The following is a 119,846-nucleotide window of genomic DNA, read 5'->3' on the forward strand; positions in this document are numbered from 1 at the left end:
CTGAGGGAAAGGAGTAAGAGTATATATTAGTGATCACATAAAGCATGTGAAAAGAAAACCCCATATCACCAGATGGAGAGTTCATTCAATAAAATCCACATGTACATGCTGAGATAAGTCTTATTTAAATTGTGTGGAGCTGCAGAAGCAAGGCTAGGTTTGATAAATTAAAGCTGGATCTTACCGCTGTGCAGCTTGTGCTAGTCCCTCCCTTTCTCACTTGCCACTTCGAGTCCCTGAACAACAGAATTAACTCATCTTATTTAAAGTATAAATTGTCCTCCTACTGAGAAGGACAACATTGCACCTCTCAGCAGAGCAAGTTCAATACATTATTTATAGTCCAATTTTAATTATTTAATTCTTCATAACCCACTGAGAAAAAAATTAAGACAAGCAACTTAATTGCCCCAATTTTTCCTTCTGCACACTCAGGAGGGAAATTCCCTGGGGTTTACAGTCTCAGGAACAAGAATCTAATGTTACCCCGATACACAAGAGCATGCGTGGAGGCTATCTTGAGAGTATGATATATACTATATCCCTATAGTACACAGACTGCTTCTCAATCCTCTCTGAATTGTTAACAAAAAATAAAACTCACTTCACCTAGGCGGCTCTGAAATACATGCACATACTTTTTAGACAGAGGATAATTTGGTGTTACAGAGGCAGACTTATGGAATCAGCTCTCCTGTGGAGAGCCACCTTCCACATAACTCAATAAAACCCTCAGTCAGTTGTCCACAAAAAGAAACTAAGGTCTCTTCAAATTTCTAGAAGTAGCATTTCCATTTTCTTTGTTTGATTTTGGTTTTCTGGAAGGTTTGTTTGGTGTTTTGTCTTTTGTTTTATTTTACAATAGGCTACGGTGTCTTTTTCTGTGGAAAAAAAAAGAGTAATACTAACCTTGTTTTACTCGTAATACAAATCTATTGAAGCTTGCACCAAAATACTTGTCTTTGCAAAATAGTAGCTTAAAATAGTAAGATCCAAATCCTGCTGAACACTTCAGAGAGCAAGGAAATGGCAAGGAATCTTCCAGAAAATGGTGCAAGAATCAAACAATTAACCAGTTTGTCTAAACTTAAATAGAAATAACCTTCCCTTTCTTATATGTCTCTGCTTCAGTTATAGCCCTAGTTTTAAAACCAAATTTTAAAAGGATTTTAAATTACACTAAAAGGCACCTGATTTATGAAACATTGTTTAAACTACATCATCTTGAACAGGCCAGCATTAAAAGATCTAATGGTGACTGGTTCATGTCATTTACATTTTCCCCTCTGAGGGGAACAAAGATTTACAGGCCTTCATTTGAGTATGAACTTTGAATACAGAAACAAAGTGGTGTATGTACCTTACCCTGAATGGACGAAAACTGAAACCCTTTCAACACAAAAGCGCTAGTCACAAAGGCTTGCCGTATATACAACATTTACAATTACTAATGAATAATTACCTACTAATCAAACATAAGTGGTATTGCACCCTAACTAATGACTGTATTGGGATAGCATAACATTTCTTTATTCTAAATGGTAATTACTGCAAAGCATAACATCAAGCTAGACAAACACTACATGAAATTCAGATCTGTTTGTGAGGAGACAACACTTTCTCACCAGAGTGAGGCACTTCAGTATGATTCAAAACAATCACCTCCACCTTAGTGGAGGCAAATTGAAATACTGGTACATAACTATTTAGAGCTAGGTAATAGGAAATGCTGAGAATGAAAAATAAAACCAGCTCTCCAGTCTTATGCCTCTCCTGGATATTGGATATATTAATGAGAATTTCAAGAAAGCGCGTGTATGCACTGGGGATCCTGTGGCTTAAGACTTTCTGGCTAATTGGTCCTTGAGATAACTAGTCTCTGATCACATGCTTTTTTCTTCTAATGAGCTGTTTCACTCAGGACAAGTAACACCAGAGAGAGGGTTGTGTTTCACAGTAAAGAGAAAAGTGGGTTTGAAAATGCAAGGGAAGGTGTTAGATGTTTTGCCACGTTTATCAAGAAATTTGAAATATCTCCCAAAATGTTTTGGTTAATTACTTATCAAGTGTAAATCGAACTCTTCATAGGCACATAATGTTTCTCTTTCCTAAAAACAGCACACTGAAGGCAGACATTTAGGAAAAGGGCTCAGACACCTCTGCAGCCTTCCTTCCTACATCACACCACAGCACAGGAATACTGTGATCACAGAGTGGGTGGAGACTCCATCCAAGTGGGAAGCTTGGACACAGGAGGCAAAACAAAAGATAAGGAAGAATGGTAAATAAGCTTGCTGGAGCTTGTATAAAAGTTGAAGCATTTAATTAGAGACTGACAAGTGAAATAACTATTCTAATCATTGTCTTCCTGTGTGGTTCCTATAGGAGTGAACAAAAAAAAAAAAAACCAAACAATTCTGATTTCAAAGAAAACACGTTTTATTTCCATGGCACGAAATCCTGAGCTTTTATCTACTCTTCTCATAACAGGAGAACTACTCTCAGAAGAGGAGAGTTCTGTCCAAAGTATTAGCTGGAGCTATCCAGCTTTCTCAAGTCTTCCCTTTTCTAGTCTTCCTCATATGAACTGTGAAAAGATCTCCCGTCCATACTAACAACAATTTCATGCTTTCACGGAGTTTGGAAACAATTCCTTATTTCTTCTACGTAAGGGCAAATCACTTCAAAAATAAGTATTCTTTGGCCCAATTACATTAAAGCACAACATAGTCAACTGTTTCTCACCTACATGATGGAAATATCCACACGAAAAGGCAGGAAAGAATGAAATGAAGAAAAATGAGATAAAAGGTGTGAAGAGCCACTTAAAGAAGGCAAAGCTACAGTTTGCTAGGGGCACAAGAAAAGCAAGTGTGTGTGTGTAAATAGCAGAAACCATACAGGGAAGAGAGAATGCAAGAGAGAGAAAGGAATAGGCTTGTTTTGCTTCTAAAATACACATTGATTATTTTTTTCCTAGAATGATACTCTGGGCTCACCAGTAACTCTGATAGGTTTACATGCTGCTTGTTTTTTATTTCAGAATGGAAAACGGTTAAAATGCCAGAGTACTCTCAATTTAGTCTCATATGCCAAAACCTTGCCAGTAGTCAGTACAGAGAATTTCTCTGTAGCATATAAAAATAAATATTTATGTCTTTTTGTAAAAAATCTGGTTTATGTCATGCTGTAGTTTAACATTTAGTATGACTCAGAGGATTAATGCAAAAGTAAGTTTCCAAACTTACAAAATATCCTGTATTTTACACTGGGGTTACACAAAACCCCTCTTCTAAAACAGATACTGACAGAGACTAATGGTAGAAACTGTAACTTAATCTCAGAACCCCCATTATGTCAAACCTCCTCAGCATCATATACAGTTTACGGTACAGTATTATCACAGTCCTTCAATGGAATTCGAGTTTTGTGACTAATCTCTCCCTATCTGTTACACTACACAGAAACTGTGAAGCCCAAATACAAAGAGACCATAGGTGTGAATGATTGCACTTGAGTCTTTTCCGCCAACCATATTTCTAAGCCTGAGAGTGATAAATGGTTCACCAGTTATAAATGGGCAATAGGGTCAGTGCAACTAGACGCTGAGAGTTCAGAGAAAAGTCACAATTCTCAGGAGTTCAGGAAAAGGCCAGAGACTGGTGCTGCAACTCTTACTGATAAATGGCCAGGGTTGTTATACCTCAATTAGAGAAGATACGTGATTGGCAAATAACCATGCCAATGTGAATGCTACAGCCTCAGACCATCCAAATCACCTTACTAGTCTGCAAGTGTTGTAGTTTTCCCATACCAATCTAAAATTTTTCCTTGACAGAAATGGAAGAGCCACAAATAAAATAGCCACAAGAAGTTATTTCAATAAAGAAATTAATCACATGAATAAAAAATAAATCAGTCAGATCTACGCTAGTCCACATGATGACATCAAAGTCTGACAGGAGAAGGACTTTGTCTTATGTCTCTAGCAAGATTTATCATAGCAAACTGAAGACCAAATCTACTGAAAATTTAGGTACCTAAAGTGGGAAAAAAATTAGTTACTAGAATTTAGGCACACAAGTTCAAAGGCTCATACAGGAACAAATCCACTGAATCTCAACCTGTGCAACTTGGAGAAGTGGAAGCTGACATCACCTTTCTTCTGTGGAATGGATATAACGGTTAGACCATTTTCTGACCCATTGAAAGAAACTGGGCTCCAGACCTGCCTGCTACTCTCACAAGCCAGGTGAACAGCCTGCACACCAGAAGCACTTTCCATTCTGCACTAGAGTACAATTAGGACATGAAAACTGGTGGATCTGGAAGGAGTGTCAGCAGGAGGGAACTTAAGGACCTGGACTTTTGCCAGAAAAAGGTAAGATGATTCCTCATTTCATCTCCAATATTACTTCTACTTTCTAGACAACAGACTAATGTAAAAACAGCCACCATGGTGAGGCCCGGAAGGAATCTCCTTCCTGCTAGACAAGAACCAGATTCTAGATAAGCTAAGTTAGAAAAATCTCCAGACAACTTTCCAGAAAAAAATTCTCAAACAGAGCTTCTAAGGCTGTGTTTCCAGGGTTTGTTCAGAGCTGAATGCACCAGATTCCCAGAATCTTATGTCATGATCTTCTATGGCTGAACTTGCAGGAGCAGGATCTAAAACTGGATTTCAAGAGTGCTCATGTTCTGTAAAATACAGGAAGATTTGCCTCAGGGATTAAATTACCTGTATTTTCTAAATCCTCCTCTGCATAATCAATCTTTGCTTATTGCTTTTTATTGCATCTCTGCAATAACAACAAAAAACAATTTTATGTCAAATATTTTTAAATAAATGTTCGAACAGGAATGAAATAAAAATAGGTATATATTTGCCAGAAAATTCGCAGAGACAGAACATAAGGAAATTTTACAGGAAGCAGCTGCTCACACTACCTGAAAATATTCTCCAAAGACGTATGTGAATGCCTACAATGAAATTACATAAAATGGAAATAATTTGCCATCTTCACTTTCATATTATAGACTTACATGATGGATTAAATGTCCTAATAATGTTAAAATAATTCACCTATAAAATGAATGACAAGGCCACAACATTTAAAAGAACTTGCTTTGCCTTTAAAGACCACAGTTGCAATGGGAATAAGAAACTCTCTTCACAACATTTAGAACATTGCTTAATGTCATTTTAAATCACAGAATCACAGAATGATTTGGGTTGGAAGAGAACTTAAAGATCATCTAGTTGATTTCCCCTGTCAAATCACTTCTTACCATGGGGCTCTCCCCTTATTTTCAGAACATAACTAAAAAAACAGTATAAACATTCTTAAGTAAAACATTCATAAGGCAGGAAATGGGGAAATTATTTCCCCATCTCACTCATATATACAAACTGAACACAGAGTCTTTATGTGCTCATATAACATTTGCTAAATGAGCGTTCACTCCCTCATTACAAATACTAAATGGGTAACTATTAGATTTTCCACTGCAAAGCCACTACCCTTAGCTCATAAAGTTCCTGAACTACAAATTGCTGGAGGTTAGGAAAATATTCTTGGGAAGTATCGCTGCATGCTGATATATTACACGTCCTTCTTTAAGCATCCACTACTGGCAACTGTCAGAAACGTAATGCTAGGCTATACGGAGTTGTGTTACAACCCCACAGGGCCACACTAATAATACTGGGACTGGTTACAGTCTTGGTGTCACAAACACTACACATGCAGTTAACACTGCTTCCTTTTATTCTCATATGTCAGAGAATTGTATTCACTGTGTCAGGTTTTTTTCCAATGTTCTTTGGAAGACATGCTCATCTGAGCACATATTTTGACATCTCACGGTATTTAGAGGTAACTTTTCCAAATGAGCCTATCAAGCCTAGCAAGCAAGCAAGCCTGACTAGTCTAAAATCTGTGTAACTTAAAATGCAATTATTCATTTAATTTTGTTCCAATCAGTGGCTCATCTTCTGAAGCAAGACTGAAAAATCATCTGGGCGCCATATGGGGAAATCTTGTTTAGCCCGATTCGCCACTGCATCACAGCTAGCAGCATGGGCAGGATGGGCAACAAGGCATGGAGCAAGTGTCAGATAAGACGCCTGGGACAGACAGCAAGGGAATAAAGCAAGGAGTCAGCAATGATAACAGACAAGAACAAGGCTGAAGCTACAAGAATGTCTCCAAACAAAATGATCTAGAACAGGACAGTGGTTCCCATTCATTATGAGAATGAAAACCACTGAAATAAGAATTAGTTCACAGAAATCCACTATTGGGCGGTCATCTTCTCAGCTAACCATTTTGTAGCTCATTTAGTGAAGACTATACTCATTTTGTAGATGCCTAGGCATCATTTAACTTGTCTGCAATTCATTGCCTTCTTTAGCACTTGCTTCCTTTTCCAGTTCCCTCACTATCTACATACCTTCCACAGCAAAGCAAGGATCTCATAGAGAGCCTAACTTATTACACAACCCTAATTCACTCCTCACAGGTAATCTGAGCAAAGTATGGCATTTAGCAAGTAATTTGCAGTGACAGAAGGTAAGAGAGGTTCATATGGTTATATTCCCATTTGGTGCTGTCAATAATACCCATATGGTATTATTACAGACTGCCTTACAAACTAACAGATAAATCCCATGGAAGATCAAGATTTGAATGACAACAAAAGTCATATCAAGACAGAAAATTAGAGCTTTCAAAGTCTGCCATTCATTCACAGTTACGGACCCAAATTCACTTCAGAATACCTTAGCTCTCAGGCCACATCTCCAAGCCATCCCAGACAAAGGACTCACGCATCTGATTTGCCTGAAGTGGGATTTTATGTGGCAGAGAAACTTTTGCATTCAAGTTGTTACAAAACTGGATTCTTGGTGAAACAGAAAAAGCATTTGAACATTGGTCTCCAAGATCCCAAAGCTGTAACTTGATCATCAGCTATTTTGGAGAAAGTATCTCCAGCTCTGCTAGAGCTATTCCACTTTGTATAAATAGTGCAAGGAGATCCTGCCTGGATAGCTGGTGGCTGGGGGACACCTTCCAGTCATGTGGGAGAAATAGCAATTTAGCCTGAACCTCAACTTCCTGGTAGGAGCTTTTATAACACTGTAACTTGCTATTTGATGGCAGAACCCTTCATCTTCTCTTCCACCCACCTACAGGGTGGTCAGGAATATTTCTTATAAATCAGAATTAGATCAGATTTCATTAACTAGAAAATTTCCAATCAGTTCCACTCATACAAGGCAGACACAGGGCAAATGAAAAGTTGCGCAGGCTTCCTGACAATTCCTACCTAGAAGCAGTCTGTTGAAATGAAAACCAGAATTCTGCTTTAGGAAAGTCTAGTTTCAACCTGACAAATTCAATCTCTGAGACAAAATGAGCAATTTTGAGAGCAAAGATCAAACTTGCTTCAGAGCCTAGACAGCAGAAGCTGGCAATTGTTGCAAGGCAAACACTGAACTTTGAAGCCCTTCACTTTCATTTAGTATAGCAAAAGTCCTTATCACTCACACTCAAAACACAGCAACTTTCTCCAAAGTGCAGATTGCATTGAAGCTCTCTTGCAAAAGACTCTCAGCTTTCTCTTCCATTTTGAGAATAGTGCTCGAAAAAAATACAATTTGCCACTTCAAAAGAGACATTTGACTTGTCCTTGTCTCAAATGATTGCCCCTTATAGCCCTAGAGTAACTGCAGTTTTGAGAGCATTTCAAAGAGAAATGCTCTAGCACTGTGTTCATTTGATATCAGAGAAAGTAGTTAGTCTGAACTACTGTAATTCCCATCATCATCTTCTTTGCAAGTGTACTACTGCTTAGCAAAACACACAGCTTAATTTTCTGTCTTGCTTTTAAGCTGTCGTACCTAACATGACTGATGGTCAAGATGCAGAAAAGGTGTTTTAATACATTTCATTCAATCTGATGAAAGTAATAACTGCAGCCATTTGGGGTGGTAAAAGTTGAAAAACATCATTAAGTTCTTAAAGCTTATTTTAAATCTGATCTAATTTCATCTCAATTAAATATAATGTGTGTGTACACACATACATATGTGTGGAAACAGTGTTCTCACAGGAAAATTGATATTTGGTACATGAGCTCTGAATAACTCTGAGGGATACAGCAAGGCCATGGGAGGCCCAAGGAAGCTTAAGCAAGCAAGATAAGAAGAAGCTGGAATTCACTGAGTTATGAGAACTGTGGACTGTTGGCAAGCGTTTGAGGTCAAGTTCTCACACCTGTGCTTAACCAATTATATGTTAGTCAATAAGGGTCTTCAAGACAAGTATCCAGTCATGATATGCCAAATTGCTGTAGGTGTGTGTAAGCAATAGTATATAAGGAGTTAATGCTTTGCGATAAATGGCTTTTTGCCTGATCATATTGATCTCTGAGTCCATTCCGCGGCACATATGTATGTGAATGTACACAGACACAGGTTTGTTGGTTTTTTTTTGAGTGACAGGCTGTGAAAACAAACACACTTTGCTGTATATAGACTACGGCTCTAAAATCATTTGCCATATTTGAATGAAAAAAAAATAAAAGAGAAAAACAAAAAACCCCAACCCAAAACTCAGAATTACCAGTATTTTTCTGCATTTCATTTGCAACGCTTAATTATTGTCCTGAGTTTAGCAGTAGCAGTCATTTTTTCTCTTTCTTAGTACCTGGTGCAGCGCTGTGTTGTTGACTTTCGGCCTGGGAACAGCGCTGATAACACTGATGTTTTTAGTTACTGCTCAAATGTTTGGTCTGGCCAAGGACTTTGTGAGTCTCATGCTCTGCCAGGGAGGAGGGGAAGCCAGGAGGAAGCAGAAACAGGACATCTAAGTCAAACTAGCCAAAGAGGTATTCCATACTACAGCGTATCATGCCCGAGGAGGTAACTGGGAGTTACCTGGAAGGACACTCACTGCTCAGTCGGGCTTGTTTCAGCAGGTGGTATCGTATTCTCTCCCCTTGTTATTTCCCTTATCATTATTATTATTGGTGGCAGCAGCAGTGGTTTGTGTTATACCTTAGTTACTGGACTGCTGTTATCTCAACCCACGGGAGTTACATTCTTTCGATTCTCCTCCTCATCCCTCCAGGAGCCTGGGGGGAAGGGGAAGAAAGAGGGTGGGGGAGAGAGAAACTGTGTGGCTGGCTTGCTGACAGGGCTTAAACCACGACAATTATACATACTGCTTTCTATTAGGTTCTCAAATACTCTCTATCTGATTTAAAACCTTGTAGCAAGGTTACCAAGAGGAACAGAATAAGGTCAGCACATTAAACTAGATTTTTCTTTTTCATTGGCTCCCAGGCAAGTCTTCAGACTCTCCATGTTATTTACAAGGACATTAAGAAGGTCTTGTGCTTTCTACCTCAGTGATTTATTCTTCCCGTATGCAGATGTGGTAATTCTTTAGAAGCTGGTAAATTATATGTTCTAGCAATAACAGCAGGATCCTAAACAAAATAACTTTGACTTGCCAACCTTACAAAAAGTCTGCCCTTACCTTTCAGCATCTGATTTTACCATGGGAAGTGTTACATTAGAGTAATAATTCTTAAGTTAGCTTAAAAAGTCAGTGCCTGACACCCCAAGATACAGCTACAAATACACTAAATGCCTTTACATAAGTATTTGACAATTTTTTAAGAATATTTACCAAAAAAGATTTAATATCAGAAGTATCAAAATTTAAGCTATTATTAGCAGTGACTTGGTGATAAGAGATGCTCTTAAACACCTACTAGTTTTGTCAAATACAATTTGTGTAGCTGCACTACACTCACTCAAAGTTTTGTTAAGAGATAAAGAAAAACAAGATCTTTATTCAGTTCAGCTAGGTTTATTTTTTCTTCAACTAGTATGTATTTTGCATTCAAAATAAGAATAGATTTTTTTTCTAAACAATGCTAATCTTAGCCTCAACTATGAGGATTCAGTATTAGGGTGCAAATGTCAAAGTTTGGAGGTACTTCTATTCAGAAGTTTTAGACTTGGACTCCATGGCTCTATTGATAACCTTGATTTGACACAAACCACAGAACACCTGGAACCACATGCATTTTGCTGACTTGCTTTATGCTGTATTTATACATTTCAGGGGTCACTGGTCACCTCGGCTGTTCACTGTCAGAGTTGCAGCCTGGTGGCCAAAGCTCTGTCAAATTCTTTCTCCTGATAAGAAAAGAGCTGAGTGGCTTCTGCCCTATCTTTCCCTTTGCAGAAGGTTGCACAAAGTTACCCATTTGTTCTGACTTAAAAGACTGCTTGTAGATCACACAATTCACAGACTAAGGCATCAAGCCCACAAACACACCTTTGCTTAACACTGCACAAGGGTAGCCTCAAGGAATTCAGTCACATCATAAATGCAGATAAACAGGACCAGTACACAGCGTGGGATAACACATTTTTACCACTAGAAAAATAATCAGAAAAAATCTCCTGCATCCTGCCTGCCCTTTCCAGTATTCTTCCCCACATTCTCTCTGCTGCAAAAGATTTTGATTCACTGGGACTATGAACTGTTTGATATAGTGTTATTGGTGTGAATGAGATGATTTCCCTCTTGCAGAAGTTGTAGGTTGTTTGTAAGAAAGTTTTAAATAATTATTCTTTCGTGTGTGTGTATATCAAAAATAACTGATAGATCTGCAGTAGTTAGTCAGACTTAATCAGTTCATTGCCAGAGGCAATAGTGATACAGCTTTAGGTAGCAAATTCTGCTTACAAAAGGTTTTAGAAGAATCCCTGTAGAAAGGATCTGAGTAATATCAGGTTTACATGAGATAAAGGGCAAGTGGCAAATACACCCATGTTTTCTGAAAGGTATTTAGGTAAAACCAGAGGCATCTTTGTCACACAGCTATTTCCTCAGTGTGCTATTTCTGTATGCACATATTCAATTAGGCCCAGTAAAAAATTCAAAACTTTATCTAAACTGTAACAGCATGTACAATTACGAATATGTTCTATAGCAAAGATGCTAGCATTAGTTTCCTTAAATGCCAATTAGAAAGTTACATTTTTTCACATTAGAAAATGTCACACCTGTACTCAGTCATACATATAGTCAGTTGTCATGTATCAGCTTTATCATCATAATGGCCGTAAACAGAGTGTGAGTATGAGGGTCTTACAAAATAGTGACGACAAGTAAATCCCACCACTCTTGCTACAACCCAAACATGCTCAGCAGTGTGCATGACTGGACACTAACCGTAAGACCAAACTGGAACAGATTCTTCCCCAGGCTGCTTTGGTCGCATTTAGGGAAAAAAAAGCTCTCTTTACTTATTTGAAGTTACATAGCTCAACAAAAAATATTTAATATTCTCCCTATAGAACTTGATAGCACATTTATATCAAAGATACTGTTAGCGTGGCTGGAAAATCCCTCAGGAAAAGTCTTACCTTATGTGGAGGAGACAAATGAAACCCAAGTTTGCAGCTTGAGATTTTTTTTTTATTCTAAGGATGAATTTATGTCTTTTCAGTTCAGTACCTCTGTGCTCTCTTCTGACCTAATTTTGTCTGTGATAAATGCCAGAGTTTCAGTGGAGTCACTTGAGCTCCTGTAGGAAAAGAACTGAAGTAAAAAATGAATGCACTCAACATTCCTGCTCTGACAGATTGCTTGTCAGGACACTAAAAGCCTTGCAAGGCTATAGGTGAGGCAAAGCCCCAGAACTGCCATTCTTTAGGAAAACTGTGTTTCGGTTTTCTACTAATTATTCTTTACTAACATAATGAAGACAAACCTCATTCAGACTAAGCAGGTCTACCACTTACTTGTACAGGCTTCATACAGACTGTTTCATAGGATTCATTCCCAGGAGTATTGCATGGCTAGAGGGCATTCAAATTTAATTTCAGCCTTGGTTTAGACAGGAGAAAGACAACAAATGTCTTCTACTGAGAAGCACTGGAAAGTACAGCTGGCCAAGGAAGTTTCTCAATTTAAATACTTCCTATTCTTTCCCTACCCAGGTACCTTACTGGGAATGTTTTTCACTTGATGATAGAGCATCAACAAATTGCATGAAGGACTGAAAACAGCTGCATCTGCTCTTGCAGAAATGGGCAGAAAATGACCACAGAAGGTGTCTGATCCCAGCCCTCCCAGGTGGATCCCAAGGTGCAGCAGGGGCAGCATCACGAAAGCTCACCTTGCAGGGTGAAGCAGGCAGGAAATCTCAGATGTGTCAGGTAACAAGAACATAACAAGGGTTGTACTGGCCAGGGCCAAAGCTCTTCCAGCATTGCATCCTGCCTCTAATGTTATCCAGTAATGAGTACTAGGGAAAACACTGCAGCAAGCGCATGTGATCTTTCCTCCAATATAATACTGAGGTCTCTGTTTGCTAAACAGGTAAATGTTTTATTAGTTAGGATCAAGAAATGAATGCCAGTCCCACCTCTTATTAGCAAAAAAACCCCGTAACATATCTTACCTGAAGCCATAAGAAAAAACATTGCCTGTTTATGTTGTTAACAAACACTCATTTCATATGAGATAAGCAAGAAAATACCTCCATCAAAAGTGCAAGTTATCCTCAATTCAAATAGCTCCATTATTCCCTTAATCCTCTGAAGATGTAAAAATAAATAAAAAGATAACTTTTTTAATTAATAAGATTATTAGATTTTTTTAACTACTAGTAAAAGGCGATATTGTTGATGCATTAAGAGTGTGATGTTACCCAAGCCTATGTGATAAAATTCCTCAATGACTTAAAACACTGACGGAGGCTCTGAAAAGTCAATATTTAATAATACATTTCAAATCTGGCTTTCAGTTGCCCAAGTGAACAGTTTGGGGGTTTCTTTAATCAGTACTTAGTACAGCTACAGCTCCTCTTCATTACTGCTAGAAAGACGGGTAAAATCACATGACTCCTGCAAAGTGGTACACACACATCTCTTAAGTATTACCAAAGCTTGCTTTCACAAATGTATTTCTCTTACATAGGACTGCATTTATAGTTCACATTCCTGGTTTTGAAGGAAGAGTAGACAGATTTCATATATCCTATCACTTAAGCACTTTTTCATGTGCTAGAAAGTATCTGGACTTTCAAAGTTTTAAGTAAATTAAGTGCTGTCCCCCAGTGTTAATGACACTAAGGTGTTTACTGTAGGTAGTGTCTCTTAAAAGCTCGCCATAAATTAAAAAGAAAATATATAGATTAATACATAAACGTATTAATCATTAGTATGCTCTCCTACACCATCTTTCCCCATTTTTTTTCACAGTACTTAAATACCTAAGCCAAGAAAAGGCATCTTGATCGTGTGGAACTTCATAAGGGACAATCAGCTGACAGCAATGAGATTTAAAGACCTCAGTGTTTTATTCACTTCTGACGTCACAACAATAGCACCTATTTTCTAATGTTATTTTCTTAAAATAAATTATGCTATTACACATACAACCTACAACCAGTATCAGAACACCAGTTAGGAGCACACAGCAGCAATATAGTCAAAGCTTCATATTGCTGCTGTTACATGCCTGGGCAAGCCTCTTATAAACACTTTTAAACTTGTGCTTGCATTATTCTGGCCCTCAAAACTTGTCCTGAAAATGCTGAAAAGGACATTAGTAAAAGCAGTTGGGATTGAAGTAGAGAAAGGAAAAGAAACATTTTTTGTATGTGTCTAATGTTGCTCTCTGCCTTCCATGATTATAGAGTTAAAAAGATTTCCAAAACTGGGATTAAAAATTGCATGTTTCCTCCACTTTGAATTCAAGAAGGGCATTAACCTCTAAAGAGGTTACTTCATTAACCTGAAGTACATTCAACACTGTTTTGTAAAGCAAAATAATAACAACTTCTCTGTCCATATAATTTCAAAAAGAGCACCAGAAGCACTTGGCACCAGAAACTAACAGGGTTAAAGATAGCTGAGCGTCCACTTCCTTAGGCACCAGTCCCACAGCAGGAGTCCTGGTAAGGCCGTGGGCTCAGGGTGCTACTTAGCAATTCCATAGCCCAGTGCCAAAATTTTTGCAAGGAAGCACAAGCTGTAACAACTCCTGTGCTCCAGTCTGCTTTCTGCAGCACCATCAGCACCGTAGCACTGACTCTAGATTCTGTTTTCTCTCTTACAAACCTTTTAGAGATCACAGAGAAGGAGGAGTTGTCTCAGCACATATTCCACCTACTCCCAGGAAGAGTTTGCACAGTGGTTTGATTGACTATGACACAAAGGACTGGAAAGTAGCTAATTTTGACACGAGTGATGACAGCAAAGCTTTGCTTTTTCTCCCTTCTCCAGGAGGAGAGAAGTACAACTAAATAAGGAATAAAAGAACCACTTGCCACTAAATGGTCATTTCAACAAGGCTGTTTTGCATTCGTATCCAAGTTGCTGCTGCTGTTTATGCAAACAGTGATCCATGGTAGCCATGCAAAAAGCCATGCACAAAACACTTTCGGAATCTTACAGTTCACTTGGGGCACAAAGGATTTAATAAAGGGGAAAAGGTACAAACTAGAAGCTGTAAATGACAGTTTAAGTCCACTTTTATCTTCAGTATATATATATTTACTTTTTTTCAAAAAAGCTTGGTTGAAATCCCATTTAGCACAGAAACAGCTAATAGCTAAATAATTCCCTGTGGTGCACATGCTCCAACGCTTTTAATATTGGCATAATAAAGCTGAATTTTAATTGACTTCAACATTACAGTTATTCTAAAACAGGTGTTATTCTGCTTTCAACTATATTGCAAATAACATTTTCTTCCATATTACCTATAAAATGACAATATTATTCAAGAGAAGAAATACAGATTTGACCTGGAGCATGAATATATAAGATACCAAAGGCTAACATTCTGAAAAGTGTGTTCCACGTACCATTCTACAACCTGTATATTTGTATTTGACCTATTATCTCTATAGATTTTTCATCATTTTGTATACTTTTCCTATGTTTCATTACTTTCAAAAGTGATTTTTAAACTAAATTTTCAAAAATAAAATGAAAACAAAATCTTTAAATCATTTTTAGGGTTGCATATCTGCAGAGATCCGAGTAGTTTTCAACAAAAATATTGATTATCAGCTTTCAAGATGGAACCACAGAGGCCTTGCATAGAAATCCACTTGCATGGAAACCCTACAGCCATCCACAAACATGTTAAAATGAGAGTCTAAAGGTTTCTGTCTTCTTCTGAACATACACTATATTCCACTTTCTCCACTGTGAAGGAAGAATCAGAATACACACACACACACACTTGTGCCAACCCCAGACTATAGCCAGCAACTCTTCTGTCTGATCTGTAGGAGGAACAGATGAAGACTGGCTTGACAGCACACAATCAAAATTTGTTTTTAACATATTTTAGGCTTTCTTGAGTGGGAAAGAGGAATTATTCAACCAGCTTCTCTGGAAGCTCATGGTTCTAGAAGTGAGATTCAATATTCCAACCAGAAATACAGTCCACAAGCACACAGCCTAACCTTATTTTTCGTTTATTTCTGCTCAGCTTCCTTTCCATACACTGGGAAAGACATAGCTTTCTCCACTGTCTCTTAAAAGTAGATGTTCAAGACAGGCATTTACTCCTACTGCTCATTATTTTAGTACACTAACAGCAGAGTTTTTCTGTCACCTGAGATTTCAACAGTATACTTAAACACAAACCAGATCATGATGATGAGACTATATATCTCCAAGTTTTGCATTCCTCCTTGCCTCAAGTGAGTGTCAGGTCTAGTTTCTGAAGCACTGTATTTGCTCAGGGATACCTGCTTATAAACCACAATAGACAATACTTGGCTCTCCAAAACTGAAAGCATGTTTCCAAAGCAGTGTCCAATTAGTCATTCAAAGGAGAAATAGGGCAGGAACCTTTGTTCCATACTTTTATAACCCTCATTACAACATATCACATTAGGATTTTTCAAAGTCTGTGTCATTTCAGACTGTGCAGGTTATAACTACATATTCCCACTGCACATTTCCATTACAGCATAAATTTTGCTGAATGAACCACGCAGAGGACTTACAAGCCTTGATACACAAGGAGTGGAGAGGGCTGGACTATGTCAGTTTGAACACACCGGAGAGTGAATCAGTTCAGAAACCTCCCAATAGAATTTAGAAAGAGCTTAACAGTAAGAACAAAGTCTAGAATGACAAAAAAAAAAAAAAAACAAACCAAAAAAAACCTCCAATTTATTGCACTTTCATTCCACAAGAAGGCACACTTATAGCTGGTAATAATGTGAGGGCAGGTAAAGTACTGCTTGCTTGGAGGCTGTCTTTTTCTTTTAAATTGCGCTTTTTATTTTACTTCTCCCAACACTGTAGGTACCTCCATTAAGAGAAATTCTGTATCTCAGCCTGGCATTTCATAGCTACAAGTTGCTCACTCCAAGCTGAGCCCAGCAAATTAACATAGAGAGCAAAGATCTGTGTGATAAAAGAACTGAGTGTTACTCTGCATGCACAAACTCCATTCTTGACTTCTGGCAAACCTTCTCTTCGAATATTTTCTAATGAGTATGATGAAAAAGGAAAGCAACTGACGAAAGTTACTGGTGACTATTCAGCAAAGCATTTGGAAATGGAACTGTGGAAAAAGGGCAGCACCAGAAACGTACTTCTTTCTACACAATGCCAGGACTTAGAGCAGGCTGGCAGCTGAGGACTGCTGCCAGCCATTGAGCTTTCCATTTGCAAAGAGACACAAGTACATTGTCACCAGACTGACAGCCATATGACATGCTACCAGCAGTCCACCGTATGACACTACTGGGACAGTAAGGCTGAGCTCCATGTAGCAGGTAGAGCATCATCTTTGGTCAAGAAAGCAGGACAGAAAGCAGCAGAGCAACTGCTGCATTAATAAAATCCATCAGACAGAGCTCTTAAGTATAGCCACCACAAATGGTCTAGTGCTGTCCTCTGCTCCCCAGTTCCTGCAGCATGCTGTATCTTACAAGCAGTGGAACAGCATTTATTAAGGCAAGAAAGAAAAATACAATGGGTCTTGAGAGTTGGGGGATTTAAACTTCTTATTGATACAAGAAAACCAATTATCAGAGGTTTTGTGCTGTAAATTTGGATTCTACTTAAAAGGGCAAGTTAGAGTAAATAAATGTGTATCTTCTTTTGTACCCAAGTGACTTCATGTACTGTTAGGTTGTTAAAGGGAGAGAGAAAATATCAGAAGTTCAAAAGCACATTGGGTGAGGGGAAATAATTGCAAAGAAGCTCTTGCAGATATACTACAGCAGACCCAAATTCCACCCATCTTTATGGTTTTGATCATGAGTATATGTAACTATCTTATGTTACCTCTGACATTTTCATATAGTGTTATTTTGGCCTTACACTCTTGGGACTGAGTAACACAGAAAAGCAAACATTAAGCATTACTTAAATCCATCAAAAATGAAAAAGTCATTAACAATTCTGGTCCAAAAATTGTAAAAGAGTAATCATACCATCCAATACGTCCAGCAAGTAACATTACGTTGCTCTGTAGCTTTTGTCCTCACCACAATTTTGGCCACTTTAGGCACTGTGTAACATGCATCTTGTGGTTCTGTGTAGGAGGAACTTCTTACTGTCTGTGGGAGGAAGAAATGTAATATGTGCCATATGAAAGGCAAACACAAAGGCAAGACAATGTCAAGGGACAGAAAAACCTCTTTTTGATAAGAGTTTTCTCTCTTTGTTCAGCATCCTGGTACAATCCCAGCTAGCTTTGTGAGTGGTCAGTGATGCAGAAGCTAAGGCAGAAAGCTACGTGGGCACATATCCAGCCAAGTGTTACACACTGAGAAACTTCACGTTTGCACTCACTGCCAGAGCACCACCTTCTCCTCCTGCATGCCTGCCATGGCAGAGCAGGGCCCCAGACATTTCCCTGCCCTCCCCTCACCAAAGAGCAACCTGACACCTTGCCTGCCCTCCACTTGTCAGCCTTGCAAGTGGAACCAATAGCTGTCTGCAAATTAGCTCAGCACATACCGACATACCACTCTGAAGAACCTATTTAAAAGGTTAATAACATTTTACATCCAGAGAGACTAATTAGCTACAGTAATCTCTGCCCTGCCTACTAAATCTCAAAATAGGTGAATGCAATAAAGATTATTCTCCTCTTAATTCTTTTTCGGCACTGAATAGGATGCTGCAGGCCTTCAGTCACTCAGCCCTGATCATCCCTTCCTCAGAGCAAGTTTCAGTACAGCACTTCCACCGACCCGATCCCCGGGCTCCCCCTGCCCCGCCTCACGGACGGACGGTGACCGGCAGGTGTCGCCCTAGCCCCGCAGATGGCGGCCCCAGACCTGGGACTGGGGTTTGGGCTTCTCCGCCCCGGCAAACCGGGTGTTGCCGGCGGGAGCTGCCGGCAGCCGCAGGACTGAGGCAGCCTGTGCCTTCCCCCAGCATCGAGCCCTGCACACTGCCCCGGGCGGTGGGGAATTCGGCCCCAGGTAAAGAACCTCTAGAAGTTCAACAAGGCCAAGTGCAAGGTCCCGCACCTGGGTGGGGGCAATCCCAAACACAAATAGGCTGGGAAGAGACTGGATTGAGAGCAGCCCTGAGGAGGACTTGGAGGTGTTGGTTGATGTAAAGCTCAACATGACCCAGCAGTGTGCGCCTGCAGCCATAAAACCAACTGTGCCCTGGGCTGCATCAAAAGGAGTATGACCAGTAGGTAGGAGGTGATCCTGCCCCTCTGCTCTGCTCTCGTGAGACCCCAGCTGTATTACTGCATTCAGCCACGGGGCCCCCAGCTCAGAAAGACCTTGGACCTGCTTGACCGAATGCAGCGGAGGCCACAAAGACGATCCAAGGGCTGGAGCACCCCTCTTGAGAAGACAGGCTGAGAAAGTTCAGCTTATTCAGCCTGGAAAAGAGAAAGATCAGGGGAGACCTTAAAACAGCTTCCAGTGCCTGAAGAGGGCCTACAAGAAACCTGTAGAGGGATTTTTTACAAGGGCATGTAGTGACACAAGAGGGAATGGCTTTGAAGTAAAAGAGGGTATATTTAGATTAGACATTAGGAAGAAATTCTATGAGTGTGACACTGGAACATGTTGCCCAGACAAGCTGTGACTGTGCCATCCCTGGCAGTGCTCAAGACCAGGTTGGATGGGGCTTTGAGCAACCTGGTCTAGTGGAAGGTGTCCCTGCCCATGGCAGGGGGTTGGAACTGGATGAGGTCTAAGGTCCCTTCCAACCCAAACCAATCTATGATTCTACGAACGCAGCCTCGGGGTGCAGGAAAGGAGATCCCCGCCCACCTCCAGCTGGGAACCTGTTGCTACAGGCCGAGAGCATCCCTGGGCCTTCCGGAAGTACTCCCCAGCGAAGAAGGCAGGGTCCTCCCATTGTTGTTCTGCAGTTCCTCATCACCCATCGCCAGAATTTGATACTTTCAGTAAACCTATATAGACAGAAGAGATTTCAAACATTTCAGAACCCTTTTCCTCTGAAGATTAAACCCCCATATCACTGTCCCCATCGCTGAGAGAAGCCTTCATGCCTTTAACGGTGCACAGCAGTGATACACTTCAGGCCATAGATGACCATGTTCCCCAAGACAATCATATCAGTCTTTGAAGTGATCACTTACACAATGGGGCTCTCCAGAAAACAGAAAAAGCATCACAGGCCTAACACCAAACCAAACCTGGTCCAGGCAAAGCCCACAGGAACTGTAAAATCTGTAATACAAAAGCATTGTAAAGAATACATAGGGTTTGGGGTTTTTTTTATATATGCTTAGAGAAGAAAGGCTGTCCAAATTTATGCATTCATTTTAAATGATTTCCTATGTAGGTCAGCTGATAAGATCAACAGGAAAATAAACCAAAAATAAACAAACTGTAATGGAGCACTCCAGTGAGAAGTTCCATATTTCCAGTTTAGGGAGATGGACCATTTAAGATAAGAAATAAAAACTTTTAAACTATCGTTTTACAGTATGTAAGAGCTTGGTCAGAATTGAACAGAAAACGTCAAGTACATTTTCTGTATTCACTATTAGGCTGCCACCTCATCAGATTTTTCAGAAAGCAAAGGTTTCCCTTTCAGCATACCTGTGTTCATCTGCAGTCTGCCTGATGTCTTTCCAACCTGAGTATCTGTCTTTCCCTGGTAGAGATAGCCTACTACTAATGCTGAAATTTTTAACTTAGGGACTTAACATCTGGAAGTAGCTTCCCACATGCATCCTGATAATCTCCTATGCAACCCTGCTGCACAAGCTCTATGGACACCTGCTATTATGCTGGAGAACCATGATGCTGACTTCACAGTAAGTCTAGTGCCAAATCTAACTGTACCAAGTGGTACAGGGAGCTCCAGAGTTGCCTGCAGGGAGAGCTCATGGACCCCTGGAGGAGCTATCCCATTACAGAAGATAACTACATCAACTTTGCGTTTCAGTTAAATAATTTCACAGAGCACAAAGCACTACACAATCTCTTCATAAGTCCAGATAACACAGATGTCATTTCCACTGTATTCAGTGGAAACAAATGGTAGCAAACCAAATCTGTACTGCTTTACTTGCCCAGTGCAAGGCATTTGAATAGCAGAATTAAACCGGACCACTAAAAAGGGTAATGGGAGTCATTTGCTTAAGTACACCAGTATAAATCTTCATATGTAAAATGTTGAGGAATCCATCTGATGGATGGATACTGAAGCAAGAAAGCATCTGTTCAAGTACCTTGCAACAACTACGTAACTAAAGTCACCATCAGCTAACAGTGGAACAAGTGCCTGTGCCAAATACAATGACAGGTCTTAATCTCATCTTCAGAGAAACTGGAGATAAATTTCCTTCAGAAATCCAAAGGGAAATTGTACATATTCCAAAATTGAACGTACTTGTTTAAAATAATGTGAGCATGGAAGGGAGGAGATAAGAAGTCTTTTGAGCATCCAAACTTAACTTGGACTTCTCAGAACAGTATTATCTCCCTCAAAGAGTGGAGGTTTTGTGATTTGATTTTGTGTGGAGGGGTATTTTGGCTGTTGGGTTTGTTTGCTTGTTCTTTTAAATTTGCTTTCCAAACAAAAGACCTTCATAAGATTACAGGCATTTATTACTTTGAGCTATTAAAAGTTACAAGCTTTTCAGTTCCACAGATCAAGATTTGCGTCAAAAGCCTAAGACTCCAACCTCTTCCCTAAGAAGGCATAAAGTTTTCTTCAAAATGCATTACTTCACACTGACTTTTGCATAGCATGAGAAAATGTTTGGGGTTTTTTTCTAATCCATGTAAAAGTTTATTACATTTACTTCTACAGGAATTATTGCTCGCTCCCTGTTGTGGGCATGTCCACGAAAAACAAATGGGGTCATAGAACTTTCACACAGAAAATGATGGAGATACAGTCACGCAAAGTGACAGGAAATACCTAGGCACAGAACACACATATGTGTACGGACTGCTTACATACTAACTAAAACTAACACAGCAAGGTTTTTGCCAAAATTTACATCTGGCTGCAATTTTAATATGCAAAACAAAGCATGAGGATCAGGGTAAACTGAAGATTATCCAGCATCAGGAACAACCTCTACAGCCTTCATAAACTTGGATAGATAGTGCCAAGATACAATACATAAGACACCCCTCATGCTTCCAAAGTGCCCGGTTCAGAAAGTGCTCTGTAGAGTTAGTCTCCAACACATTATTTATTTCTTTTTTGATGTGCCAAGAGACTGAACAGAAAAAGTCAGCAGCCTGAACTAGCCATAACTTTCCTATTTCAGGCTCTCAATGCTGAATTGCAGACACCACGTGTGGACGGCGTTATCTGACCCACAGATCCCGCACAGGCATATACACCAGAGCAGTGCCAAGAAAAGCACTCAGCAGTATGCAGAGGTGAAAACTGAAGCCTGCACTAATCAAATGGAAGGAGAAGAATCCTGGTTCTGTATCACCACTGTGCCTTTCCTACCAGTTTAGAACAGCTGGTGGCGAAGCAAAAACTAAATAAGCTATTAAGCCTGGAAAGAGGATACTTAAGTGACTTCAATGGGAAACAACAGGGCAGGAGGAAATGAAAAATAAAAAGGGTGAAATAACAAATCATGGAGCCCAAGCCTTTATCTGAGAGTTCTTTCAGTTAAGATATCAAAGGAGGGATGAAGGATGACCATATCCTTAACACTCATGATGAATCCATCCAGTGAACACATTCTGAAATGCCTTTCTATGTTTCCCAGCCTATGAGAAGGGATTTGGGTTGATCCTAAGAGGAAAAGCTGTTCTTTCAAAGCGCTGCCTCAAGGAGCTGTTTGTGAGAAGCATGGATCTCTTCTTGCTACTTACAGTGAAGACCTGAAATTCCTTATAAAGAAAAGTTTGTAGTCAAGTCAATAAAGCTGGAGCACGTCTATGCAGTAGCAATGGCTGGAGCTACAAGAAATGGAGGTGTTTGCAAAAGTTCTGTGGCTCTGCTCCTTTATGGATCAAAACTGAAATAGAAGACGTGAGCCAAGCAGGAGGATTCTGCTGAGGAAAACCCAACTGGGGGAATACTGATATCATTACCAACAAAAAATGATGTTCCTTAAGAGTGCTTTCAATTAATATTTATCCACCAAGCCCAAGATTTCAAAACATCTTCTGTAAGACACAATATGTAAAGAAAAACTGGGAATTAATCATCTGAAAAAGAATCTGTTTGACATGAAAGACTCATTCCTCTGTTGAATTCTACCAACCTGATTTTACTAAAAGACCTCTTTGGACAAGCGATTTTTTATTATATCTGTATTAATGTTCTCTCCAGAAGCAGGTAATGCAACCTTTCCATTACTTTCTCACCATTTGTCTTGCATCCTTCTAGACACAAATCCAGAATATATTTTTAAAAAAATTAATGTTACATATTTATGTTGGAAAATGCTACATAGATGAGGTTGCATCAACATTCTTGTGTTTATGTAAGGCCTCCCACAGACATTTGGACTCACTGGACTTTAAGAAACAGCACAAAATGAAAAATATAAACAACCACCATTCTCTTTTAACTTTTAGGACCTTTATGTATTTTGGGCAGTATCAGACTGCTTCTTGTATGCTACTGTTTATATCTGGTACTTTTTTGAAGGTGCAGTCTTCACAGCTACTGGAGTAACCTAAAATAATCTGAAAGATATTGAATACAGACATTATCAGATTTTGTTAGGTTTTAATGCTTGAACACAAAGCACATGCTTTTGACTATGTTCATACTTACGTTTTCTAGAGCAAATCTCTTCACTGTATTAGCCACTCACTGCAGCTGAAGTACAGATTGTCCACAAAGCAACAGTGACTCAGTAACACTGATCTAGTCTACCCCCTTGTGCCTGGTGTGATCTCAAATATCACATCGAAGTAGTACAAATTAACTCCATCATTCCACTTAATTTATGCTGATTAATTCTGCTGCTGCTCATAGTCTTCTGCTAGGCTGGAACTAACAGACCTGCTATGGCAGCTTTAACTAGAACCACAGAATCACAGGAAGGGTGGGATTGGAAGGGACCACTGGAGCTCATCTAGACCACCCTCCTGCTAAAGCAGGTTCTCCTAGAGCAAGTCGCACAGGATCATGTCAGGCAGGTTTTGAATATCTTTAGAACAGGATACTCCACAGCCTCTCTAGGCAGCAAACAACAGGGTATTTAATATTACCAAAATACCAGTTGAAGTGCAGAAATATTAAAGGTCAGCTAAAAAGAAAACACGCAGGGGTGGGGGGGTACACATAACTGTAAGACTGCAGTGCCTTCAGGGTCCCCCCATGGTATGAAGACGCACCTGGAAAAAACAACCAACCCTCATGGCTACTAGATGTTGCAGGTGATTTGGTAAATGAATTTGGGTTAAATTCCCTTTTTGTGCTCTGTAAACTGAAAAAGCAGCCAGATAAAAACCTTGTAATTCCCATACTGAAGAAAACTATCTACTTACATAATCTAGTCATAGATTATTAAGCTAAATGGACTGTATGCTTTACTACCTTACAGTTACTTGTGTAGGTTTTGTGCCAGGCATCGTGAATTCAAACTATCAGCTATCTTATTGCAGTGAAAAAAGCAAGATTTTTAAAACAAAACAGTACCTTAAGAATTTATAGTGATGATTTAAACTCATACAAGATACTTAAAGGACAATAAAATGGTAAAATACATATTTATTTCTGCTCTACCAGACAGACCTTTTCAACTCAAAAATTCAAGTCATTGCAAATAAATATGTATTTATCTTCAGTACTATGAACTATGATGGATTATTGACACACTTTAAAAAGATGAAAAAACCTGAAACAAAAAGAAGAAAACATCTCATCCTTGCTTGCTTCATTCCGATTTGAATATTTTAGATATTCTTCCCAAACGAGATACTTTCTTCCTCTTTTTACCTTAGAAAGAGTGCCTTCTCCCCTGTGTTTGTCACAGAAGTTTACACAGATGAGGGTAACTGGCTCCTGCAGGGCTAGAGGGGAGCTTTCCTTATAAGCTTTCACAAACATTTGAATTCAAAACCTGTTAGTAATAAAGAAACAAAATTGCTCTTTCACTTTTGTTTTTACCATTACTGAAAAAGGCAAATGAGAAGTCTAATCTGTTCAAAGCCTTGTTTAAAAACACACAGTGCTAAGGAGGCATATTCTTGAGGTTCAAGTTAAAGCGCAACAGATACAAAATGTGAAATCTTTTAAAATGTATCTTCACTCATTTCACAATATGCACATCTTTTTCCTTTAAAACTGGTATTTCATCCATCAATAGTTTCAGACCTAAAAAAGGCTCCTGACTAGTACTGCACTTGTAAGAGTTCAATATTCTTTTTTTAAAGAAAATTTTGATAAATGAATACTCTGACAAAGTATGAATACAGAAATATTGAAATACTGAATATTAAAAACAGGAGAGGGAAACATTCCTACAAAGTTTTTGAATTGAAGGTCACATTCTGTTCACTGTATTTTGTGATCCAGTATCTCTCAAGTGAACAACTTTGAAGACCAGTACATACTGAGATTGAGCTCTGCCTCTTCTTGCGTAAGAGGTGCCTACATTTCTGCTCACTGTATTTCTAGGTGGTCTGAATGTAACCAGTCCTTCCCTCTGTGTTCTTTTATTAGTAGATAAGTTGAATAACTGCCACTTGAAAGCCTGTAATGAAAAGTTAAGTGCCGCTCCAATAAAAACATACAGACATTTACATATTTTACTCTTCTAACACAAAATGTTCTCTATAAAGAGTAGAAATTAAAATAGTGTCAAGTAACAGGATTACCTAAGAATGCATTAAATTTCTTTTTCTACAAAATAATTAGGTTTCTTCATTAAAACCAGACAGTATTTCAGATCTACCAAAGAAGCCCTATGGATCTTTTCTTTCAGTTCCAACAGAAATGTAATTAGGACAAATAAAAGATTTCTGAGATATTTTGTTGCAATAGTAGCAACCCATTTCAAATAAGGAATTAATGCAAAGTTTTATTTCTGGTCACTTACATGACTAAAATACCAAGTGAAAAACTGATTAATTCTTAAGTTTCACAAATTCCACTCTTTTAAAATTTTTATTTCCTCTACTTAAATCAATGTCTAAAAATTTTTCTCGAAGGGTGTAATACATTTCCACTGAAAATAGTTTTAATTCTTTTTCCAAACTTTTTTCTAAGAATTGAAGGAAGGTGCATTATTGTTTTGCTTCAGAAGGCAGTCCCTGCTATCAGAAAGGACCTGGCAAGGCCATATACACACATGTGCTCAGGTGCAGTATCATACAGATCAGTAAATAATATACAAAAAAAAACCCCATAGTGTATAATACTGTGACAGTTTTTCAGTATATTCACAGACAGTAATCTCTGATTACCTGTAACTAAACTGGCCATAAATCCTGAAGGACCATGTCTATAAAACTGAGAAACCCATCGATATACTCTATCTCTTCTAAAAATACCCATATTTTACACTAATATACACGGCATCTGCTTGCAAACACAGACGTAGCCATAAATAAAACTTTATTCTTTCATTTCATTTACAAGCTACCAAGTACCATGTATTTACACAGCACTGGACACTTAAAGTAGTTGCAGTCACAAAATGATCCAGACAGCTGTTGATAAAGTAAAGGATCTTAAGATAAAAGCAAAGTAATACTGTAACAGATAAGTGGCAAAAAAAAAGCAGTTTTGCCATAATGATCAGACTTGCATGTTGCATCAATTCTGGTTGAAACAACTGAGTGCCATGCGATTCTCAGCTTTAACTGTTTGCAGTCTGGCTAAAGTTTGTATAGTCATTTCTTCTTTGCAGTTATTAAAATAAAAAAGTTAAAAACTATAGCAGCAACAAGCAAACCCTGTGACAGGAAGGCAAGGTTTAAGAACTAAAAAAGTTTATACAATGTGCTTAGGAAGGTTGCAGAATTTATCTTCCATCGGCTGGAGTTCGACTGAGTGACAACATGATTCGGGCGTATCTTTCACACAGTTCGTGTGTGGAGTAGGAGGGTAACTTTGGCGGATCATTGAAACCTTTAATCTCTGTAGAGCAATCTAGCAGTTTTGGCAGGAAATCTGTCAGCTTTTCTTGCAAGTTGGCTGCAAATAAAATAATAAAACTGAGCATAAACATGTATTTCTGTTGGATGTGGAAATCTCCTTTTTCTGCACGATTTTTATTTAATGGTGGGTGGGAGGGAGGAGGTGGGCTTTCACTTGGAATAATCCACTTCCTTTGAGTCTGCCAGTGATAACTAGGACACATCATTCCTAGGAAGATGTTAATATAAATGCCCCTTAAGAAGGTCTTAAGAAAAACAAATGTTTTTCCATCCCAAAAGCATGTTTTCTTTAAGGCCTAATAACCCAGTGCAATATATGGGAAAATTGGGATTAAACAAAAGTCAGGGTACCTCAAAATACATTGCCAAGGCAAAGAAGATACAGGTTTAGTTCAAGACACTGAAAACATCACATTTATAAAAAAGGGCCTTTTACCTGAATGAATAAATGACTTACGTTCCATTTCTTGTCCCAGATAGGAACACCAACGGTTTCTCATATCTTCCACAGCAACAATATCTTTTTCTTCCATTTCATCCACCAGTAGTAATGGCAAACATGGGACAATAAGCTCATTCATAATGATCAGGCCGTTATTTACTTCCTGATCATCTCCTGATTCAAATAGTGCTGCAGCATGTTCATTTAGTTTCTTCATAAGCCACCACAAAAAAGGAAAGCCTTTAAGTATACAGCATTTCACGTTTTACCATGCATCAGTTTCTGTTTAAAGCACAGTCTTCCTACAAAGCTACCTGGTAATTTGTATTAACCACAGTTACACTTTATCGTTTACAGCAAGGATCATATACTGTATTAAACCACTTGATCTTGTGCTATTCCTCAAACCACTTCATTTGATACCTGCCAACTCAACTTCTGCAGCTGAAGACCAAGATCCTGTCACCTGCTTTGGTTTTCTCACTTTTGCTAAAAGTGACATAATCAAGGAAAAACAACAACCTTGTTTCCTGCTGATGCCTTTCCCAGGATTCATCTCCCCATCAAATTGTGGCAACAGGGTGAGTCGGTGAGTCTGCTCACCAACACTGTTGATTGCTGTTCCTACCTAACCCAGATACGAAGGCAGTGAGCACACCATTTACAATCATAAAGAACATGATTGATTATTCCCCCCAAAATGGCAATAATTTCTTTATTACTTCTACTATTTTTATCCTTACACAGATTTAAGTTTTAACTTGTAAATGAAATGAAAATGCAACACTTTTATACTAATTAATTTTGTTAAAGCTGTGCAGCACATTCAACCCTGAAACATACTTCACCCTTCACTTACTAGTAAACATTCTCGTCTGTAGTGAGATATCAGCTCTTCATCATGCCCTCTGTATGGGCCTTTCGACAAGAGTTCTTTATTATTCTGGTAAGCATAGATAAGGTAGAGCAAGGCTTCCATGTAGCTGAAGTAAAGAAATAAAAACATTAGATGCAACACCTAGGTACCATCTGTTTCAAGGTAACTACTACACTTTTTAAAGGATAGGCAACTTCACTTGCTTGTTTGACTGTAAGTCCAGCCCTCCCCAACAACCTCTTCATAATGTTTTTCCTACCACACAATTTCATCTTTTATGTCCATTTAAGCAATTTATTTTATTATCAGGTTAGACTGTTTGCACATGAAGTCTGATCCAGAGCTCTCTGAAAACAATGGATATCATTTCACTTACTCAAAAATAGCTTTGGATTAGCTTTGAGGATACATGAAACCTGATTTTTTCCAGTGTGAATTTATGTCATATTAGGTTTGATCTTTTGTTGGCATATATACCTTGATAGCATACTACACCTTAGAAAATAAAATTGAAAGCTGTCGCCTTATTTCTAAAACATAAATTGGGAATTTTTGGCCTCATTAACTGGAAGTACATTCAAACTGTTTAAATCTAAAGTGATGGAAGAATCCACATTTCAAAACCAGAAGTGCTGCTAAACCGTTGATTTTTCTGTCTTTAGTCTAAATGCAAAACATAAATACAAGCCTAATTGGTAATGGATGAGTAACAGAGAACCAAGGAACCTACAGTTAATAATCAGGGATCCCTTTACACAACAGATTTACAGTATCCCCTCACCCCGCTGTATACCATTTCCAGAAAACACCTTAAACTGTTAATTTTATGACTTACAGAAACCTAGTTATGACAGTCACTGAAAGCAGTTCAGGCAGTTACCCTAAAAACAAGCAGTTATAAATCTCATTCTTATTCAAAAGTAAAAGAATCAAGGAAAATAAATTTCCTTAGGGAGTGGTTAGAGGAACAGAACACTGTGCACTCAACCCCAGGTGAGAAGAAGGGGGTCAAGTTTAAACTACCAAAACCAAACCACCAGACTACTAAACGTAGCTAAAAGCTACATGTAAGCACACACCGACTATACCTGAAAAATACATGTCAGAACTGTCCAAATAAACTCAAGACTTACAGTAATGCCTCCCAATGAGACAACATTGAGAAAGGAGAAGGCTACTTGAAATAGCAATGGCTCCTTAAAGCTTTTACTTTTCAATATCCCTGTTTAGAAGAACAAAATGAACCCCAGCACCATAATTTCAGAATCTACTGTGATACCGTTTCTTCCACCAATGAGATCTGCTCATAGTACCTTGCAGTCCAAAATATTTATCAATATATTGTAAGTACAGTCACGGCACTCCAACATTTTGTCCTCAAAATACAAAGCTATTCTTTCATTAAAAGACATATTCGTATTACCCTCTGAAGACCATTCCTCGTACCATGAAGACTCTCCACACCCCTGATAATCAACACAACTGACCAGACAGTAGAAAACTTAATTTAGGAGGAAAAGGGAGAAGATAATTGCAAGAAACTGGAATTGCTGGTTACAAAGCCAGGAGTAGAACTTTCCCTCACTTTCCATTCTTAGTTCAGCTATTTATGAAATTGCAGGTTGAAATTACAATGCTAACAACTCAGTTGAACCAAATTAAAAACTTGCTGCTGGTAGTGCCTTATTCACAGTCCCTCTCTTCCTGCTCCTTCCCCCAGCTGTATGACCTTTCCCTGAAACAGCCACAGTGCTAACAACAATGTAAGCTACCTTAAATCATCACCACTGCAAATCCAAGCTCGAGTTGTTATGTCTTAAGAGCCTGAGGACTACTACTAGAGTATAAATTAGCAAACAGATTCTGTTTTTTCAAAACTTAAGTGCATATAAGCTCCAGCCTATGAAGCCTAAGCCAAAATCACTAAAGCTGCTCACAGAATTATGGAGCTCACTGGGCCTAGGCTTGGAAAAGATGCAGAAAGCACAGCATGACTGAATTTTAGACTACTCTGAAAAAGGCTGAACCCAGGACAGCATTTCACTCAAAACTGAAACACTGCATTGGCTTTCCAAGAAACTTAAAAGGCAACTGCTGAAGCCTATAGTTTGTTCACTTTTCAGTTACTACCACAAGAGTGAGCTGCAGGTAAAACTACTGCTGAGGTTTTCTAGCTGGCTTCATTTATGTCACACATTACGGGTTCCAACACTAAAGTACAGTCAGAGGACATATGACTGAATGACCCTTTAATCCTCCACCTGCAATGTAAAGAGGGCCTTGTCACCGTAAGAGATCATAAGTGAATACTGAAAGTAGGCAAGAAAAAGATAACCCATACTACTTTAATGTTCACTTTGTGTTTGCTCATTACAGTACAATTATTTAATGAAATCGGAGACCACCTGCATAAAGGCAGATTTTTGGCTCTAGGGACAGACTGAGTGCTGCTAGGTATCAGTTACTGTTATTATATCTAAGGGAAATTGTTCAACTGAAGGGGATGGGTTTCTGAAGCAAAGCCTCAAAGCAGTCTTGCTAATGAAGATTGTATTTTAGTTACAAAAATCTGTGTTTTCATAAATACTTTTAAAGTCACATTTTTATTATTTCAGTGTTAATAAGGCAATTAAAGAGTTCATCCATTTAGTCTTGTTTTCAGAGTAAGGATGGTACCACTGCCCCCTACAGTGTACAATATAAGAACCTCAGTAAATATCTCCTTTGGGAACCTGCAGCTGAAACATGGGTTCATAATTACAATAGATGTCTTTAGATCAGGTCAGTGGATACCCACATCCTCACCCATCATCTAAGCATGCTCCAGAAACTCATAACTCTAGTCTTATTGTCTTTCTATTAAATACCTCTTGAAGCATTTATGAAATTGTATTTCTTGCCAGAGTCTGATAGTTTTTTCTGATAACTTCATTTCTGACAAATATCAGAGTCTTAAGACTGGTCATTATGGGCTTGTTTTGTAAGTTATAAAGATGTTTGGTAACAAATGCCTCACCATAATTCTGCAAATTGATGTAAATAATGTAAAACTATACCAAAAATGCTGTTCAGCATAGAGAAGAAACATGTGCTTCCCTCCCTCCTTTGGCATAATCAGGATATATTATGGTAAGAAACAGACTGCTGAAAACAGTGCTATTCTACAGCTGAAGGTGCCATCCTGGAGTCCCAGTGCCAAACAACTTGAAGGTCTTACTGTTCCTGCCTGCATGCTCTGAGTGCGCATAAAGTCCAGGGGTAACAAGGGGGTTTCCTATATACCACACTGATGCCAGAGACATTTTCTACAGTTAAAGGATTAGGCAAGGGCAGTGTTTATTTTTAAAATAAGCCAGGCAATCTTCTGACTTTGTGCATAATATTCTGTTTAAGACTGACAAAATAGCCTATTGCAATTTAGATTATTAACAAATGTTCTAATAATGACATAGCAAGGAGAAGACAAACCAAAACTATGGGTTCATTGTGTTAGTCACTATACAAAGGCATGGCTTGTCACAAAGACAAGGCAGTGTCTTTTGCAATTGATTTTCCCATTTTGTTTGGGGTCTTTCTTTTTGGGAAGCACATAACACAAAAAAAGAGAAATACGAAGCAATTTACTACACAACATAGACACAGAAAAAAATTATTCCTGCTATAATTTCCCTATCTACCGTGCTATACACGAGAAATCAGCTAAAAAATTGACTACAGAATTGTTTTCACAATCAAATATCTGTATCATGCAATAGCTTGCAATTTTCACACCACAGATGTCAGCCACTGGATATTCTGCAGCTCATCATTTCATTCCTTTGGCTGGGCATGGAAGAAAGAGGCAATCCTGTTTTAAAGACACTTCTGCAGAATATTTTGAGTCTTTTATACTGTAATTACCATCCTCTTTGCATTTGTAGATCAGAGAATAAATTTTAGGTTTAGTATATTAAGTACATAAATGTCACTAATTTTACATAGCCATAATTCCTGTCTTGGTTCAAAAAGAGCAGGGAATAAATCACCATTGCCTCATGGAGCTAAGAAGAATCAGCTACAACTATGACAGTTATGGACGACAGTTTTCCTCATATGTGTTCTTTCTTCCTGATCTTTAAAAACTTTCAAGGGTGGAATTTTGGCTCAGATAAATGCAGAAGGAAAAACCTGGCTTCTGTGGGAAGATCCAAAAAAAAAAAACAAAAGGGGGGGTCTGGTCTAACTTGTCTAATTGTGATTGCTGATGAAAACAGATGACTGTATGTGCACATACAGTTCCAGAGAAGAAAGATTCTTACGGCTGAGGGATACCCAGCGCACTTAAGAGTAGGAGAGAGAGAGGAACATGGATGCATGTGGAGGGTGCTCTGAAAAGAGTCCCTGACTTGGTAAGAGATTGGAAATGGAGATTAAGAATAGGAAGTTGTGAAAAATTTTGAGGAAGATGCAAGACTGATGACATTAATGGACCAAATAAATACTTAACTAAAACGAAGAACACGCTAAACAATTCTTAATTTAAATAAATAGCTTTACTTATCAGCATTACAGTTTGCCTTCAAATCGCTCTACTACATTTGAGTTCTATATGAACACTTACCTCTTTTTTTGGAAAAACTCCAATCCTACCATGAGAAACATGGTTGTTTCCCTGAAATTTCTATAGTCTTGATGCCATCTCTGCATATAAGAAAGAGTATACAGAACTTCATTCATAAACATGAAATACTTTTTTGTTCTTTTACACACACATACACACACACACTTTACTTAGTGCTGAATACTCACAGTAAGTGCTAAGGACCCCAGAAGGCCTGCACGTGTAAAGCTTGCCTAAATCTGCCCTGCCTCAATTAAAAGAAAATACTTAAATTTCTAAACTCTTTCTAGATAATTTTTACAGAATCTATTACAGTTTGAAAGAACACAAAGCATCTTTGAAGAACCACAGTTAGAATTATAAGAGATCCCTTTCTTCTCAAAAACAGCTGAGAAGCTAAGAGCCTTTTTCTTCTTCCTTATATTACACTCAGTTATTTACTCAGAAAGCATTAGAAAGCTTCTGTAAGTGGTTAGAAAGCATTCTAAGTGGTGCACAGGAATCTGCCTAAGACATAAGTATCCACTGTTAAGAGTCCTTAATGAACAATATTATGCAGAGTTGAAAGTGACACTGTAAAATTAGCCACAAGCTTAGTCTGAAATGAGAGATTAATTATTTTCAGCAACTATTAGTCACAAGTATTTAATGTCTGAGATTTGCTCTTCTTTTCTTTTTTCTGATTTTTTTTAATGTCAGAGAAATTAAAATTAAATACATAAACTGGTTATGTATGTTCTCGGCAAACAAAACAATCTGTTGTTCAGAAGAAAAAGGGAATGGCTGCAGAGACAGCTGGAGGAAAACCACAAATGTGACTGTGCTGTGACCCAGTGCTCAATATGCATAAGGCTGGGCTTAGACCACCTTTTCTCCTTCGTTGCTGTTTCTAACTAGAGAAAGCCAGTTGGCTCATATAGTGATAAATGACAAAAATACATGACATTTATTTAGACTCGTCATTGGAATTAGATGCGGGGAAAAAAAATTCAGCTTTAGACCAACTGATAAGAGCAGTCTTCCCACAAATAAATGGTGTTTCAATAACCAGTTTTAACTTCTCAGTGTAAGACAAGAAGAAATTTGTGAAAATAAAATTCAGTTTATTGATAACTATTTCACATTACAATTTAAATTAAAACATAAAAAATACTGACCTCATATTCCTCCATGTTTACTTCATCTGGTTTTATCATTTCAAGTTTAGCTTGTGCAACCTTCATTATGTTACGGCACCTTACAAAGAGCAACAAGAAGTCATGAAGTATTACTGGAAATTCTCAAAGAATATTATCCATACACAGACAACAGCCTCAAACAGTATAAGCTACAGCCTTACACACCAGTATGAAAACATCATGAAAAATGTACTCTCAGCAGGAGAGGGCATATTTCTGAAGTACATGTGACAAAGACCTGTCCTATCTAAGAATTACTTCTTGTTTTATTCTGCTAAATTGCAATATTGCCCAATTTTTAATTTAAAATTCAGGCCTTAAATTTCCAAATATTGATTTTCAAAAGTAACATTAGAAGGTTACTCTAACAACACTATACAGAAATTATGTTCTCTACCTTTGTATTTATTTATTTAAAAAATTAGATGGAATTTCAAGTGGAAAAGAGACACCTCTTACTTTCAGGTAGGTTGCCCATCTAGCTTGTAATGCTTTGCTGTCTACTGCTGGCTTTCAGGGCAGCAAAGAAATGCAAATTACAAAGCCTTGCACAGTGCTTTGAAAGATGGTACAGAAATCTTCGTGCAAAATTATGAACCACAGAGTATTTCTCCTTATTTCATGCCAACAGAAGCCCAACTTCTTTCTTACTCTTTTTATAGAGATTTTTATAAAGATGCTATTTTTTTTTCCAAAATCTACTTGCAAGCCATTAACTGGAAGAGAAAGCCAAACAAGCACAATAGCAAACACACACTAGCTGAATACGCTATCCACATATCAGAGAACATTCATGAGTACAGGAGATGAGACATACAAATCTTATTACCTTTCATCAAAGCTAAGATTGTGATCTCCAAACTGTTCTAGTAATGTTCTCTCAATTATCTTCTTTGGTGCCTGGTTTTGGATGAAGTACACAATTGCATGACGCAAGCGATAATCACATTCAGGTGGTGGATCTTCCTGGGCTAATTTTAGCAAGCGTGTGTATTCCAATTTAATTGCCTAAATAATTTTAAAAATATACATTATTCATTTTGGCTTTTAACTCTAAAGCATCGTAAACACTAACAGGATAATCCATATCCCATAGCCTCTTGCCTAAAAAACATTTTTAGCAGTTCCATAGATCACACTTCTAACAAATCTAAACTATGTTAAAAGAAACCAAGCAAAATAAACCCCCAAAAACAAATGGTAAACCTGTTCCTGTCTCTCCCCAACTAAGCCTGCCAAAATCCCAGGCAAACTTTTACTTCAAAAACAGTCCCTGAGCAAAGGTTTATCCAGTCCTTAGAGAGGCTTCTGGCTTTACAGTCCAGAAACAGTGTAAGATTTCATACACTTTACAAATCTCATGAGGTTAAAACAAAAAGTACCTCTAATATATGGTTAAAATGCAAATACATGAAATGAAAAATTCTACAGAAAGTTTGAGGAACATGTATGATTTTGGAAACAGTAAGTGAGAAAGATCTTTCAAAAAATCAAACTGTAGGATTTCTAAAGAAAATAATACTTTAGTACAAATAATACTGGTCTTCTATAGGGCAGGACAGAGTCCTTACTGAATATTGACTTTTAGGTCATCAGAAGCATTTATTTTTCCAGCTTCACCAGCACATTAGATTTTAATGAACATCATCTGTTATAGCAATTAGATTTGATTCACTGAAACTACAGAGCATAAAACAACAACAAGAAAAAAATTAGAAATATGATAACAAATGTTAATATGTTCCCTAATTTATCTCTCAAAACAGGGAGGTGATTGGATCGTTTGCAAACACTAAATGCCAGCTTGAAACAAATAACTTAGCACAGTAGCTGCACACAGTTGCAAAGTTCAAGGCAACATAAGTATAAACTAAAGCACGCAAAATACCCTCTTGAATACTTCAAATTCCTTTATGTTGAAATACCTGGCAGTAGCAGGTAACTTCTTGACTTATGAGAAATTTAGTCTCCCACCACTAGTACATGTTTTGTTTCAGGACTAAACACATGGGTAGGATGTTATTCATACGGTCTTAAATACAGAGCATGGGGAGAACTTTAAAGAGAATGTTCTGCATCAATATTTTTAAATATTACTCATATTCATCACCATTAAAAAGTAAGTTTGTGAGAACCAATTATAAATATCAAAAGCCACAGACAAGGTTTCTACTGCCTTACATCACAAGATGTTCTGCCATTAGAAAACCAACATGGACAACTATGCAACTAAACCCTGTTATTGGGGTAGGCCAGAAACAAAAAGACGATTCCTATTAGGCATATTTCAGATAATTACCTAGAAGCCGGGAAAAAAAGCAACATGAGCCCTCTATTTTATATACATATGTACACAAAAGATGTTTTACTACAGATTCAGAAATCCTATGTACAATTAAAATAACACTATTTCTTTACACAGCATATAGGAAAAATGGATGACAGAAAAAATATCACATGCTTTCATTTTCTCACTGAGAATGTTATATAAATTTTTGAGGCAAACATTCTGCAAGGAACCGTCTATAAAGTTTAAAAAAGGATGATTAGAAGAGGTCACTGATGAAGCAGCATCTTAGTGGGTTTGTATTAGTCACATCTCAAGCCTTTCACTCTAAAGGGGGAATGAAACTTTACCAGTAACAATGACCCACATCAAATGGGCTTTATCTAAGATACAATAAATAAAGACATCATAGAAAAGAACCCACAATTTTCTGTAAAAGCTCACTTTATAAAAATAAAATACATGAAAAGACCCAGAGTATAACAGTATTAAAAAAATATTGTAGAAGCTTCTACAATAGGTTTATGGAGTAACATGAGATTTCACCTGACACATTTCAAAATACAAATTTTGTTACAAAGTAGGACCACTTCATCTGCATACATTCATACTGTGTTCCTCAAAAATGAAGCATGTTTCACCCCTTATGAGTTATTGAAAACACAAATCAGCAGAAAATGAGTAAGGAAACTTTTCTACTCTCCAACAATTTTGTGTCAGAACATTTTCCCACTTAAAGACAAAATTCTGTCCCCATGAAGTGAAAATGTTTAAGCATTAAAGACCAAAGAACATACCAAATAGGGCTCAGCTGACAATTCTGAAGCAGTAAAAGGAAACTTATTTTGAACTGCATTTCTGGTTTACAATTATTAAAACACCCTTCATATTAAATAAAATAGCTGCAAACAAACTTTCTGGTAAAGAGTCTCATTTGACCAAATGAGCAGGGCTTTTTTCAACTTGACAGAAACGACACCACCAAAAAAAGACATTTTCGTTAAGTAATAAATTTGGGGGCAAAAACACAAAATCAAACTAAAGCAAAAAAAACACAACTGAATACAAAACAAAACCTATTTTACTAAACAGGTGTATGGCAGGTGTCTTCTCCATTCCCTGAGGGCTGGCACAGGGTTAGGTTATGGTCCATTAATTACCAGAGTCCACTATAAGAACCCACACAAACAGACAACCAACCAACCCATGAGATTTCTATTTCCTTACCAAGGCATTTGAAAATCTTGTGGTAGTGATTTTCACTTGGGTTTTGTTTGTTTGTTTGTTGCTTGGGTTTGGGGATTTTTTTTGTTTCTTTTGGTTTTTGCAATTTCTTCTAATGCAACCGTATCATCAAGATTAAGAAGAAAGCAGATTGCTACTTAACGACAAGCAAAAAACATCTTCCCCTGCTCCAAATCACGAGAAGATTTTAACATCATGTCAAAGTAATTCCCTTTCTAATACCCTGAAAATTCGACAGATCATGAGCAAAAAATGCTCAGAAATTTACATATTTAAGAAGACTTAACACATTTGAAAATCTGGTATCACTGCGAAAAGCTGCAGCCACAAAAAGCCTTATGTCTAATTCCTGGTAATTAAACATCGCATAAATAAATACTACTAACATACATGCAGTTACACAAAGGAAAGTAATTTTGATGTATAGAAAATCTTTTCAGGAGTATAAAACAAGAACATCTCTGAAATAAATAACAGATGACTAAACACCAATGTCTCTGGGTGAAAAAAAAACTGATGTCTCAAACAGTCTAGCAAAGGCATGGGTTTGGTACTAACAGGGGAAAACAATGCATGTTCTTATTGATTACATATCTAAATTTCATGCTACTATGATTAGAAAGCTAAAATGCAGAAAGGTATATAAGGTACTAATACCAAGGCAGTGTATTGCTGAACTGACAGGAAAATAGCCTATTTTTCAATGGGAGAAGTGCCTAAATGGAGGACTGATATCAGATAAATGCTGGAACTGCCCTAATACGCATTAAAGGGTGAAGGGAGAAGCTTATCTAACAACAAAAGTCAGAGGAGAAAAGTTGAAAATGTTAGTTGTACCTTAAAAAACCCTGCTTCTGGCCCACACCTGTCATAAACATTCCTGGCTTTACCTATAGCCATGATAATACCTTGCATGTTCGGGGTCAGCATGACCTGCCACAAGGGATTTAAGGTAAAAGTTTTGAATGATTAATATTTTAATGACCAAATTCAATATGCTTTTAGTCTCATGCAAGACAAAATGCAACTTAATGCATGCATACATTGAAATGGCACATTTCAATACAGATCTGGTGTACACATTCTGCAAGTCAGTCATGGCATGTGTATATATTTTTACTGTAACAACATATGATTACAGGAAGCTTACAAAAACAAAACAAACAAAAAAAAACAACCCACAAGAAAACCCCAACAGAACTATGTCAAAAGCAATTTGAAAGTTACACAGTCAAAACTTTCCAGGAAAGGAACATGCATCCTTCAGCATTAGTATCCATCAGAAAGTACATATTGATGAGTGCTACCAGTGACCAGTTTCAAGTAGAACAAAATCAACCAAACACACTTTTTGTACATTATTATATGTATTATACTAAAAACATAACGAACTACACCACCATATTTTATGCATATTTCAATATCAAAATAAGAAACCCCATTGCTGAAAATACAATTGGCCCCTGAAGCATTTGCAGACAAATTCTGACATTTAACAAACACAAAGCCAAACATAAAACATACGTCTCACAGTTATTCATACCGCTTATATACGAACAATTTCATATATCTAGTTTACTCGGGAAGGCCTTTCTTCTTTGTTATCTGTGAGTAAAGAAAAACTCCCTCTCTCCCTGCCTAAGGTATAACCAGCACAGCAACTAGCACAGCAACAAAAGACAAAAAACCCTAAACCTTCTGGAGGGGTTTCCCCCACAAGAACAACATTAAAAAAACCCAAGTGAATACACTTACAAACAGACATGGAAATAGGGAAGAAAGTTACCATCCTCTAGAAAAAGTATGGGAACAATGGTGGGGGAAACAACAAGCCAAACTCAGTGTAAAGATGTCAATTAAATCATTTTATTACCCACCCCATACTTCTAGTTACAATTGATCCCAGTTACAGGGCAGAATGACCTGAAATACTCATTTGCCTACGGAAGCAAAAGCTCCCCATAGTCCACCCAAGAACACATGCTTAGACACCTGAGAATATGGGCTGCAACAACACTATCCCCAACCAAACCAAACATGGAGTAAACTGTGCCAAGGCAGGACAGTTTGATGACCTGTTAAGGCTGGTTTCTCAGGATAACATGGGCAGATGATAGCTGCTCCTCAAGTAGTAACAGGTACACACACCATCCTGGGTTTGATTTTAGGGGGAGGGCAAGAACTTTATGTTTTTGTTTCTTAAGCTTTGGAAGAGTTGGCTCCACCAGCCATATCAGTTCCAGGTTATTTCCATGGATCATAGAACTGTAGAATAGTCAGGGTTGGAAGGAACCTTAAGATCATCTAGTTCCAACCCCCCTGCCATGGGCAGGAACACCTCACACTAAACCATGGATAACTTAATCCTTTAAATTTGAAAAGTTTAACCTTGGCATTGGCAAATAAGGTATCAGACTTGAATTTTAGCTTTATTGGACTGACAAGAAAGCGCAAACATTAAGATCATTTGGCATCCTGTCATTTTTTAAATCACGCAGTAGTCCACAATCTAGGGCCAGCATTTCAATTGCTCTCTGGCCTAACACAAACACTCAGTTTCAACAGCTCAAAAGACATATACACCTCCAGTGTAAATGGTACCATGCAAAGCGTGCCCAATTAGAGTAGCTAGTGCTTTCCTTTCTCATTTCATTACAAATTAAGACATTGTTAAGGTAACAAATCACTAAGCATTTAGTTTCGCAGAATCTGTTAGGTGCCATGATGTGCAAACATGCCAAAAATTCTCATCAGGCAGGCAGCACAAAAAAGCACCAAAAAGGAGCGGTGCACACAACTGCAATCAAATGTACCTCATCGTCATAACCCCCCTCCTCTGACTCAATCACAAAAGTCCCTACATCAGGAATCGCCACTTCTACAACTCGCTGGTTAGGAGCTGGTTGAGCTGGGGCATTATCAGCTGTCTGCAGAAAAAAACCATCATCAGTACGTGAGTGGGGGGAAAAAATTAAAGAATCAGAAAGCAAGAGAAAATGATGGAAAGGCGCAAACTGACGCTGATCAAGTCAAATCATGTGCACTGCTGAAATTCTGAGAAAAACTATATATATCACTTACATGCTCTAATTACTTACGGTTTCTTAATTTTTAATAAGTACATTTTAAAATTAAGCCGTTATTATTTAAAAAAACCCAACCAACTTCATTTGTTCTTTATTCACCCATCCAGAGGTTACTATGCCAGTATTGCAACTTTAACATCCACTACCAATTCCAGGCAGTTGTTAAAGGATGTGAACCCACCACTTCTCTTCATACATTTCACCAAAAAGATAATACATGTATCTCAAGTACCTGATGAATTCATACTAGGGGATAGCAATAAGCCAAAGCCTAACATTCCCTGATACTTTAGGAGAAAAAAAGCCTCTTGCAATCAATGTATTATAAAATATATTTAAAGGCAGATTACATTCAACTGGTTTATTTTTTTAGAAGAACAACTACACAGAAAATCTACACTAGTCACCAAAATTCTTGCTATGTTAAGAGAGTTTTAAACAACAGAGCCAAATCACAGTTCCTATGGTCTGTCATTGTATAATAGCCAGTTTACAACATTTGCAGTACTTAAACCTTGAGTCTAATCTAAGCAACTGCCGTGCTACTTGTTCTTCAACTATTACAATAGTCTATTTTTTAACAAAGATTCTAGAAACACACAGTATCTTTTTACATCCAGCACCACATAAATACAAAAGAAGATTGTGCAGTCAAAGGGCAGAGAAAAAGGACAAAAGGGCATAAAATGGACACAAATGATCATGTGGTGGCTAACCTACAATCCTGTTTGTTGCATGGTCTGATGTTGGCTTTCCTTCTTTTAAAGCAGACAAACAGAAAGTGGAGGAAAGCAATATATGCCTGCATGTCAAAATGCATATGGAAACAAATTAAAGATCATGCTGATAAACTGAGAAGGAAGCACAATTCTGCCTAAGTGAAACCTGGGTATACAGCAGCTTTTACTAACAGAGTACCCTCAAATTAGTTACAAACTAGCTTTAGATTCTAATAGCTAAAATATATTTGTTTCTAAATAAAAGAGTTTGCATGGTTTGGGGTTTGTTTTGGGTTGGGTTTTTTGTTTTGTTTTGTTTTTAAAGAGCCATCCACCTTGTTGCAAAACAGTGAAGTGGAAATATTAATATAAGACAACCTGCATCTGTCTCTTAATGCCTATCATGATGCTCCCCATGTGGCTCCTCAATCACAGTCTTGTAAAGTTCTAAGGCTGATCACTGTGCAGTGTCACTAGCCTGAACTAAAACACTTGATCTGTAGAATTAACTCTGTAAGACTCTTCCCCAATCCACTGGGATAGATGCCACAGACCCTAGAACGAGGACAGCACCACGCAAAACATTTTATCGTGGGTTTGGTATTTTCACAACTATCCCTTCAGCTGGAGGCAACTCATATTAAACAGACTAACCATAAGCTGCTCTGTATTCCAAGAAGTCAAAACAGTCAGATATGCAGCAACCTAAAACATTAGTGGTAGAGTGCCTTTTCATCCAGGGTTGGAATAGTTTCCCTGTTGCCTTTTATTTCAGTTTAGCAGAGAAAGCACACTTCTTTCCTGACACCACAGGAGAAAGGACTGGAAAAGAGGTCCCATTTAAGAGTCAAGTTGCCACCTCGTTTTCAAAGGTTTTAAGTGGACTTTCCTGTTGGCCTCAAAGATATCTGGGGCTAGACTGCTTTTGTTTCATGAGGACCTGAACTTCAGAAGCATGCTTCAAATTTTGCACAGACTTAAATTGCACATATCTCCAGTACATGCTGTACTCTTGACAAGTACTTAAATCATTTAGAGGACATCTAAGTAATTTTTTCTACTACAGTCCTTACTGTAGTACACTGTTTCTGAATGGACTTTAGTGTTGGGCAGTCTCTGAAGAAACAGCAATTTTCAGTTAAAAGTTTCTACACACACCCCCTTTTAGCAGCTATTGTACCATTTCCACTTGCAAAATAAAAGCAAAAGTATTTCAAGCTTCGAAATATCCTCACCGTATCCATTAAAGCTTCTGGACCTCTATCTTCTTGTTCAGCTAAAGCTTTATTGATCGCTTGCACAGAATCTTCTTTTAAGTGCTTTGAAATATCAGTTCTTGATGGCTGCTCTAAATATTCTGGTTCTCCTGCTTGAACTTTACAAACAGAAATAAGATGAAAATTTTGTGTGTTAACATAAGCATAATTTTTGAATTGATTAACTGTATTTAGATCACTGTCTCATAGACAGGTAACCCACACAGAAAATGCAGGGTAGGTCAAACCAGTCACAATTAAAACTTTACATCAGTCTTAGTCTCAGGTAATTTTGCACATTTACATATAAAAATGGACCCATGATTTTATATTAAGAACAACAGAGCCATCCTGTCTATAGACCCACTAAAGCTCTTGAGTGCTGGGGTGCTCATCAATCATATGGGGAAATACTGGGAACAAAAATAAGATTCTACTTGGACATTCCAATATATGGAATGACCTACAGCCACTTGGGTGCCAGATTTTTACTTTGCAAAATTAACAATACATTATATTCTTCTGTCTAAGTGAAATCTCAAAGTTTCCCCCAGTTGAGGGCAATAAAATTAACATAAATAGCATCTTACATTCCTTACATGATGAAAGTAGATTTGACAAACACAACATTCATTTAATACTTTCCATTACTAACAAAAGAACTAAAACGTGTCTCAAAGTACCTGTGAAGCCAAAACATCTAGAAAATTAAGTAATTCTCCATAGTTTCCAAAACCAGAAATGTCACTAAACCACTGCACTTTTTTCATTCAGTTTGCAGTCATAGTTATGAGAAATATATGCTTAGTATTAATGACTCAAGAACAACAATGAGAACATCTGGACAGCAGTCTCATCACAAATACATCGTGTCATCTTTCACATAACGTACATGCAGCATTCTGCAATGGACCACAAGGCAGATGTAACCTAAAACCCAACAGCTTTTTTTGTGTCAAATAAGGCATATATTTTCTAGTCACACTGCCAGTGGTCTTTGTTAGCTGGGTTCCTAAAAGCACTGGCCTCAGTGTTGCTGCTTTGAGTATTTTCCACAGTTTCAACAAACTTGTTTTTACATAGTAATTTTTAAGTGGGCCCTACTATTGCTAAATCTATTTGATACATCATACCAAATATATTATTCTTCTCTTCAGCTCTAAATTTTGTCCTAATTTAAAACGTGAAGGTAGGTCTTCTACTCAATCCCTCTGAATAGAACAATATACATCATTCATGGACTAATAAATTCTCAAAGAAGACTGCTGAGAAGTCTTCTTAAAAAGGCCAAAGTTTCTATTAAAAAAAAATAAATAAAAAATTGGTAAAAGCTGAGCACAACTGGGGGGGAGGGGGAAAGGCAGAAAATCCAGGATTTTTATTTTTTTTTACTTTAGATAAAAAAGTAAAATGCAAACAAATCCCAGGACTAAACTTCAGGTACAGTTACCTTGGCCAAGTAAACAGTTGTCATTAAAGATGACACAAATTAACTTTTTCTTAAATAGATAGAAAAGCCAGTGATTTCTTTTTTTGTTGTTCTACTCGTTTTACAAACAAGTAGAAGAAGCTAACCTGGAGCAGGTGAGGGTGCTGGTGCCCTGGGTATCTGAGATAACAACTTCTCCTGTTGTGCTTTCTGAGCAAGTTCTGCATCCCATTCTTCGAGTTCTTTTTCAAACCGTTTATTGTCTTCCTTGACATAATCCCTTAGATCAGAAGGTAGTGTGTCCATTCCAACAAGGATCTGTCCCGTTTCTTTGTTAAACTCCTCTGTATCAATGTGAAATAGAAATTTCAGGAAAAGAAAGAACAGGGGAAAAGGAAGTATGTTCCACAAATTTCCTCAACTGAACTACTGAAAACATACAGTACAGCATCAAAAAACTGTATTACTTTTAACTGATTTTACTATCTGTCAGACACTTCTCTGCTACTGAGATGCATGACTACTGCTCTTGTGATCTTTGGATTATATGTTCTTGGGCACCACCAGATCACTGCCATTTTGAAAGATGAGTCTCTTGGGCCATGAGCACCCTGTTACTGTGAACATTCAGTAAAAAAAAACCTCACAAAACCACACAGCTAGATTACTGCCACACAGAGCTGGACACAACTCAATCTGCCAGCAGAAGAGGGGAAGGAGAGTAGGCCAACAGGGATTTGGAAGGTCAGCTGCTAAGAACAGCAGCTACATTGAGTAACCTTCCTTTTTGCTTTGAAAATGGTCTCTGCAAGAGTACCCCAGATGCTACAGAATAAATCACCTGCAATTGTCCTGCAGCAAGCAGGCCTCAGACTTAATTAAGAGTGGTACAGCCACCCTACAGGGCCCATAAACTTAGCCACCATTATCAGGCCCAACAAAACTCGTGCTAAGGGCTCTTTGCCCTCCCTCCAAAAACTTCCATACAAGCCTTATAGTTACATATTACTACATGACCTGAAAAAAAATTCTCAATTCACATATTACTTTTGTTAACATGTGGTTGGTAAGGCCATGGTATTCACATTTCAATGAGAAATTTCTAAATGTTTATAAATTAGCAAATGTAGTTTATTTTGCTGTCTTAATAATCCTGAAATACTGGCATTATCTTTATTAATCTAGAAGTTGAAGAGCAATTGTTCAACACACAAAAAAAATGTGAATAACGGTAATGAGCAGAAATAGAACCTTAGTAATTATTAAACCCATTTAAAAAATCTGGAAATCCATCCAAAAGAACCTCTATTTATCAGTACATTCAGCATATTCAGCTATTCTTTTATCATGCAGAAAACATATCCATAACATTACCTTGTATCAAGTATTGCTCCTTATCGTTTATATACATTAAGCAATATGCACTGGCATTCCTGTAACCACCAAAGGAGTCCCGTTCCAACTCTTCCCAAGTTGACTTTGTCACAGAAATATCATTGTACTTCATCCATCTGTTTTGGTGATGGTCATAAATATATGCCCAGTAGTGTCCTGCATTAGCTTGACCTTCATGAACAAGCACAGCATGCAACCTGTAAGGAACCTTAAAAGAAAACCCAAAATGACTACAAAATTGTCAAACTCTTCTTGCAAGCATTTAGTTCCTACTATCTGTCAGAGATAACAGCTACATTAAATAAAAGTAACAAAAATAAGATGAACAGGATCAAAACACAACACAACAGAAATCCAAAAAGGTAAAACTACCAACCCACTAGGCATAAAGACTTTGAACTATTTCACTTACTGCTACTCATTACAAGAAATCTTAAAAACACTGGTGAGCATAAATGTCTACTCTGCTGCATTCACTGCCAGGCATCCTCTTAATTCCTTAGTATTCCTACTTTCTTGGTATCTACAGAAACCCTCAAATATGTCAGCATTGAGTGTCCATGATTTGCTCCAGTTCTGACCTTGTAAACTTGTCCTGAAGACTGGAAAGGCATATATGGAAATTAAATGTAAACAACTGTGTGCTTTCTATGTGCCAGCAAGAGTTTATTTTAAGAAATACCTGGGAGCTGAATATTTCCATTACCCAAATGTAGAATTTTTACAGCAGAATAGGAATACAACTGTTTTCCAGTATTTTAACCCTATCAGTGAAAGCATTGCTGAGAGAAGCATGGAACACATGAAGGGGACCTCCCTCCTCCTGAAGGAAAGAAGGAAGATACCAGTTTCTACGGGCAACCTAAAAAGTATCCCATGTGTTCATTAGCAACCAAGAAGAATGTGCAACTTTGTTTCTACATAAGTAGCTGGAAATCTGAGGGAAAGAGAAGCAGAATGTATCAGTGCTTCCTTACTTACAAGCATATGCTGCTCATTTTAACCTGCTGAAACAGCATACACAACATAAAAGAGAAAACTGATCTTTCCTGCTATGCACAGTATGCCTGAATGACAACAGCTCAGCTAGGATGAAAACCCTGAAACCATATTCTACTGGTGTCACAGTCTGGACTGTAGATAAATAGTCTATTTTACACAAGGTTCACTAAATATTTGTTGCAAATATCTTAGCACCACAATAATTAGTAACTGTAAATAAATATATCACTATGACTTCATAAACTCCCTGAAGCTATTTTTAGCCTGATCATTCTCTTCCAGGCTATATGCAAGTGCTGGAGATTTTGCAACCTTTCTTGAACTATAAACCTGACTGACTGCACAGCCTCTGGAATCAAACTGTCTTGTCATCCCAGAGACCAAAACTCACAGTAAATCTCCCAAGCACAAGAAGCACACACAGAAGAAATCTTAGCAAGTCCTTAAATCTGAATGCTCTGGGATTTTTAACATCTGCTATCATAACAGTGTGAAAGCCTTCTTAAAAATGACTGCAAGCCCATGCATATGCACATAAATATATACAGATCCTGATTAATACATAAATAAATAAATAAATAAAAGGCTAGTGAAGTCTCTTCAGACTTTGGCAATAAAATTTCCTCACTCCAAAATAGGGCATTAAAATCCCAGCTGAATTTAAATCGTTTAACTTAAAAACATGCTAACAAGGTCAGCTTGAGGTTCCCTACCCTTTCCTCCAGCTCTGGAGAATCAGCTGTCAGTCTGCTGAGCTTACAGGAAGGTTCTCCAGAGAGGTCTGTGACTGGTGGACAGGCGAGTCCAGTGCCAACAGGCATCTCTTGTGATAAGCCATTATATCAACAGTAATTAACAGTACAGGGCAACACACCAAGTAAATAGTTGGCATTAAACTTCTTAGCTTACACTTACTATCCATGAAACAGAAATGGAGCTTCACTAACCTCTTCACGTGTAGCTACAGAACAGGTATTTCAAAGCTGATATACCAAAGATGAATTCCCATAGGAAAAACATGTGCATCTCTTTAAGGGGGGAAGTAATCAAATAAACAGCTGATGAAATTTATTCATTCAGGAGGACAGACAAAATAAGAATTTGGGGAATATATTTCATATGACAATTTGACAAGAGTTTTATGAGCACCTATAATTTCCCTAGAATCAAAAAGGACACAAGAAGAAAAGCTCCTTAAGTAATCCATAAAAACACTAGCAAGTATCCCGCAAATGTCATATGCTTTCCTTAAACAGTCTAGTTTTATGTGCCCAGACCTTATTGACTCACAACAGAAAAGCTTTCAGCGCTACAATCATATCATTCAGAGGAAAACATCGATATGAAACTACTCCCATAGAATAGGACAATACTGAGCTATCCAGCTGCCCCCTGCAAAGTCAGGCAAGGGAAAGTAGACAGCTGTATGCACCTGCCTCCTGATTGTGCCAAAACACCCACAGGGACAAAACAGGCTGAGCTTCAGAAGGCCAGCCTTCACTGCCATCCTGAGATTTCAGATGGATTCAGTACCTACTTGTTCCCTAACTATCACTTAACACACCTCACTACTTTCAGGCACAGCACACAAACTCCCTCTACAAACCTATATACTGCTTCCGAGATTCTGTTTCAAAACAAAACCAAAAACATCTAGTCTATATTATACTGCACTAGGATAAGGTGTTTTCCTAAGTAATCTCCTTTTTCCATTGTAATGATTGCTGACATATCTTTGCCATGCAGAGATATTTCTTCCTGTAACATCTAAGCCAACACAGGTAGGCTGTTCAGATGTGAAATTAGCAAATTACTTCATTTTACTGTTAGATGATATGTAGCCTGTAGCCTTCTGGTTACAATACGAATGTTCCAGTAAAGAAAATGCCTGCCAGTAGCAAGCCTAAAGAAAGCCATCTAGGCAAGTCTGCCTGAAACCCTTAACATCACAGTTCAGAGCTGCCAGGAACTATTAGAAGCCATGTACAGAATAAAGATATACCTCAAAGAGAACTGTAAGCTAAACACATCTTACATGGAAAGAAAATAGCTCTTTTTCCTAACAAAGTTAACAGAAGTAATTTTTAAGCTTAAAATCTGTCAAAGTGAGTGAAGGTAAATATGTGAACATAAGAAATACCAGAGGAGCCATGACTGCATAGCAAATCATTTTAAAAACGCTGTTCAGATTACACAGTATGAGAATCTCCCTAAAAGGCAGCTTAGACTAATAGTCAAGGTTGTGACTGCTACTAAATCTAGACAGAGGGTTTGAGGGGTTTTTTTAATAGAAAAAAACCCAAACAAAACCAAAACAACAAGCCCAATGGTATTATTAACTATAAATTTAAATCAAGAGCCTTGAATTCCTAAGTATTAGTATGTAAGTTGCAATACACAAATGCAATAAGCATTTGAGTATAAAAAATAATTGTTTCCTATGTCTAATGCTTTGCCACCTTAAAGCCGTAAGTTTACCTAGCAATATTGTAAGATCAGGGTGAGAAAATTCTATTGTTATACAAAACCTGAAGTTATGCATTCAAGTCAAGGAAGTGGATCAGACATAGAACATATTTGCGCTTTACATCACAAAGCTGCTTAAACTCAAGTACGCCGCCTGTAAAACATTGCAATACTCCCTTTCATCTGACTGCTTAATTAAAAGGTTTGCAAAACTCATTATGACTAATGAAATTTCACAAACTATATAATTGTTGCACACCTGCTTTATTTTCAAGCATCAAAGAACTTTCATCAAAGTGACAAAAAGAATTTGTTTTATTTCATGCAGAAATTGTACTTACTTGGACCATTGTTTTGTCAGAGTACATCAGTTCAATTGTCCGATGTATTCTAGATATACTTTCTTGTAAATCTGAAAGAGAAATAAAAAAGAAGCTCTCTTTCATGAGGCTGCATAACTGCACGTGGCTTCATCTTTATTTTATCTCATTAAAAGCCAAACAAGGGTACATTTCACACTTGGTGCATCTGTTTTTCTATCAACATGCCAAACACTAAACCTTCTCAGATGATAAAGCAGTGACAGTGATTCATAATGCACTGCTGCTAGCTTCCTAGAGCTCAACCAAGCCCACTCCTGCTGGAACAATAACTTCCTTTGTTTTCCTCAGAGCAACAGAACAGACTGTAAGCTCTACCCACTCCAAAAAGCCCTGGCTTAGAAATTTGCTGAATTTTCCCATGTGGATAGGGTCACTATCCTAAACTCTCCTGCAGCATTAAGTCAAAGCATGGGCCCAGCCAGTATCACACTGACAGCTCATATACGACTGCAGAGACCTTCTTTGGCATGGACCACACTTCTATTTCACTCTACTCCCCCCACTACAATGCACACTGAAACACTATGTACGCCTCACTCAACACCCAGTATGCATCTTCGGTTCATATACCTTCAGTCTATTACAATCTCTAACTTCCCTTCCTATTTGCTAGAGGCAAGTTTAGAAGTACAAAACAAGCAACTCAACACATGCATGGACATTAAGGCGATTTCCCCCACTTCAACAACTTCTTTCCAATGCCAAGTACACTCCCCCAGTTTGTGGCATTACCTCTAGTGTCATTCTCTACTTCAGTCCTCCAGCGATGTAAACAGCCTTCTAGGACAGACAGCTCTTCCTCAGTGATGTGCCTTGGTGCCGGGTGCATTGGCAGATCAGGAGGAATTCGTGATTGTGTGAATGGTTTATGTATTACTGATCTTTGTACAGGAGACGTGCTTGGGACATCTGATGATGAAGGTCCCTGCTGCTCTATTGTGCTATGTTCATTCAAAACATGAAATAAAAATGAAAATTGGATCATCATGTATACAAACTAAAAGCTACATTGTAAAAATAAGCTTTTCATCTGAAAACAGAAATTTTAAAAGTAGTAATTTCCTACAGTGGAATCCAGGGAAGATACCTACAATATCAATATGGCATTAGTATGTAAGTTCTGGAAACCTGGTGGTGTAGTACATGTTATCACAACAACTCTGGCTGCCATTCCCAAAAATAAAGGAATTGGAGTTGGATCGCTCAAGCTACAGTTTGCTTTACTTGAAATGCTATTCAACACTTTCAAATAACATCATACAAATAATCACTATGGTTTGAAACATTTATTGACAAACTGGAAGCTGAAAAATCAGAGCAGCTTATCTTATCGTCCAGTGACCATAAAATCCTAAAAATCCATAAAATCACCTACCTACAATTAACGTTAACTGAATGGCAACAACAAAGGGAGCTCTGATATTTATGGCACACTGGAAATCTAGCACCAAGCCATCTAAACTTGATCCAAACACATCCCCTAACTCAAAGGGCAAAGCAGCCAGGAAAACTAGGAAAATTCTACAAGAGAAACAGAATATTAAAATGACAACCAGTTACGGATTTTTCTCTTCTCATCAGTGAGACCATCCATATGTAATCATTCACTAACAAAAACCTGAAGACCTTTCTAGCATTTTACTTTTTGTGTACAACATCACAATACAGCCCGAGGAACCCAGATACTTCAGTAGGTTAAAAAGTTCTGAGAACATTAAGAGCTGACAGTGTCACTTCATATAACATGTTGCTGTGCTTCTACAGATTAACAAAATATTAATACTTGACACTTGTTGCAGAACGAACTTCCCTTATAGGAGTCTGAACAAAGTATTTCACTTCTGATCCTGTATTTCATGCAAAAAATGGTAGCTTTTAATAGTTTGTCTTCTCTTATAGTCAAGATTTCTACATTATGTCAGTAAGACATCTGAAATCTTTCAAAGGCTTTTTAGATTCATTTACTTCACTTGTCTGAACTACGTAGTTAACCATCTTGACTGGACCAGAACCCAGAAGTCTACTTTCCAAATATAATACAAAAAGCTGTGTTATAAACTGCCAGTGTCCACCTAACCAAGTCTGACCCTAAGTTATACTCCTAACTGTTGGTCATAGTTAACTAGCTTCAACAATGAGAAAAATGACATTATTGGAGCTTTATCTCCCTCATATTTTGGCTACTCTGTGGTGAAAAAGCCAGATTGTTAGGCTCCTGACAAACTCTGTGAGAGGTGTGAGCTGCAAAGCAGAAAAGAAGCTTAACTCCGAGGCTAAATCAACAGATCAATAGTACATCAGAAACCCTGAAGCTCTGCAGCACATACATACTGATCAAATTAAGATTACTAAACAATGCAATTAGGAAGCAGTGATTTCACCAGATACTATCTCTATTTGGAATTTTAGGTGGAATTGTGCCTTACTTGAAAATAATAATTCTCTACCTGAAGGCATTTTTATAAGCACATGAGATAAACCCAGATTATTAACATCTTGTTTTATTTAAGTCATCTCTTTTGCTGAAAAAATACTTCTAGGAAGAGAGCAGAAACTTTACACCTTAAAATATGCCTAGCTGTATTAAACTGGTGAACGTGGCAGGTAAGCTTCCTCCCGTCTCTCACTGGCTGGGTTTGCACCAAGGGGATGACTGGCCTCTTGCCTTGGGAGAGCAGGAGGAGGCAGCTCTTACCTGGCTGGGGTCTGGGCTGGCAGCGTGCTGCTGGTAGGGGCACTAGCACCCAGGTCATCAACCGGAGATGTGCACACTGGTTTGCTGGAGGCAAACTCCAAAGCATACTGCAGGACATCTACCAAGGGGAATCGTTTAGGACCAGAACCATAGCTTAAGTATCTGTTAACCATAAAACGTGTTAATGCCATGACTCATGTATACAAACAGTAAATTAAAAAAAAATAATTATTTTTTTTCTGGTTGACTGCAATTAAATAAAGAAACTCTTTCTGAACATGTTTCACACATCAGAATTACTGCCCTTACACACAGTTTCCAATGAAAACAGTAAAAGAAAAGAGATGCAGAAAGGAAATCTAGAGAAAAAAAAACTACATACAAAGTATATAGCTGCAAGGACTGATTCTATGTAGCCCACAATATTATTTGCATTTACAGTTATCTATAGTACCGTTCTAATCTCTGTTGTAAAACTGTGAGGTACTCTTTGAGTCTCTTGATTTCATCCCGTTTAATTCTTGTTATTTCTCTGTTTTTGTGCATATACCTGTAAAACATGAAATTTAGAAAGAGGTGTCAGCCCACAGTATCCAAGCACTGAAACTGAGGTCTGTACCCGTCAGTTAATAAAAAACTCTCACTCTCTAGAACCTACAATGTACTAAGCAGTAAAGCAGAACTGAGAAGAAAATGGTAAAATCTTCCACAACTTTCTGAAGATGCTTTTTCCCCCCAGCGTCAAAAGTTCATACTATGGATGACAAACATCTATTAGAAAGCTTCTAAACAAGACAGTTTAGGAGTCAAATCACATAACAATACTCCTGTTTCATTAATTAGGCTCACAAATAAATACTCAGCATCTAACTGAAAGGCATCATGGTATCTCACCTCAACACATAAACTGCATCCAGTGACACTGAGAATCCTCTTCAAACCATGCAGTCTACATAGTACACCACAAAACAGCTGACTTCTCACCCTCCTTCCCAATTGCACTCATAAACAGTGTGATTATTCAAAGTATTTTTCCTGAGTACACCACTATTAAAGACTGACGTGCAAGAATGTTTTGGCACAATGTAGCAGTATGTCTTAAATTGTTATCTACATGTATTTTCTGAAACAGATGAAACCCATGGAAATTTTAACCTGTCTAGCTAAAAAAATAAATTTACTGTGGTTTAAGCACAGATAAGATGCACCAGCAACTTCACCAAACTCATGAGATGTAATTTATATTCATACTAGGACTGTGTTGATAATATTATACTGTACCTGTCCAGATACAAAATTGGAGGAAATTCTAATTTGTTGTGTATCTTCTCTGGTCTCCCCAAAGCCTGATTAAACTCAAATCTTGAGAGCTCAAAAGTTAGGACAGGAGGAAGCTCAGTGAACCAGTGCTGAACAAAAAAGAGAACAGAACACCCCACAGTGAATGCCTTCCAATAGCAGAACATTAGTAATAATGGTACAATACCTGCAGACTGACACAGGTATAAGAGAAACTGATTTTAGAGTGCGGATCAGCATAAGCTTTACAAAGTTCCCATCTTTCCCCTTCACTGCAAACAGAGACCATTTGTCATCCATGCTGCAATCAGAGCTTTCCAACTCATCTATCACTATCTGTGTTGAAGCAGAGGAAGCACAAAGGCTTCTTCCTTTCACATTTGTTTTGTTTCGACTAAAGGTGGCCTACACTTGAACCCACCTGCCTTGCCAACTGTCCTGTCCTCTTTTAACTCTCCCATGCCACCAAAAGGGTTGTTTACATTGTATCAAGTACTCTTCCCGCTAGTTCCCTGAGGCTCAGGTTTCTGACCCTTTCATTCAGCCAGTATCACTCAGAGTTTCCAGTGACCTCTGAAGCAGGACCCATGAGTACTCTGGGCTCTGTGGGACCAGCTCTCTTGGTGCTGCAGAAGTCATACTTTTTCTTTAAATCTTCTCCATACTAACAACCCCTTCTGAAGTTTCTGCTCATATCACTAACCGCTGTTAATCCATTCACGGACAAATCCATGTTATCATCACCTTATCCCCCTTTTCTTTGAGTATTCAGTAGAGGCCGAACTTTGGTCCTTATTTCTTTCCTTACACACTTGGTTTCTCAGGTACAAGATGCATTCAGTCTTAGTACAACTGAAACATCAGTGTGTTATCAGCATTATTCTCACACTAAAGCCAAAATACAGCACTGCACCAGCTACTAGGAAGAAAATTAACTCTAAGCCAGCTGAAACCAGGACACTAAACATCCACTCAAGCTTCCCTGATTGCTGCAGACACCGCCGCTACATACTTCTGACACCAATGTCCATAGCCCACACATGGCATTTGACTTGGGTCTTGCTTCGAGTTCTATCCAGCCAAATGTCTTGAATAGTCTTTTCATGCAACGCCTCCAAGAGAGCTTTATCCTTCTGTGCTCATGGCTAAAATTCAGGTCTAGGTTCTCATCACTCCACATGTCATAGAACCATAGAATAGTTAGGGATGGAAAGGACCTTAAGACCACTTAGTTCCAATCCCTCTGGCATGAGCAGGAACACCTCACACTAACCCATACCACGCAAGGCTTTGTCCAACCTGGCCTTGAACACTGCCAGGGATGGAGCATTCACCACCTCCCTGGGCAACCCACTCCAGTACCTCACCACCCTAACAGTAAAGAATTTCTTCCTTATATCCAATCTAAACCTCCCCTCTAAGTTTCAACCCGTTTCCCCTTGTCCTGTCACTACAGTCCCTAACAGAGTCCCTCCCCAGCATTCCTATAGGCCCCCTTCAAATACTGGTAGGCTGCTATGAGGTCTTCATGCAGCCTTCTCTTCTCCAGGCTGAACAGTCCCAACTTTGTCAGTGCAATGTTTCCTCTCTTCTCCTCTTGCGTGGCCTTAGTACAGAGAGCCTTGTCACACTAACAGATTTCCAGGATGTTGCTGAATTTTCCTTGTTTGTTGTCTTCAGCATCACTCCTCTCATCTGCTTACATGCCTTCCCTTTTTTTGCATGTATCAGCCTCCACTAATCGCCTTTTCAGTTTTAAAGGAAATCATAACATTCGTCTTGCAGCAATTTCACACAGCAATAGATTTCAATGCTAAAGTCAGCAAAGCCACACCACAACCCCTACCCCTTAAACTCTTTTATTGCAAGGCACCCAAACTCATTAATGATGATTAAGCTGCTGATGCCCTTAAGTTTATCAATCATGATGCTGACAAACATTCTCTCATTTTGCCTATCTTCTAACTCCAAGTATGTGCAATCAATTTCCATCTTCTCTTGAATTTGGATTTAAGTTCCTTGGGACAGAGAATGTCTCTTTTTTTGTTGTTGTTGGTTGTTTATACATTAGCTTGCTTGCTGACACCAAACTCCATGGCTGAGGATTTTAGGCATCATGATAATAATAGTTAATAACAGCAGCAACAATAATGATAATAAACAAGCTAAATACCTCATTTGAGGCAATGGTGAGGAAAAAAAGTATAATGTTACTTTCAGGATCTTTCCATACATGTGACTACCACGTTAATATTATTTTCTATAAACTTTGGTATCTACCATCTCGGATGAATACCACTTGAGGTCTCTGTTCAGCAGAGTCAGACTCTGATAAAACTAGAAGAAATGCACCTTCATTCAGTACTTCCAAACTTTCCAATGTCCTGTAACCCCTTTGAGGCACTATGTTTAAACATAACTACTAACAGCAGCAACCCTATAAATAAATTACTTCAGTTCAGGGAAATGTAATCAATTTACTTGGCACTGGTAATAATCCAGTAATATTTTTCTAAATTTGGACTTAACACATTACCTTTCTTGTTTTGCCAATGCTGTCAATCCATCATATGACTATTTTACTTCCATTTCCACATGCTAAGAAGCCAAGCTGATTAAAACCCTGACAGTTTCACAAAACACAAATCTTAACATTCTAGACACTGAAATTACAGGTGAAAAAAAACCCTCAAAATCAGAACAAAGCAATAAAAATAGTCTGACATGTCTAGGCAAGCATTTACAACTGAACTGACATTTTATGCATGACTGCACACAGGTTTTAACTGCAAGACATTCTTCAGTCCGTAAGATGAGCAACTGTACTCCTGTATTAGGTACATACAAGATTTCAACTTGCATAAAGCAACTGAGCTTTGTATTGTACCATGATATTTAAGAGATTTTCTTTTTCCTTTCAGTTATACTTCAGGAAACATGCTCACTGTAATAAGACATTTCTACAAGTGCTGGAATAAAAAAAAAAAAAACCACATAAAATAAAATGGAAACATCATGCAAAAGAAGAACACATCCAGTAAAATGTGTAAATACATTTGAAAATGCTTGTTAACAACCCCTTTGGTTGATCAACATTCGATCAGCAATAGCTGACCAGAAAAAGGAACTGCAAAAGGGACACTATAAAATTTCTGTTAATAACACAAAATTGGAAATAGAAATTTAGACTGGAGGATGATTTCAGGGTACATCACTAGGGTTAGTAATGAAACCCTTTGTGTATGTGGATATGACTAAAGAAAGCAAAATTTCATCACTGCAAAAGACATCAAGGAAGAAACTATACCTGAACTTTTTACTTAAGTAAAAGAAATCTCCTAAGATTTCACATCTTTAGAATAACTGTGATGAAACATGAACAACTGCCTAAAGAAAAATCAGCTTAGCCTCCACAGGCAATGGAAGTTTCTGTATTTCCACGTCAATAATGTACATGTTGTTAGAGAGAGCTCTGACAGAGAAAAATGCTGGGCATATACATACATGCCAACAATAAGAAGAGACATTTCAGAGAATACCCTCCCTTTTCATTCTACAATCACCAGTGATCCAACTACCTCTTTTCCGTAATCTGCGACTTGTCTTACCATCTCACCCCAACACCACAGACTACACATCCCACTTCTTAATGGGGCTCCATCTGAATCCATCCACTCATGCTTTCGGCATGCTCTGACATTTGGCAGCCTCCTACTCTAGCAAGAGCTCTCTGAGGAAAAAGAGCAGCCCACAGAACAAGAACTACCTGCCCACTGCTGCAAGTAGGGTAGGGGGCAAAGGGAAGGATGCTGGGAAACATCAGAAAGAGGGGAAGAAGGCTAGGGTACTGAGGTGTTACAAGACAGGCATAGAGGATTAATAATGCTCTGAAGCAACGGTCAAATGCACAGCTCATGGTTGCTTCTTACAGCATGGCACAAGGCAGCAAGTCAGTTAGCAGTACTCAGCTACCACAGGACATTACACCCATGACCTCTCTGGCGATCAAATATCAGCAACAGGTGGGAACCAGCATGTTCCAAATTACCACTGTAAGCACTTGATTGTGCCAGCTTTTTTAAGCATGAACTTTGTGTCTTATGAAAAATTCAAAAAGATGGTACTCTGGATACTCAGAGAGATACAAACCCCAGTTCTGTCAGGCATCAGAACCTAACACAGCAGCAGGTCACATAAGCAAACACGAATCCCAATGAAAATTAAAGAGCACTGCAGCACCCCCCGACAGAAGACCACAGGGAGAACTTAACTCACCTCCTGACCAGACTTCGCAGAGTTTTCTGAATGGAGAGATTCAATTTCCCCTTCAATCATTGCAGCTTCTAGGCACTCATGCAGATCTTTAAAGCCATTAACCTGGAGTGGATACTGGCCAAACATCTCTGTGTTTTCAAACTTTTTACCTTTACACATGAAATTAAAACAGTTGAGGTTTCAGAAAAAGGCTAGCAATCCTAGGTCATCTTGCTTAATCTACTGAACAGTACCCACGTTTTGTTACCGAGCAATCCAATTGTATGTATGAAAACAAGTTACTAGAGAAAGTCACTTGAATCTACTATCAAAAATTACTGTATTTTCCTCTTCAGCCCATTTTTTTAATACTGTTTTTTGCATCTCTTGGTAATAAGCAAAACTCAAGATGACATGGCACCACAAATGTATGGGAAATTTTACATATATAAATCAAAGTCCTCCTCCTGCAAATAGCAGCTCAGTAATATAACTCTATATTGTATCAGCAAAGTCAGTGGAATTGCTGGTATGAAACAGCCCTTTGTATAAATACTTTTTGCAAAAACAAAGCACAGAAGAGAACACTCGTGATTTCTGTCCTGAAAACAAGATCATGATTTGGTAACAGTGTATAAAGATGCAAGTTCAAACATGAGGAGAAATGTGGGTGACAAGCTTTCAATCTACAACTTAAATTTATTTCCTCCTAAAGTCAGTAACAAGTCTTCTTATATCAGCTAGTTTCTTTCCATTGGTTTGGATTTTACATACCTCCTCACTTAAGATGAGAACATAAGGGATTAAAGTAGCTCAGTGCAAACAAGCAGGAATGCTAGCTAGTAGCAAGAAATTTGCAGAATGTTTCAGTCCAAAACCAAATCCTTAGATACACTGTTCCAGGTGGAGCAAGAACCTGCCCTTCAAAAATTATAGCTGCTTCATTCAAATGCATCAAGGAGTCGTTCACTCTTGGGATGGAGGACAGAATCACCAACATTAGAATATTTTCACAACTGCTGTCCTCCTGGAAACACAGAACACTGCAATTCTGCAGATCTACTAATTATATGCAGATAAGATAAAGAGAAGCTTGTACATCTCCTTCTCTAACAGTGCCCTCGCACAGGTTTCCAATGACTTGTTTTCAATGGACTGTACTTCTAAGAGGGTCACTTACCCATACCAGGAATTGTGCAGAAGAAAATGCAATAACTGAAATGTTAAATTTCATTAAATGAAGCGGAGATAGTGTGAGAGACTAGCTCTATAAAATACAGTAACTTGCCTTACGCATACCATTAGTAAGTAGCAAAAGGTGCCCTGATGATAATTTCTTGCAAGCATTTTCTGTCAGCATCTCACCCTAACTTCTGCACTAAAATATGCTCAGCTCCTGAACGTTACTGAAAAAATAAAAAAATCTTTCTGGACCATTGCAGCTCGGTTTAACTTCAGTCTCATATTCTCATGGCAGTCTGTGATAAACCTTTGGTCACAGACAGAACGTGTAGTCTCCAAGTATACTTCAGCAAAAGTAGCTAAAATGCTAAAAACTTAGACAAGCACTAAGCAGACATGAGCATAGAAGTCCAAGTAAGTTCAGATGCATACCTTCAAGTACACCTACTGCTAGAAATCGTCCATAAAACAACTCCACCATTGGGTTCTTTGATTTCTCTCCATCCCTGAAAACAGAAAGCATATAAGTGCAAGAAATCAAACACAATGCTCTTTCACAAAAATACAAGCAGAATATTCTGAATTCATGATGAAAATGTTATTTTACTCAGATACTCTTCATTCAGTTTGCACTTTCCTCTAATGACAATAACAATGATTCACATATTTGCAGTAAGTTTCTGAAGTGCTTAATTCTAGGAAAAAATACGTAAATCAGATTCAACTCCTGAGTGGTTAAATTGTACAAAATCCATGTAAAAATAATTTCCTGCAACACTCTAGAAACAATGATATATTCAAAAAGACAGTGTACAGATATACAAACAGTGAGTATTTACCTCTGAGAAACAATAGCAAGATGTGAAATATTTAAGCTACAGGATCCAAAAGAAAAGCTGCTTTCAAATAAAAAGAAAGCAACAAAAAAATCCACAAAAAAAAAGCCTAATTGGTTATGTACAAAACACATCTCTACTCTTTATATACTTCGGACTTCATTCAGCAAGGTTTCTAACATGAAACAAGATGATGAAAATGGACAGTTCATGGAAAAAGAAAGGTACATTGAACTAAAAAAGCTACAGTGTTGGATCTTTTTCTGCCATATAACAAGATGTAGATTTTTGGTTGCTCAGTTTGCTTTTTCTCATTAAAACATTCGACATACAGAACTAAATTAAAAAATAAAACAAGCAAACAAAAAACCAAACAAAACCTTACCTCTCTTCTTCAGCTTTAATTTGGAAGGCATCTTCTAGCCAATCTAATAATTTGTGGGTAAATTCACTAACATCTTGCTGTTGAGAAAATAGAAAGTGATCAGTATGTGTTCACATATGTAACACAACATAATAAAGCATCACCTTGCAAGATCAGTATAGCTTTATTCCTCTTAAAGTAGCTCCAAAATCACACTATATCCAAGACTCTGCCATGAATGTTTTTTTATAGGTGGCTCTTAAGGCATACTAAGGCTCTGGTGTTCCCCAGCCATTACACTGTCCTGTGATCTTTATTACTTGGGCTCAGCTTTCATACCATGCTAGCTCAAAGGCATCTTATGAATCTCATTGTTCAAAACCTTTGGTATCTAACAAGTGGTGACTAGTATTACTTTCATTGAGCACTGAATTCAGCAATGCTGTTGTAGTTAAAAACCTTCACCACATAACCTCATGTGGAAAAAAATGAAGAAACCAAGTGTTTCTCGGAAAACTAAAATATACCTATTATGATTTAGGCAAGAATCTTGAATAGAAGTATTAGGATACTCCAAGCTAGCATCTACAGAGACAAATAGGACTGTATCAGCCCTGGAAGCATTGTTAGAGCACAAGAATAAAGCTCTTTAAAAACCACAGTCTTAGAAACAAAACCTCAAAAGGAAGAACATGAAACTATTGGTTACTTTCTAAAATAATAGCAAGAAAGTGTTCTGAATAAAACAGTCACACTGCCAGATTTTATTTTATTTATAAAAGTGACCAGAGATCACATAATATTAGAGAAAAAGCTCAAAAACTGATAATTAGAAGTTTCTTTTCTGTGGACATTTTAAATTTCTGTTGTGCATTTAAAGTATTTCTTATTGCCAGATAACCATATGAATGGATAAATGAACCTGAATGAAAATACATAGAAATTACCTGTTGGGAATCATTTGATTTAAAAGCATCTTTAAGGATTTCAACTGCTCTTGATGGGTCAACATATTTTCTCTTTGAACCAACTAGAAGTGCAAACAGGTACCTTAATTCACGCATGAAAGGCAGATTCCTATGTTCCTGTATTTGAAGAAGAATTAAATTTATTTAATAAAGTGGTAAATAAAAAAAATCTACTTTACAGAAGTGTTACCCAGTGAACTAAGGGTATATCTAGCTAACCACCATAATATTATATAAGCTTACTTGTAGTACTACCAAGGTAGTGTTGCATGCCTTTTACTTGTCAGTTTTGTAAAATAATGTAGTTATCTGGGAATAAAATTATATTTCAGAACTGAAACCTCCCTGAAATCACATCTAGATGTGGCTGTTTGAGTTGAAATAGGGACAAATGGACAAGCTGAGTTGAATTTAAGACAGAACTGTTGCTCTTGAGACTTAAGTAATACACTGCAGCCATAGGCATTCATTTTATTGAAATCAGTATTCCTATATATTAGTATTCATATACCTCTAGGAGAATTTCTTGTAAACCTGCATACTGCCTATTACCTTTTATTTTATACTGAAGACTAAATCTATAATGTGTACACAAATCATTATTATTTCTCTTGACAGAAGTAAGAGAGATGGCATGCTCTCCTTTCTACCTAACTTTCTAAGTATAACTCATGGGCAAGATGGAGTTCTTCTGGTTTCCAGGAATGAAGCAGAAGAAATATTTTCTGCCTGTATAATGAAAAGAAGTAAACTGAAACGCAAATCCATCATTCCACTGATTAACCCACAAGTTAAGAATGCTATGGATATCAGATATCGTTCATACTCCTAAGTAGATAGTTCAAAAATATTTGTGACATTAAAACCCATATAATATCCACTTGTATTCAGAACAGTAGTTCCAAATACAGATACTTTGAATGTAAGTATCATTCAAAAGCAGCACAGATGTCAGATGCTGGTCAAACCAGAATTACTTCATGACAAAACATTTCACATGCTCAAACAGCAGACTCATTTAGTCACTCCTATGTCAATCCAGTATGCATAAGGCTTTTCGTGCATAAAGTCTGTTTTATTTTAGCTTTAAAACCTGTGTGTGATGAATTGGAATATGTTCCGCATAATATCTAAAAAGATACTTCTAGTCACGTAAACTCCCAGGTTTTACTTGTCCATCTAGTCCACCTTGCAAAACACCAGCCAATTATGAACAATGCTCACAGAAAAGGCTGAAGACTTCATCAAATAAACCTAATTCAGCTTTAAATCATCATAACATAAGAATAAAATCCATCTTCTATTTACATACTTAAAGCACTTTTTAATAACAAAACAGGGAAACAAATTGTGAAAGTGATTTTTTCTTAGCATTTTCATAAAGTGATCTATTAGAAAGATCAATAGATTTTCAAGTTTTAGATACAGACATATTTTGTCAAGATGACTGAATAGCAGTGATGATTCATATGCGTAATATAGAGGATTGACCACTGAGTACTCTACACCTTACCTTCCTCTTTTGATAAATCTGAAGTAGGTAGGCAGTGAGTAGTGTTGCATTACTTATCCGAATTTACACTACTAATTTGGCTGAATTGTAAGCATTTTGCATCTTTATGTTGAACAACTAGCTACAGATGTCAGTAGGATTACTCAGAACAAGTATCTCTGTAAAGCCCATAAAAATTGTCTAAAACCAGAAAAATCCTTGCTGTTTTGTTGGGGTTTTGAGAAAGCTCTGTTTAAAGCATTAGGCATGATCCTTGACCAGATTATATGAGCATTACCACAACAAACAGCAATTCTCAGTAAACAAAGCCTAAAATCTTCAAGAAGGATGTGAGCTAGTCCCCGAGACAAGGTATATACAGTTGCACAAATCACTTGCACACTAAGACTAAAGATCTAATAAGGTGATCACAATACAGCACACAGCTCTCAATTTTATAGCATATTGTATGTGCACCAACACCTACAAAATACAGAAAAATTTTAAAACCAGTTTTAAAATAAAAACTGCACAGAAACTTCATAATTTAAAACTTTCTCTATTTTACCACCTATCCTACCTCCACAAATAATTTTTAATAATTTCTTATATTGGAACAGTTTATGATCAGAAATGCCTCTAAACAATCTACACGTTTAATACATAGTAGAGATTCATTATTGCTAATCAGTATGCCAGGACACTGGCATAATGATGATGTTGAAATGGGGAAGAATGTGCTAAACTCTAACACAGTATTCACTTCCTGATAGTAACACATTTCCTGAAGATATCATTGAGGCTAAATATTTAGCTGGCCTCACTGCATACAACAAAAAAGATCTGTTTGATATGACAGTAAGAGAACTGGCAGAGCAAAGAAGCTGTAGTAATCTCAGAGACCCATATCTGTTCTACAGAAGCAAGCCGAAGACCATACCATGTAAGAAAAATCGATTTAAAATGAAAAAGTATAAAACCAGATCAGATGTATGAGCAAGTTTAAAATCCAGAAAAACAAATTCCAATTAGCTGAGGCAAATAGGGTGGGGCTGTTGTTTGGTTTGGGGTTTTTCAAAGTAAAAAATTATACCAATGACTTCTGGATTAAAAATTTTAGCTGCTGAATTATTAATAGCATTTGGATTTCATATTTTAATAGGGAAAAAACCACTTTGCTATGTAATATTCCCTGAAGTACAACCACATGTTTCAATTCTAAATCAAGAGATTGTGATGACCCTACCATTAAACTACTTTCTACCAACTGGAAAAAAATCAGGATGTAAACCAAGGTCTTGAAAATCTGGGATTATTAAAACTTAATATTTTTTAGCAGGGAAATGTGATCCTAGGGAACGACAGTCACATACAGTAATTAATACTAGATTAAAAATAACCAAAACAAAACCAAGTCGAGATAGTTTTAAAACAAGTAAGCACAAAGAACTAATCTCCATGGCCTTTTTTTTTTGTCAACCAATAGCTTATACTAGAACTCTACACTAATTTGCCTCTACTTGACTTCACCTTATAAAGAAATAAAATCACCCTGTTTGGGGGTATGAATGCATATTTCTATTTAAGTTCGTTTCCTAAATTCTCCCCAAAACACATTTCAATATTAATACAATCCTTTTTCAGCTGTAGGTTAGGCAGAGGAGTACATCAAACAAGGTTATTTCATTGTGGAATTTAAGTGAATAGAAATTACTGCCAGAAAATTTTATTAGCAGGCTGGCAGAAAGCAAGATTTTTTGCACAAATCCATACACTTGCCTGGTGTCACACCATTTCACATCGCCTTAATATTGTCTGGTATGGTCAGAATGTCTAAGAAATAGCACTGTGGAACTGCTAAAGCCTGACAGTATCAATGCTTGGCCAAGATGTTTTTCAAAGACAACAGCTTGTTATTATCTATTTCATATTACCTTCTGGATGCCAATTGCTTTTTACATCCTGAAAAAATGAATGTAAAGAACTTCTAGTACTGGAGGATATTACTAAAAAAAATATATGATGAATAATGAAATACCATGCAGAAAGTGAACAGAAAAATTTATAAAAAAAAAACTTCAGTACAAGTCTTTGGGAGACGAGGCAGCAGGAGAGACTTACACAGTTCTGACCGAACATTCAACTTCCCTTTTATGGTACATACTTAGAAGTTTAGCAAAGGGACACTGCCTCTTCTATGCCCATTTTCTTTTGCTTTTGTTAATTGCTCTCTGTTGCTAGTGAACATTCCAGTCAAGCCTGAAGTGCCAAACAACTAAGAACAAGCCAGCAACACACTCCCTTTTTAAACCACCCCAAAAAAGAAGCAAAAGGCAATAATCTAATTTCTGGATCTGCAAAAATTCACTCTTCTGTAAACCCCTGCTAAAGGTCAGATGATCTAACGCCTTTAAACAGACACTTTCTCTTCCAATTTATTCCTTTCTATTTAACAACATAGAAACCAAAGTGCCCCTATATATTCTTCACGTATGCTCTCAAAGGGCACACATGAAGAAAGAAAAACTGGTTTGTTTTGTCCCTCAGCCTGTGACCGTCTCCTCTCACTAGTCTGTGGTCACAAGAAACCTGAGCCAAGCACCCCCCTTCCCAATCCCATGTAAGTGCTAGAATAAACATGGATACATTAATGCTTACAACCACCTCATGAAAATGCCAAAAGAAGCAAGCTAATAACCAAAAGTTTAATCTCAGATCATGAGTTATAAGTAATTAGCATCCTCAAAATAAACAATGAAGTCACCAGGCCAATCCTACCAATACTGCTGGCAAAGCTACACAGATCAAAACCATATGGGTAACCAAAAAGCATGCCTGTAGCTGCACAATGTAAGTGAACTAGAATAAAATACGGTTGATAACACAAGCTATGCCTGCATTAGAAATGCTCATGCACTGGCAGCAGTCCTGCTACAGCTGTACCAGCAAAGCCCTTCCACTGAACCTGGTTAAGCAGCAGTACTTTGAGCAAGCCCTGCCTCACTCAACACCTTGCCCCACACCATACTGTAAGGCAAACATAATGTATGCAAGATCCATAATGGGAAGCTCAGAGAAATGTTAATTAGCACCTATAAAATCCATGCTAATTTGAGGTAGAGAACAGTGGAAAATTCAATTACAAAGGGGAAATGCCCTTATCAGCCACCAGGAGGTTAATTTCTAATTTTACCTTTTGGTTTCGGGGCAAGTCTTGGGCGTTTGCAGGAGGATTGAAATTCAAAACTAGTCTTCGAAACTCCAGAAGGTTAAATAACGACTGAAAAGAAAAAAAAAATTAGGAAGTTTAAAATTTTAAGCACTTCTACAAACAATACAAAATTCTTCCAAACATGCCTTCGTAAAATAAATGAGATGTTAAAAATACGCAATGCTAACGTTTCATTTCGGAAGTTAGATCATTTCACTTACTTTGCTAAATGTATTTCCACCAAAAAAACAGCTTAAGAAAAAAAACTCATTTACATTTATCCCATAGATGGAAAAATAATTTTAGATGATAGGTAAATTACTTTTTACAACAAAAATTGTATTACTTGTTTAACTGTCAATTTTCGATTTGAAATTAAAGCCTGCTTAAGCACGTAAAATTCACCATATAGCCTCCTCTATCATCTACCACCTCAGTGCAGAGGGAGTACATCTCTGCATATGCTGTTTAAATCCACTTGCAATCATCTGTACTAACTGCATTTTGTCCACTCCCCCATTATTATAGGATCTAAGTGATGCACATTAGAGCAAGGAAACTGGGTTATAATCTTTTCAGGTAAGGAACTGGTAACATTCTCATTTTATGGTCAGTAAGACATGAAAACGGGTGTCTGGCACGCACAAATAACCCTACAGTGTAACACAGAGCCTGGAGCCAAGAGAGTACAAGAACAAGACAACTCTGGGTTGCAAAAATAAAAGTCCAAAGCAATGGCTGAGAACTGAAGTCCTCAGCACTTGTGTAACTGCATCACTGCTTTTCCATACAGACATAAAGCACTTCAACTGATGTTCACTTCATTACCACAGACTAGCATTTTGATGAAGAAAGAGTAGCAGAAAAGGTCTGAAGTATTTTAAACATGCCCATGAGAGAAGCACAGAAAAGATTTGCCCTCATATTCACACCCTTTGTTTTTACAATCTATAATTAATTATTCTCCCCCCCCAGCCCCGATCGCATATTACCTATTTATTTTTGAAAGCCAGAGCTTGCCTACCCCAGCAATAGCCTTTGATCCCACAACTTGCTCTACACAGGTAAAGACGTAAGTAACAGACCACAGCAGGTTTAATAGGATTTAAACTCCACAGTGAAACTCAAACAGTGTAGAGGCACTGCAGTTATTGTAGTAATGTTGAACATGTTGAAAGAAAAAATACAACCCGATGAGTTTGTGAAAAGTTGCAACACTCCTGACTCTCCTGTGAGTCTGTACCAAGTTTAACCTCTTCCACACTATACAGTACACAGCACCTCCAGCAAAATGAAAAGGCAGAAACAGTCTTCCCTAACATTCTTATATTTAAGAATAAAATAATTAGAAATAAATAACTAAATAACAGCAATGAAAACCAGATCTTTCTGACGCTGCCAAACCAACACACACAAGTGAGTAGTCAAGCTTTTAATTTTTTTCTCTTCTGCTGTTGAAGATACAGGTTCCCCTTTTATCCATCCTTGCAGAGAAGGGAAATTAAAACACACAGTCCTTTGTTTACTTACTCAAAGCATAGAAAATGTTAATATTTAATTCAACTGTCATTCTAGAAGTTGATTATTAATTGAAGTTATATTTAATGATGTAACAGCATTCCACTGGTAGGCTCTTCATCAAGCAAAACACAGCAATGTCTTACATACAAAATAAAACCAGCTGCTGAAATATAATGTCCAAAGGCTGACTTCTCTCTATGACTAATCCAAGTGCCATCAAAGTCCCAAGTGGCTGAGCTGGCCAATTTCATACTACACATCCACAAATTAAGTACAGAAAATTGTACTAAAGTTGAAAATTTTTGCCTGGCATTCAATTCACAAGTTTTCACAAAAACTCTGTTTCCTTAATCCAGAACTCTTAAGCTCTGAACATGTAACTCCATACTTGGCTAAGCTGAATTAACCTACTTCTGCAAGATGCAGAGAATAATTAAGAGGATTGTCCAATATGCTCTTTTCTGCTTCAGCTTTGTTGTATTCAAAATTTCTTATGCAATATATTTCTTATATTCTTATGCAATAAAACTTTTCTCCAGAACAGCTTATGCTGTGTGTAGCTGCCCTGAGGCACAGCTTACAGTTAATCTACTGTCAACACCACTAATGCTAACAGAACAGTACCAGTATACAAATATACAATGTGCGCCTAAGACCATTTTTGTGCCCAAAGTACCTCAAGGACAAACCTACCATTCTTCCTGAAGTAACAAGATATAAATGAACTCACCTAAGCCCTGCATTGCAACATAGGGCTCCCACAGCCAACCACACCAGTACTTCAGGAAGGGGCTAGGCAAAACAACTCCTATTTGCTGTGCCATGGGTTGACTGGACTTCCTTCACCAGGGTAGGCGACACCATGGAGCAGAGGCTGTTCTTCTGCAGCCACCAAGAGAAATGCAGCAGAGACTATCTCTGACCCCATGCTGGCCCCAGGCCAGAGCACTGGGCTTCCAAACACATTGCATGGGGCAGAACTTACCACTTGGCTTTAGCTACGAAAGGTTTCAGGAATCCCAGTGTACAAAAACAGGCTGAACCTGAAAGGCAGATACTTCCTATCTACTGGCCTTGGTCAAATAGGTTTAAAATTTATCATGCATGCAAGAAAAATTCTCTAAGAAGTGGGTGCATTTTTCCAGTGTATTTAAACCCATTTTAAAAGCTATCATCCAGAAACTTGACCAAGCTAAGGCCCAGAGAAGTTATATCAATTGAAATTGCCATGAAAATCAATAGATTTTTAGAATACTTGCCCCTTATTTTGTCAGTTTGGGAGCTGAACAAGATGGTAAAAGCAAATGAGAATAAACAACGACCACAAAAATCCCATGTCAGTTTGGGACATCCAAATTAAGGGTGCTGAAGAACAACAGATATACTGTTGCTTTCCCCTGCTACAGGTGGTGACAATGTAGATGGATTTTCTGTCATATCAGAGAGAACTAGGCAGAGTTGTAGCTTCAAAACTACAGTAAGTAGTCTTCAGTAAGATACTAAAAACAGTCACTTTTCTGAGTAATGTCTACCCACGCTATATATCCAAATATATGTGTCCAAACACAATTTCAGAATATAAGCTTGCTTGGTTTCACCTAAAACACCCTGCTTATCCCTTTCACCCCCTTAATGTCTAGGATTATCAAACATAAGGACCTTGGAAGAATATAGGTTGCCCAAGTAAGGGATTAATTCTTAACATTCAAGAACTGCATTAACATTGCTCGAATATAAATCAGTCAGCATATTAAATCCATAAAAGCTTGACATGTAACACAGATCATTAAGAGCCACCAGCAGAGTCCTAAAATAGTAAAGTTACTGTCATCAACAATATTTGCAGAGTTTTTAGACTACTAATTCTAAACCAGTTCGCAAGATACCAAAAGCATTCTCATTTGGCAGAAAATCATCTATAGGATGCTTAAGTAGAATGAAGACATTTGACCAGCGCTAATGGCTGCAGAAAACAAACCTCTCCTAAGGTAAGTAAGAAGAGTAAATAATTAAAAAAAATGAAAACAAACCCGTTACAGTTACTAATGAAGTTTAGCAAACAAAATAGGACACAGGACATGCCTACTGTGCACAGCTGGAACACCACCAGCATATTATGAAATGTGGTCATCATTCAGGTTTCTCTTAGAACAGGTCCAAGAAAAGCTGTGCAATTTCTGTTCTAGTGGCAGACCACAAGACCAGAAGGCTCCCTTTTACCAAAGTGAAGCAGATTAACAACAGGTAAGGATGCCACAACTAGTATATAATGATACCTACATGTCAGCAGGAAATACTGGCTAGGAATTCATTCAAATTAGTGCCAAGGCTTGAGATTTACCAGGAGAAAAATGCAAAGACTAACTTGAACTTTGGCAAATATAATTTAGGAAGGACTTAATGTGGCTAGTAACCAAAAACTAAAAATATCTTAGTACAGTTTGAAAAGCAGGGGAAAGAAAATTATGCTCCTTCAGAGCTCTTACATGGACTGCTTCAGGTACTGGTACTTAGCTAAAACATGGTCTTGTGCAACTTAAAAGATTCTGTATGCATTAACATGCAGCATTTGCCTCAGTTTGTCATCTGGGGCCTTTTATGCATTTCCAGTTTTACATCTGTTCAGATTTTAAAGGCAGAAAGCGAGGTCATATCTACCTTCTTTTTGTGTAGCATGGAGAGAGCAATTTTAAAGAATGAGTATGGTATTATTGTTCTAAATATAAAAGGCAAATACAGAGCTCTGCCTATGTCATTAAGTATATTATTAGTAATAGTTTGCCTCTGTCAACATGAAAAAATGGACTTACATTTTTACTGCATTTTATAAACAATTCTGGTGTTTTACTGTGTCTAGAACGAGGCTTAATGAGGTAGATCAGCCATATTATTCATACCAGTAATTTAAATCAAAGAAAATGCAGAACTCTATGCTGTGTATGCTCCCACCAGCATGAATTACCATATGTTCCTTCCAGTAACATTAAGAACTTTAAATTTACTTGTTATCAATATTGAAGTGCTAAGGGTTCAAAATAAAAGTGCTCCTAAATACTGCACTTAGGCTTATTAGTGACTTAACACTCCTGCACTCCTTAGACTCAGTGAGGAAAGCTCCATATTGCAAAAACATAAGCAATTTCACTGGCAGGCAGGTTTATTTCTCTCCAACTTTCAAGTCTTTTGGATTCTGTAACACTAATTTCAGAGAATCAACTCTCCCTCCTCTTTAAGACCTTCCCCAATTTTTCTATTTATTGCTCTATTTTACAATTTTACCTTGTTTCATATTCTTGCACCTTTTTTCTCACAATTAAGTCCATGAGGGGGCTGTTCATAGCCACTGCACTGGCCCGCACTATGCTCATTTCTACCCAGCACCCCCCTGTAACTCACATCGGGGCTGCCTTTTACTCCACTTGTGTATGTGTTATTCGTGTTAAGTGCTAAATCCTGTTTTCAGAATACAGACAAATGACAGGCATTAAGCATGGTCATCAGGTCTATATTTGAGCCTATGCATGCACTACATAGCAGTAAAAGTCAGCAAGCATATATACAATAATAATTCTTCCTATAATGCTTAAACCAAAAAGAAACTGACTGCTATATGCATATGCAAAGTAGTTTAAACATATTTTAATCAATGTAAAAAAAATTACTGTAACAAGACTATACAGAATTTAAAATGTATTTTATCTTAAGCACCTGTTAGCCCTGTGTTTTGTGTTCTACCTTTTAGAGAGAAAAAAACCCCAAACTTAAGAAAATGAGGAAGTCACCCAAAACAAGTTCCTTATATTGCTTCTTTCCATGCACTGAGCATTTGGCACAGTCAAAAGCCTTCCTGAAAATCCTTACCTTCTTTAGAAAATTGTACATAAGGGAAAGGGAAGAGAGGAAAACAGCTTCAAAGCTGGGACTTGAGCAGGTTCCTGTTCAAACTTCATTGTAAAAGTACAGGAAGAGGAGATTTTTCTCTCTCCCTTTCCAAAACAAAGTTCCTACAGACAGATAAGGCCATGTCATGGCTGAGCTTCAGCAGAAGAGCCCCACATGTACTGTGCTAGAAGTCAGGCTAACATGCATTTTCAAAGTCACAGAGAGATTCAATTTCAAATCTTAAGATCTTTGGAAAGTATCTCAAAAAGGACATTTTTACTTATAAACAACCAACCAATCAGCATTCCAAACAGCTCAAAACCAAAGTATAAAATGCAGTTTTAAGCTGTCATATTTTGGTTTTACAAAAAGCCGAGGTGCAATATGGAAAAAGATGGAAAACAGCTTTCATATTGTCTGATCTAGAAAGTCAAACTGACTTAGGACCTCTAGCAGACTTGGGTTAGGTCAACATTTTAAACAAACAGCTCACCATGGTATTACCAGCCTGCACTCAGAGAACATTTACTTGTTTATAGCAACAAACTCAGAACATGACTGCAATTCAGAATACAGATAAGTATGATATGTGTCCAGAAGAATTCACTTTACGCTTGTGTCTTGGCAAAAAATGCCACTCAACCACTCCTCTATGACATGTTCAAAGCAAGATTAAAAAAATAAAAATAAATCTGTTCGGACATAAAATAACAGCCAACATTTCCTTACATGGTTACAGTTTCCAACTTCTTGCCTAAATGCAGAACATAAGTTTGTTTCATAACTTCATTTTTTAATGCAGTTTTGTGTTTATATATTTTCTTGGGGACTTAATTTTAAATACAAGTTATTATCAAGTCAAAAATCTTCAACAGTAGGACAGATTTTTAGAAGCTATACTGTGGGAAAATATTACCTGTTCATTTTAATGGTGCTGAATGTAACTGTTGAAAGCAAAACTTTGTTTTGGAGCTATCTGAAGAAAGACTCCCCTCTTTCCCTACAGAAGAAGATGACTTCCACATGTACATATTTCTTAACGCACAAATAAATACAGATTAAAAGGCAGTATTTCTAGCAATGTTTGAATCTGTTAGCTTTCGCTGTTACTCACTGCAAACATATCTTAAGTAATTTCATGCTTTCAGTGTCAATATACCAGACCATTGATGACTGGCATTTGACTAAGTGAGCAAATTTGTGGCTATCAAAACCAATAAAAACTGCATAACAAAACCGTCAAAATGCCAAAAGCTTTATTTTTCCTTAACAAGCAGCCCTTAAATAGAAGTAAGAGTACTTTTCTTACTTTGCAATTTAGTTTTAGATTACATTATACAATATATCATTGTGACTGACAGTAGTTAACATTTAGATATTGTTGACCTATGTGATGTGTCAGGTTTCAAAAGTCTCCTAAGGAAAGCTTGAAAGTACTTCTACATAGTCAATGCAACCTAAGGAGTCAATCTGCCCTGTGGATAAATAAATCTGGTATTAGCTAATGCTCTAAGTTAACATGCATTAAATTTCCTGGGATGCTTCTTTGAAACACAAGTCTTTCTGCCTGGCAGACAAAATTAATAACCTAAATTTTCAACCAAGTTATAAATCTTTCAATAGTTTACTTGAATTACACTCTATAGACCTAAATACAGAAGCTTAAATATCTTTTAGGATCAAACCTTTATAATTCCAAGTGCCACAGATTTTCACATAATATGGGTGGTGACGGTAAGAACTAGCCAGCCCTCTTTGTAATCTGTGTTCAAGGTATAAAGTTGCACATCGGATATAAATAACATGAGATCATAGGTCTAGCATAGGTTTTAACATTCTCTAGCCTCTGTTCTCATCTCTGTTATTAATGAATTAAAATTCACGTTTCCTTGAAAATATTTAATTTATACACAGGAAACTGCAAATGTTTCAGATAAATGCACATACACATAAAATCAGTCACCTCGAGACCATGGTACATAAAACGCAATTATATGGCAGAGAAAGTAAAACACTACATCACAATAACTCCACAAAGAGCTTTATGGAAATTTAATGTTTCTCTATATTAGCACCAAGACAATGTTTTTGCCACTGGGAAAAGAGATATGCATAAAGACTAAGGTAAGGAGGACAGATTAACAAGGAAAACAAAGACCTCAGAAAACAGATAATTCAATCACCTGATAGCTACTAGATGCTGAAAGGAAAAAGGCCTAAGGGCATAAGGTGTGTGAAGTGTGAAGGGAAGTGTTAGAACAAATTAAGAAGTCTTTTCATTTCATTATCTAGACCATTACTTCAGTATTACCTGCAGGTAAGTAAATCCTGCCCATAAGAAAAAACAACAACCAAACAAACAAAAAAAACAAGAAAACCCAACCAAATAAAAACTCAAAACAAAATGAAAACAAAAGGACAAAGAACACACCCAACGCCAAGAAGTCAAAAAGAACATGGGTAACAGCAAACCAATTTATGTATCTATTAGGATTTCAGAGTAATTTGTGAAGCAAATATCGAACAAAAGCTTTTAACTAAGCAGCAATGAAGTAAAGATGGAAGATACAGGCACAAATAGGCAATCAAAAGAAAAAGAGCATGAGCAACCCATTTGTTCCAGCCTGAAGGGAAGTTATTGCAAATTCACTAAGTCTGTGCTGGAAAGCAAAATTCAGAAGAGATTTGGAAGAGAGAGCAAGTGGCAAGATGATCAAGTTTGCTCAGTACAGAGATATACAATGTAATAAAAATAAGAGCTGGCAAATACCAGCTGACAGAAGGATCATATGGGACTAAGTGACTATGTAGTAAGAGAGATGAATTCAACAGAGATAAGTGCACAGTGACAGATACAGTGGAAAGTAAACCTAAAATTTACAGAAAATGAGGGGCACCAAATTATTATTATTCAAAACTTTGAATTGACAATAGGTAGTTCCATTAAAGTATCATTCTAAGCAAGAAGTACTTAAAAGCAGGATAAAATAATTAAAAAAGGAGAACAGAATTAAACTGAAAATATTACTATAGAATTACAGGGTAATTCAGCTCAGAAGGGACTGATGGAAATCTCTTGTCAAACCTGCTTCTCTGGTCAGGCTGCTCAGGGCTTTTTCCTGGCATGTCTTAAAAGCCTTTAAGGGTTGACAGCCTGCACAGCTGCTCCAAGCGACTTCCACTGCCTACCTGTCCTCATGGGGAAAATAAACGCTTCTCTAAATCTCTCTTAACTTACTCCCATTGCCATTTATCCTCCTAATATGCACTGCTGTGAAAAGCCTGGCTCCATCTGCTCAGTGGTTAGGTAACACAGATCAGCCCATGACTTCCCAGGTTGTCTTTGGCCAATCTGCAGTTAATCAGAAACCTTTCAAACATGATAAAGAGTGGCCTTGCTAAGACTTTCCCCCATTCTCCCCATCCACTGGATGCAGCTCAGTGGATCCTGTGGACTTACACAGGTGAAGTTTCCTCAAGTAATCTCTAACTCAATCCTTAACCATATTCAGAGTTCCTCTCCGTCATCTAAGTGCAGTGGTCTTGGCAGACCTCATCAGTGAAGACTGAGGCAAAGCAAGGCACTGAATATCTTAGCTTCTTAAAGCATGCTGTCACCTGCTCTATTCAGAAACAGAACTGTGTTCCCCTTGCTCAGACTTTTTTGACTAGTGTAGCATCAAAACTTCTACCCCAGACACCCTTTGAGGTATCAATTCTAGGTCAGCTGTCACTTTCCTAACACCACTGCTTCATGCCTGGGCAACATCTCCAAACTCCTCCTTAGCAACCCATCTCTGCTTCCAGATCCTGCACAGTGCCTGCTTGTATTGGAGCTTGGCCATGAGTTCCCCTAGGAGCATAATGGACCCTTTCTGCAATGAGAGGATGCTAGCAGTTTTCCTGAGCTCCTCTGCTCTTCAGAACTGCCTCCTATGGGATCCCAAATACCAACTTCCTGAAGAATGCAAAGCCTTCTCTCCTGAAGTCTAAGGTGTGCACCTTACTACTCCTTCCTTGCTTGCATCAGGATGTTGAACTCCGCTATTTCATGGTCACTGCAGTCAAAAGTACCCAAATTACTACATCTCTAACCAGCTCTTCCTTTTTAGGGAATGGCAGACTCAGATGTGCATCACCCCTAGTTGGCGCATTAGTATTTCTATAAAGAAATTGTCCCTGATATTCTCCAAAAACCTGTTTTGCTGTGTCCTGCTGTGTTGGACTTTCACCGGGTGTCAGGATGTTTATTTGTGGTTCCCATAGGAACCACACACCATGATCCAGAGACTTTCTTGCCTTTAGAGAAAGCTTTGTCCACAACCTCATCCTGAACTGGGTGGTCTGTAACAGCCTAATCATGGTGGTACCTTTACCTGCTTCTCTGTTTGTGACCCACAAACTTTCATGTTAAACTGTCATCTTGTCCCACAAAAATGCCATATGTGTTTGAGCTTTTTCTTTTCAAAGAAGGGAACACCCTTCCTTGGCATCCTTACCTGTCTGTCCTGAAGAACTTGTCTCTGTCCACCACACCATCATAGCTCACTCACACCCTGCAAACTTTCCTGGTCCCCTAACTAAAATGCTCCTAGAGCTAGAAAAGATCTGTTACTGAAGAACAGCAACAATGTGGATCAAAAGTTAGAACAGATTCTATATAGGCAGCTACTCAGCAACCATCTTGGAAAAAAGAGACTACAGACCTGTTAAGAAAAATTATCACAGCAGTTCACAAAACTAACAGCAGTCAACTTTTAACTGCCTTGACACCAGGCGACGTGAAGGCCACCAGACAAAGCTAGTGTGAGACAGGTTAAAATAGCAAACAAAAAAGAGGCGGCTCTTTATGCAGCAGGGAGCACAACTATGGAATTCCTATCCAAAGCACCCTATTGGTGCAAGACATTTGTAAGGTTCAAGGGAGACAAGTACATAAAAGAGAGGTTCACTAGGAATTAGCGATTAAAACTGCGAAAGATCAAGAAACTCCCCCAAGATGAAAGCAGTTGGAGGCTTGGCAATGCTTTAACAGAGCAGTATCATGTCTAATGTTTGTACTCATCTGTAAATATCCATTTGCTGAAATTGCTAGGAGAACATCGATCTAAAAGAACTCAGCCTGAAGTACAACAACCATCAGCATGAAAGTAACTGTATCAGTTTATATGACGTGCCTCAGCCTGACAGTAATGTGTTAAAAATTGGTATTAAATTTTTTATTTGCTTCCTCTTAAAATGTCAGACTTTGAAAAGTGACAGTATGCTGAATTTGCCTTTTGTAGAGTAAAGAGAAATTTATCCCTCTTGTATTACACTTTCAACCATAGTTTTCTGTGGTTTCGGATGCTTTTCAATGTATCTACAGATTATTTACAGAAGCATACTTAGCAATCACTCCTAAAAAAAAATTCTCTTAAAAGATAGATTCAAAGTTTATGTGTACATAATTTACTGATATTAAAACCATACAAAATAGACATAACTGCATCCATACCAGACCTTATCCATATCAAACCTTCACTTTACTCCTTCTGAAGTTTCCTTTTCTATCAGTTAGTCCTTCTGTTACCCTACTCACCTATTACAAGCTATTCTAGTAAGCACTCCACAATTCAGGGTGTCTCATTTCCTCTACCTACCTCCATTCTTAGCCACCCCCTTTCTGTCACTTGCATGCACTCCTTTAAATATAAAAGATCTGTTCCTCATCTGTAATCCAATTTTCCAGTTTTTAGGCTTCCATAATTGTTATTGACGTCAGCATGAGCTGCAGACACCCAGGATCTTCACAGACTCAACTCCTGGTCTTCAACAGCTTTTTAGTAAGAAACATTTTGAAGTTTCGCTTAGTTATGCTATAGTACTTTCTCCACTTCAATCAGACTAATGGATGAATATGTTAAGAGATGCAATAAGTAAGTAATGTTCAAAACCATCTCCTGCAGTGTCCTAAAATCCCCAGTTAGCCACTTAAAATTAATTCACCTCACAACAAATACAATGAAGAGTACTGTTTGCTAACTAAAGAGGGTGCTTACCTGAATGACAGCACTAAACCAGCATGTGTTGCCAACATTCTTTAATCCTACTGGACAGTTGTCTTGCCGCTTTCGATCATAAGGGTTTGGAGAGTCACTCCATACCTCTGGATGCGTCCTCTTTAAACTTGCTTTATTTTCTGCAATACTGGCTTCTAGAACTCTTTGGGAACAGAAAGGAGGGAAAAATGTAAGGAAAAACAAAAAAAAAACAGGCATAGTACAACACCTTCAGTTACTAATACATTTTTACATTATTCACTAACTTGTTGCTGAGCTTGGTCTTACATTTACATGCAATAATATATCCTCAAAAGTAAGATGCTGTGTTACTTTTAAGTATATTACAGTAGTTGCATTACTTTTTGGAAAATGGTATTAGTGAGCGAGTGAATTTCCTGTGAGAGCTCTCAATGCAAGAGCTATGTCTGTAAGTCATCAGTTATTTAAGAACCAGATTGAAATCAGATGGGCAACAAGAAATTTTAGGGTACACTATTAGTGCAGTGCTTTCATCTACGAATTCTATTATTGGAGTGCAAAGCATAAAGTCACCAATACTTATTCTACTGATAGGAAACCAAAGCTAGCTGAGCAACTTTCAAAAATGGAATAAGCCTTTTTAGTTTCCATGCTTGCAACTTACGCAATTGTATTCATCAGTTTACATAGCGAGTAATTACTTTATGAGCCACAGACAGGCATCTCGCCACAAGTTTTCAAATGCCACCCAGCAAATTAATTGCATGGTTCAATGACCACACTCTTTGCAGGAAACTGTTCCCACATGACTTATGCTGAACGTACATATTTCACATGACAGTAAGATCTTGTATGTATCACACTCCCAAGCTCAAGCTTCACTCAACACAGTATTTCTATATTGGAACATACCCTTAGACTGCTGACAAAACATCCTGAAGGCAATTTGTGGTAGCCTCATATCATAAATAGAAAGATGGAGTGGATACATTCAGATCATGTAACTCATAAGCAAAGTTGCCTAGCACGTGCACTATTGACAGAGTAGTCACTACCCCCAACCATCTAGTCTGACCATTATACGAAAGGCTGAGCTGCTATTGAAATGCTACATTCACCAAGCACAGGATTTCAGAAGCTGCATGGCAAGCATCTAAGCAGTCTGAGCAACATGAAGAACTGCCCCCTTCAGTTCTAGACTCACTAAACATCAAGAAAAGTCAGGTTTAGACAGGTCTGTAAACTGAGCTCCTAAAGAACAAAGTTTGAACACCTTAGAAAAAACAGGAGCATGAGGGAGAAGACACACACGACACAGTCACCCAGTTTCCTAAATGTAAAGTTTTTTATTTCAAGCTATGCTCCTAACAAAGTAAGAAAAGCTATCTTACAAAATATACAAGAACTATGAAGCATTATGTGAATTTACTGTAGATAACTGCTTTGGGGAACATACTAACTTATTATTTCTACTTATGTGCAGGGAAAGAAATAGAAGCATTCAGAATTTGAGGCACCATTTGATATAAATACCACTTCTGCATCAATGTATCTCAGAAAGAACCTATAACTGGTAAGCTACAAGAGTCTTTCACAGTAAAGTTCTCTCTTAAGCAACACCCAAAATGTAAAGAAATATCAAATTAACTTCCCTTCTCACTGATACAATCCTCAAAAGTGATGATCTGTGTATCTCTGCCGTGAGAGTAAAAGCTATTTGATGGGGACATTAAAAATTAATTCAAAATAAATGTCATGTGTATTTCAAGTGGTTTGCCATTCAGGTAGAATTACTTAAAAAAATCTTTAAGTCGAATGGACCTTTAAAAATGATGGGAAGACTGAAAGACTGTAAAGATATTGTAACAGGACTAAATACCTACACCACAGCCCTCTTGATTCAGAAAAACAAACTTTATTTTTCCCCAAGCTCAAAAACGTTTCAAGATATTTCAAAATGCAAGCTCAAAAAAATTTATATTCTCAACGTGAAACAGTTCCCTAACCCCAAGAGTTTTATCATTTATCAACTTAATTACCTAATTACTAAAATTTCTTCCTTGTATTTTGTATTTCTTTAGCAGGTAAAAGACTTACATTAGCTCCACTTCTAACCTGTTCTTGTGCCTTAATAGTGTTTGATTCTCAAAGCTGCATGGTATTTTTCCTCACTTTTACTTGTAACATTATCTGTCCTCAACACATATAATAGCTGTACACCCTATGAGTCAAATTCATTTTTAGCCATAATGATAGCTCTGATGCAAACCAAAGTAAGTGAGCTCAGTAAACAGAAACCTAATGATCAGCTCAAAAGTTGCATAGTGAGTAGACCTCTTATACTACAATGCTCACTACATTATACTCATATAGCCCTGATTTGGGAGACCACCTTGACAAAGAATCTTACTCACACATTGCTCTCAACAAAATGAGCATCCTTCCAGAGAGTTACTACAAGGTTTTAGCAATTCTGATTATGCAGCCAAAACACCCTCTTTGCGACCCTTGTAGGCTACAGCAGCAGTGCCGGGGCTGCATACAGCAGCTGCATGGCAGGGTACGGCATTTCCATAGCCTCACAACACCAAAGGCTTCCCCACCTCCAAGTGTGGGAATCTTAGGAGTAAGTGTTAGTTAATGCTATGCTTAGCATGGGCCTTGAAAGCAGTGTTTTATTTCTCTCTGTAACAAGCTGGGCATAGCCAAGCAGCTTTGCAAAGCTGCATATATAGAGCTAGCCAGACAATGCAACAAGCCTTGGGCAAAGTGAGTTCACAGTTCAAAAGTTCAGCCAAACTATTCTGAAGAAGCCCACTAAACATGCTGAGGAAAAGCCCATTCTGGCTTGTTACTCAGCTAAAAGAACAAGGAAAGGTCCTTATCCTGTGACTCTCTTACAGTTGGACATCCAGGAATACCCCAAACCTTTCATCCCTCCCCAGTTCCACCTTCGTTCTATACACACAATGCTTAATCACAGTGCAGAGAGACCCCAGGAGTTTCTTTGATCATAATTAAAAAAAAAAAAGGTGCCATGGGGTTGTGTACATCCTTACAAACTTTTATATATATATATGGGCTTTTATATGTAACAGAAACTAATAGTATGGGCTTCATTTTAATACAGCTACTACACTAGGCACAACACAGGGCAGATAATTTCTCCTTTCAGTCATAGCCTAGTAGCTTCCTCAGTGAAGCCCTATCTGGCCAGCCTCATCCTCCATGAAAATCCATGAAAAGTAATATAAACAGAGGAAGCTTTTTCATACTAGGAAACACACTGATCATGCACATTTCACTGGGAGACTTAAAAAGAGAACATTAAGAAAACTTTAAACATGCCATGAACAAGCTGTTCAGCTTGGACACTTGGACATTTCAGCTGCACTCCCCTCAACACCTACGTAGTAATCAGATCTGTCCTCATTAAGTAGCACAAGGCAATTGCATTCAGGAAGACAGATTCTATGTGCATTAAAACATTTATTACACAAGTCAAGACATTCCATTAATGCTCCCTTGGAAACCTTAACAAAATCAGTGCAAATTAGCTTCCAAGCCTCTATGAATACCTTAAAAAAAAAATTACCTCCACAGAACAGCCAATCTAAAATTGCACACACACTACATTATTTTAAATGTAAGATTAGTTTAATTTGCTTATTATTGACTTCTTATTTTATTTCTGCCTCTTACTTAACCTACAAAAACAAAAGCAAATGGCTGCAGCTTGACTTGTTTACAACCACAGTGTTCTACTTTTTGGTTTTGAGAAGTCCTGCACAGATATTGTGCTTTCCATTGGAATGCCAACATTCTTCTGTGGTTAACTACAAAGTGATTCTTTTTTATTTTTTTTTTTTAAATAACAATCTGAAATCCTCTCCTTAAGGAAACTGACTGAACAATTCAGATCAAGAATTCAGTACTGAACTTCCTGTATTTGTACAGCTCAGACATAATTTGCCATCAACTCAGGCTGAACTGTGTGTAACTGAGTTGATCTAATACCTCAATGCTGCCAAAACTACCAAGATTCTCACTCTTCCCTGCCTCCATTCATAAGCAAAGTCCCATTCCCTTTGTTATGTCTTGATACATTCTGGATCTTTCAGTAAGTATTTCTGTATGCCATATACTATTGTGCGTATTTTTTTCCATCAAATATACATCCAAAAGACCAGCATTTTATTGGTATATAATTGACCAGATTGTCTGTATGCCTTTGAATATACAGGAAAAAAGATGGCACACTTTATTTTCTGCAATCAGAGATATACCATTGTTTAAACTGAATGTATTTATTATATTTAGTTATTGGCTAAGCAGGTAAGACCAAGAGAGACTTTTTAGTCTGATAAGTTGAAAAACAAAGTCTACAGGAAACATTCAAAAGCTTCAAGGCTCCCAAGAAGTGAGCATAGCAAAAGCAGTCAAGGCTTGGGGAAGAGAAAAAAAAGGCAAAAGATTTCCATATCCAGAAACAAGTCCATCTTTCTGAGTACCTGACTAAACCACAACTCCGGTAACTATGGTGAATATGTCCTTCAAAAAGGAAGATGCAAGAGCTGAACCTCTGAATCAGAACTAAACAGAACTTCCACCCTAATCTCATATACATGCACATGCTGAGGTCTTAGGGGAAAAAAAAAAAACAACCAACAAACCCACAGCATGATACTTAAGTATTCTTCCTATTATTAACAAGAACATAAACTCTCTTTCATCCCCTTTCATCCCACCTTTCTCTCCTGAAATATGTTATCTGAAATTCATAAAACAAGATGGCTTTTATCACAAATGGGGGGAAGGGAGGCATATGCTTATTCTCATAATTACTCCATCTGTTTTTCAAAAGGAAAAAGGAAATTACAGTGGACAAAGTAATACATTCTCAGAGATAGACTTTTCTGGTAAAAATTTTAGTCTGTCAAATCGAATGAACTGAGGAAAAGAATTATTGAGGTGAATCTCCCCCAGCATTATATTTTTTATAAAATTAGTCTTTGCAAGAAGGCAGTACTTAACCTTCTAACACAAGGATCAAATTATTGCCCTTTCCTCCTAGAAAAAAGCTAGCCACAAATGTGAAAACAAACATTCCTCTCCCAACGCCAGACACTGATGAAAACCATCAACACCCACACTTAGTTCAAGTCCCGAATATTTCATCATTAAATCTATATTTATATGTAAACACATGTATTCAAAAAATATTGTAAAAAAACCTGATCAAAGAGTAACTTATAGACTATTAGCATGGCCAAGTCGAGAAAATTACAATCATAAAACTTTAAAACAGTAAGTTAACTTCACTCAAAGCTTATAAATCCTATGTGTTAAACAGGTTAATAACATACTTTATCAGCTAAAATACAGCAGCTGCTCCTAGTATACTCAAGTCATAGCGTTAGTACCCACTCCCTCAATCTCAGCCTTAGTACAGAGATAAGAAAATGTTACTGTAAAATCAACACTGCAAAAACCAGGACAAATAACTTCTTAATTATAGTTTGGTTTTTTGCTTTTTACCTGATACACAAAAGTTGTAGGTCCTACTTAAATATGACCGTATACCCTCTATCTCCAACTGCTTCCTCAATATTTAAACAAACACACCAACATGAAACATACTATTAAATCCTAGCCCACCCACATAATACACTGTTTTCTGGTGTAGAACATACAATACATTAAAGCAACATCCTGAAGCCAGGCATATCAGCAGCACAAGTGAAAGTAAACAAGTTATTTTTTGTTAAATTAAAAGTTAAAAAAAGCAATACAGGCCAATCTCCAACTCTTTAATTTAATTTCTGCTTTATATAAGTTGTTTGTTTACCTGCTAATGGCTTGTTCCTCATCTGTTATTCCAGTCTCCCTGAATGCCCTGTTTGATTCCTCCAAACTCAAGGCAATTGCCCTCTGAAGATCATCTTTATCATCTCCAGTGAGATCAATCACATCTGAAAAGCAAAACTATCTTTCTCAAAATTAAAAGTGAAACAGAATGAAAGGCAAGTCTTACTGTAGAGGAGAGAGAGCCCAAGTGGATTGCTGAGCGCCATTCCAGTCCATCCCTCCTTTGTCTTGAATTTTTCCAACTACTAACCCTGCTAATGTCTCCCTTCCACCTCCAAGTCAGATAAAAGCCTCAGCAGCTTGCTCTTAAGATATGACAGGCAATATTCTCCCATCCTCCTAATGATCTTAAGTTTCGCAAAGCTATGGGACAAATTTAGGAATCCAGAGTTTCTAAAAGCCCTCTTAAAGCAATACACTTAAATGTATTACTTTAGCTACCATAATCTGTTGCTTCTAGGGAACAGATGATGAAAATGACCTTCTCTTAAAAAGAATACCTTAACTGAGCATAGTTGGTCTACATTCCTAACAGAAGAACATGTGCAGAGTTTTCCCAATACAGCACCAAATTATACATGTATTTCTGTGCACTGGTGAACCAAATACTTTCACACAGTTTCATAACATGTGGGAGAGTTCCTTACTGAACCCAATTATTTTCTATCCTGTCTTTGCATTCCTCTTCTGAACACATTTACACCAAATTTCTGTCTACTGGAAGTACCCCATCTCAACAGAATTAAGAAAATAAATACCAAAGTGAAAATGAGAACCCATACTTGGACATATGGGGAATGCTGAATGGGCTACTGTGTAAAGGAAGATGAAACAGCCCTACTTCTGCCTCCCTCTCTAATCCCATTATTTAAAGAATCAGATGCCAACATCCCCGGAAAATCTCCTTGTTTCCTGGCAGCACTGCCCCCCCCTAAGGAGGGATTCCCCTACCCACATCACACAGCAACACAAATCATCCCCCTGTTCAGCATAGCCATGCTTACAGAGCAGCCTGGGCCAACAGGAATGTCCTTCAACTGTACAAGATTTTCAGAAAGACCAGGGTCATTGCTTATCATGATTTCAAGGGCAAAAGTCTCATTTTGCAAATTCATCCAGACAGAGAGGAAAAAGTGCAAAAGAGACTTTTACGTGCAGTATTAGACACACATGGAGCGCTGGCTGATTTCAGTCTCTCTCCTTCAAGGCCAAAGCTTACCCCAACAGCTGTGAAAGGGACTAATCTCCAGACAGCAGTACAGACATTAGAAGCTAAAAGACTGGGAGAAAGAGATATAGATTTGAAACTGATGATTGCTCACAAAAACAGATGATCAGCTTGTCTGCATTTCTCCTTCCCCAAGCCAGCTCAATTACTCATACCCAAATAGCTTCTCCATCTAGCTTCTGACTTTTCTCCTGGATGGGCTGACTTGCTGTCAAGACAGCTTTCCCTATTTCCGTGAGCCTACTTGTCTGTGACATTTCTCATTGGATTGAAATAAAATACTGAACTTAGGATACAAAAATCACTGCTATAGCTACATATGAATAGAAAACATGATGATGTGTCCTCACAGAAAGCCAAAACTGAATGGAAGTCATGAAAGAAACATTTATCTTAACACCAGCATCTTCAAGAGCTAGCTTTAAACTTTGCCCTGCCTTCCCCAGTGAAGATGGTTGAGTTTCTATTTTATTTAGTGAGCCTTTTAAAGAAGCATTCTTACCTGCAAAGTAAACTGGGCAATCTGTTCTCTGGAAGTATGGGAAAGTGCTATGGCCACAAAAGCAACACTTCACAGGTTTTTTCTTATGTCTTTTATAGTCAGCTCAGATATTTCAACGTATCAGGATAGTTCAACCCAAATGTCTGAAATTCTCCTTCAGAATTTCTTTCTCCTCCTAAGGAATTACAATAATCACCAGCAGAAGTCTCACCCAGCGAAATTTTGATATACGAGATGAGAACAAGGTAATTCGGGCTAAATACTAACTCAACCAGAGTCACATGCAAGCATGTCTCTGTTCTACAGAGGAAAGGCTAGAAAGGTCATCAGCGATGAGAGGATGGCATGACCACACACTACCTATTACACTCTAAAATGTAGTACTCATGTTGTATTTTCTACCCATTTGCATGTATTCACACACAAACATCTCATCTGTTTTTCTGAGAGTAGTAATAGTGGTCACAACTGAAGATGGAATGAGCCTTAATCCAGCAGTCACACATGCTGATGAAGTACAGGATTACTCTGATTACTTACAGAGGGAAATACCCCTTCCTTTCCCAGTCCCTAGAAAGGTCAGAGTGGTGAAATTCTTTTACAACAATAAATAAGAAATTTTTATACTATATACATATATATATATATACACTATATATATACACTATCATACTAAGAAGTACACTCCCTTATATGGGGAGTGTTTTCCAGAAAAGAACTCATAGCCCAGCTGAAAATTCTGTGGTTAACAAAAGTTCCCACTGCTATACAAAAATCTATCAAGGTCAACTGCAACTCACATTTTCATTAAATTGTTCCACTTCTCTGCACCTCCCTAGCTCCTCAGTCTTTCTTAATTTATACCACCACCCTCTGTGCTCAGAAGTTTACTACCATTCATATTACCAGTGACTACATCATTTTAATATAAAAATCCCAAACCCTTGACTTCCGCTTGTTTTCAGAAAGTGAATCGACACAACAGTTTTCTCTGGCATGCAAAAGTTTTGGAGCAAACAATACAGGATTCTCTTTAGAAATGCTGTTTTCACATATACATTGCTCCAAATCTGCATGAAGAGAGACAATAAAGTGAAGACTTGCTTCCAGATACTACCACCACATGCGAGTGTTGCAACTGATTCATGTCACAGAGGGCTTAACTAGCATAACTTGTATCAGAAAAATACAGTTCTGAATATCAGATGATTCATGGTAACCTACTCCATGCAAGCTTTTAGTTTGCAGCAAATGTTATATAAAAACGTTCTGGAGATTTAAGGTCATGTATTCTAGTTCATGTTTGCTGTACTTAGAGTAGGTTCAAGGCCTTCTTCAGCATCTCAGCTGACACAGTAATTCACTAAGCTGCAACAGCTCATGTATGACTTGAATCCTAAACCATAGGATTATAAAGAGGAGATCTCAATAGGAGTCATAACAGAAGGGGAACAGTCAGAGACTAAACTCTTAAAAAATATATATCAGCTTGTCAGCACAGTTTGCATTCCTGTCAGTTGGTTATAGATTATACAAATGTACATACATTACGCCAAATTCATGCAGTGGTATTTTTTTGTTTGTTTAAAAATATCTTCATGTTCTGGTTTGGGTTTTTTCTCTAGGGTTTTTTGTTTGGTTTTGTTTGCCTTTTTTTTGTGCAGCTGTCAAATTTTGAAGCAGTTATTCTACAAGTATGATCACTTTTTTTTTCCTCACAATCTTAATAAAGATTAACCTAGTTTTAAAATAGTTATTTCTCTTCAATGTTATAATGTTAATGCGAACCTATGACTCTCTATTTTATAGCAATTACTACTGGAATTGAATAATGAAACTGACCTACTGAAGTTTCCTATGTGACCTACTGATTCCTGTGTTCAAGATCCGAGTTTAAAAGGGGAGGACAGGGAGCAAAAGCTTTTACACAAAGTATTTATCAGACACATGAATTTCCTGTGACAGGCTGAACGATGCATTTCATTAAGGTTTAAGAATGCCACCTCTCCAAATTTGTAGTCACCTGACTTTAATTTACATATGCCAATTTTGTAATACTCCGCTCATTTAGACCACAGAACATTTTAAGACAATACACTTGCTTATGCTCATGAAGATACTCCTTTCTGTGTATCACAGAGCCTTAGAAAATGCAAACATTCTTAACTAAGCCATAACAAACAAAAAAGTTTGCTTCTGAAAAAAAGAAAAATCTCTATGAATGAAGAAACTGCTCATCAAAAGTCTGCCTTAGTGCATTCATGACCTTTATTCAACCAAAATTAACATGCAGAATTAATCAACTGCTTTACTAAGAAATGTATTTTTGGTTTACAACGCTGTTATTATATAATGATGTGTGATTCTGGTACATCAGATCCAGAGAATTTAACATCACTTATAAATTCTATAAAGCAATTCTAAGTTGTAAATTGAAATTTGTGACAAACATATCAGTGTATATGTAGTAAATTCACACACTATTATCTATCCCCATATATCTTCTTCTCTAAAAAAAACAAAGTTCTTATCAATCTGTTTGCTTAGGAAGTTTCTATCGTCACTTAAATAAATTGTTCTTACTTGGTAATTGCCTAGGTCATTAAAACAATTACTGTGTTATTTACTGGTTACTTATACCAGGAGGAGGCAGAGAGTAGGAACTTCAAACTTAAGGAGGCTGGGAAACTGCATGAGAGACAGATCTGAAGTAGCAATTGAACCCAGGGACATGCAATAAACACAGTGATGCAACTGCTGGCACAGGGAGAGGAAAATGAAGGGGCAGGCCTAATGGGTTCAAAGGACAGGTGCTAAGTATGGAAATACAGCAGCAAGACTCCAATTTCAACACAGCAACAATATAAAAAGAAAAAACACAGAAGTTGAGACTACATCAGTTTTGTTTATTACAAGCAGAGCTAAGCAAGATCCTAAATTCATTGTGTTAAATGTCATTAATGTCTTGGGCTCCTACATAAAGATTTAAAGGAATTTAACTGACTGTATATGCCAATTTTGGTTAAAACTGGATGGGGAAAGGGTACGCAGCACCCCATAAGCTACTCAGCCAACTCAAACAGCTCTGTCGATGAAAGAGCTATCAAAAGTTAGCCACCACTGTCTTAAAGGACCTTTCTCATCTCAGCTGCATTTGCACTGTCCTAGGATGATAACACCTTAAACTGATGATTCACACTGAGAGCAATAGGAAGGATAGGCAGGATGGAACAAAGGAACAACTGAATCTGTAAGATGTAAGGAGGACCTCAAGGTACAAGACTCCTGACATTCTGAAGCAGGGACCCTGCCATACCAAGCTAGAGACACTCCCAGAAACATGGATGGAGATGACACATTATCCCTGAAATAGAAGGAAATGTCAGAAAGCGATACCAGAGTTGGGTGAGGTGACAGAAGAAACTAGCATCAAATTCTACTCACAGAAACAATAAAATGCACAGCTATAAAATGACGACTGACTATGACTTGTGCCAAGAAGGATCTAGGAGCTACAGCTGATTCATGTTCAACCTGCAACTCACTTCATCATAGCACTTGAAAAATACAAAGTGTTACACTTAGGTATGTTGTCAGAGTACTACAATGGACATCTATAGCAATTCACCCATTTCTCTTAAGAACTCAGCTGAAGTCTTGTTTATTGTTTTGAGCGTCACAATTCATAAAAAAGGCAGAACTATTACAGAAGGTCTAGAAGAGAAAAAAAAAAAATTACACTAGGTATAGAAATAACATCCAAAGCCTTGGAAAGAATTTGAGCTCTCTAGTTTAGCTATGAGAACAGTCTATGATATACCACATTTGAGCATAAAACACTCCATCTGAGACAAAAGGAATGAAGTGTATTACAATCTCCACATGAAATAGCACAAGGGATAGAAAGACTTCACCTGAAGTGAGAAGGACTAAGGCAAGACATTAAGATTTGACAATAAGGTCAGTGAAGTACCAAAACAAATCAAACTTTTCCGAACCTATGGAACAGAGTGTTTTTTAAGAAATGTTATATAAACAACCCTTTGGGAGGTTTTGGGTGCAGTTAAGTCTGCCTCCTTGGAAAGAGTTGACTTTTGAAACCTATGTAAAGACTCAGGCTCTAGGAAGAGGAAGAGATAAAAAGCCAGGTCCCAGAAGCAATGAAATCTACAACCCTCAGGCTGGTGTGCATGGCATTTTATAGTGACATTGTACTATGTCTTTATAAAATGGCTTGAAATCTTTTGTTTCAGCTGTGGAATGTACAATTGTGAAGAGTAATAATTCAGGTTTTGTGGAAAAGAATTTTGAGTTTTCAAAAGAAGGGAGGGAGAGAATTTGTCTTGACTGCTCTTGCATAAGAAGACAATACAACTTCTAAAATAGATGTTTTCATTTTGCTGCTTCCTTTATCCATGGGTTCTGGAAGTTTCTCAATTAATAAGAAGGAAATTGATAGATGCTTAAAAATACAACAGTTCCATTGTGCAGCCACAGATGAAAATACATTGAATTACTTTAAATGGAGAAAAAGAAAAGGTTTCTAGAGAAATCAACACAGTGAAAGTATTGGAAAGTACTATTAAACATCTTTTGCCCTGCTTGAAGTGCAGTGCCTAGGATTTATGCTACTAAACAGAGCATTAAAGTGATCTTAGATTAAAAGGTGTGTTCATTTGTATTTTGCAACCCTAATGCACCTTCTGCTCACTTGCAGACTGCAGAAAGGAAAAAAGAAAAAAAAAAACCAAAAAAACAATTCCAAAAGAGTAATACAACTTTTGCAAAGGTATCAGATAAAGCACGTATCACTCTTGATATGGAAAAGCTACACTTGCAGGTGCCTGCACACACCATTTTTGAACAGGCAAAAAGGCAAGCATAATGAATAACACTGATTGTGCAAGTCAGGCTTTGTTTTTAAAGATGGAGTAAATTTTATGTAAACTTATTAATATTTTTGCAGCTGATGAAATGTTGCATTTGGTAATAAGAGAAATCAGCTTTTCTTTTACCTCCTAACATACAAAATACAACATGCAAACAGTTGAATGACCCATGGTCACTTTTGCAAAAGCTAGTGCAGAATCCAGGCTATTGCTGATTGTTACACATCCATTTATTTACTCATACATATAAATTTTTATTTTACTCCTTAACTAAGTAACCATTCCAAAGAAATGTAGCCAGTCAAGCTCCCAAAATACATCTGATATACCTTAATATAAGGCATATGTTCAAAAGCCTTTGTAAGCAGCTGAAGGTTTTCTGCAGCATAAAACAGTTCTGATATTTATCTATAACTCACTTTCATCCCAAGTTTGGATGACTTAACTTTGTGGGACCGTGAAGCTCGGTGATTCATAACATTCTAAGTTCCAAACACGCAAAGGTAGTTAAGCAGTAAGGAACAGTAAGGGTGAGTTATAATTATCTTCATGTAATCATACCTACGTGGGATAGTAAAAGGGAGTCAAATTTGAAAGGCAAGATACTGTCAGCAACTCAGCTTAGCTACTGAGAAATGCTAATAGTGTTCTTTGCAGAAGGGAGTGATGATGGTTGCAGATGTTTTTCATTTATGCCCACCCTTCCATTCTCTTCTCCCAAGCCATCTGCTGTCTTTCATGTTACTCCCTTACATGACAGTACTTATTAATAAAGGGCCCTGAAACTTGTACATTTTAAGCATAGTGCATTTTTTAAATTCATAATCAAAATCATGACATGCAAGCAGATCACAAGGGAACTGCAGGTTTCTGCAAGAAGTTTTCACTAAATCTCTATGAGGAGAGCTCTGCGATCAGACTGGTTTAGACTTTTCTTGTGTTATAGGTGTTTAGTTCTTACCCTGTAAATCCTCCAATGTGAAGAAAAAGCCAAGATGCCTTCATATCATAGCATGCTTCCAACCTAACTAAAACTGTGAAGGCTGGCAAAGGACTCTCATCTTTGTAGCCAGTGAGGACCTGACCAGACTCTAAAGATGTAAACACTTTCCCCCTCTCTCCACAACCCTCCCCCCCAAAAAAAAAAAAAGAAAACCAATACAATAACAAGAAAAAAACTGTTTTTTCCACACCTTCTTGATTAGTGACCTGTAGTGCTATAAAACTGTAAGAAATCTGGGTCTGCCTTCAGCCCTCCAGAAAAGAGAATCCTGAAAATCAGCCTGGAATGCGCAACTCGAGACTGACTCTTTTTAGTCTGACCAGTCATAGGTAATGTGGACTCTGCAGGCTTGACTCTTCCCTCTTCTACCCCCTTGTCACCTTCTATGTTAACTAAGGTTGCATAGCACAGTAAGTGACAACAAAACTAAACACTTGTATTAATGGATTACTAATAAATCTAATTAAACACAGACTGCAAGAGAATCCAGCTTACCATTCCACTGCCATAGCAGGTCTTCAGTACGGGACACTATGACAATGGAGACTGTGACAATAACTAACAACAGGAAAGTTTGTTGAAAATAGTCTCCATTTCCCCCATGTCCATTTTCTGACATTGAAAATTAAATACGTATGCGGCCTTGTGTGTGTTTTCTTTCAAGGGAGGGGAAACTTAAACCACCCCACAATTTACCGACAAGATAATACAGCTACCTATAATGCACTCAGTGCATTTCATACAGGATTACTAGTAACACCAACAATTTAAATGCAGTTTTCAGATCTGAGATGCTGAGAATAAACTCATTTCTAATTAAAAAAAAATATATATGCAATTGTGCAGCTGACAAGAAGACCTAACTAAATTTCTCTACAATGGTGCCACTGTAGCCAGTTCTGTATTAGTGAAATGAAAGAGAAAAAAACCTACTGAGGGTGAAGCTAAATAATTCTACTCGGTTAATAAAAGTGACATAAGATGTACTGCATACATGGTTGAAGGATCAATATATAACTGAAATATTCTACATCTGTATTTAGAATGTTGGGATGTAAATACAGTATCAAGAAACTGAGATTTACAGAAGTAGTTCCCACTACAGAACTTCCTCTGACTTATTCTTTCATGTTCTTTCCTGTATTTATTTGCAGAACCTATTTAATATGCTTAACATATTTCCACCCCCCATAAAAATGACTACACTCTTAAGCAAAGGAACAGAACTCACATGGCTCAAAGAAACAGAGGTTGAGGGACCTCCTGTATCAACTAAATAAAAGTCTTTAAAACTAAACATATTTTATGTTGATTTCACATATAAAATACCCACTCTTTTACTACAAAATCACACTTAACCTCTCACTTCATTCTTTAAGAAAGTGATCACAGTCACAGAGAAGCAACTCTTAATATGCTAAAGCTTAATACACTTAAGATAGACATTCACATATTCTGTTTTATTTTGATAGAAGACTACCCAGCTTTCGCCTTTACTTATTTACTGGATCACCCCAAAATAAATTCTATCATAGGAAAAACCATGAAAAAAAGATTGAAAACCCTGTTGTTCACCCTCTGATCAATACCATACATCAGTACCAGGTAAAGATAGCTCAAATAAAAAAAAAAAAAGAAAACAAACCCAAACACCACTTACAGAAAAAAAGAAATACATAATAATAAAAAAATGTTAAGTAAGAACTACCAGCATATTAACAGCCATCTCACAGGCTGTTCATCTCCTTGTTTTTTGTTTTTAGTCTCCTTGCCTTTATACTAAATTTATAAAAAGAAAAAATACCTACTGGTGTCTGCCTGGCTGCCCACGCTGATGTATCTGTCATTTCCAGGAAGGGCTGTTTGGTAGTAAGTTGCCTCCTCTAGCTGGGGAACTTTGGCATTCTTTGCGGTAAGGAAAGCCACAGCCAACTCCAGATTACCGTTGCTGTCCTTTAAGTATTAACAAAACAAGATATGAGAGTCCCCTCACCCTTTTTTAGTTTTTCTCAATAGCAAATGCCATTACAAGCAGCTCAGAAAATCAATGATACATTGTATTAGGTGAAATACTGATTAGAAAATAAAGTTTCCAAACTTAACATATTTTTAATCAAAACAAAGATAAAACATCTTAGAAAATTTACTTTGGTAGAATTCCACTTATTTCAGAAAAAAAATAAAGGTCTTGTAGAGGAGGTTAACCCCTCAACAAGCATAATCAATACACACTCACAGACTTGAACGCCATTCAGCTGAATTCTTCTGAAAATCCACCATTTCATTTTTAAAGCCAGAAATATTGGCTTTTGAGGGGCAGGTGCATACATGATTTACCTGAACTACTATATATGACATAAATTCACCAAATCCTTATTTATCATGTATAAGTGCACAAAAAACCTCTGCTTGAGGGAGATTTTATTTATAGATATATAATGGCAGAAACAGAACACAGAGAGACCTGCCATTCCTTACTTGCATCAAAGAATTCCTCTGTGCTGTGAAAGAATTTACAATAGTTAAAAAAAAGAAAAAAATAAAGAAATAATAGCAAATTAGCAAAGGGTGGCAAGTTCAAGAAGAGCTCTTTGTACTACATGTTGATGAGAAACCAACACTTGACCAGCTATAGTAGTACCAAAGTTTCTCAAAACAGTTTAGCCAAAGGTTAAAGACAAGTCATACCATTCCCATCTTTTCATTTTCTAACACCTGATCAATTTGTTAACATTTATGTATTAATATTAAATTTTAAAAAAATATTAATTTATTCCTACCAAAACAGATCAAGATTCCTTCTAAAGTGAACAAGCCATCATTATTAGGTATTTTTTCCCGCCCCAAAATAAATGTAAAAGGTATTTAAAAGCTGAGAATGGAAGGGAAGGGTAAGAAAGGGTAGGGTTTAGGGTTTTCACAGGCAGTTATGAAATGCATACATTCAGCTACAAGTCAGACATCCGTCTTACCTTCAGTGCCTGTTGTAAAACCTGGATGTCATTGATCCCAGTGATCTCCCGCAGCTGATTTAAGAATGTTTGCTGGTGCTAAAAAAAAAAAAAAAAAAAGAAAAAAGAAAAAAAAAGGGAAAAAAATCATGAAAATATGAGCCAAATAACAGCAAAACCAATTACAAGAGTACGCTTCTCTACAAACTTTGAAAGTATCTCCCTATAAGCTTTATGCACCACAGCAGGGTAGAGTCTTTGTTATTCACGTTTGTCTTAGTTTCTGCAACTTGGGTCCTTTTAATTCCCAAATGTAATGTTTTTTTTTATGGGATTTAGTGCCTTGGCTTTTATTTTGTAAAACAGAAAGAATTATAATGAGCGAGCTATGCAACATGGGTTTAAGGACCTACATAAAGCCACAGTTGGCTCTCCTGAACAAATAAGTTTGGTCTTCAAAGGCAGTAGGGGAAATAGTTGACTGAACTCCCATCAAAACCAGTTTTTTCAATGCCCAGTTATTCTCAACCACAGTATTTCCTTAACATAGACATTGCCCAGCCATTCCAACCTCAAAAGTAAGGAATTTTTCTCTACTGATCATTTTTTTTAAGAGAAATGCTGTAAAAATGACCACACAAAACAGACAGAAGCAAAACCTTAACAATTTATCTTAACCACCTGCCTAGACCAGTTAAATCCAACTCTCCCAAATCACATCAGTCAACATCCATGACTGAGTTTAAAGTAATGCATGGAGATGGAATAAAAGAGGTCTCTTAAATATTCACTTCATGAGAATTTTTTTTTGTTTTTTTTTTCCTTTTTTAATGAATAATCTGGTCCCATTCCTGTTTAGAGCCAACAGCTGATTCCCTCTGCTCATGCTCAAGTATCATACCACAGAAGCAAAGAGCAGGCAGTAGCGTGGAAGAATCCCTGAACTCCAGTTAACCATTAAAACCATTTGAAACATTAAATCTATGAAAACAAAGAGGACTGACCATTGTTCCATTCTAAGAAATTCCATTCTTCCTTTGGCAAATGGGAAAAGGAGAAAAGCTCAGTGGTATTTGCAAGTGGTTTTTCTTTTTTATTGTTTGCCCACCACATCCTCAACTCAAAATAATTTAATCTGTAAAAGAGAAGATTCTGTAAAGTACAGAGATTTGGTCGCTAGACAAAAAGCGTATTTCCTATCAGTGACAAATAAATGTTCTCATGTTACTCTCCATATTCATTAAAAAGGAACAAACCACCAACTACAATTGGCTAGGGGCTATTTCTACAATGCTTCTCTTTAAAACTAATTATTTGGAATCAAATATTCAAATACCCTTATTCTCTCCTTATCACAGCTTTGTACAGAGGAGGAAATTAAGAACTGCATGAATGCTGAATTCCCCAGTGTGAAATTAACCTGGCAGGCGCTACTTCATGCCCTAATAAGTTGAAATAGAAGGCGTATAGTCCGGGATGTTTATGAATTACGTACACAATCTTCCGTTCATTTATGATCCGAAGGGACATTACTAACAATCCAATTTGCCCTCTATTTTTTGTCTTTGCTTTTTAAAAACCCTGCTATTGGCACAAGAAAAGCGAACTGATGCAGGAAAACAAACCCCCACTCTATCCCAATCCCTCACCCCTCATTTGTTTACTCTGTGCATTTCATAGCACAGTACAAAGGCAGAGCTTGTTTCCCCTATGAAGTTGCTTTCCTGCCCCTGGGTCTGGCAAGAAGCAAAGGAAAGAAATAGAATATTTGGGAAAAGTAATTACAATAGCATTAAAACTGGCAGGAGCAATTCAAGGGCAGTGCATGGCAGCAAACTGGATTTTTGTATTTGCTACCAACATGAAGGTTAATAAAATGGAACACAGCTTCACTACAAATTATCATAACAAGTTACAACAGATTTCTCTATCTTCAACTATATATGCAACACTTGGAAAGGCTCACTGAAGAATATTCATTGTTCACAAAAACTGGGAAAAGAGAGAAGAGACAGTTTACCAACAAACAGTCTCTTAGCAGTTCAAAATATTGGCTGTCAATTTATGAGCACAGCTGTCACTTAACCTAGATATCTGTAGTTTATACCCAGATTTCAGTATTCTGGTGTAAAGCTGTGGTTCAAGGCCCCCTTCCAAAGGACATACACATTTAACAAATCAAAACCAGGCCCAGAGATGTTCCTTTCTCATAAAGAGGTGATTGAATTACCTAAATATACTTTCTTCAGGTCAACATTTTAAGGCACTCGGCTCCAAAATTCTGAAGTGGTAGTTAAGTGAAGAACACAGAGAATCCATAAGCATCCCAGTTACAAATGACATAAATTAAGAGGAAAAAAAACAGCTTTCCTGAGTATCTCAAATGGAGCTAAACTGCTTTGGAGCAACAAACACCTGGTTCAGACATTACTGACTTTTTGGGTAAATGTGGAGAAGCTGCCACTAATCTCTCATTGAGTTATTACAAATCACACAGAAGTTACAGTGACAATACACCTCCTTCCAAAAAGGAGGAAGAGAAAGATAAAAACAAGGCAACAAAAGAGTATGATTTAAATAGTTTCCACCTGTGTTCTCTTAATATGTGCCAACAAAGAGGTCTTCAGGAAAAATTCTGAAACTGCCTAAGGCAGCTAAAAAACTCCTTAACGCACCATTCCATTGGCAGCCTTCTATTCCACACATTCATCATCTTCCCCTTATCCCCTCAAATATGCATCATCTTTACTGTGTACAGACGTTTCCTGAAGCTGCATGTTTAACTTTGTCATTATTCTCCTTTACCACTACATTGATGATATGTTATCACCCACAAAATTGTGTTAACAAAGGCAATTCTATTTCTTTTCATTACAAGTGACAGTGCAACTAACCATTATCAAACCTTTTTACCCATTCATTGATTAGCAGTTGAGATTCAATTTCCTTTTTGCTTTTCTTTTCACTTAGGAGGTTTATGAAACACAATTGTACCATATTCAGAGAGCTATTATTACTTAATTCTTGACGTAACTTTAATTTACTGCATCTGTACTAGACTGCTGAAGTCCAAACAGATAAAGTTTATTTGTTTTGAATTATATTCCTTTAGTACAGCCTATTGTGTTGCACATAGGATGATTTAAAAATAATACAAACACTTTAAGATTATTCATGACTGAAGCTTGGAGATCAATTTCTAATGCAACTGCTAAATGATAAAGTCTCTTCTGTACCCTAACTAATATTTAATACAATACTTAGGACAGACTTCTACATATGAAGCAAGCCACCTTCCTTACTCCTATTAATGCTCTTTCTGATTATATCTAGCCTACAAGCTTTACTCTTCCTGGAGCCTGGGCTAACTTGAGCTGAAATGACTGAAGCATACTGACCCTCAAATGTCCATGAACACTAATGTATACAAATGCAGATTCCAAAAGACTATTCCAGGTGCAAGTACAGGTGCTAAGAAATCCACTTCAATTATTTGGAATCCTATCTGCCTGTATCCACTTCTGCCTTTCTTCATATTTACATGACAGATTCCATAGTTTATCTATATAGTACAGATCCTCCAGCTAAGTGAGTCAAGACTCCACATGTATCTGCAGCATTGCACCAAATGTGGTACATTATATACGCACATATATATGTGCCACATACACTCCATATAGTTTGAATTGCATTTGACTCATCTCTAAAATGGCTCCAGGACCTGGCCTACACTTTGCTGGTACAGCTGCTATGGGGTAACCTAAATCCCTGGCCAGAAAAAGGAGACAGTCTCCTGATGCTATCACTGCCCTGAGATCCAGCTGCTCACACCCCTTGGTCCCACCACAGGACACAGCAATCAGTTCCCTAGGGCTTTCATGCATGAGCTATTCCCAGCCTTCCCCCTTCCTCTGGCTCCTCGAGGTATGCAGTATGTATCTCCAGGCTTTCAGCTCTTGGAAGATTTCAACTAACAGGAAATTCTCACCCTTTTCCTGGATGGAAGCCAAATTTGCATATTAGGAATGCATGCCCTTATTTCCAATTCTTTCCTTTTTCAGTCATCTTCCCTTCCTCTCAGGAAATGCCCAATTAAGATTATCTGGTTTATAACCTCACACAATAGCATACTCAGTAGCTGTGCTGGTGCTAGTGAAGCAGAAAAGGATTTACACTATTGTCTATGTAGGGAGATACTGTGCCCAAATTAGTTCTGTGACAGTACTGTAAATTCTGATAACTTGTCAAAATAAGAGCAAAAAGCTAAATTATACAAATGAAGTTTTGGACACAGTAAATCTCATAAATTGCCTAATTCTGAATTATACCGCAGATAAATTTTAGGGGACAAAAATAACTACCTTTTGATCTGCTTATTTTCTCACCTCTGTAGCTTCTAAAGAAGTACATGTAATCTTTTAGCTTATTCATGGCACTATCCAAACATCTGTATTTGCAACACAAGCACTTTCCACCTTAGAAGATAAAACAACCTTTTTCAGCTTCCAAGCACAGAAAACATTGTATGATTAGTAATAAATGAGATGGTCCAAACACTATCAAAAGAAAACAGGGCCTACTGCCTCACTATGCAGTTCATTTAAATAGAACATAATTAAATTGAACTATGGGAATCCCTTCCTTCCCAAGGGCTGAATACTTGTACCAGAGACAAAAAGAAAGGGGATGGGGGTGTGGGGGGAAGAATGCAAATGCTGAGAACAGCACCTTGACTCAGTCCCTCCATATGAAACCCACTTGATTTACTTCCCAGTGCAACACCAGTTTGTAAGAGCTATTTGTTGGAGGAAAATCCAAATGACATTGCATAAAATATTTTATATTAAAGACAATTTTAATGTAACCTGCTAATGGTACCACCTGGAGACAAGCAGCTAGTAAGCTGGTTTCTTCATATGATTTTCCTCTCATGAGAAGATCACAGGGATTAGAACAAGGTAATCCTCTGTAAATAAAATCTTTACGCTTCTGCTATAAACAAACCAACACACAAAGGACAAGCAGGCTAAAGAACCTCAATTACTACTGTAAATGTCATTTTCTGCCACATTCATCATATCTCCCAGGAAGAGTTAAAAAGCCCACATACACTGCTGAGCATTATGGCTTCCAGCAACACAGATACATTAGCCATCTTCTAGATAAACTGTTGGTCAAGTTCCAAATACGCAAATAAAAACTAATTCCTTCCATGAAGATACTAAGTTGAAATACAGAGAAAACAGTAAACTCCAGAAGGCTTTTAGCATCTCTGCCCTCAAGATTTTTCTCTCTGGTGTGCAGAATAAACATATATATAAATATGTACATTAAAAACTGGGTATATATATACATATATATCTTTAAAGTAGTATTCTGCTACTGCAAAGACCAAGATAAATCTCTGCACTGCCTTTAATGTACCTGCTGCAAGGGAAGATCAGGTTCCAGATGGTCAAAAGGAACCTGGAAGTGTTGGGACCTGATGAGATGCATCCGCAGGTCCTGAGGGAACTGGCAGATGAAATGGCCAAGCCACTACCAATCATATTTGAGAAGTCTTGGCAAACTGGTCAAGTTCCCACTTCATGGAAAAGGAGAAACTTAACCCCCATCTTAAAAAAGGGAAAACAGGAAGAGCTGGGGAACCACAGACCAGTCAGTCTCACCTCAGTTCCCAGAAAGAGCATGGAACAGATCCTCCAGGAAACTATGATAAGAGACATAGACAATAAGGGGGTGATTGGCGACAGTCAACACGGCTGCACTAAGGGCAAATTGTGCCTGATAAATTTAGTGACTTTCTATGATGGGGCTATGGCACTGGTAGATTAGGGAAGAGCAACAGATATCATCTACCTGGACTTGTGCAAGGCATTTGACCCTGTCCCACATGACATCCTTGTCTCTAAATTGGAGAGACATGAATTTGATGGATGGACTACTCAGCAGATAAGGAATTGTCTGGACAGTCAGACTCAGTGGCTCAAAGTCCAAATGGAAATCAGTGACAAATGCTGTTCTTAAGGAGTCGGTACTGGGACTGGTGCTGTTCAACATGTTTGTTGGCAACATGGACAGTGGCATTGAGTGCACCCTCAGCAAGTCTGCCAACAACACTAAGCTGTGTGATGCAGTCAACACACTGGTGGGGATGGATGCCATCCAGAGGGACCTGGACAGGCTCAAGAGCTGGAACAGTGCAAACTTCATGAAGTTCAACAAGGCCAAGTGCAAGGTCCTGCACCTGGATCGGAGCAATCCCAAGCACAAATACAGGCTGGGTAGAGAATGGATTGAGAGCAGTCCCATGGAGAAGGACTTGAGAGTGTCAGATGATGAGAAACTGAACATGACCCAGCAGTGTGCATTTGCAGCCATAAAGCCAACTGTATTTGGACTGCATCAAAAAAAGCATGACCAGCAGGTCAAGGTAGGTGGTTCTCCCCCTCTACTCTGCTCCCATGAGACCCCACCTGCAGTATTGTGTTCAGTTCTGGGGCCACCAAAACAACAAGGACGTGGACCTACTCAAGCGAGTCCAGAGAAGATTCACAAAGATGATCTGAGGGCTGGAGCACCTCTCCTGTGAAAACAGGCTGAGAGAGTTGTGACTGTTCAACCTGGAGAAAGAGAAGGCTCCAGGGAGACCTTAAAGCAGCCTTGCAGTACCTAGAGGGGGCCTATAACAAATCTGGAGGACTTTTTACAAGGGCACATAGTGACAGGACAAGGGGGAAACAGCTTTAAACTAAAAGAGGGCAGATTTAGATTAGATATTAGGAAGAAATTCTTAACTGTGAGGGAGGTGAGACACTGGCACAGGTTACGCAGAAAAGCTGTGGATGAACCATCCTGGAAATGTTCAAGGCCAGGTTAGACAGGGCTTTGAGCAACCTGATCTAGTGGAAGGTGTCCCTTCCTATTGCAGAGAGGTTGGAACTGGATGGTCTTTAATGTCCCTTCCAACCCAAACCATTCTATGATTATTAAGGTACCTCTTACAGCACAGTAGAATTAGGTTCCCTTGCCTGTTACATGCTAACTAGGTTTTCTTTTGCTCTGTCATGGAAAGCGAAAACTCTTGCATGACATCATATTCTCTAAGAAAGTAGGGAAAGACTTTTCTTATACACATATAAATGCAAAATGCATCTCAGCTTTGGCTTGGACAAAATTCACCTGTGGAGAGAGAGGACATGCACCAAAATCACAGATTTTCAGCCCAGGACTGCTCTGCACAGGCTTCCAAAACCTGCCAATTACAGCAGCAGCTTGTGCAAGGTGGATGTCGTGGTTTAAAACCAAACTGCACAGCTCGTCAACTCACTCCCCCTCTTGCTCCCCCAACTCCCGGAGAGTTAGGAAGGAGAATCCAAAGAATGTAGCCCCCATTGGTTGAGATAAAAACAGTTTAATGGCTAAGGTATAACATAAATCACTACTGCTACTACTACTGCAAATAATAATGATAAAGCAAATAACAAGTGAAGAGAATACAACATCTCACCAGCCACCGACCCATAACTCACCCCACCCTGCCCGACCGAGCACCGACCGATACCTCCTCCATCCCCCCAGAGCTCCAGCCCTTCCGGCTCTCTCCCGGTTACACCCTGGGTATGATGTGCTATGGTATGGAATACCTCTTTGGCTAGCCTGGGTCAGGTGTCCTGTCTCTCCTTCCTCCCGGCCTCCCTCCTCCCTGGCAGAGCATGAGCTCAGAAAAGGCCTTGGACAAACCAAACATTTGAGCAGTAACTCAAAACGTACTTGCTATCAGCAACCGTTCTCAGCCCAAAAGTCAAAACACAGCACTGCACCAGCTACCAAGAAGGAGAAAAATGACTGCTACTGCTCAAACCAGCACAGTGGATAATTACCTATCTGCAACTGGACTGAGAGCAAACTTCCTTCAAGGAAGCAAAAGGACACAGCGTATGGCAGTAACCTTCAGTCAACCACAGCCTAGACCAAATAAAATGCAGAAAAGGCCAAAGTGCATTACTTGTAAGCATACAGTCCTCCCTGAAAAATTAAAGGATCCTACTTAATCACAGCGTTATATAACTGTATTAATCATAAGACAACACTCAGAATACTCTCACTACATTTCTATGGTTTCTATGAACAATAACAAAGCTGTACTGCTTCATCTGAAAATGCTTTAAAAAGTGACTTCACAATGAATTTCAAGATTTAATATGAAGGATTCTACACAACACAAGAGCACGCATTCATGTAAACGCTCACTGTTCTGAGCCTCCTATGTGGCTAAGAAGAGTCTCATGTACTCTCAACATATAACACATTTATTTTAATTCAAACTAATTTTGCACTTTTTGAAATTGTAAAGAGAAATTTGAGATTGTAAAGAGAGGTTTGAGGAGTCTGGTTTGTAGTTACTGACAGTAAATATAAGGCAAACCTCACATAAACAATACAGAGAAGGAATGAGACACTGAAGCCAGATTTCTTACACAGCTCGGGGTGGGAGGCGGTGGGAAGAATAAAGCAAGAGGGAAGCATCACCTTATTATATGGATCTTCCTACGCAAATTTTGGGGTGCTAAAAATTTGGGGTGCCAAAGCTGGAAAAGGCACCACTGAGTACATAAAATAATAATATGAAGAACGTCCAGAAAGCAACAGAAACACACTTCCTTGAACTCATTTAGTGGATTTTGTCTCAGTTTCCCTCAGGCCACAGAAGCACTGAAACTCAGCCCTGGACTCCAACTCAGCTGCCTTGCAGGTCTATTACCTGGAGTACAACCAACCATGCCCAGTTTACAGCGCCAACAGATATAGCTTTCCCCAGTGGAGAATAGAAAGAACAGTAACAACACACCAACAACAACAACGAAATAAGAAAACAGTAGCTGAAGGCAAGATGAGTAGCCATTATAAAGACAAAGCAAGAACAGACACTAAGGAGGCAGTAAAGCCATTTAAACTAACTTACAAGAATAATAAATGGTGTGATCTATGACAAAGAGACATGAACTGGATCAAAAATCTTGTCATTTCCATCAAAGCAACATGGCTTAAAACCAATCCTCCAAACCAAAAGAGGAACAAACAACATACAAATAACTGAAGCTCTATCTTAAAATTAGTCCATGAACTGATTCACGAACAGTGTTGCTTGAGTGAAGGAGCATGTAAAAAATTGCTTAGTTTCACATTTCTAGCTCTTGCTGACAACCACTCTTAAACAAGCTTCAGTGACAGGCTGCCAATCAAGAAAGGACAGCAGCCTTTGTACTTAGTGAAAACATAAGAGGTGTCAGAAATGTAAAATTATTGAGACTTATGAGGTTTTTGTGTTTTAAGCTACTGTCATGGTTTTTACACCCTGCTCAGCACAATAGCAAAGTTCCCAATAATAACAGCAGCTCTAAAAATGAATTAACTACAGTAAAACCAATGAGATCTTTAGTTTCATTTAACTAGATGTAAGTTAAGTTTCAGGTTGTATGCACTTCAACAGCCACAGGAAAATCTGCTTCACCAAAAATCCCTTTCGATTCACACACACTCCAATAACTGCAACAGTAATTAGCAAAAATCTCTCTGCTCTGATGCAAACCTGATGGGTGACAGGTTATTGGTGACAGCAAAGGGGGTCTTTCAAGCACCAGCTCATATTATCTGTAAACTACACTTAAAATTCAGAAGGATTCCTCCAAGAGCTCACCTGTAGACAACAGCTGGGCAGTGCCACATAGAAGTGGCATGCACCGGCCCCGGTCCACAACCCAGTCCCACCTCAACACATTCAGACTCCAGTATCCAGAGAGCTGTCAACATTATGCACAAGCCACGGCAAATTAAAGCCAGTGGACTTAATGACAGGTGACATGATACAAATAGAAAGGAGAAGGAGGCTCGAGGACAAGAGACAGACAGCTAACTGTGTGTACATACACAAACATACTTTCCAATCACTCTTGGCTACTTTGTTTTTTCTTCTGTTTTTATATATTTACCATCATGCCTGAATACTGTATTTTACAGTGTCTGCCAAGGTAGTATCACCAAGGCACAAGCTTTCTCCTCAGAGGAAAAGTCTATTGCCTAGGGTATCATTATTTTACTGTAGCAGCTATTAAAAATGTCCTTTTGAATGTCTTTCATGAAATCTTGTCTTTCTGAAGTCTAAAACAATACCGCAAATATCTACATTTTAGCTTCCCAACCAGTTTAACTCATCACACCAACAAAAGCTATTCTGCCTCAAGCTTGAGGCTCTTCACAATCCTTTCATCACCCATTTATTACTTGCCACTGAAAGGCTAAGACCTACCTGTCAAACTGAGAGGGCAGTTCTGCTAGCCCATTCAAGTGTTTATTTAATTATTGGGGGGGGGGGGGGGGGGGGGTGTTTGCAAACAGTCATCATGGTAGTCTCACCCTGCTCTGCGTAACACAGAACTCCTAAAATGAAACAAACAACATCAAGCTAGCCTCTTCATTCTCCTCACTCTGTCACTATAACAGGAACTCTATGAACAAGCAGACCAACTCTGTAAGCTGCAAGTGTTCTCAGATTGGTGGGATCCCAGCCTCTGCAAAGCCTCCAAACAGTAAAGTTCAAAGGGGCTGTCAGACCACAGGCTGCTTCTGACTAGTCAGCTGTCCTTCCCCGGCTATAGCTCCTGCCAGAGCTGGCCAGCCTAGAGGCTGGTATTGCCACATGCAGCCTGCTCTGGCCGCAAGCCACTCCTCCCTTAGAGCCAGCCCTGCCACTTCCATGAACCCCTGGCAAGCCAGCCCAGGCTCTCAGTAAACCATAAGAAAGATGCTCTCTGGTTTTAATTAATTTCCTGCTGACTTTGCAAGAGCCAGGGGTGGGACAAAGGAGAGGACAAGACCAAGGCTGCACCTAATTCCACTATATTTAAACTGCTGTGGAGCTGCAGCCTCTCAAGAGTGAATTGTTTCACTGCCTTTATTTTAATCCTGGTTTTATTGCATGACAGAAACTGAAGGGTGAAAAAGCCTTCTGCAGTCCTTGACCTACTTAGGCACTATTGCAGAAAACTTACTCCAAAAAAAGACTGATATAAAATTCATACAGTAATGGATCTGATGCTCCTGGTTGTTTCTTGTTAGTCAAAGCTGTACACCATACAAATGAATGCACACTCATATAAAGCTGCACACCATCAAATGAATGCCTACACCTGTAAAAGCTGAAATTCCATACACCCTTCTTTACTCCCTGGTTTAGGTATTCACAACCAAAAAGATTTCATTTACTCCAACTGTTAATGGCACAGATATCAGAAGTGCCGACTCACACTGAACGACTCCCCCATGCGCCCTAGGTAAGCAATACCAGGTTGGATTTCATAAACAATTTTTCCACACAAAGCTCAGAATAGTACAGCAAACTTATAAAAAAAGAAATCCTAAATAAAATTTAAATTGCACTCTATAAGACAGGTCTGTATTATGAAGAGTATTCAATAGCAAAGACCCATTTGGGCAAAGAACTCACCTGTCTGCTTTGAATAGGAAGAGGAAAAAAAATACAGTAACAGCCAGCCTTTCAATAAAGGCTCTTCCCTTTAGTCAGATTGAAAAAAATAATTACTAACCTGATTTCCTAAGGAAACGGGCCCTGGGTTCAGAGTATGCATGTACACAGGCAAGCTGGCCCTCCTGTCTCTCAGTAACAGCCCCAACATGAGGCCACCAACCCCAGGGTCCCCCAACACCCTCAGCAGCACCCCAGCTCTCCATCAGGCCAGCACGCAGCTCCCAGTGGTGCTGCCTGCTGCTGCCCACTCCATGGACCAGAAGAAATGAGGCTGAAATAACACAGGAGGCTGGGGAACAGCAGCAGACGGGAGCACCTCCACCCCACTGCAGTGAGGTCTTACAGTGGTGAAGTCACCCCCACCCCAACTTTTAATCCAAAGTGCCTTACAAGAGGAAATTCCATGAGAAAAGTTATACACTGTTGTTTGTAGCATTCAGTAAAACTATTTAACAACTTATCCTGCCCCCTATTAATCATTTTAAAATAAGTCCCATGAAGAGACACACACTTTTAGTTCTCTGCACAAGAACGAGCCTACAGATAACATCGGTCAGATAAGATTTGGGGCAGTATTAACAGGTTGCCTGCAAGGTGACAGGTTTCTGACAGCAGTTTCAGCCTTTTCTGGGTGAAACGCCAGGAAGCCAGTGGCACGTGCTGCATCCCAGCAGAAAGGCTGCTGCAACACCACAGGCTGCTGGCCTGTGAAGGTCAGTGAGCACCTTTCACGTGCATTAGGTAATTACCTCAACGGATGCAGATGACTTTAGAATTAAAATGAACCTCAAACACAACAGTGACATTATAGTATTTAAAGATGTGTTGTGATTTATACCAATGATCAGTATATGATTTTACTACCTCACAACTGAAGAAATTCAATTATAAACTCAGCAGTGCACTCCACAAAGGGCAACTTACATTTTCTAGGCTGCTTTGTTTCAAGGAGAAAGAAAAAACATAACACTGAGAATCTCTGATTGCTGTGTTTTATTAGTTTGGGTTGTTTCAAGTTTATTTGTTTGGGGTTTGGGTTGCATTTTTTTTTGTTGCTGTTGTTTGCTTTGGTTTTAATGAACTTTTAATTATTTTACACTGAAACATACATTTGCCTCAGTTCCCACAGAAAACCGAATGTGTTATACTCTAACATGTTAGGACATGGTCTCAAGAAACTCACAACAACTTTAGTTTATGACCCCAATTTGTGATAATTCAGCCCTGTCCTCCCTGGCTCAGTACTGATACTGTAATATCACCACTGGTAACCTTCCACCATCCACTAGCTGAAGCTGCGTAGGCTGACCTGAGTGAAAGGGGTATGAGAGACTCCTCTAAGCAGTTTACATTTTTGAAAAATAATTCTAAACAAAAATTTTGAATTCTGTGCTGCTTTCGTAGCAGCAGTATTATGCCAACACATGCCCCATCCAATAGACATAATAAACTTCAATAGCAAAACCTTCAACCCTTTTCTCTCAGTAAGGTCACAAAGCGAGAGTCTTTGGCATCCTTGCTGGGGACAGCAGGCATTTGAAAACTCCTTCCCTGGTCTGCACTAAAGCACCAGAGTCTGTACACTGCATACGTACCTCCACTGAGCACTGGGAAGTAGGTGGCACATTTACCAGTCATCTTTAAATCATCCACAGAAAAACCTTTAAGGCAATATACCAAATTAGTAAGAGCTGGAACTGGTGACGATACAGAAATCTGCCTATTTTTACCAGAGGTTACCCAGTGGACCAGAAGATTATACCCAAAGAAACAGCCTAGTCAGCTTCAGACGAGGGGACAACTACCACAGAATAGTTTGGGTTGGAAGGAACCTTTAACGATCATTTAGTCCAAAACTCCTGCAATGAGCAGGGACATCTTCAACTAGATCAAGTTGCCCAGAACCACATCCAGCCTGGCCTTGAACGTCTCCAGGATGATGTATCTATAACCTCTCTGGGTCCAGCCAGGACTGTCACAGGAGATGCTTTGTGGCTTTCAGCATCAAGTCCCGCAAAACACATGTAGGACTAGAAGAAACTTTTAAAAGCTGCCAGTAAGATGTTGGTTATTTTTTAGTTTCAAAACAAGTAAAGGAATACAGTGAGAAAGAGAAGACTTAATTCTAATACTTCATTAAAAAAAATAAAAAAAATACTTGAGAGAGTTATAAACATAGGTGCCTGAATTAAAAAAGCTTGCCAATTACTTCCACCAAATAATTAAAAGGTTCTAACATAAGGAAACAAAATGGCAGGGGGAAAGTCTCTAAATGAAAATGGCATGGTCCTCAAACAGGTGAGAGGTTACATGAGACACAAGCAGAGTCTGAAGAAAAACAGCTGACAGATGTGCAAGTAGGCAATACCAATAGAGGAAACAACTCTGCAAGCTGCTCAAAAGCCATTCAGTTTAAGAAGAAACTAAAAACTAAAAAAATTTAAAAAACATATTTACAAGCTTAAAAGCTTTCTCTTACCTATTTTCCCATGATTGTGTACCAAAACAAAGCAAAAGTTAAAATATGCAAAACACAGGAATGCTTTTTAGTCATAACCTAAGATTTCTTGGATACAATGAAATACATAATATTCAGTCCTCTAACCAGGCCATATATGTGTATGCACTTTGGAAAGTGGTTTTACTTTTATTTAAAAAAGGTACATTTCCAACACCCACAGTCCCAGGAGAAATTTCTGATTCAACGCAGTCAACTTTCAGAGGAATAAAATGAAACCAAACATAAGAGGGAAGTGGAGTAGGAGTCTGTTCTCACCATCTCCTCCTCTTCTGAAGAGGATGAAGAATGCCACATGCCTGTGTATACTCAGCCTTTTCTAGCTGTATACTTTAAAGCACCCTCAAAGTATTCACCTGAATGTAAATGAATACTATTTTCAATTTCCACATAGCACTTTTTTTTCTGGCTTACCCCCAGTAAAACCACAACTAAATTCAACTTTTTCTTCCCCCTTTTTTTTTTAACTGAAATTCTACTGAAATTCAGAAAGAGTAATTTTTTGTCTAAGAATAGGAGTTTTCAGCACATGTATCTGGCCTTGAAGTCATACAACTGTGAGAACAGCTATCACAAAGTTTAAACGTACAAACTCAAGCCTAGCATTTACTATTCACCAGAAGTAATAGATGGCATTAAATATAACCACACAACTCACAATCCAAAACTTCTGTATCTTGTACTTAGACCCTAATGTCAAGTGAGCACCCTGTTTTTATAAAAAGGAGCCCTCTGGGCTACAGCGTACAACAGAAGTGAAATGATGATACGTCAGTTGGTAGCAAGGAACCACAGAAGCATATAATGCCATTATGCCATGTGCATTAATTTCAATGAATTCTGCCTAGACCAAGGTAAGATATGTGTCAATTAAATTTAAATAGCTATGGATCAGGCCTTGAAAACACTAATGCCTCCCTGAAAAGTTTTTATTAAATACTATGATTATTCTGTCTACATATGCTTACTGTAAAGCTTAAAAATATGCTTTCACCTGATGGCTAAAAACGCTTTAGTCAAGGATATTCTAAGCACAATTTGCATTTGCTTGACACCTAAACTTTGATAAGCTTGACTGTTGCCAATTAGCTGATAGCAGAAACATTTTAAAAGAAATGCTGTGCAGGGTATAATTTTTTCCAGCAAGAATCCACCAGTTAAGTAATTCAGAAACCTACCACAAACAAAAACATCAACTCAAAGTTGTGCTCCTCAGAATAAGAACTATTAGAATTTGCATACCAGTATTTCTGCTGCCTTAAAAAAAAATGTTTTACATACATAAATCTGTGTCAGGCAATGTTGCCAAAGTTAACCTACTTGCACTCCAGCCTTCAGGCTGTTCCACATCATCTGGTCTCTAGATTCCACCTCTCCAATATTCTGGATTCAGAGTTACATTAAAACCTTGGGCACTCAGTGTTGACAACTCTCACAACAGTGCTGTTTCTGTTAAAGACTCATCATCAGGTAACATCAGGTTTTAGGGCAACTCTCTTGCGCATTGCTTTCAACATGCTCCTGAATTTCACCCATTATGGCAAAGAAAAGCAAAAGCACGTAGGCAAAAACATTTTCAGAAGAATGAAAACTGTGAAAACTAACTGGAAAACAAACAAATCAGTGCCTCCTTAAAGTGCAAGAGTCTAAACAGATTAAATAATTTCATTGTGATTTTCAAATGCTTGGAACTTATGATGTTACTAAATACATGCAAAACCAGTCTATAATTAAACAGGCAAGACCTCACAAAGCCGGCATGGGACCACTTAAGTTATCATAATGTCCTACTCACGACATTTTGAATCAACCTGTCCTTGACACCATCTTAGGATCCAATTATTCCTTCACAGCACTTCATCGGAATCTCAACACTGACTCAAAATATTACTTAACATCTCATTCATGTTAAAGCCTAAACCCACAGATTCTGCACCACATTCACCAGGAAAACTACTATGCTGTTCAGTATGTTAAAACCACCCTCTACCAGAAGGCACAGCCCTGCAGCTATCAGCAGAAGGCAGCACAACACTGTATCTACTCCAGCGCACAGATCAGCATAGTTGCCTGGAATATCCATCCAGGGAGGTGTACTCCCCTGCAGCAACGAGACAGGCTTACATTCCTTTTATTCACTTCTGAAAACTGGGATGGTAACACAGAACTGAAAGGTGGTATGGACAAGATTACTCTAAAAGAAGTTTGTGAAATGTTCTGTTAATGGTCTGTAGGACTCTTAGTTTATTCCACGTTTTGAAGTCCTAAAGAAACCTCATGGTAAAGAGATCTAAAGCCTACAGTACAATGAGAGTGCATGTATTTTAATGCTGTAAAAAATGCACCATTTTAGATAGTGACTGTACTTAACCATGGTACACACTACAGCTGCTCTCCATTCTACCTGAAAGCTTGGCTGAAGTATGCTGGCACAATACAGCTTCTGACAACATTCATATTCAGCATAGTGTTAATGTGAGTAAATATTGAAAACTCTGACAAGCCACTGTTCAGAAGGCTGTGTTGCCAAATTATGAGTTACAAGTGTTCACAAAAAACAGAAAGAGATGCTATTTGCTAACCTGATGCAGGAAACGGAAAAGCATTTCCTTTTACTCAGCATGAAGCCCTGAGTTTGTACCATCATAGAAGTCATGACCCCACTATCCTGTTCAGCAGTAAAGCATCTCACTGCCTCTTCCTCACTTCAGCCTCACAGCTTTTTACTAATGTGTCACTGTATTTTCTCCCTTTTTTTTTTCCAATAATAAAAAAGATTAATTCACCGGAAGTTTCAACTGTACCTAGTTTTACATGCAACTATTGTGATGCGCAGTAGTAGCTTTTCCCTGTTAATTACACTTGACCACCCATAAACCAGAACTTGGCATATCTCACAGCCAAGTGAACAAGTGGAGTTACCACCCCACCTACTGCACACTTTGCTCTCTGGAGGAAGTTACACGCGAATTGTATTAGTTTTACCTAGGTGATAAAACTGACCTGACATTCACTCCAGTCATATATTTTCTACTCTTGCAGATGCTGACTTCTTTAACAGCACCCCCACCGCTGAAGTGCAGTCACCAGCAAACAGAAGTGGTCTTTATTTCCTAAGGTGGGGAAAAACAGACTGAAGTCTACCCTGAACTCATAAAATCATTCAGAAATACATTGTCACAACAACCTCTCCTACATTACTCTGTCTTGCTATTTGGATTATGATGCTACACTGCTACCCCACACATAAGTCAACAGCCCCCTGGTGAGAAGCTGAAATTACAAGTGCCTATCTGCTGCTAAAGACCAAAACATCATTACATTGGTAACACACACGTGGCAAACCTTCATTGAGAATTAACACGATCTTCCCCACTCTTACATAATCACACTGGTTATGACAGAAGAATTAGAAAGTGAAAGCACTCAGGATACTTTCATTTCCCAAGAAAACTGCTCCCACACATGCAGCTTTCCTAATCAGTGAAAGCAGAAAACTTTCCTGTCTCAGTCCAGGTCCTGGCAATGCACACAGAGAATTTTAAGAGCTCTATTACATATGAAGTACAAGAAATCAGTAATAAAGAAAACCAAACAAACCAAACCAGAAAGTCAGACCTTTAAAGGAATTAATTCCTATGTGAAAATAGGTAAGTAAAGACACAGCTCTTAAGCTTTTTGTTTACCTTTTATGCTAAGGACTATCAGGAATGTCACATTTGACTCTTAGCTTTAGCCAAATGACCATCTAGTAATTGCAAATCAGCAGTTTCACTACAGGAAGCAAAGAACAATAAGACATTAAAGAACCCTACAAGCGTGTGGGCATCTCGATAATACCCCCATCACTGGCACCATCAGCAACAGCTGGGATGGGGTGACTGATGCAGCACCCCAAACAATTCCTGACACAGATGATGTATAAGGGTTAGAAATCTCCCAGCCACCTCTGCAAAGATCTTGGCCCAGCCTGAAAAGGCAGCATTCAAGCAGGCCTGGGCACAGGGTTGATTTGACAATTCGGCTACTGCACCCCACCAGCATCCAGGACTTCCCTCAACCCAACCACTTACAGGACTGAAGTTATGGAGCCAGCTCCTTGCTGACTGAATAATGGTACTGTTGACACATGGGGAGATTCCCCAGCCAGATGAAAAAGAAGATTTAACCAAAAGCAGAACAGAAATCGCATCTTTCATTCTATCTATCATTCCCCTTCAGTTAGAGAAGTCCATGAACACCAGCCAAATTCACAGGACTACTGATGCTGCTTCCTGCCTTCACCTATCTTTTCAGGCATAAGAGTGCAAGAAAAGCAACCGTTCAATTATCTTCCCACTTGTCTTTACAATGCATTTCTAAAAATGTGAAATATTTTCTATTTTGAGACATGGTTTTGACCTTTTCAAGAAGCTGATGGGTTTTGTCACCTTCTGGGGCTGCTGCTGTAGATACAGGGTTATCCTAAGAAAATGATTTTTTCTTAGGAAGTAGTAAAGATATTTTTGAATAATATTACAAAAGGTTAACAGGAAAACGCATAAACTTTATATTTTCACATTCTGAAGAGACGTTTTTAAGGCATGAACCAAAAGATAGTTAAACACATTATTTCAGACAGATGTTCATGGTTCTACTGCAGTTGTCAACTCCTGCTACCACAATCGAAGTAATTACTGAAGTTTTTTGAAAGGTTTACTAGAATGCAACAGGCTTTAAACTGCTATTAAAGGTTTTGGAAAGGTGCATATTCATATCATACCGATAAAAAAATCCACAATTCAGCAGGACTGCATACTGAAACAGCCCCTCCCCCCCAAAAAAAACCACCTACCACCAAACCTAACCACACCCCCACCCTCCCAGCAAAACCCATCAGAACACTCACAAAACCAGAAGCATTCAGCATACCAGTCTGATAAGGGCTTTCAAAATTACTCTGAATCCCTGACCTTTGCACCTTGCTTTACCTTTCAGAAAACACAGACAAGAATCTATGTAGAAAGCATAACTAGAAGTAATGCAAACTCCTTTTATGAACTCTTTTGTTTTTTTTAATACTTTACAAGATGTGTATATCTAAATAACTCCACAGCACTTCAAATAATCTTGCAAATTACTCAGTGGCTAATGCAAACACTTTCAGTAAATCAGTCTGGTTATTCTGCCCATCCTGGACAAAAGACTTAATAAAGCTTTCAATAACCATACCAACAGAACCAGGTACAACGCCCCATATTCAAGCCCACCTGCCTGCCACACATTTCAAATACAGCCCGTTCATACGAAGATATGTAACCCATCCTCATTAGAGGAACCAGAGTGCACTTCTCAGGTACAGGACAAAGCCTGCATGCTGCTCACAGGCAAGAGAGGCTTGGGCTATGCAACGAGAGCAGGAGCCTGGAGCCTCCGGATTCCACCAAGCAAATGGTCAGTCAGGCAACCCCAACTGACTGAACCATAAGGATTTCGAAGGCTGCACCCTTAGAAGGTTGTCACCTATTGAGATTTTTTAAAAAAACAAAAATGAGCACAACTCCTAAAATATCTCCCTTGCAGAGCAAGTCCTCAGTAGGTATCCGTTGTGATCACCTCCCGCCATTCAGACCTGCATCAACATCCCTATTTCAACTGTTGGAGACATATGACTATCACATCTTACATGAACAACTACCACAGCATTAAGCAGCTGCTATTGCTTTCAGGCAAGAAAAGCAATAAGTACCACATTAGCTAAATCTTTCAGCATTAAAACACCTTAAGTTCATGGTATGAGCAGAGCAGAAGCACATACATGAGCTAGTACAATTTTCTCTTTACTACCCCAAAAAAAGAGCAAGGGAGAAGTAAGCAGTGTTAGACCCTGCTTTAAGCCAGGTATTATTTCAAGTGGTAAATATTCGTAAAGGTTTGTGCTGCTTAACAAAACAAAACAAAAAAAAACCCAACAAGTTGAGCTGACACGCCTAACTTGATTCTACTATTCCTGTGATTACACTGCCAATATGCTGCTGAATCACAAGTCTGCAATAATGGTGGGTGGGGGAAATCAAGACAGATAAACCAGACTTTAAATCCACGTATCAATCAACACTTGGCTTGTCTCTTTCCAGAAGCAGCAGAACTTGATAATACACACTGCTGAGAGGGCAGCTAAACATCACCCTTTAAAACCCAGCTTCTTCAATCTGCTGTTCCAAGATGACCACCATGATAATTATTAGAGCTGAGGCATTGCCGAAACATGTATGACCTCTCTCCATCACTTCTTCCAATTACTAGCAAAATCAGCATCCACCCCAGCCCATGCTGCCGAACCCACCAAGTAAGGGACACGGGCCAAGGGAAGGGTCTGCACAGTACAAGGGGTGGCCTGGGACAGTTTTCCTCTGGGAGGAAGACTGACATCCATGTGCACCAGCGCAAGCTGCCCCCAAGGAAACCTGCAACACACATGTGTTAGCTCTTCAGCAGCAAAATGCCTGTCAAAAAGGGTTTTACTGGACAGAAATACAGACAGGACAAAATGCGAAACTATTTTGGCTTTTCAACTCCCCAGGACATTTACTTTTATTCACATGCCTTAGTCTTAATACAAACATCACGGATAACCTAGAGACACCTAATGACGTTAGAGCAGCACACAAGAGCTGTGAGCAATGAGAGAAACATGTTATTTACTCCACAAGATAAATTACAAGTTTTATCTAGGAGTCAAGATGACCAGTAAACATAAAAGAAAAAATATCTTTTGACCCAAAACAGATGCTTTAACTACACAATGAACTAAAGATAGCTTCAGTGGGAAACGGGCTGTTTGTAGTTAGAGCATTTATTAGTACAAAACTACATCTCCAAGTACTGCTGAAGTTTGACACATACTTCCTGTATGACAGTAAGAAAACATCTAATGAACAATGTTGGGAACCGCAGTTCTGCATAAGGTATGCTGATGACTCAAGCATCTCTTGGAAATCCAATATATTTCTGCTTGTATGTGGTTTCTTCACACTAACAGAAAACAATCATAACAAACTTTGAGGTCTCCAGAACAAACTCATTATTTGCAGAGGATGGGATTTTCTCCTTTTGAGGGAAGATGACAGTATGGTAACCACTCCACCTTTCAACCAGGCATCAGCCACTCTACCTTGACAATTTTTCTTACATGCAAATAAGCCAAACAATGCTAAAGTTTGTAATCTAGTTAGCTAGATTAGTCTCACTAGGCAATGAGATACTTGCTCTGGAGTCAGATAATACAATAATGTTTTGCAAAACATTCTCAAGATTGGCTTCCTTTCCTCTCTCACATCCCCCTACCCCTCCTCCCCCCCCCCCCCCCCCAAACACAACTATGGATAAAATAGGCAACAAGGAATTTCAGATATCATAATAAGATGATTCAACAGAAGAAGCAAAAAAGAAAATCCCTTCCTTGAAAAAGGCCTTGTTGTTTTACACAGTTTCACTAGATACACAGACAAGTAACCATCATCCACAGATGCCTATTACAAGTTTAGAGTTATTGCTAATTTCCTTTCTCACTGCAGTGTGGATTACTAGGTGACCTAGCACAATCTCCAACCACCCTTTAGGCTTATCCTCAGTTTGAAACTGAAGTAATGCTGAACTGCTGACCTGCAAGCAGAAGTTTAGCTAAAATGGTAACATTTCCTCTTCAAGACTATTGACAGAAAGTGCAACAGGCAGCTCTGACCAGCGTCTACCAAGTATTAAATAACAGAGCATCAGATGTGATCGTTAAGGGATATTTAAGTAAATCATCAAGAACAGGTTTTGTAAAAGGTAACACTGCTTACTAAAAGCTGACAGGTGCACAGCAACAACAAATGAAGTTGTTAAACACAGAAGACACACACATAGCATGGGACTTGGCAACAAAACTCTGCAACTCCACCCTGTTAGCACACCCCAACTGAAAACACCGACTGAGGAACCAGGGGACAAAATTAGTGTGTGCAACCACTGCCTTCCTGCTGAAAAGGCCGCAATCAGTGCTAGCTACTTCGAACTACAATAGTAGCTTGGTGAGATATGCCTCTTCTTCCAAATGAGCTTCTTGAACGTAAATTGTACCACTTTAACCAATTATACCTTAATCACTGCATTCCCACTGTCCGCACTTACAGCTGGAGCCATCTAGATTCAGCACTGGCTATACCAAAGCACATTCACTTTTATCCTCTTGTAAAAGCATCACAGGTCATAAAAATATATATACGGAAGAAGAGGCAGTCATACTACTACTAACCAGAACAGCTGCAATAATCAGCAACGGCTACCTTTAAAAAATAAAAGATAATTTTAAGAGTGCTGTGATTTAACTTTAGGTTTCTTTTTCTCTTGACAGTTCAGTTCACTTTAAGTAAAGAAAGAGCTTTAGAAGGTGTCCTAAAAAAAGGACGGAGAAATATTTTCCAGCAACTCCTGGTGCTCAGAGGAAGATTCACAAACGCTGCCACCCGCTGAACCCCATTTCACGACCCCAGTTAATACAAGTCCCTAAACCCAGCACTCCTTCACCCCAGCAGCAGAGCGTGGCGGCGAGCTGTGTGTCACTCGCTAGAAATAGCGCTCACCTTTCACAGGCACGGATGCCGGCGCATCAGGGTCACGCCGTGCATGTGCAGCATCTACCTCCCGGCCCAAGGCACACACCGCGCCGCTCAGCCAGTACCACCCCCCCCCCACCCGTCCTGCTGCCCTACCTGGCAGCTCTCTAAGAGCAACAGGCCTGCCCGGGGTCCTAGCGCCGTCCCAGGCCGGGGCTGCCCGCTCGCCCGGGAAGCGGCAGGACACAGAAGGGGAGAACACCAAGCCCAGTTCAGCGCTGGCGCGACCCGGGGCCGGGGTGGCGGAGGCCGCCGCTATCCGGCCTCGCCCCCGCGGTGGCTTCGAGGTCACCCCGGCCCCAGCCCGGAGCTGAGGCGGCGGGGACCGGGAGAGGCCGCGGAGCGGAGAAGGCCGCCCCCCCCATACCCCCGGCCGACAGAAGCTTCCCGCAGGGCCGGGAGGCGGCAAGGGATGGGGAGGCTACAGCCATGCTGCAGGGGGGAAAAGTTACCGGCGGGGCGGGGACCGGGTGTGGGGGCCGCGTAAGAAAGAAGCGGTCCTAGCTCTGGGAGAGGGCAGGGGCCAGGCCCGGCGAGGCCGGCGGGCAGGGACGCGGCGAGGGGCGCGCAGTCGGCTCCCAGGCCGGGCCCTGGCGCAGCGGGCGGGCAGCACAGGGCCGTGGCGGTGTCTCACCTTGGCGGTGCCGCCGGGCTGCAGCACGTTCTGCTCCACCGTCATGGCCCCTACACGGCTCCCAGCTGCGCCCCGGGCTCGGCGGGCGGCGGCGGCGCCGTGCAGCAGCGGCTGGGCCGGGCCCAGGCTGGGCGAGCAGAGCGGGAGGCGGTGGAGGAGGAGGGGCAGGAGGGGGAGCCCGAGTCACCGCCAGGCGGGCGGGCGGCCGGCACGGGGCAGCGCGGCTCCTCTCAGGCCCCGCTGTCACTCCCAGTGCGGCCGCCCCTGCCACCGCCCAGCGTGCCCGGAGCGCCGAGCTTGCCGCCAGCCCCGCCCTCGGCTCGGCCACCGCTCGGGCAGAGGTTCCCCGGCGGAGCCGCCCCGCGCACCTGCCCCGGGCGCAGCCCCCCCCGCCGCAGCCGCAGCCACAGCTACAGCCGCCCCTTCTCCAGGAGGCCGCAGCTCCGCCGCTGCCCATTCCCGCCGTATTTGCACCGGCCGCCTCCATCTTGGCGGGATAGCGCCGGCCTGGCTGTGGCCCAATCGGGAGCAGCGCGGGCCCTCGGGCCGCCCCGCGCCTTCGGGAAGCACCCCGCGTCCTGGGCTGGGTACGAGTGTCCCTCGGCCCCTCCAAGGGGCAGCTCTCCGCGCCGCATCCCGCGGAAAAGCGGAGTTTCCCCCGCTCTGCAGCTGCCGCCCGGGGGAGCTACGGCCTGACTGGGGGAGCGGCGGAACCCAGAGCGCCTCAGTCCCGCTGGGGGCCGGCTGCGGGTTTTTCCCCTGCCGTGCCGGTAAGGGTGTCCCGCCCTGCAGTCTGACAGCCACCGGCGTGCCTTGGCGGCAGGAACCCGGCGCTTCCCGGGGGTCTGCAAGAAACTGGTGGGCAATGCCAGCGCTGGCTGCTCGTGTCGGCCACAAACCTCAGCACCAAACGGCGCTTGAAGTTGTGGATCTTCCCCTCCCTGTTTAGGTTTAGCTGGGTGAGCCGAGAGGTGATGGCATTCGGTATTCAGCTTAAACGGGAACGTCCTTAACTGTTTCACTGCTGATTAAAATGTAGGGTTTCAGGTCTCGGCAAGCCACACTGAATTTTGGTATCGCAGGTAAAGGGTATGAGGAAAGTAATTGCTACTCCATTACTCCGCTCTGTGGAGTCAAGGGCAGGGAAGGAAAAGACTCGGCTTTGGGCATCGGCATAGGCAGAGGAAAGCCCGCCTGGTAGAGCCGCGGGGCGCTGGGCCGCCCGGAATGCGTTAGGACAAAAGGAGGTGAACGGCAGCCCTGAAGCCCACCCCACCTTTTGAGTGCCTGCACGGTACGTGGGAGCTCCGCCTCAGTTACATGTCTCCAGCCAGTGATGCTTGGCCTGTAAGGGAGAGCTGCAGATTCTGATGGGTCCACGTTCCTAAAAACCGTGCGCTGGGAGCCTAATGCAACCAAATGAACTGTGATTACTGCTCGTCCGTCACAGAGAGCCTGAGCATTTACAACTCTGTAACTCAGTTTCCCCCTCGCCCCACAGTACAGTATTAATCTTTTAAACCTGAGATTATAAAGTAATAACATCGCTGGAAGAGCTTGGCCTTAAAGTACAACACGAGCACGGTTTGTAGGAACCTACAAACACTGCCTTATTCCACTGCAGCTTCTGTGCAGCTTGATCAGTATTTGCCCTTCCCTTGTTTATTGTTCGTAGATTGTATCAGTTTTAATGCTTTTTGCCTTCTATGCTGCATTATACAAGGCAGATTTTAAAATTTATGTTCCCAAAGAATTTATCATGCTAAAGACAAGAAACTATTCAGATAATATAGTGAGATCAGAAATGGCTTGCAAATTACTTTTCTGGGGATAAGGGCAGAAATTATCTCTGCTCACTGATGGCTACATGTAAGAAAGGTAACAGGAGCAGTTTGGTGGATTTTAAGGAAAACTTTTCTGTAGGGCTGCTGTGCTGGTATGCTAGGCTAGTTCCTCTTGTCCTCTTCCAATACAGAGTCATGCTCTTTCTCATACAATTTTACAGCTTCTACACTGTGTTCTTAACATATGCTGCACTATTTGTGGGCAGGTAATTTTCATCAAAGCTATTCATTGTTCACATTGTTTGGTAATAGTTGCTTCTATGCAGCATTTAAAAAATACATGCATTCATCTTGCAATTATTTTTTCAAGTCCTCTTTATTTAGCTCTATAAAATAGCTTCCCTGACTGAGAGAGTGTGTCCAAAAAGGTGTTGGAAAGAAATTTTACTCTTTGTTGCATTAATTTTAAATCAGGATAGGATGACAAAGTATTATCTTGCATCAAATTCTCTTCGTCTTCCACCCCCCCCAAAAAAAAACACTTTTAAGGGCATCCTCACTTCCCCTTCCTCACTTTCTTTAAAATAAAAAAAAGCTGAGCAATCCACTCCTGAGACAGGGATTCATCATTGAAATCCTAACATAATCTGAACCATAGCCATGCAAATTAGGATTCTGCTGTACATATGGTATTGCTGGAAACTAGACGGAACAGAGTTTTATGTTCCGTTTGCAGCACAAGCTCTATATGAAGTACACTAAGCATAAGACTGGAATTCGTACCTCATCAGAAAACACGATTTTGTCAGGTCTACAGTTTAGAAACAGCTCTTAACTTGGTTGTATTAGTATTCCTTAGTGTCTGTAATACTGTAAGAAACTACTGTTTCAGGAGAAATTGCTTGGTTTCACCCTTCCTTCCTTTTCTGCTTTTAACTGCCGTTGACTGGAGCCCAGATGAGTTTTGTTTGAACCTAGCAAAGAATTCAGCATGACAACTCAAATCTAAAAGCTGTCACACCTGCACTGGTACCGCATAAAAAGAACCATATAGGAGACCTGCTTTTTTCCCACCTCTGTTGTATCATGTAAACTCTTGCAGAGAGTACCTGTAAGTATTATTTCTGAGACAAAGAGCCCACAGGCTTAGATTTCTGAGCTCCTGTTGCTAGTGATCCTTTAGCTGTCACACTTCCAGAGCTGCAACTATCTTCCTTCTAGTCTTCTTGATGGTACTAGTGCACAGAAAGGGAAGTGATCAGAGGCTGCATGATGACATTTCTTACAAGTCTCAAGAGCTGATATTTATTTCTTTTTTTATATATCTTCCTGTTGCTTTTATGGTTGGTTACAAGTTGGGCGATGTACCTTAATGTACTTTTAATATCTTAAATAGCATGAGGCATAGCTATACGTATTTTTCCAGAAGTCTATCATATTTCCCCTTAGTTGCTCCTTGCCTTTTAATATTACCGGGTTTGGGTGTGAAACATTTGGCAATGCATTGTGCAACTTCTGCCTTCAGATGCTTGGTCCCCTCCGCAAGGTTACCCCTGTTTGCATGGTCTCCTCCC

The 119,846-nt window shown here is 38.7% G+C and overlaps 1 protein-coding gene across 2 annotated transcripts; it reads right to left on the reverse strand.

Moving 5' to 3' along the window:
* Positions 1-25,517: 25,517 nt before the first annotated feature.
* USP25 (ubiquitin specific peptidase 25) lies at positions 25,518-116,628 on the reverse strand. 2 transcript variants are annotated; one of them, XM_034071770.1, is made up of 24 exons: positions 116,489-116,628; positions 93,171-93,248; positions 92,007-92,151; positions 82,557-82,680; positions 76,727-76,889; positions 65,265-65,351; positions 60,559-60,696; positions 59,633-59,709; positions 58,844-58,917; positions 57,251-57,399; positions 52,958-53,085; positions 52,131-52,226; positions 51,677-51,838; positions 49,714-49,922; positions 48,940-49,010; positions 45,110-45,338; positions 43,882-44,079; positions 42,286-42,425; positions 34,543-34,721; positions 33,693-33,771; positions 32,536-32,615; positions 27,918-28,041; positions 27,074-27,269; positions 25,518-26,653 (listed from the first exon to the last, which is right to left on the reverse strand). In XM_034071770.1, the coding sequence occupies exons 1-24, from the start codon at positions 116,531-116,533 to the stop codon at positions 26,481-26,483; spliced, it is 3,144 nt and encodes a 1,047-aa protein (XP_033927661.1). In that variant the 5' UTR covers positions 116,534-116,628; the 3' UTR covers positions 25,518-26,480. The 2 variants fall into 2 exon arrangements, with proteins under 2 accessions (XP_033927661.1, XP_030907071.1); XM_031051211.2 differs by lacking the exon at positions 116,489-116,628 and adding an exon at positions 94,154-94,278 and having other exon boundaries at positions 26,055-26,653.
* Between the last annotated feature and the right edge of the window lie 3,218 nt (positions 116,629-119,846).

Source organism: Melopsittacus undulatus, chromosome 2, assembly GCF_012275295.1.
Source record: "Melopsittacus undulatus isolate bMelUnd1 chromosome 2, bMelUnd1.mat.Z, whole genome shotgun sequence".
NCBI lineage: Eukaryota > Metazoa > Chordata > Aves > Psittaciformes > Psittaculidae > Melopsittacus > Melopsittacus undulatus.

What these genes read in the sequence shown, in the direction of transcription:
- USP25 (XM_034071770.1), bottom strand. Translation starts at nt 116,533, where the DNA reads ATGACGGTGGAGCAGAACGTGCTGCAGCCCGGCGGCACCGCCAAG. An exon ending in ACTTGCCCCGAAACCAAAAG is followed by an intron (nt 60,697 to 65,264) that starts GTAAAATTAGAA and finishes CTTCAAATACAG; the next exon opens with GAACATAGGAATCTGCCTTT. An exon ending in AGTAGAGAATGACACTAGAG is followed by an intron (nt 49,011 to 49,713) that starts GTAATGCCACAA and finishes TTTCTCTTTCAG; the next exon opens with ATTTACAAGAAAGTATATCT.